Here is a 144179-nt window from a genome sequence, read left to right as displayed (position 1 = left end):
TAAAGTTCAAACTGAGGAACACCATGCAGGAGCTTTGAGGTTTTGTAGATTTTTTGAGGTAATGTAAGATAGGAATCACCTGAAGTATTTTGAGCAGGTATAAAGGATTTTATTTTACTAACACGTTGTGCATATGGATTTAGAAAATGAGAAACAGAAGTGTGACCTGGTTAAAATGTAGCATCTAAACAATGACATGGAAAGCATTTTCATGATAATACTCATTTAAAATGTTTATTGAGAATACAACAGCCACCAACAATGCAAATAAAAATTTAACATTTTACAAATTTGGAGTGAGGTATTGGTCTCCTTGCCCTCTCAGTGCCTCATCCTAGCATAAGTAATATGAAGGGCAGGATGAGATCAACCAGGGGATGCAAACCTGCTGCAGAAGTGGAGGTGAGGAAGGTGGAAAAACCGAAACCTCTAAAAAGACCATAGTGCTCTGGAAGTGAAAAGACCTCAGAGAATAGTACTTGCAGACGTTCCTGCAAATTGGGATGATTGTGTCCTCCTGGTTTACTCCAGATCCCTCTGGTTTTGGTTTGGACATCTGCTGCAGCTGTAGTGGACAAAATTATATTATGTAACACGCCTTCTAAAAGTTTATGTGGCGGAGTGTCCCGCCCCTATATATTTGTGCACTGTTTTATTATTTGTATTATTGTTTGCGGCGCGGATAAAAGCGCAGCGTATTTGTTATTGTTTTATATTTTAAAAACCTCGTGAGGATGCGTGACTGATCAGCTAGTGATTTATTTAACTAGCTGACAGTCACGCATCCTTATTACACTCGTGCAGACGGAGACCATCTCCCAAGTTAATTAATTAATTGATTAATTGTTGCTAATCGGGAGATGGTCACTGTATATAAACCTGCAGCTCTCTACCCTTGGGGAGAGTGTATGAGGAGTGAGAGCGGAGAGAGCGAGGAGAGAGAAAACTAAACTTAAAAATAACTGCTAAGCGTGCTGGTTTACACCAGCACGATACTTATTTGTTTATTTGTTTGGCCAACGTGCCCTTTTGTTTTGTAGTGTTTTGTTGTTTGTTTAAATCTTTTGTTTGTTTTATTATTTAATAAATACGCTGAGCGCCGTAGCACTCAGTGTCTACACCACCATTCCTTGTTTTGGTTCCTGTTTCTGGTCCGTGACATCATCACTGCAACCACTCTGCCACAGCTTACTATAGTAAAAGTGTAATAATACATAGGGAAAGCATGGTACATCATAGGTGAGAATTGTGAAAGCCCAGAGGAGTATGGTAAAACATAAAAAATGCATGTAAAACGATGGTATAATCGCAGGAAAGACACAGACAAACTGCAAAATGATCATACTTTTATAAAGGACAATCTAATTTAATCTATGTTGAGCTTTACTGAATTAGATGTAAAAATAAAACACATTCTGTAGGAAATAAGACTCTATATATAAAGCAGATACAATTGTTCCTTAACATATAACAAAAAAGGGTTCAAACTCAAGTTGCCATATAGGTCCACAATTTGAATGACACCTTGTTTTAACCTGAGAAAGCCTCTAATCTGTTTTTCTATTATAACCTTGAGATTAAGCAATACATTCTGTCTGCTGGAAGAGGGCCCATATCACTTTGCTGGTGCGTTTCAGGGTCTTGTTTTATTTCAGCCCTTTGCTCCCTTTCGTATGCCTGAACACATACTTCAACATTTGCACTTTGGTCCTAACAGTTTTGAAACAGGAAACACATGGAGTATAGTCTATGAAATTGTTAATTTACCTTGGATAAGTAAAAGATAACTAACCTTGACAGTGTAATAGCAATTCAAAGATAAAATGTACAAACTATGTAGGTCATCAATACTTGGCAAGCAGTGTAGCTTATTGTACAAATTACAACCTATTAAAAAAAGTAATTTGCTGCAATTAATTGAAGGACTTAAAATACCTCCAAAATATACTGTCTCTGTGCCAAAGATAATGTCTACTATCCTCAGACACAAAATCACAATTTACAGTTAATGTGAGTCAGTCACATGGCTGAATTTGGGGTCCCAGATGTTAATGTTATTCGTTAGAGTGTGACATGGGGTACGGTTTAGTCAGGACATTACAGGAAACACAAGTGATTTTCCTTAAAGTGTTATGTCCACAGAGAGAGCTGACACAACCTTATAGTCTCACCTGAAATATGGGCCCTCGGAGAGAGTATGTTGTAAAGTGCTTAGCAAAGTCCAGTTACCATTTAAATCAGTAACTAAGATAAAAACTAAATAAGCAAAAAAACATGCTATAGCCATGCCAGCGAGAAAATTACAGCAGCTAAAACCAAACAGAATATATTTTTTTTATATATTTATATTTTATTAAAGCTAGTATACCACACCTATTTACCTATAATCCTCTAAAAAAAACCCTTGCACAACAAACGCTAAGATGAATTCACATGGGTTATAGAGCTTTTAACCTCATCTTGCTTACCGACAGGGGATAGCATCTGTAATGGTAGTGTATCACACAACACTACCCATTAAGAGTTCAAAGCAGGTAGGCACTGTTCTTGGAACATAATCAAACTGTTGAAACCACATTCTGTGAGGTCTATTCTCAAAAAAGCGTGTAAACCCAGCGTAGCCTGGATCTACGTGTGAGATACGCACCCCCACAATACACGCATTCTCATACAGATATCTCTGTCGCGTAGCTAGCTGTGGGTGGGGATTGCCGCTCCATGGACTCTGAAATGCAAATATGGCTTGAACAAAGACACACCTCTGAATGAACAAGTAAAGGTGCCCAGAGCTTGCGTTTGACTAACATTTCTCACGCAACTATTTAACATGTCAACTATAATTTGAGCTATAACATTTGTTTTAAAGATCGAAAGACAATTCCCTTTCAACAACAAACATGTCAGGCCAAAAAAATAATACTTCGCTGAAAGTATGCTGAATAAGTGAAAGAAGGTTAAATACACAAATGAAAATACATTTTGGAGGATTTTACAGCATTGTATCAGCAATGCTAGAAAACCCTCACAAAAAAACAAACCCAGCACTATTTTGTAACATCTGAAATTGCATGCGATCTATTTAATTGTATAGTTACACAGAAGAGCACACCAACAATAGCAATTGCAGGTACGCAAAGCGAATGCCATCACTCAAGGAAGGGTTAACATAACACTCCCAAAATACTCTGCTGATTTCACACAATGGCAACGTTTGAATACAGAATAAGTGACTTCTTCCGGCTAAGACATCTTGTAGTTTTGTACCATAGTACTTTTGCACCATTATGTGAAGATAAATGCAACCCTCCAGTTAAGCAGGCATATTAGCACTTGTAAAACATGGATAAACTTGATACACCACACACTTATCAGCTTTAGTTTCACGGTCATAATAATAACAACCCTACTTTAGTTTTGTAATTAGCACATGTCTCAGTGACAAATATAGCATGTTGGATTGTAATTATGATGATGGCTGACTTTACCTGGAGAAAAACAAAAGGATCGCTGTGAAGTATAGAGCTTGATCACATTCTGTAGGCGACTGCAGCAGCTTCATGGAGGAAAGCATTTTTAAATGTTTTAAAACTTTTTTTTTTTTATTTGAGATATGTTTAAGTAAAAACTATTGATAATAACCTATTTTGGGTTGTTTGTTGAACTATAAAAAAGGGTTGTACACCCTAGTATAAATTGGGCTATGTAGCTCTAGTGATTCAAACTGTATATTTGTGTTTAGGCACAGGGATTGCACAAACACTTCACATGCAGATAAAATGTGTATTAGGATGTGAACACAGTGAGTGCACAAATTAGTTCACGTGCTGGGATTCAAGTGAATGATTAATTAGCAATTGAATCCCAGCACAGCTATATATATATATATATATATATATATATATATATATATATATATATGCACGGATCACTCACTTGGGGTTGGATGTTCGGTGAGTGGAGAATGGGAGAAAAAGAGAGTAAATTAAAAACTAACAATTGCTACGCGTGCTAATTTAAACTTGTTTACGAGATATTTGTTTGTTCCGTGTTCTGTTTGTTTGATTGGTCCTCATGCCATTTGTTTTGTAACAGTGTCTGTTTTGTTTAAATCTTTTATTTTGAATAATTGTGCAAGAAGAGCAGTTGTACCCCAGTCTGCTACTGTGCCGTAGATTCATTTCCTGGTCTGACGTCACCCCTACAGCCATCCGTTTCACAGTCCCATACTAAATCTGGTTACAGTAAACTGTTTTTCATGTATTGAACCCTGGATTTCTTGCACCAGGTAACGTTAAAGTTCGGGAAAGAATAATTCTGGATGCCTAGCCAGTTAATTCCAGACAGTTTTTAAAATACATTTTTTTAAAATTATGTCTGCGTGGTCGCATTTGGTTGAATACTTTTTGAGATACAGAGTGGAGTAAAAGAACAGCAGTTTTTCTTGTTTGTTTTTTAAAATTATTAAGACACTTTTTTATACACCTGTATCTCAAAAAGTATAGCAAATTAAGGAACAACACGCGGCATACATATAGTTCCAGGAGTGTAGATGTGCATGGGGGTATTAATATATTTTGGGAGGTCCTAGTTTTATGGAAATTGAACCCCAAAGATAACGGTCTGACTTCACTACTGCCTGACGTCATTGCTAGGCAGAGTGACTTGCGACCATTCCATTGCACTGAATAGGGAGACATGGAATATATAGTTCAGCACATACGGGTCACATCTGTGTTTTTGTCTGGGTTAAAATTGGTAATCCGCGATAATATTTTTTGTGTTTGTGCCTTAAACACTGGGGAAACTAATCATTTTTTTAAATTTAGGAAATGCTATTTTAATTTTCCTCGTCTCACTTTTGTTGTTTATTAAAATGATATGATATTGCACTTCTAGACATTGTGTGCACGTGTTATGTGTGCACATTATTTATTATATGTGTTTATTAGTATATTAATATCAGTATTATATTTGTTGTATTATAGCATACTCTACGTATCACCAGAGTTATGTAGTGCTATTTTAAAATTCAAACACGGAATTAATTATCCCCCATATTGTTTATTATTTTATTAAAATGATATGATATTGCATTTAATACAGCACTTGCCAATTTCAAGCATGACAGAGTTGTAATTGATAAGAAAACATTTTAAACTCTGGCAATTGTGTTCCACAAAGGGAAAACCATCAGCCATGGTCACTGTGTTGACTGGGTGTGAAAAGATGAGCAATGGTTTCAATATAATGATACACAATGCACACAACGCATCAGAAGAACATGAAGAATAACTGCCCTCAGCACTACTGTTAAAATTTGTCCCCACCTCTCCAGCATCAGGTACAATTGTTGTTGTCCCCACCTCTCCAGCCTCAGTGGCAGGGATTAACATTTTTCACATTTGATTTGGCTTCAATAAATCTGGCTTTAAAAAAAAAAATTACATACTTTGTGCATGTCTCTTTCTTCTGTGCTATTTAGTGTCTCAAGCTGTGTTTCCACCACTAACTGCATGATCGTGGTTACAAACCGCTAACCAAGATCATGCAACAGTCTCTTGACACAGGGATGTACCGACAGACTGGAGAATTGCAAACGTAATACCGATCCACATAAAGGGAGACAAAACCGAACCAGGTAACTACAGACCAATAAGCCTGACTTCTATTATGTAAATTTATGGAAACTATAATAAGATCCAAAATGGAAAGTGTGACAGGAAACATACACATAAGGGTGCAGAGTTAAGGTTACGTGGCTACCTTAACTTGCAATTTCCTAACCTTTTGGACTTTTGCAACCAAACCTTAATGTTACTTTAACAAAGTTTTTGCCATTGAATATACATATACATATATATGACAGAGGTATTAATAAACAGTCCCAGTGGTTTTTACATGATTAACAGATATTTCTGGTTAGGTTTTTGGCTTTTGTAGGGAGTTTAGTTTCAGTGTTTGGTAATGATAACTTTGGATACGGTAATTCACTCTGTGTGGGGTCTTCAGCAAGCAACACTCACCATACAGTATAAAAGACTAAACAAACTTCTGGAAAACTAAAGCATTTTTTTTTTACTTTTAAAAACACATTTTGTCTGATCGAGCTGTGTTACATTAATCCATTGCAAGCAACAAGAACTGAACAGTATCATCTGAGCACAGGCAAGAGCACCTTAACACCAACTTTGAGTAACTGCAGTAAAATAAAAACACTCCCACTGATTTCAAACATCATACAAAGGTAAGGGGCCAGTACAAAGAGAGTGAAATCTTTAATGACTTATTCTAACATTTAAAAAAGAAAGAAAGAAAAATATATTTTTCAACAACATAACAATATAAACAGCAGTATCTGTGAATAAGAGAGAATATGACAACCTATTGTTCTGGATGATTAGGACAACTGTTTAAAATATTTCGATTACAGTTTAAAATCTGTTTTCTCATCTCTCATTTGCATTATTGCAATATTTTAAATAACAGGAAAACTAAAAGATGTGCAATACAAGAAAAGAGACCAGTCATAATGCTGCTAACGCAAATAAGAGGTACAAAAAAGATTTTAGGAGTCAACATGCTGTAGGCGATGGACTGCTGATGCTAAATCTGAAATCATAGTCAAGGAAATGTGAATATCAGACATGCCAAAAACCAACAGGCAGTGTAATGTGTAAAGTGTGTATATGCGTAGTGTACCCCTGGACTCCCATATAACAATAATATGATAACCATATGTACACATTGTCAAAAATAACAAATGGGATTTAAAAAAAAAAAAAAAGTTCAGCTTTGCTCTTGTTTTTGTCAGGTCATCTCAATGGAATTATACAGTGTTATAATACACTCCCTGCCATTGTTTATACATATAGATATAAGGCAGGGAGATATAAGGCTGTTAATAGATATAAGGCTGTTAATTTAAAGACTGTTTACCCAAGTCTTTAAATTAAAAAAGCTGTTGATTTTATAAAACTAGGACCAGTCAACTTAAGTACTACTATTCATGGCCTTTTATACACTTTAGAGCTGTTTGCTTCTCAGTTTTATATCATTTACAAGGAATTTTCTCCTTTAAAGAAAATAAGAGAGACTGGAGTAAGTGCTTTTAAAATATAGCCTGCCAAGACACTCATGAAAATTAATTCATAATAAGGTAAAATACTTCCAAAACATTTTAAATAAATAAATATATCACTAAATAAAATAATTATCAGTTTATAAACGGTTTCTGTACTTTTTGATTCTACATCAATCATGTATTCATTTTTGACTTTTTTTACATCAATAAATCAATTTTAAAACAGCAAAACACTTGCTTCTGCTGCCACCTTTTGGGTGTATCTGGGAATCATGGAACATACATAAGAACATAAGAACATAAGAAAGTTTACAAACGAGAGGGGGCCATTCGGCCCATCTTCATTTGGTTGTTAGTAGCTTATTGATCCCAGAATCTCATCAAGCAGCTTCTTGAAGGATCCCAGGGTGTCAGCTTCAACAACATTACTTGGGAGTTGGTTCCAGACTCACACAAAAGTGCCTCCTATTTTCTTTATTTTCACTATATATTCAATCATTTTGCTGGCCTTTTTTATAGCTTACCCACATTGTCAAGATGAAGACATTTCTGAGTCAACATAAACTAGGTATTTTTCATACATTCCTTCTTCAATTTCAGTATCTCCCATATGGTATTTATAATGGACATTTTTATTGCCTGCGTGCAGTACCTTACACTTTTCTCTATTAAATGTCATTTGCCATGTGTCTGCCCAGTTCTGAATGCTGTCTAGATAATTTTGAATGACCTTTGCTGCTGCAACAGTGTTTGCCACTCCTCCTATTTTTGTGTCGTCTGCAAATTTAACGAGTTTGCTTACTATACCAGAATCTAAATCATTAATGTAGATTAGAAATAGCAAAGGACCTAATACTGATCTCTGTGGTACACCACTGGTTACCTCGCTCCATTTTGAGGTTTCTCCTCTAATCAGTACTTTCTGTTTTCTACATGTTAACCACTCCCTAATCCATGTGCATGCATTTCCTTGAATCCCTACTGCGTTCAGTTTGAGAATTAATCTTTTATGCTGGACTTTGTCAAAAGCTTTCTGGAAATATAAATAAACCATGTCATATGTTTTGCAATCATCCATTGTCTATGTTGCATCCTCAAAAAAAATTGAAGCAGGTTAGTTAGACACGATCTCCCTTTCCTAAAACCATGCTGGCTGTCTCCCAGGATACTGTTACTATATTGGTAATTTTCCATTTTGGATCTTATTATAGTTTCCATAAGTTTACATTTAATAGAAGTCAGGCTTATTGGTCTGTAGTTACCTGGTTCGGTTTTGTTTCCCTTTTTGTGGATCGGTATTAAGTTTGCAGTTCTCCAGTCTGTCAGTACAACCCCTGTGTCAAGAGACGGTTACATGATCTTGGTTAGCGGTTCGGAAATAACTTCTTTCATTTCTTTGAGTACTATTGGGAGGGTCTCATCTGGCCCAGGGGATTTGATTATTTAAGAGCTCCTAGTCCCTGTAACACTTCTGCCTCTGTTATGCTAAAGTTATTTAAAACTGAATAGGAACAGGTCGACATGTGGGGCATGTTGTCCATGTCCTCCTTTGTAAAAACTTGTGAAAAGTAATAATTTAATATATTTGCTATTTTTTCTCTTCATCAATGTTTTTGTTATTTGTATGTCTTAGACATTTTACCTCCTCCTTGAATGTTCTCTTGCTGTTATAATATTGGAAAATTGAACAGAGTTTGTTTCTGTACCCAGTCATACTAAGGGAAATACTCTAGATTTGGTTTTTGCCCGCGGTCTGACTAGTTCTGATTTTTCTGTCTCTGATTTGGGTCTTTCTAATAGTTTTTTGTTACTTTAAGATTTCAGTTTCTATTGTTGAGTCAGCTGCCCCATCTATCTCCTACTGCTCTTGGAGGCGACTGGATCTGGCAGGTGTTTCAACAGCTTTTCAAAATGTAATGCAGTCTCAAAACTTGAAATTCTCTGCTAGTTCTGATCTAGACTGGTGTGTAAATGCTTATAATCACTCTCTTTTTGAAATAATTGATAACCTGGCTCTGATTAAGACCTGTAAAGCTGTAGTTCCAAAAATTCCCTTTGGTTCACAGATGAGTTAAGGGCTAAGAAATCTCAAACTCATAAATTGGAAAAAGCTTGGAAGAAATCCCACTCCGTGATCCATGAGCAGATCTGGCGCAAGCATCTAAAGGAATACAGAAAGGCCTTAAGGTCTGAGAAAATTAGATATTTTTCCAATATCATGAAGGAAAATCAAGGCAACTCCAGAGTTCTTTTTTCCACCAATTGTTGTCATCTCCTGTAAATTCTACTCTGCGTTCCTTTTCCGATGCCCATTGCCAGCAGCTTATGGATTTCTTTGTGTCAAAAATATTAACTATTCGTGATGCTGCTGCTGTTTCTGGCCCTAGTGGTGATTTCTATTATGCTTGCCAATGTGTTTGCATCTGTGAAGGCTACCACATGTCTTCTGGACCCTTTTCCTTCTGCTCTTTTGAAGATTCAGTTTGACAAAATTGTATTTATTTTATTACATATTATTAATTTATCCGTATCTTCTGGAAAAGTTCCAGAAACTTTTAAATGAGCTATTATTACGCCATTACTTAAAAAACCTAATCTTGATAGTAATGTTTTTTTTTTTTTTTCAAATTTCCGCCTGATATCAAATCTTCTGTTTCTGTCTAAGGTCCTGGAGCAGTTGGTTGCTTCACAGCTGCAGGCACATTTGTCTACAAATGCCCTCTTATGAGAAGTTTCAATCGGGGTTTAGATCTTCTCATAGCAGTGAGACTGCTCTTGTTTGTGTTTTAAATGATCTTTTGTTAAACTGTGACTCAGGTGTGTGTTCTATACTGCTTCTATTGGATTTGTCCGCAGCATTTGATACTGTAGACCACCATATCTGTTACAACGATTGGAATACGAAGCCTGTATTTCTGGTACCGCCTTAAATTGGTTTTGGTTCTATCTTACTGGCCGTGGCCAATATGTCTCAGCTGAGGGTTGTTCCTCTCAAAAATTGTTGGTTTGACTTCTGGAGTACCCCAAGGTTCTATTCTGGCTCCCATTCTGTTTTTGATTTATATGTTATCTCTTGGAAGACTCCTACAAAATAGGGGGCTTAGCTTCCATATGTATGCGGATGGTATCCAACTTTATGTTCCCACAAAACCTCATGTATCGGGGGCTGTTTCAGTGCTGTCGGAGTGTCTTACCCAGATTCAAAACTGGATGTGCCAAAACAACTAAATGTTAACAAAACTGAGGTCATATGTGTTGGATCTCATACAAATTGCTTTCTCTCTCCCTATTAAATGTGACCTTGGAAAATTGCTGCTTTACTGTTAGCCCCATCATTAAAAATCTGGGCGTTTTGTTCAATTCTGAATTATGTTTTGATGCACATATTAAATTTATTTGTAAATCTTCTTTTTTCCATCTTAGAAATATGGCACGCGTCCGCTCTTATTTGGAACCGTCTGCAGCGGAGACCTTGAGCCATGCCTTCATTACTTCTAGGCTTGATTATTGCAACGCCCTTCTGGTTGGACTTCCAAAATGTGCTATTTCCAGGCTTCAACTAGTCCACAATTCCGCAGCTAGAGTGTTGACTTGTGTAAAGTCCTGTTGTCACATACCCCCCGTTTTGTCCGGTCTTCATTGGTTAACGGTCACTCAGAGGATAAATTACAAAATGTTATTACTTACATTTAAAGCATTACATGGCCTGGCATCCTAGTTCCTAGTCGGGTGCTGTGGTCTGCGGAAGCTGACCTACTTAGTGTACTGTCTGTTTGAACTGCCACGTATGGTTCGTGTTCTTTTAGCCATCTAGCACCCACACTATGGAACGCTCTACCTAGGCTCATTAGAAGCATCCACTCTCTTTCTCTTTTTAAAACACATAAAAACATTTTTGTTTGGTTAGGTTTTTAGTTATAATTCTTATTGTAGTACTATGTAAAGCACCCTGAGACGCTCCCCGTGTATATGGGGCACTATATTAAATGTAAATTGATTGATTGAAGACTATTTCTTATGTATAGCTCTACCTCTCTGCCTCTTTTGTCTTACCTGTCTTTCCTATACAGTGTATACCCACTAATATTATATTCGTCTCCATCACTCTCGGATAACCAAGTTTCTGTAACACCTACCACATCGTAGTTACTTGTTAGTGCATTTAGATAAATACATTTAATGGTTATAGTTGTTGCCCTTGTTGTGATGTAGTCTCCCTTCTGTTTTTTTGTTGATTTCTCCCCCTTCCTTTCTAGTTTAAATGCTTCTCAACCTTGACCTAGATTGGTTGCTTCTTTATTTAAGTGCAGTCCGTCCCGCCTATATAGATAGTCCTTATTGTAGAATGTGGTCCAGTGTTCAAGGAAGGTGAAGCCTGATTAACAACTGAGATCTGGTAGAAATTGGTGATGTAGACACTTCTTTTGCCCACTGGGAGGCAGTCTTGCCACAGAAAAAACTGCAAATAGCAGCTAGAATGAACAGTAATGCACACAATTCAAATCCATGAAAAAACTCTCTCAATCAAATCCCAGATCTGTAACACTAACCTGGAGGGGGTCACATCAGGGTCACATGGGCCTGGAATTACTTGTCACTGATCTCTCTCTCTCTCTCTCTCTCTCTCTCTCTCTCTCTCTCTCTCTCTCTCTCTCTCTCTCTCTCTCTCTCTCTCTCTCTCTCTCTCTCTCTCTCTCTCTCTCTCTCTCTCTCTCTCATATATATATTATACAGCTGGGCCAAGATCCTAACAATTGTGTTTTGATCAGAGATTTTAAAGCAGATTTTAAATTAGTCATTATTAATAATAATAATAATAATAATAATAATAATAATAATAATAATAATAATAATAATAATATGCAGTAGAGCACTAGAATAAACATGCATACCAAATTGCTATTGTGTCTGTGTAATGTAATGTCTAGTCGTAAAGCTGTTTTCTTCTCAAGAATAGTTGTATGAATGGTTGGCAGTGCAATTACCACATAAGCTATGTCCATGTGGATTAATATCCAAGGACATGTGAATAAATCAATGTTTTCTATTGCAATAACAATATTGAGCATCGCAATGATAAACTGGACTGTAATTCAAAACTATGGCTGTGAAAAACAAGTTTAAATTGTATTAGGCTATTACTTGTGGTAATCCAAATGTATTTTTGTGTATGTTGTTGCTTGGGGCCAATGGGCTTGCTATTTGTATATTAGATTTGTAGTGGGTGAAAACAGGAATATTTCAAAAGCTTAATGAAGTCAAATTAATCCGTCACTGTCCTATGTAGCAGAGACTGGAGTACTATAGCTCTTAATGAAATAGACAATATCAACACAAGTATGGATATCACTAACACGTACAACCTGATTTGAAGACAGCTCCCCCTGTTCTTACTTTGTTAGCCACTTTGTTCATGTTTTCATAGGAGAATTATACAATAATATGGGCCATATTCAGAAGGAATTGGCATCCTAGTAAGTGCATCATAAATACAATCATATATGCACTATAATCTCAATCAGGGTTGGGGTAATCCTGGAGGCTGGTCTCTGTTGCCGACCAATCTGGTCTTTCTTGCCAGGGAGAAAAAATTAACTGTATTTCTAAGATATGGTACAGCAATGGTTTTCAGCAGCTAAAATACATTGAATTGGCCACACGTTGATATCAGTTCATTACAATGGTTAATGGTGGTTGTCAAATCACCAACCGGTTACAAAGTAACCCAGAGTTTAGGAGACTGACAATATGGTAAACGTGATTTATTTCATAAAGTTTTTAATGCAAAGTGAATCAAAATGTAAGATAGTATATCCAAAAGTCTTTTCCCGTTTGATGATGTTTAAGCATTAACATTGACTTGCATATGTTTTCTTTCATTGCTCACTGTTTGTGATTTATTATTTTATTTGTAACGTGTGTTTGATACTGCGGCACATTGAATTCCAACTGTTTCTGTTTCTGCTAAGACATCTGTCTCTGTTCCTGAGGGACGGGATTGTGAGTCTAGTTGTTTATCATTCTGTTTCCCATGTCTGTTTTTAGGTCAATTATGGCCTTGCCTGACTGCTTGTCCTAAATTCCTAGGCATGCAATAGATTGCTACAGTATTTACTGGATGCCATCAGACTTTATTATGTCAGAGTGGATTTATAGAATACACTGTTTATTGTACCAAACAGTAGGTTAAAGAAATGTGCCCCTAAATGTGCTGGCTTGGCATTCCAACGCAGAATTGATCTTATCACTATGCCTGGCTGCTGTTTCAGCTGTCTAAATGCAAAAGCTAATCTACAGTATCGAGCCTAAAATCTATCTTTAAATTATTATTCAGTGCAATCTTTATGTTTGCTTGTATTTTTCCTTTTTTCAATGCACTGTTAAGTAATCTGTGCAAAAGGATTATATATATATATATATATATATATATATATATATATATATATATATATATATATATATATATATATATATATGATTTGAAAGATACTGTTAGCTCAGCCCAGTGCAGAAATAGAGAGCCTCTTAAAAACTGGTTGGACAAGCAGTAGAGCTGAAATATTGCCTTACGTGTATTAGAGTGTACCTCCTTTACACAGCAGGGGTCAGTCTTGTACACTGGACTGCCCCCTGATACTACAGTGCAGTGGTGTAGTTGAAGTGTATCTTTTAACACTGCCTGATTAACTTGTATTCAAACAACTTATTTGTGGTGAATTAACTGGGCAGTAATAGGTTTCCATAATGTTACCCTTAATTATTAACACCATTAATAATGTATTTGCAGATGTTTCATCATTCAGATTGTGAATTCTTGTTTTCTATCAGACCACCAGCACAGTCACAAGAGGGACACATTTTCATTCATCTGGTGAACGTTGAGAGTGATGCATGAATAAAAAATATTAAAACAATCAAAGAATATACCACTGCCACAGATTAAACACAGGATAGACCAAATGCGAAGTAACACATTTCTTGTGTTCACTGCAGTGTGTTCTGTGTTTTTATGTTTGTGGTTCTATTAATAATGAGTGCAAGGCCACAAGTACATTTTCTGAAAGTAATGAAACCATTTTTGAATATGGAGAATTATAAGACAACAACCTGGTGTCAGAGTTAGCTCTAAGTTTTGGCAGTAATACAGTAGAACCCTCTGCTCAATACTGTAAGTGTAACCTGATGCATTTAAGGTAGCTACACATACTAACTAGGTAATGAGAGAATAATTAACAAAACATATAACAAATCATTTTGTTGTTGGTAATGACTATAGTATGTCACAGAAAATATTGTATTTTTATTTTAATATACAGGCAGAATCTATCATCTAAAATACGATTCAATAAATCTTAGAGAACAATTATAATAATTCAGTGTTGGAGTAGCAGAACCTAGGAACTACTAAAATGATTGCATACTATAAAACATTATAAGGAAATGTAAAAACAATAATATGAATATCACATTTGAAGGAACTTACTCTTAAATGTAGATGTTTGCTTCACAAATCTTACCAGTTTGTGGAAAAGCAACTACCCGGGCTATGAGGTTGCTTTATGGAACCTGGTGTGGTTAACAGAATCTACACCAGTTATAAGGCTGTGTTTGTAACATATGAAATCCTGCCACTTATCTTTTTATCTATCTTTTATCAACCTTATCCAATACTGTGCAGCAGCTGCTGAATTCCATGTGTATGTTTCTGATAATGGCCTGTGTGTGTAGATCCAGCAGGGTTATCTACATACAATGTGTTTCTAAGAACACGTTGGCAGCTTTTCCAGAGCTTTTTAAAAGTGAAGGGATATGTAGAATATCCCCATGGCATATTCTTGTTTTTTTTGTTTTTTTTAATGTTTTTTTTAGTGCTTCAATGCAAGACTCAATTTAACATTTACTAATACATGCCAGGAGGATTCTGATAAATAAATAAAGAAATAAATAAATAAATAAATAATAATGTTTTTTTTTTATTTGGCAGTTATGATCACAAGGAGCATTCTCTGAAACATTTACAGTTAAGCCAAAGGAAATGTTTGTCTTTGCTGTACTAACATTATGTGAAAAATTAACATACTTCAAGGCTAATAAAAAAAAAAAAAAAACATGTAAAATGTTGAACAGTAAGATTCATTAGTAACACACTTTTATGCTTTTTTGCTTTGACTTGATGATATATAATACAAAAAACACAGTGTGTGTTTTTATTATTCAACATTGACGAAGCCATATGCTGTAGACCAGCTTCCTCTTCAGAATGTAACAACCTCCAGGTAAATAGCCAGGTGACAAACTACAACAAAATAAAACAACAAAACATTTATAGTGCAATAGGGGACGTCCTGTCACTGTGAATCCATGGGGAACCTTGCTCAATTTGCTTATCCTATTTTTACTTGGACTGTGTGCCACAGGTATTAAGACTCCAGCTAAGCCAGTAAGCAATGATTAAGAAGCATCTTCTTTCCTTAAATAATGGCTAATCTAATGCCAGTACACATATACTTTTTTTACGTGGAGAAAATATTTGGAAACCAGAGCTAAATCTACAGGAAATTGATATATTATTTGTGGGTGTTTTCCATGCAGAATTTGTCCCTGTTTGGATGTTCATATGTTTTTTGGCAATTGCATTTTTATTTTTTCAACCAGATGTCACATCTTCAAACAGATGGACAAGATTCAGTTCCCTTAATTGGTCTTTTTTTTTATTCAGATCTGTGATGCAAGAGACATTTTGCCAAAATCACAGGGAAAAGAAGGACTTGCGAAAAGATCTGTGCAGCTGGATATTTTAGCTATAATATAAAAGTAATCATATTGAGTTTCCCTGGTAATAATCGTAAATCAAGACTAGCCTCTAGTTAAATTGCCAAAATGTCACAAGAGCGAGGATACATTTTGGTATCCATAAAAAGCTGTAAATCAACATAAATCTATTGATTGATTTATTTAGGGTAATAACAAGTTAAATGGTATTAAACATAATTAGACATTTACTTGTTTTTATGTTAATCCTGTCCCAAGCCCTCACCTTAAACAGCCAGGGAAGGCTAATCGTGAAAATAGTGTAGATCGATCGCTTCTTGGTGACATTCCAACACTTCAAGAGGTTGCATGAAGGAACTCGATTGAAAAAGCAGCGATAGGTAAAGGGAAGTCAAGCTATGGGGTGAGGCTTCTGGGAGTTTGAGTTCTTATTAAGAAATGAAATGGCAGAATTCTGCTTTTCTACTGAAATATATATTCTAGAAGATTCATATGTTTTTCCTTTTACAAGAACTCAAAATCCCACATATTTTCAGTTTTCACTGCATTCTTTCACAAACCGTAAACATAAGTGCAGAACTGAAAAGCATACAGACAGTATTTTCAGCTTCCATTCACTTAAAATATGCAGATGTATCTTGAACCTCAAACCGCAGTGTAACGATGATAATGTAAATAACACAAAGCTCCAGAGTTTAAAACATATTCCTGTTTACAGGTAAGAAGCTATGAAAATCCATGTTCCCCATAAGGATCTACTCAATTGATCTTTTCAATCATTAAAAGAAAAGGTATTATTTTTGGCATTGAAAGTAAAATGCAGTATTTCATAAAGGAAAATGTGAAATATACAAAATCATGGTAATACACATTATATTTACTGTAATTATGTTATTTGCTCTATGTAATTAAGCTTATAAAAGCCCATTATAAGCTCATACTGTAGGCTAACTTTTGTTAATAGTGATATGAAACTATTGGCTATCCTCTATTACAGCATATTTATTGACACTTTCTCAGAACACAGCCACACCAGAGTCAATCTCAAAAATAGAAAGGTAACATAATTAGACCATTGTGACAGTTAAAACCAGCTTGTAGACTATAGTGTGAATTCTTTTTGGTTATCCAGTAAAATCATCCAACAGTTATGTTGGGGTTCTTTAAGACTCATTGCTGGGCCCACTATTGTTCAGCATTTACCTTTTAACTTTTGCTTTTAGTAAAAACTTTCATTGAAAACTCAACCAGACAGCTCGTCAAAAAAAGCAATTCCCCAAAATAACACCACAGTGAAATGGCATCTTTTAATAAATACTATGTCTTCTGTTAAATTCTATTGCCATTCTTGCCACTTTGTATTTTCAGTGCCATGGTTCAAGTTGTACACACATGAAGAAAGAGATGCTTGTCATCCCGAGGCATGCCTGTGGAATTCTTTACCTCAGTTCTGTCAGAGACCAGTGCGGTTACATGCACATAATTTGTTTTCTGAAAAGTAAATCCCTTTCAAAAGATCTTTGTAAACATGCTGAATATTTTTGGCCCTGTTTTTCATGAGATGATGTGACAGAGAAAGAATGAATCGGGGAGCACTTTGGGCAACTGTTTGACTTATTTTCTACACAAAAAAGTAGATAATTCTGAAATGTAAAAAAATAAACAGAAAAAAAACAGCCAAACATGCAAAACAAATAACATGTCTTCTGCAAAAGTACTGTAACTTTCATTATTTCCTTCCAATAACATGTTATTGAAAAAGGCAATGGATCAGTATCCCCATAGTTTTACTAATGGACATCTTCTGCTACTAATAAACATAATAGCCAATTTAAGGCATATTCCCAGAGGAAACTGCTAGTGGCCATCAAACGAATTCTCTACCAATCATAATGTATAACATGTGAAGAATAATGAAGGCTTTGATAAAGAAATGTCTTCTGCTTTTACATTTTTGCAAAATAACAATTCAAAAGACTAGCAATATTATATTCTGTGTGTCATTTTTTTTTGACACATTATTTTTTTGTTTTGTTGTTAGAATGGAGGAAAAGATTGCAGCAGTTTATAATTACCTGCTAAAAAAAGAATATCCCTAAAGTTATTTGAAATATCAAACGCAGAATCTGAGACGTTTAGCTGCTAACATTTATTGTCTTATATTTCACAAAAAATTGACTACTGGGTTACTTTTTGGGATAATCTAAAAAATCAATAGTTACAGAGTTTTTCGAACATCTATTATTGCACTATTATCACAAAACATATTTATCTGGCAGAAAACAAATGACACCACTATGCTAAAGGTGTGAAACAGAGGATGGTAACAACCATGTCCGAAGCAGATCATTTATTTAAAGAATTCCACGATTCTGCAATTACCAGCCACAGCGGAATTGTAAAAAGGTCAAGGTTTTACTGGTCAGGAATGCCCAAGGACATTGAAGACTGGGTATGTTATTAACAATATGTATTCTGATGTTAATGGTTTAGTGTAGCAAAGGTATGGAGGAGAGAAGTGAAACACAAGTGGGTATATTTAAGGGAGTGGAGACACCAGAGACATTAATGTAAAAGTATATAGACATCTCCTCTATATATGTGCTAAAATATAAATGGCAAATAAATGGACATATTTCTGGACACACACTTTAATGTATTCCCATAATTATAATACTATAATAAATGTGGATACAAAGTTTTATCACAGTGGAGTAAGTGCTATTTCTTATAGGTGCAAAAATATCCTACATATAGATGGACTGATGAATGCAAGATTAATCTGACACTGGACTGGCAATGTTTATGTATTATTTGCATTTATTTGCTGGTAGTTAACATATGCCAATTACTGTTAGTATAACTTTTTGTTATCTGGACAAACTTTTGTCAAGATAGATGTGAAAAATATAAAGTTCAACGTACAGCGTTTTCAGTATTTTATACCTGCCACCAGGGTTTTCACCCCCTCACCCACACATGTTTTCCAAATTAGACCAATTTTAATATTTTCTTAAATCCCTGAATATGCAGCAGTTTGGATGTAATAAATGTTAAGTTTTTCTAATGCAGATTGGAAGATGGAGCAAATGCCAAAAGATGGGGACATTTCCTCAGTTGCAGAGCATCCAGGTAATGTAAAGGGCACAAATGCATTACAGACCTAAGTATCATTTTGACATATTATTATTATTTATTTCTTAGCAGACGCCCTTATCCAGGGCGATTTACAATCGTAAGCAAATACATTTCAAGTGTTACAATACAAGTAATACAATAAGAGCAAGAAATACAATAACTTTTGTTCAAGCAAAGTACAAGTGTGACAAACCACAATTCAATAATACAGCAGATAATAGTGATAGTTACATCAGGATATGATTAAATAGTGATAGTTACATCAGGATGTGATTAAATACAAAGTACTACAGGTTAAACACTTGGCAGATTACAGTATTCTGAAGTACAGGATTAAATGCAGTAAAATAGGGGGCAGATAAGAGCAAAATAAAGCACATTTACATGAAGGGTGATAGTGTCCCAGGATACAAACAGAGGAGTTCTACAGGTGCTCTTTGAAGAGGTGAGTCTTGAGGAGGCGCCGGAATGTGGTCAGGGACTGGGCAGTCCTGACATCTGTAGGAAGGTCATTCCACCACTGCGGAGCAAGGGTGGAGAAGGAGCGGGCTCTGGAGGCAGGGGAGCGTAGCGGAGGTAGAGCTAGTCTTCTCGTGCAGGCAGAGCGGAGAGGTCGAGTGGGGGTGTAGGGAGAGATGAGGGTCTGGAGGTAGCTGGGTGCAGTCTGGTCAAGGCATCTGTAGGCTAGTACAAGAGTCTTGAACTGGATGCGAGCGGTGATCGGGAGCCAGTGGAGCGAGCGGAGTAGTGGAGTAGCGTGGGCGAAGCGAGGCAGAGAGAACACCAGGCAGCAGAGTTCTGGATGAGCTGGAGCGGACGGTTGGCGGACGCAGGGAGGCCAGCCAGGAGGGAGTTGCAGTAGTCTAGGCGGGAGAGTACCAGGACCTGGACCAGAGTACCAGGGCCTGGACATATGATTTGATGCATTCATAATTTAATACTTTAATAATGCAGTTCCTGGATTATGTAGTTATTGTTGGAAAGCTTCTTAGATACAATATATTGCATAACAAAACCTAATAGCTGTTACTAACGTCTATTAACAGCTCTCAAATACCCAGCTGCTGGGCAACGCTTAATAACGGCTCTCTTGAGTACCCAGCTGTGGAGCAATGCCTATTAACAGCTTTCTCGAGTACCCAGCTGCGGGGCAACGCTTATTAGCAACTCTAGAATACCCAGCTGTGGGGCAACGCTCATTAACAGCTCTCGAATACCCAGCTGTGGGGGCAAAGCCTATTAACAGCTCTCGAGTACCCAGTACCCAGTAGATAGAACTATTGCCCTAACATCCTCACACTACTGGTCAATAGTCTTTGTCTTTCATGTGATTGGTTCACATCGTTGACAGTCCCGCCCCTTTTCAGAGGAACGCCTTTCTCCCCTGCACTCTTCACAAGAGAAAATGGCTGAACACCGATTCTGTGAGCTGGGTAGAAGGAAGTGAAACATAGCGAAACAAGATAAGAGGAACGTAAAGGCAAAATGTAAGTATATATACATATCTATATTTGTATTTTATAAATGAAATATTTATTCATTTTGTGTTTGTTTGTTTTTAGAGAGAATGGGATATGCATTGGCATTCCTGCAGGGAAGGGAGAGAAGGAGATATCAAAATAGAGTTTTCCAAACCTGTGTCTCTTTTTTATGCCTATCAGAAAGCGAATGCAGACATCGACTCGGACTAAGAAGCAAATTATAACTGATATCTGCCAGCTACTGCAGGCAGATCTGGAAAGAGATACTGGAAGATATAGCGCATTGCCTGTTGCATTAAAGGTTATGGCTGCACAGAGGACTGTAGGTGCTAGTGCAGGTATTAGCCAGTCAGCTGGAAGCGGTGCAGTACATGAAGTTACTGCAGCTTAAGTGAAGCGTGCAGGGCAATGTATTTATGGCTTATGGCACCGTTTTGCAACCCAAGTACTGCTGAACACAGGTATAATCAAGCTATCACCTCTGCTCGATCTGCCATTGGAATGTTAAAAATGCGTTTCAGATGTTTGCATCGGTCAGGTAGTACACTACAATAGAGTCCTCAGGTCAGCGATTTTTTCATGCCCTTCCAGACAACATAAGCTTTTAGGGAACATGAGGCTTTTAGGGAACAGTGGGAGACGGTCCAATTTCGCTCCTGCGAGACATATCAGAGAGCGCCTTTTTACATGTATTGATTTAAATTGTGTAATATGATAGACATTGCATTATATCGAGTCATTTATTTGTAGGCTAGCCAATTATTTTTGTTTTCTAATTTTAAAACAATTAGTTTTTGCAGAAAGAGGACACATCTTTGTAAATGCCTGAGTTCTGGCTGTGACTGGGTGAGGTGTCCGCTGTCACATTAGTGTATAGGTGTGTGTTTTGGTTGGGGGTTGGCAGGGATAGAGTTACAAATGCCTATCCCTACAGGAAAATTGCCACCCTTTTTTCCTCCATTCTAGTTATGTGAGAATATAATATATATTTCTTTCTTTTAGCTAGAAAGATTGAAACACACATACAGTATACACTAACAACATGAAAGGAGACAATCTTGTCACAAACATGGATTGTAAGTGCAGGTGTAAAACTTGAATATGGGTGCAATCTTTTTATTGGGCGGAAATCCAGGTAGACTTACAACTTGCCCAAGATTTTCGGAAAACAAAGGGAGGTGGAGACACTGGTGAGGAATATGCTGACACTTGGCTGGAGTTGTCATTCTTAGATATACTGTACTTAAGGTACACCCAATTTGTGAATTTCTCAATTAAACTTTAAACCCTTTAACAAGCATGGTAGGTTTTGCTGGCATATATCTATATCTATCTATGTATCTATCTTATATAGAGATATTCATTCAGAGATGGTTAATAATAATGATTTATTTTTAAAATGGATAAACATACCCCCACAGTTAATGGCCTCTTATTAAAGCACTCAGCACTCCATATAAGTCGTAAAATGATAAGCTGTATTTTCTAAATAGATATGCCTGCAGTAAAAAGCCACAGAGGAAAGCGTAATGAGCTGCAAAACTATTTAATTAAAATCTAAAGGTCAAAATGAACCAAAGGCATCAATTTGGCCCTTGTTTACACAGCTTTTTCCATGGTGTTGTAGAGCTGACAATAAACATCTGCAGTGTGACCCACATCGACATGAAGTGCTCATTTGTGTTATTATAAAAAGGTGTGTTTTAGAGCTGACCTAAAAAGTGGAATTTAGCTACAAAGCTTGAAAAAGTGGAATTTAGCTACAAAGAAAATATAGTAATGTCACAAAGACGGCCAGAGTGGGTTGCGTCAGACCAGAAAGGAATTCAAACACAGACAGAGACGGTGGTGATGATGAGCTGAGTGCAATGGCTGCACTCAGCGTTTATTAACAAATAAAAGGTTTGAAAACAGCACAAAACAGGACACGGCACTTGACGCCAAAATAAAGACAGACAAAACGACTAGACACTAACACACAGGTGAAACGGAGACGAACAAACACGGTGAGAATACACTTATTATATTTATAATTACGCTTTTACTCCTTCTCTCTCACCCGTTCTCCACTCTCTGAACACCTAACCCCGACTGAGTGCTACGTGTCTCTATATATACTGTTGTGCTGGGATTCAATTACTAATTAATTATTCACTTGAATCCCAGCACGTGAATTAATTCTGTGCAACCCCGTGCTCACATATTACATTTAACCAGCACGTGAAGTGATTTGTGCTCTCCTCGTGCCTAAATACAAATCTACACTTTTTAAATACACGTGAAACACAGACCCGTTTACATCCCGTGTACCAATAACTATACACCAACATTAACACACGCACGCAACATACAACATATAACACACAAATGCACACAGGGGTGGGGCACATTGCCACATATACCCCCCCTTGTGCGCAGCACACATGGCCTCAACGGCCACCTCCCCCCTTAAAAATCCAGCAGTCCAGGACAAAGTCTCGGGCTGGGAAGGGAGGCTTCAGTGGGCCCATGGCTGGCCATGCTGTCAGCACCCCTGCCGATAGTGGCACGGTTGACAGCCTGTTGGTCCACTCCTGCAGCGAAACTGCTGCTGGGGAAAGTGGTCTCCTGACCTCTCCCCCTGTCTTTGTAGCCGGTAGCTCCCTTTGGTGGGGCTCCGACCACAGTACTGCCGGCAGCGAAGAAGCTGCAGTGGGAGCAGGTCTCCAGACCTCCCCCACGATCTCCGGCAGCGAAACTGCTGCAGTGGGAGCAGGTCTCCGGACCTCCCCCACGATCTCCGGCAGCGAAACTGCTGCTGGGGTTGGTGGTTTCCAGACCTCCTCCCCCTTCTTCATGGCCGACAGCTCCCCTTTCTGGGGCTCCGGCCACCGTACTCCCCGTGGTGGAGGTACGGGAAGCAGAGACAGCTCCTGCTGTTCTGCTTCTGGCAGTGGCGGAGGCAGCTCCTGCTCCTCTGCTCCTGGAAGTGGCAGAGGCAGCTCCTGCTCCTCTGCTCCTGGCGGTGGTGGTGGCGAAGGCAGAGGCAGCTCCTGCTGCTCTGCTCCTTTCGGTGTAGGTGGCGGAAGCAGAGGCAGCTCCGGCTGCTCTGCTCCTGCCGGTGAAGGTGGGAGCAGCGTGTAGTCTCCTGGCGACTGAGGTGGGAGCAGCGTGTAGTCTCTCCCTTTTTCAGGGACTGGTGCGGCTCTGCCTCTCTTGCAGGGGACTGGTGCGGCTCTGCCTCTGAAGGGGAAACCAGCAGGCATTCTTCCTCTGCTGGTTGTGCTGGGGAAACCAACAGGCATTCTTCCTCTGCTGGTTGTGCTGGGGAAACCAGCAGGCATTCTTCCTCTGCTGGTTGTGCTGGGGAAACCAGCAGGCATTCTTCCTCTGCTGGTTGTGCTGGGGAAACCAACAGGCATTCTTCCTCTGCTGGTTGTGCTGGGGAAACCAGCAGGCATTCTTCCTCTGCTGGTGAAGGTGGGAACAGCTGCCTCTCAGGCTTCGGATTCCCGCGGTCCCCCCGTCTGGGCGCTGGACGCTCGCGGTCCCCCCGTCTGGGCGCTGGACACTCGCGGTCCCCTCGTCTGGGCGCTAGTTCCTCCTCTTCGTACTGGGTGGGGCATATGGCTAACGTGTGCCCATAAGCCCCACAGCCAGGGCATAACTCTGCTGCGAGGTTCTTTAAAAAAACCTCCCAGCCATCATCCCCGACCTCCTCCCTTTTGGGCTGTGGACGCCCCGACTCCTCCCTTTTGGGCTGTGGACACTCGGGTTCCCCCCACTCAGGCGTAGGACGTTCGGGTTCCTCCCACTCAGGCGTAGGACGTTCGGGTTCCTCCCACTCAGGCGTAGGACGTTCGGGTTCCTCCCACTCAGGCGTAGGACGTTCGGGTTCCTCCCACTCAGGCGTAGGACGCTCAGGCTCCTCCCACTCGGGCTGTGGACGCTCAGGCTCCTCCCACTCGGGCTGTGGACGCTCAGGCTCCTCCCACTCGGGCTGTGGACGCTCAGGCTCCTCCCACTCGGGCTGTGGACGCTCAGGCTCCTCCCACTAGGGCTGTGGACGCTCAGGCTCCTCCCACTCGGGCTGTGGACGCTCAGGCTCCTCCCGCTCAGGTACTGGAGAGGGCAGCGACTGCTCCTCTCCCTCTTGCTCACTGGAAGGCATCCCTCCCATGTCTGCAGCTAGGTAACCCAGCACCACCATGGTGAGGTCACGAACGGATGCCGGGTTGTGCTGTTGCTCCCAGTCCTCCCATCGTTTCCCATCTCGCATCTGCAGTGCGTGAATAACCCAGGGGAGGTCACTGGCGAAGTTCCCCTCGGGGTGCACCAGCCAGTCCCATATTTCCCGGGACGGTGGGGAACCCGGTGGCAGTGGGGGTAGAGGGGTGGCTACTGCCCCGTTGTGGCTGTCCTCCTCCCAGCCCAACATGCAGGATGAGGGCTGCAGCTGTTGTTGCTGCTGCTGCTTCTGCTGCTTCCTGCAGCTCTTTCTTCCCATCCTCGCTTTACTATTTTTTTTTTTTTTCACAAAACCCCCTCTCCTGGTCTGACGCTTGGAGGCGCTACTATCCCACGATGTCACCACGTGTCACAAAGACGGCCAGAGTGGGTTGCGTCAGACCAGAAAGGAATTCAAACACAGACAGAGACTGTGGTGATGATGAGCTGAGTGCAATGGCTGCACTCAGCGTTTATTAACAAATAAAAGGTTTGAAAACAGCACAAAACAGGACACGGCACTTGACACCAAAATAAACAGACAGACAAAACGACTAGACACTAACACACAGGTGAAACGGAGACGAACAAACACGGTGAGAATACACTTATTATATTTATAATTACGCTTTTACTCCTTCTCTCTCACCCGTTCTCCACTCTCTGAACACCTAACCCCGACTGAGTGCTACATGTCTCTATATATACTGTTGTGCTGGGATTCAATTACTAATTAATTATTCACTTGAATCCCAGCACGTGAATTAATTCTGTGCAACCCCGTGCTCACATATTACATTTAACCAGCACGTGAAGTGATTTGTGCTCTCCTCGTGCCTAAATACAAATCTACACTTTTTAAATACACGTGAAACACAGACCCGTTTACATCCCGTGTACCAATAACTATACACCAACATTAACACACGCACGCAACATACAACATATAACACACAAATGCACACAGGGGTGGGGCACATTGCCACAAGTAACCATGGTTCCCTGAAGGAAACACTGTCACCAGTAAGCACTGCTTCGTCCTTTTGATCCATATTCATCATGGAACTGTTTTTAACCTTCAGCAGCAGCAAAATACATCTGTTTTTCAAGTGGATTAATATCGTGATATATAAAAAAAACATAACTAAGTGTCTTTTGTAAGGTTGAAGAATATATACTGTAGATAAATAGATACAGTGCCTATAGAAGGTCTATACCCCTTTCAAAATGTTCACCTTTTGTTGCCTTATAGCCTGGAATTAAAATGCATTAAAATAGTTTTTTTTTCATTTGTCTACACATCCTACCCCACAACTTCCAAGTGAAAAAAAAATTCAAGAAAGTTGTAGAAAATTAATTAAAAATAAAAACTGAAACAGCTTGGTTGGATAAGTGCCTACCCCCCTTGTAATACCAATCCTAAATTAGCTCAGGTGTAACCAATCGCCTTCAAAATCACACACCAAGTTCAGTGGCCTCCACCTGTGTTAAATTGTAGTGATTCACATGATTTCAGGATCAATTCAGCAGTTCCTGTAGGTTCCCTCTGCTGGGTAGTGCATTTCAAAGCAAACTCAACCATGAGCACCAAGGCGCTTTCAAAAGAACTCCGGGACAAAGTTGTTGAAAGGCACAGATCGGGATGTGTATAAAAAAAATATCAAAGGCCTTAAAAATATCAAATATCCCTGGGAGCACGGTCAAGATGATTATTAAGAAGTGGAAGGTGTATGGCACCACCAAGACCTTGCCTAGATCAGGCTGTCCCTCCAAACTGGATGACCGAGCAAGAAGGAGACTGATCAGAGAGGCTACCAAGAGGCCAATGGCAACTTTGCAAGAGCTACAGACTTTTATGGCCAAGACTGGTCAAAGTGTGCATGTGACAACAATATCCCAAGCACGCCACAAATCTGGCCTGATTCTGTAGCCATTTGGCAACACGTTTTGTAGTCTATCGAAACTAAAATTGAACTTTTTGGCCTAAATGCAAAGCGTTATGTTTGCCGCAAACCCAACACAGCGCATCACCCAAAGAACACCATCCCTACTGTGAAGCATGGTGGTGGCAGCATCATGTTATGGGAAAGTTTCTCATCGGCAGGGACTGGGACACTTGTCAGAATAGAAGGGAAAATGAATGGAGCAAAGTACAGAGAAGTCCTTGAGGAAAACCTTCTGCCCTCTGCAAGAAAGCTGAAACTGGGACGGAAGTTCACCTTTCAGCATGACAATGACCCAAAGCAGACAGCCAAAGCTACACTGGAGTGGCTAAGGAACAAAAAGGCAAATGTCCTTGAGTGGCCCAGTCTTAGCCCCGACCTATATCCAATCGAAAATTTGTGGCATGACTTTAAGATTGCTGTCCATCAACACTCCCCAAGGAACTTGACAGAGCCTGAACAGTTTTGTAAAGAAGAATGGTCAAATATTGCCAAATCTAGGTGTGCAAAGTTGGTAGAGACCTATCCCAACAGACTCACAGCAGTAATTGCTCCCAAAGGTGCTTCCACCAAGTATTAACTCAGGGGGGCGGAGACTTATCCAATTATTATCTTTCAGTTTTGTATTTTTAATATATCATTTTTTTCTCAATAAAGACTTTTTTCCCCTTAACAGTGTGGAGTATGGTGTGTAGATAAGTGGAAAAAATCCTCATTTAAATGCATGAAACTCTGAGGCACTGACACAACAAAATGTGAAAAAAGTTCAAGGGGGTGTAGACTTTCTATAGGCACTATAGATAGATAGATAGATAGATAGATAGATAGATAGATAGATAGATAGATACTTTTTTTTTACTTTTTGAAAAAACTTTATTTAACAATTAAATAAAATACACAAAATCAATATTTATAAAACAGATATCATCACAAAATCAATTCAGATCCACCCAAGGTGAACAAAACAATACATAAAATATTATGAACACATAAAAATTCACATCACAGATACTCCTCCAGATCACCATCCTTAACAGCACACAACACACTGTCTACACACCAGACTTCCTCAAACATTGCTATATTATGCATTGCTTTATAAAAATTAAAATCCAGTCTAACCCGTGTTAATACAAGCATTCTAAAAATGACAAAAGGATCAGTATTTAAACCGTCATTCATTTTGTTTTTTCTGCTCTTTAGAATTGCTAATTTGGCCTGTCCAATAAAAAAATTCACCAGCTGGATTGAGTACTTTCTCTTTTTATAATACTTAACACCAAAAATAAAAGACACCTCAGAGAACACAAAACCCAATCCAGCAAGCAATTCCTTCAGAGCAGCAAACAGAGGTTTTAATCTGGTGCAGAACACAAAACAATGGTAAACAGTTTCCCTTTGTGAACAAAATGGACAGGAATCTTTCACCTCAGGGTTTATGATGCTCACAAAGGAGTTAACGGCAATGATGGTATGTAAGATCCTCCACTGCAGATCCCCCGATCTTTTTGGCAGTGGTGGCTTATACAGGGTTCTCCAAGCTGGCACTATCTGTTCCGCCACCCCCAGCTTCTCTCTCCAGTGTGTGTCTGGTATTGCCCTGAGCTGCTGCTGGTAACGGCCCTTTACACACACCCTATACAGCTGTTTCCCCTCTACTGTACACAGAGGGAGATCTCTCAGAGCCTCTACAGTCAGTAAATAACCCTGCTCATCAGAAGCCTGACTGATCGCTGGGGACACTAACAGTGATGGAAAGGGGGAGTCCGTGTGCGGAACTCTCTGTTCCCTAAACAGCTGGTTTAAGAGCTCCAGCCCCTCACCGGGGAGAGCGGCACGCACCTGGGCAAGGAAAAGCTCAGCAGTGCGGACAGACCGCATTCCCAAGGCAGATGCTAACCACTGAGGAGTCACCCAGCTGTAGGTGTTGAAATCTATAAGGGCTTTAAGCTTTACAACACCTGCCTTCACTAACCTATATATAAAAGTAGCAGACTGAACAATATCACACTTCAAGAAAGTATTATATATTAACGGCTCTTCTAGGAGCCAATCAAGGCTAATGTTTCCAGTGCCCCTCTGCTCAACACGCACCCACTGCCATGCCCTCAACAGGCTCCTATAATAATCTGGCAGTCGGTCCATCTCCAGTTTACCCATTTCTAACAAAAAAAGACTCCTATCCAGACCCAGCCTCCCCACCTGCTGCAGGAAGGCACAGGCAAACTGCCTCCACGGGAGGTCCTCCGTGCAATACAGCAGCCTCTGCAGGGCCTGTAACCTAAAAGCCTCTGTCCTGCTAGAAAGGTCTATGAGTCCCTGCCCCCCCCTCAGCCAGAGGCAGGTACAGCACACTCTGTCTGATCCAATGCACCCCATCCCAGAAAAACTCCAACATCACAGCCTGAACCTGTTTCACTAATGACTGTGGGGGCTCCAAGCAGATGAACCTGTGCCACAAGCTAGAGGCCACCAAGTTATTAATAATAAGTACCCTACCTCTATAGGAGATCTGCGGAAGCAGCCATTTCCACCGCTGTAACCTGCCTTTCACCTTCTCCACCATCCCCTCCCAATTTCTCTGCACTGTGCTGTCATCCCCAAGATGGACACCCAGATAAAGGAGCCCACCCCTGCTCCACTGCAATCCAGCAGGTAAAAATGGAGGACGACAATCCTTCCAGTCACCCAGAAGCACTGCACTACTCTTATCCCAGTTTACTTTAGCAGATGACAGCTTCTCAAACAGTCTTTGACAGGTGCCTACACTGTCAACATCAGTTTGGTTGTTAACAAATATAGCAATGTCATCTGCATAAGCTGTTACCTTCACTGGTTTACCGGGACACTGAGGAATGGACAGTCCAGTCAATACCCTCCTCAGCTCATTTATAAAAGGCTCTATTGCTAAAGCGTAGAGCATACCAGACATGGAACACCCCTGTCTAATACCTCTCTGAACGGGGAAAGGGGCGCTTAAGCCACCATTGATTTTCAATAGACCAGAAACGTCACCATAGAGCAGCTGAACCTTCTCTAAGAAACCGGTCCCAAACCCAAAAGCTTTAAATGCCCTCCACAGGTAGAGGTGATCTACCCGGTCAAAAGCCTTTTCCTGATCCAACGACACTACACCTGCATTGAAACCAAAAAGCTTGGAGGCTGCCAGTATATCTCGAACTAAAAAGATATTATCGAAAATGGATCTGTCTGGAACGCAGTATGTTTGGTCTCCTTGCACCACCCGCCCTATCACAGTCCTGAGACGGTTTGCGAGGGCTCTGGAAAGGATTTTATAATCGGCACAGAGCAACGACACAGGTCTCCAGTTTTTAATATTACACAAATCTCCCTTTTTAGGGAGAAGAGTGATGACCGCTCTTCTGCAACTCTGAGGCAGAACTTTATCCTGCACACTCTCCCTGAAAACATCCAACAAGTCCTCTCCCAGCAGAGACCAGAACTTTTTATAAAACTCCACTGGGAGACCATCAAGTCCAGGTGTCTTTCCATTGTTCAGCCCCTGCAGGGCATCAGAAAGTTCAGTCAGTGTCAGAGGACTTTCCAGCCCCTTGGCTTCCTCCTCAGGCAGCTGAGGGAGGTCCTGCAAGAAACGCTGTGATTCCCCAGTTTCCTCCACCGCCTCTGCTGTAAACAGGTCCTTATAAAAACCCACAGCCAGCTTCCGGATCTCTGCGTGCTCCCTGAGCTCCTGCCCAGCCGCTGTCCTCAGGCAAAGAATCACTTTTCTCTGTGCACTCTTTTTCTCCAGCCCAAAGAAATAGTGAGTGGGTGCATCCATCTCCACTAAGCTCTGGAAACGCGATCTCACCAGAGCCCCCTGCACCTTTACGTCCAGCAGATCCGCTAACCCCCTTTTTTTACATTTTAGGCCCTCAATCAGCCTTTCGTTTGGGCTGGACTCCAGAGCTCTCTGGAGCTGTAGGATGTCCTCCTCCAGCTCTCTCATGGTTTTATTTAAGCTCTTTGTGACGTTTCTAGTATACTGCTGACAAAAAGATCGGGTCTGCACCTTCCCTAGATCCCACCATTGCCGCAATGAGGAGAAGTCTCTTTTTTTACATCTCCATCTCTCCCAAAAAAAACTAAAAACTTTCCTAAAATGCTCGTCATTAATCAAAGCAGTATTAAAATGCCAGTATGCACTTTGTATTCTCAGAGAGGGGAGCAACACACTGGCAGAAACTAAACTGTGATCTGACAGGCTTGTGGGGCTGATAAAACAAGATTTAAAAATGTTTAAATTATGTTTAACAGTATAAAACCGGTCCAATCTAGCCATAGAAACATCAGTGCCATGTGTTTTGACCCATGTATATTGTCTATCCTTTGCATTAATGTTTCTCCACACATCAACTAGTTCCATATAGTTTTCAATTCTAACCAGCTCCCTGGCAGACTGAGGATGTGGCTCAATGTGATTCCGATCTAATCTACTATCAGCTGTGCAATTAAAATCCCCACCTAAAACTAACACCTCATCGGTTTTACATCCGACCAACATACCTTCAAGCCTCTGGAGGAAGCTTACTCTCTCCCTACCATCAGTAGGTGCATACACATTAACAAAAACAAAGACTCTGCCTTCAACAACCGCTTGGACTCTGAGTAACCGTCCTTGTACGACTTCACAGGCAACTACAGAGCTCGGTTTAAACCCCTCAGAAAACAAAATGCTAACCCCAGCACTCACATTAGTTCCATTACTGAAAAAAACCTCCCCTTTCCAATCCTTTTCCCAATCAACCTGATTTCCCCCACCTATGTGAGTCTCCTGCAAAAACGTAACATGCAGATTTTTCTGCAAGATATATTCAAACAATGTGGCTCTTTTACAAGCATTTCTACAGCCATTAATATTAAGGCACCCGATATTAAAGCTAGCCATTGCAGAGTTTGAAAAGGAAACACATTGATATTCAGAAAAGAAAAACAAGCAGACAGTAAAGAGAAAGAGTATTAGGAGTGTACTGGCCATCAGGACTGACTGTGTTTAACATTGCCACGGAGTTTGCTCGATATGTATTTGAGGCGCACTAGCTCCTGAGTACTAAACGTTTCTTGAGCAGAAACGCTTTGTTTTAAACCTCGTACTGAGCTCAGAAACAAATCAATATCAGGAAAAAAATCCTCAACATCAATTCCCCTTCGCCCTTTCGTCTGCTCCAGGAAATCTTTGATGCTTTGAACACTGTACCCTCCCCGGGGTTTATACGCACCCAGCGATTGCGATGCTTGAGAGGAGTCAGTGAGACTGCCTTCATCCTCACTGTCTACAGCGGGATTGTCTGTCACTGTGCTGACAGCCTGCGCGCCGCACGTCTCTGCAGAGCTCCCAGGCTCCACACCAACACTGCTGCCGTCAGAAGAAACGCTGCATTTTTTTGTGACAGCACTGCCCTCTGTTTTACTCACCCTTTTTTTTCCCGGCAATCTAAAAACCTCACTATCCTCGGCGAACTTTACCCCTTCTACCTGTATCTGAACATCACCCCACACACTAGCAACCGTCTCTGTGTCCATTTGCTCACTCTCTCCCTCCGTTCCGTGACTTTCTGTGCTCTCACTGTCTTTTGCTGTATCTTGTACTTTGGTTTGTCCTTCCGCCCCCAACACAGCATCACTGCCTGCCCCCTGGGGCTCAGCTGCCCCCCCGTCACTAGCCTGCTCGCCCTCCGAGCTGCCCGCAGGTACTGATCCGCCGGCAAGCCCAGCACCGGCCGGTCCTGGCTTCTGCTTATCAGCAGTCTCGTCTCCCTTACTCCCATCCCGCTCCCTACTCTCTTTCTCGGGACAGTTTTTCACCAAGTGACCTTCAGTCCCACATCTGAAACACTTCATCGAGTCCGAGGTTGCATAAATGACATAATCACTGCCATCCACCTTAAATTTAAGCGTGATGTTAAGATCTTCATCGATGTTTTTAAGAATCATGAACAACTGCCTTCTGAATGACATAACATGTTTCAAATGTGGTGACTTACAGCCTAAAGGGATTCTCTTCAGCCCCGACATGAGCTGCCCATATCTAGCCAGCTCCCTCTCTATCACTTCATTTTTCAGGAACGGGGGAACATTAGAAAGGGTGATTTTCCTAGCGGGGACAGCTAAAGGAATTACGGGGAGAAACGTATTATTGACAACAATCCCCTTTTCTACAACCATAGACACTAGCTCCACTGTACCTAAAAAAACCACGATCGATCCGCTCATGCGAGAAGCCGATTTTACGTTTTCACAACCGACTACCTCCCCAATAGCGAGCACACATTCCTCCAAAGGGATAAACCCCTCGGCGGAAACTTTAACCCCATGCCGGCGGGTTAATCTTTCAAACAAAAAGTTTGGCGGCGGCCTCCCTCCTGAGCCGGCCATCCTGCCCGCTGTCGCTGACAGAGCGTCAGCTCAGCACATAAAACTGTTCACCAGTACACTTTAACCAAGAAATGCAAAACAATATAAAAACAAACAAGAGAAAAAGAAAAAGACCGACAAACCTGCCAGCAGCGCTCACGCACACACCGCTCTCACTCCGCCAGGCAAAACAAGTCGAGATAGATAGATAGATAGATAGATAGATAGATACACGTAACTCATGATTTCCCTCACCAGTTTTCTGATACAAAGCCCATCTCTTCAATGTTACAATTTATTTGATTATCCATCACAGCCCGCATTTTCTTTTTTCCTTTCTCGCATGCGCAAATCAGTCTTTATTGTGCAGTTTCACCAGATGAAAATGCAACAACAAAGTGAACGAGACCAGCTACTGTAATTTAAAACAGTTAATTATTAAACAATTTTAGATACTGTTATGTATTTTTAAAATATGTGATCTTTAGTTGGTTTTGTGAATTTTCATTTGCAAGTGAACTGTCACATTAGGGACTTATCGAGCTCTATATTCTGTATTTTGAATACTGACTTTGGATACTGTTTTAATTCTGGAAACTGTGTGTTTTTTTTAAATCTTTTGCTAAATTGCATTACCTTTTATGTTTTATGCAGTTCTGTGCATGGGTAACATTTTGATTTCATTTTGCTGTTGTGTTGTTAATGGGGAATTTTACATACTGCTACAATACGTACCGGATTTAAAAGCCTGTACTGTATTACAATCCACATGTCCACAGTTGTCTCTTTTGGCAAGTGATATTTTCAGAATCATATCTTTCTGAATTTAAATATGATAGACAGATAGACAGATAGATAGATAGATAGATAGATAGATAGATAGATAGATAGATAGATAGATAGTTTTCACTGGTCTAAAGAAATCGCCCAAAGATCAGGATCATTTTTTATTTCATTCTTTCATTCATTCTAGGCTTCTGTTGATCAATTGGCCAGCAAAATATTTGAATTAGTGTCACATGCATCAGGAAAGGGTTAAACTGTCAGTTTCTTTCTTTAAGTACATACACAGGCAGCACAATCCATAATACAAGCAATACTCTTTGTATCACTCCTCTGAAAGAGATCAAGTAAATTATTGTAATCAGCACTTCAGGGAGCCATGGTTACTGCATACCTTTGTTTTCCTTTTCTATAGAATAATATCCAAGCTGGAGCCTGCAACATTGAAAACACATAACTCAAAGGGTAATGAGGACATGCTTGTTGCAGAAGAAAGGAAGCAGTTCCAAATCCCCTCGCAATAACAGGTTGAACCTCACAAATAGTTACAAAGACTATTGTGTTGCTGACTGACATTCTTTAGAATTAACATCAGAGAAGTGAGTCAAAGTAAAGAAGGTTCTGCAGGAAAATCACTAAATCACTGCAGGTGGATTTTTAGTCATCAAGAATGAATATTGGCTTCTATTTATTGAATTATTTGTTTGATTTTCTCTTCATACTGCAAAATTATTAATATTATTATTAAAATATACAGTACTTTATGTTTATATGCCAAAAATAAAATGTATTTACACTACAAACATTTTAAAAACCTGTTTGACACAATGAATAAATTAATTAGAAGACGTAGTTAAAAAGTAAACAATAGTTACAACTGTTTTGCAAGCAATACAAGAGAAAGAAACGAGTAATATACTGCGCTACTTTTTTATATAAAGTAATACTAATATAATAATAATGTCTTTATTTTTATATAGCGCCTTTCATAGTGGACCACCATCACAAAGCACTTTACAGAGGTAGGCTGTGAACAGTGCATTATATGCAGAGTCACTTACAATAGAACATTGATTTAACATCTCATCTGCAGGATGGAGCACAAGTAAGGACATTATATTACTTTTTTGTGAAGAAACGAACAACAAGTTATGAGTTACTTTTTTTCAGTAACGTGCCCAGCTCTGCAATTGAGGTACACTGCACCACACCATTTTTTGTTTACCATGGTGCCTTCAATTTTACTTTAAATCATTTTCCTTTTGACTGTTCTTCAATAGTTAACCATTCAGGTGATGGTTCATATATTTTTGTGTTGCATCTGCACATCCCGCCTTGGTTATTGTTTTACTTCCCATCTCCCTGGTGACTATAACAGGATTCTCTAACCCGTATTCACCAGAGCTTGTTTGGACTTGCCCTGATGAATGAACATCAGCATGATGCTTAGCTTCAATTTCAACATGAATAATGTATTAACCAGAAAATCATCTGACTTGCAAAACATTGTACTTTAGAACAAAAATCAATTGTGCTGCATATCCTAATTCAAGACTACAGTTTTCAAAGAGCCTTGCGATTCATGAATATTTGACCTTACACCAAATTCTTTTTTGAACATATCTAATCTCAATTTTACGCAGGAAGGTCAGATTAACCTTGGCTCTGGTTGAAACAAAAGGGTACAAACTACAGTATATCAAAGCAAAGTAACCTTTTGTCCCATGCATCTAATTCTATGCGTATGGTAAAATCTTGTTCTGAAATACATAAAATGGCTTTTCAAACGTCCGCATTTCCATCAGTTCCTGGGGTTACACAGGAAAAGATGGAAATGACTTGGTTATAAAAACTTTAAACTGAAGCAGGAAAGAACTGTTTTTTTTTGTTTGTTTTATCAAAACACTACTGCAGTGTTTAAAATGTGCACGTATAACCTTAAGGACCCTTGCGCCTAATAAAGGCTTAGCGAGATCTACCACATTAAGTCGGTAGAACCTGGTGAATGTATGCCGCGTAGCCCAGCTGGGCTGCAGTACAAATGAGGCACCTCGAAGAGAGTCCATGACGCAGCCACACCTCTGGTAGAGTGCGCGGCCACCCTCCCAGGTGGGCCAGTCGCTGCTTTGAGAGGGCTTGACCCAGGATCCTTTCACCATAGCAAACGAAGAGCCGGTCAGACCGACGCAGCGCTTTCGTCCTTTCCACATAACCTCTCAATGACCTCACTGGGTAGAGGGAATTCAGTTTCCTATCCACCTCCGAATCAAAGGGTTTTCATCTATGAAGGCATGTTTTTAACGAATTGAGAGAAAGGTTAACGATTACCTCATTAGCATAACGTTTTCATCGGTCCTGAGCGTCAACCTGCTAGTCATAAGAGTGAACGACAGCAAAATGCGGTTGATAACTAGGAGTTATTGAACGCGTTCTACAGTCAAGTCTAAACTAACGACAGCCTCGGCAGACTATATTTTTAAGACATATTTTATTAATATTATATGAAGGAAAATGTTTAATTTAAATATATACTCCCACAAACTACAAAATAAAGGTGCTGCTTACGCAGTGCCTGCACTGCCGCTAAGTCGGTCAGCTCAGGTCTCCGTCCTACGCTATGCACTATACACTGGGGTGGCCAAGGTTCCCCTTTATTTATACACGTCCCCCTCGGGTACGTAACAATTTATTTGAATTATAATTTTCTTCATTTAAGGCTGGCTGTCTTCTTCAGCCGTGCTTGCCTGTTTTGTTCACACTCGTCTCCTCAGCAAGTGTCTCTGGTTAACCCCTATCTTGGCCAACCGAATGCATAGCCAAGCGCTGTACTTATGGGCCGAGCAATCCCCTAAGGCCCATCTCTCAGCCATTCAGAGAGAGGGAAAGCCAACACACCATCTTCCCTACCTGTCTGTGTGATCGCCATGACTGACAGGCAGATCTTACGGGGCTGCTGCCCTCTTCCTGCAGAACCATGCATGGGCCAGACAGTGAGCACAGATCTCCCCAGTTACACCTGTGTTCACAATAAACAGTTTGGATGACTACTGCCTGTGTGAACCAGTTTATTTTCATGGAGTATTACAATATACAATATACCAGTGCTGCTGATGCAGTTGGTGGGAAATCTGGGCTTGCTTGGTATTGCGAAAAACACTGATCGAGCCTCAGTGCGAGGCTTGATCAGTGTTCAAAACTGAGTTTTTTCGCGCACCACAAAACTATCGATTTTGTGTACAGTGTGCAATACGGTGTGAAACTTTCACTGATTCATAAACATAAACTCGCTACTGATTGATTCCCTGCTTTAAGCGGGGTTTATTAATAATAATAATAATAATAATAATAATAATAATAATAAGAAGAATAAGAATAGTTGAGAATTTGTAAGATTAACATTTCAAGGTTTCAAAATGATTATTATTATTATTATTATTATTATTACTAGATTTACAGTATTATTCAAACGTCCTCCTACAGTGCTTATTTTTTCTCTTTTTTTTTTGGTCCTGCAGTTAAGAATGGAAACCAGCGTTGCCAAACAAAACAAAAAATACTTTTTTTTTTTTTTTTTTTTTAATTAAATTATGACATGTCCTGAATTTTTGGCAGACGTGATAGGGGCATCAGAATCAGGATTTGCAAACTGCCCGTAACTGGCAGCTGCAGACTCAAGTTTCGACAGTAGGCTACTGTCGATGGATTCTATTTTTCTTTTTGCAACAGCTACCGACGTCACCCAGGGAACATTAATAATGAATAGGGTCCATAGTGCTCTTGTGGAGGAAGCCCTATCGTTCTGCAGTGTACTAACGACTGCATCTGAGATCCCTAAGGTGGACAGACGGTCTCGTTCAGGGGCCAGACCCACAGCTGGAGTCTGCCCGGTTCTGGGTGCCTTGCGCCTGACTGAGGAGATCTTTGCGCAGTGGGATCTCCCAGGGCTGGCCCTGCAGCAGCTGGCAAAAGTTTGATTACTAGATTCTCTTGGGCCATCTGGGGGCCACCAGGGGAACTGTCGCTTTTTCTCTCCTGACCTTCTCGAGCAAGGCAGGGAGCAGTGGTATCGGCAGGAAAGCATACAAAAGCGCTTTGAGCCATTCATTGGCTAGTGCAGTGTTCGGAGCTCCAGCATTTTTATTTGCAGGGATGTCCAGCGGCCGTCCAGGACCCGCTGACTCCTCTGCCTGCCCAGACCGCACCCCAACCCAGACAGACTGGAGAGTGTGATGGTGTGCATAACCGTTGTGTACGGTGGTGAGCACCCAAGTGGGGGCTGCCTGGGGCGGTGTTGGGACTACCTCCGAGATCGCTGCTGTGTTGGAATCCCACGTCCAGCTCCCTCCCTTCGTAGGCTGATTTTGAAGGAAGGAGCCACCTTCCCATGAGGCCGTGATAGAAATCACACCATGGTCCTCCTCAGCAATGCTGACATCCGGTTCTGTAACATCCAGGGTGACCACCGGTGCAGGCGGGGTCAGCTCCGGGGCTGGTGTTATTAGCTGAACTAGAGCCAAAACAAGGGCTTGAGCCTGCTGCCAGACCAGGGGCTCCCAATGCCCCGCACGCCTCAGCCGTGTTAGCAGGGGACATTGTGCAGGACGTGAAAGCGTGGAATTTAGCCATGCTTGATGTCTGTATGGCCCCAAGGGCGTTATTTAAACACTGGAAGGTGTAGACCTGTGTATTGAAGCACTCAGGTACCAAGGGTGCAGAAGCACCGAGGACACTGAGTGAGGTAGAATACAGTACTGATGCACTGACGAATCGGGGCACCAAGTGCAGGTGTTATTGACATGTTGGGGTGCTAAAGCACAGAGGCATGGAACACTGAGGGAGCCGAAGCACCGAGGCACTGAGGCTGTGAGGCACCAAGAGGCGCCTAGCCTTTACCGCGTGTAGTCAAGACAACCCAGGGTAGCGCATAGCATACACCGGGGTGGATACACAGGCTCGAGTGGCTGCGGTAGGCAATCAGGAGAGCAGTACAGGAGAGCAGTACAGGGGAGCGCACAGTGCTTGTTGTAGCGCGGCGATAACCTGGTTCTGGTCCACGTGCTGTGACACAACGGAGTGGAGCACAAGCTCAAGAAGCTGCGGCGTGTTAGACAGGAAGAAAAAGCGTACTGCTTGTTTTAACTGCAAAGGCAGTAGTAAGAAAAGGAAAACAGACTCACACACAGAGCAATTGAGTTACTACCAAGAGCACCGAGTAGGTGGGCTGAAACAAGCCAGCAGATTGAACTCAACAGCTGGGTGCAGCAGAGCTGGGTCCCAGTGGAGAAATCACCCTTGTTTTCTCTTTTTTTTTTTAACCCAGTGCGCTGAGTAGGCGGCTGAAACAAGTCGTCGGATTGAACTCAACAGCGGGGCGCAGCAGAGCTGGGTACCAGTGGAGGAATCACACTTCTATATTTTTTTATTTTTTTTAAACTGCAAGGCAGTAAAAGAAAAAAAAACATACATGCACACAACAGCAAAGCTGTGAGGGTAAATAGAACAGACACCACGGCAACGTGGGTGAACTAAATTTTTAAGCACACCGAGAGGGTGGGCCGAGACAATCCAGCGGAGTCAACTCAACAGCGGGGCATGGCAGAGCAGGGGCCCGGTGGAGGATCAAACGTCTCCTTTCTTTTCTTTCTTTCATTTTTTTTTTTAACCTGCATTAGCAGAAGAAAAAAAACACAAAACAGCCAGTACTGTAAGGTTAGAAAAGCAGACTAGATAACAGCGTGTAGTCAGCCACCTGGTCAGCGCACAGCATGCACCAGGGGAGACACACAAGCCGAAGCTGCGGCGGGCGAGAGCTCAATTAGTTAAAAAAGAATAGAGCAGAAGGGAGAAAGCACCTTTTTTTTTTTTTTTTGAAGGCCCAATGCAGAGGTGGGTGGTCCGAGGCAGCCGGCGAGGTCTACTCGACAACAGGGCAGGCTAAGCACAACCAGCGAATACCTACCTGTTGGAAAACATGGAACAAGTATTGAATAGCAGTTTGCTACGCATGAGGAATGACGGCTGTATTCATGTTATTTTTCTGAAAAGTGATTTAACATTGGATAGAAAAAACTGTTAGTTCCAAAAATGCAAGCACTGCTGTGATAGATGAAGGCTGCAATATGGTAGAGAAGTTAAGATTATTTTGTGTCAAAGCAAATGGCTGGCCAGCAGCACACGGCTGTACAAACAAGTCCTTTGATCTCCAGCCCTGACATGAAAGAAGTTTGCCCTTCGGGAGTCCACTGGGGTATAAAACTAGTTAAACAGGTTTTTGCTTAGAAAATACAGCTGGTTTATGAGGGGGTCATAAAGCTAGTTTTCAAGGGGACCAAAAGAAGAGACCAGGCTCTAAGACTTCAGAGAGATCCAAAGAGATAGTGCCACTGGGATCAAAGGGTCTTAGGCAAATCGGAGAGATAGGAACAAGGAAGGTGACAAAAACCAGATGTATGGACCTTTGTGGCACTAGGGTCTGAAGACTGCACTGAGTTCAGAGATCTTCACACTAGATCACACACACACACACACACACACACACACACATAATGATAATGAGTTGTACCTTTTCTATTGGTTAAGTGTCAGAGAAAGAGGAGGAGAGAGACACCTATGCAGAAGGGTATTTAATGTCATGCAACAATTGTAAGAACGAGTATTCTGTTTGTCCTGTACCTGAGACCAGGCTCCCTGCATATTTCAATAAACCTAACAACTGACTGAAGAAAAGGACTCTGTGCAGTTTCTTGAATCTACTTACTCACCATCCTTTTTTTAAGTTACATCACTACCTAAGAGGCATATCCCAAAAGTATTGGTTGGTGGTTGTATTCAAATTGAAAGGGAATCATTCTTCAGTATTTCATTATCAGCTGTAATCTACCCACTAGGGTCCACTGATGCTATTATGTTAATGTTTTATAGCTACAGTTAAAATTAACAGATAATATAGTTATATATGGCAGATAATGGTCCAGCTTGCATTTGCACATTGTGACTAAATTAAACATCATCATATATGTATTTATTCCTTTTAAAAATCACAAAACATTAAATACAAAAAAACATCTAAAGAAGAACACAGGCTCACATTAAGGACTGGATAACCAATGTGCCACTCTTTCAATGTACTGAGAGCATAGCTGCTGTAGAATCTGCTAGTCAAGAATGAGTGAGTGCACTCACTGTAATCAAAACAAGCTGGCCTTTGGAGTCCAAGCTGTGCACATGGCATTCTTTTTCATAGAAATGTACTGCAGAACAAACTGGTTGATTGTTAAGCTAAAATGTTAGTAGAAAGAAGCAATGCATCAAAGCCTTCTTTGTCTTGTTGGCAGTACAGCTGGTTAAACTGTCTTGGAGGCCTTGGGTCCTGCTAATAATAATAATAATAATAATAATAATAATAATAATAATAATAATAATAATAATAATCCTTATAATGTTTTTAAACCCTCTCAGGCGTTGAGGTTATAAAAAGGCAAATTACTTTTTTTTTTAAGGAATAATTCTGGTCGCTCTTCTTTGCACTTTCTACAGCAGCAATATCCTTTTTGTAGCGAGGTGACCAGAATTGAACACAATATTCTAGACAAGGTCTTACTAATGCATTGTAAAGTTTTAACATTACTTCCCTTGATTTAAATTCAACACTTGTTGTCAGTATCCTCCTTTGTAAAAACTTGTGAAAAGTAATCATTTAATATCATTTAATATATTTGCAATTTTTTTCTCTTGATCCATGATGTTGCCATTTGTATCTTTTAGACATTTTACTTCCTACTTGAATGTTCTTTTGCAGTTTCAAGTACTCTTTCTGTGTACCTTTTTTTCTCTGAAATTATATATATATTTACTCCAATCTATGTCTGTTAGTCTTTATTTCATTCCTTCATAGTCTGCCTTTTTAAAATTGTAAACTGTAGTCATTACTTTTTGGGTTTTAAAAAAGCACTTCAAAATGAGACCATGTTGTGATCTGAGTTTGCCAATGGTTCTCTGACCTCTGTTTTAGTTATTATGTCTTTGTTATTTGAAAAGACTAAATCTAAATTGCAGCGCGGGCGATAACCTGGTTCTGGACCGCGTGCAGTCACACAACGGGGCAGCGCATAGCATATACCACAGTGGAGCACAGGCTCAAGAAGCTGCGGTGTGTTAGATAGGAAGATAAAGTGAAACAAGCTGGAGGAACCGCTCTTTCTTTTTTTCAACTGCAACAGCAGAGGAAAACACAAAACAGTGAGCGCTGTAAGGCTAGAAAAGCAGACTACAATCGCAAAGGGATGTAGGCTGTTGAAAAGAAAAGTAAACCCAGCGCAGTTATGCTATGCGCATCGAGGTACTAGACACCTGCTTACCAAGCACAGTGCGCACCACGCTCACAGCAAGCACTATGTGCACCGCGAGCACCGTGTGCACTGAGGCGCTACGCGCGCCGAGCACCGTGCGCACCAGGTACTGTTTGCACTGCATACCGCGTACCATGCAGCATCATGCAAGTGCACCGAGGCGATGTGCGACCGAGGCACCGAAGCACTGTGTGCACCGAATGCACTGAGCACTGTGAGCACCGGGCACCGCGTGCATCGAGCACCATGTGCAATAAGCACTGTGAAGTACTAGGGGCTGAGCGTGCACTGAGGTACCAAAGCACCGTGGGTTAGGGTTAGGGTTAGCAGAGCAGAGGTGCCTACCTTAACCATGTGTAGTCACACACCTGGTCAGTGCACAGGCTGAAGCCGCGGTGGGAGAAAAAACACAAAAGAGAAAAACAACAGGGGAAAAAAAACACTTTTTTTATAGAATTGGAGCACCGAGTGCAGGTGTGGGCGCACACAGCAGTCGGCAAATCTCTCAATGGCGGGGATACAGCAGAGCCTAGCCTCAGCGGAGGAACTGTGTTCTCCCCAATAGTGTAGGCTGAAAAGACAACACACACACACACACTTTTAAATAATACTGCACAGGCACAGTCACTGTTTACACAACATAGAGTAAACAGTAAAGACAGCCTGCAACGCAAGCGAGACAGGCTGTGAAAAAAGGCACAGAAAGCACAAGAAGAGCTAGAATGGAGCCGTTGACTCCAGGAAGGTGGCAAGCCAGCTTTCAGCACGAATGCAGGGGAACTGCAGTCGACTCGGAAAACCTCTTTCAAAATACGCTCAGTTGTAAACACAGATGTCTTACCTTAGCATCTTGAGAGGCAAAAAGAGAAATGGCTTCCGTGGGCTGACTATTTTGATCCCTCGGTAGGCGAGACAGAGGTCACCCCAGGAAGGGGCCTATCGGCAGCTCTGATATAAGAGCTCAGTAATACCTACCGATAGGCAGGCATATCACATAAGTATGTTGTTGGTCGTCTTCGAATTGAAAGGGAATTACAGGTTTCCTGTTACATGTGTTTCCTTCAAAACTGCACAATTAAGACTTAATGAATGGATGTGCATGGCAGACAAAAGTTATGGAACTTTTAGATACTGCTACTGTGACTGAATGGGGCTATTGTTCTTCATGGTATGATGAGGAGTAACAATGAACAGTAAATTAGGCAATAAATGACTGTTCCTTGAGGAACTGTCTACACAATATATGCACTACAGAATTGAAGAGCTTTTCCCCCCATCCTTACAGTACAGCATGCTGTCATTAATAAAATAGTTGTTGCTTGAGTCTGCAGGATTGATTGGTTCTATAGAAAAAAGCAGGGGTTATTTTAAAAAAGGTTTTTACCCTTAATGGGTTTTATTTTTTAATGTCAAATACATAGAGTATCTGCAGGCCTCACCAATGTATTTATTACAGTTGTATTTGTAATGCTAGTAAATCTAATCAGTGTTTTCATTTTAGTACCTATGAGGGAATATTAGATACAGTGAAGTCTGGACAAGTGGTTCATGGAACAGTATAAAGAGCTGGTTAACCTGTACCTTTAATGAACCGCGGCAATGTCCTTCAAGCTATCAGCTTTGCTTTTCCTTATGAGATGACAATTACAACTGCCTGGCTAATGAAGGAGAAACAACATGTAAACAGGCTCTTGAATTTATTTTTAACCTGGCAAATAAATGACTCAGTGTAGAGAACATGCTTCACTGGTCTAATCAACAATACCTCGACCACCTGGTGTAAGAATGTGAGCTGTAGTCTGTTACGAACATAGAAGCGAGAGACTGATATAGAAAGAAAATGTTTTTGCAATTCAGTCCCTACTGCTTTTATATATATCATCTTTGTGCATTACTACTTATAATGATGCTATCATCCTCTATTAATTCCTTTAGCTCTTCTTCATTCGTAGTTCAATTTAGTTTACCTTTACTATTTCATTTCACTACTTCAATATACACGTCTCCATTTGTTTCTACCCTCTGGAGGAGTCCAATGGTGCTTTCTTTTAATTTGTATTCCATGTTGACGCACATATTCTGATTCTCTGTGGGTGTGTCATTATAAAAGTATTCCGCTAGCCTCATTCATCTTTCCCATTCTTTTAATTCTGTTACTAACGTATCCTTATTTATGTATCTTATTGCCGGAACAAACTTGAGCCCCTTGCATAGTAATGCTTTCTGTGAGGGCGTTAATGCTTTATTAGATCAATTCAGTCCCTACTGCTTTTGTATAATCATCTTTGTTCATTACTACCACCCCAGAACCACACTCAATAACATTTCCTCCCATTTTGCCCATAGACGTGATTGCAAAATGCATACCTAATTTTGAGCCTATTCCTGTGCCATCACTCTGTTTGTAATTTCTATTTCCAAATGTAAAATAACTTTTTTAAAACTATGTTTTTTAAAACTTTTTTAAAACTATGTTGATCATATTAAATATTTCTTCTGTATGTATCATGTTCTTATCTACTCTTTTTTTCAGTGCCTCTTTACATGCTTCTAAAGTTTCATGCCTGGGAGCACTCGGGTACCGGGATTTTACATCCATGCAAAAAAAAAAAAAAAAAAAAAAAAAAAAAAAAATTGTATTCTCTGGTTCAACCTTTATATTCTAAATTATTACCCAACATTTCAAAAATTGTTTGGAAGCATTTATGTATACTTCATAATTAAAAAAAAAAAAAAAAAAAAAAAAATGAAAAACAATATTTCTGAAAGCACCGATTGTAACTTCTAGAAGGGATGCAAATTTGGCTGCCATTTTAGTGCACAGTAAACATAAAGGGGTCATAGATACATTAAGGGACATTGAAACCTGTAAAAGCACATGTAAAGTATGCAAATATAATGGTAAAGATAAAAGTGAAATCGCAAATAAAGAAAAATATATATATATTTAGTCTTAAAAAATCCATCATGCAAGGATAGCAACCTTGTATATGGTATATTTTGCATACAATATAATAAAATAAAATATCTAGGAGAGACAGGTACATTCATTATATAAAAGAATACAGAACCACCTATCAAATAAGAAATAAAAAAGAAAATGAACCAATAGTCCAGCATTTTACAAGGAACAGACACACCATGGATGACCTAGTTTGTGGTTTTAGAAAAAAAATAAAATTAGTTAAATGTACAGTATAAAGAACAAAAGAAAATAAATGAGAAATCGACTAGATACCAGGATGCCTGAAGGTTTAAGTAGAAAGGAACAGTAGATTGTTACATCATTAGTTACATAGTGAATTATATCACAAAGACATTAAATTCAAAGAGAAATAAATAAGAACATAAGAACGTTTACAAACAAGAGGAGGCCATTCGGTCCATCTTGCTTGTTTGGTTGTTAGTAGCTTATTGATCCCAGAATCTTGAGCTTCTTGAAGGATGCCAGGGTGTCAGCTTCAACGACATTACTGAGGAGTTGGCTCCAGACCCTCACAATTCTCTGTGTAAAAAAGTGCCTCCTATTTTCTGTTCTGAATGCTCCTTTATCTAATCTCCATTTGTGACCCCTGGTCCTTGTTTCTTTTTTCAGGTTGAAAAAGTCCCCTTGGTCGACATTGTCTATACCTTTTAGAATTTTGAATGCTTGAATCAGATCACCCTATAGTCTTCTTTGTTCAAGACTGAACCGATTCAATTAATTTAGCCTGTCTGCATACAACACGCCTTTTAAACTCGGGATAATTCTGGTTGCTCTTTGCACTCTTTCTAGAGCAGCAATATCCTTTTTGTAACAAGGTGACCAGAACTGAGCACAATATTCTAGATGAGGTCTTACTAATTCATTGTAAAGTTTTAACATTACTTCCCTTGATTTAAATTCAACACTTTTCACAATATATCCGAGCACCTTGTCGGCCTTTTTTTATAGCTTCCCCACATTGCCTAGATGAAGACATTTCTGAGTCAACATAAACGCCAAGGTCTTTTTCATAGATTCCTTTTTCAATTTCAGAATCTCCCATATGATACTTATAATGCACTTTTTTATTGCCTGCGTGCAATACCTTACACTTTTCTCTATTAAATGTAATTTGCTATGTGTCTGCCCAGTTCTGAATGCTGTCTAGATAATTTTGAATTACCTTTGCTGCTGCAACAGTGTTTGCCACTCCTCCTATTTTTGTGTCGTCTGCAAATTTAACAAGTTTGCTTACTATACCAGAATCTAAATCATTAATGTTGATTAGGAATAGCAGAGGACCTAATACTGATCCCTGTGGTACACCACTGGTTACCTTGCTCCATTTTGAGGTTTCTCCTCTAATCAATATGTGGTTTCCATGTCATCCAAAGCCTGTAAATACATCCAATGTTTGTTTTCAAACACACTTTCCCTTGACAAAGGCTTGTTAAACATACCGAAACGTTGGGAAGTTGTTCTTTTGAAAGCTCCTTGGTACTCATGGTTGGTTGAGTCTTTGCTTTGAAATGCACTACCCAGCAGAGGGAACCTACAGGAACTGCTGAATTGATCCTGAAATCATGTGAATCACTACAATTTAACACAGGTGGAGGCCACTTAACTTGGTGTGTGATTTTGAAGGCGAATGGTTACACCTGAGCTAATTTAGGATTGCTATTACAAGGGGGGTGGACACTTATCCAACCAAGCGATTTCAGTTTTTATTTTTAATTAATTTTCTACAAATTTCTAGAAGATTTTTTTCACTTGGAAGTTGTGGGGTAGGATGTGTAAATAAATAGGAGATCTTGCTGGCCAATCAATTCTCTCTATTGCTTCCTGTTCAAGATACATAGTCATCAACTAAAATGAAGCTTGGCCAGACTGCACCAGCATAAAGTCTCACTGTCGGATGGAGGATCTCATCTCAGTTCCTAAATAGCAGAGAGGTTGCCATTCTGGATGACATGGAGGGCCCTCCTTCCCTGCATGCCAAATCCAACACAATCATGACAGATCCTCCTTCTCACCTGCTGTGTTCTGCAACATGCTGCCACAAGAGACATTCACCAGAACCTTGAGGCACCTTCTTTTTGTTATGCATAATTCTTCACAGGTTAAACTGTATATTAAACACAATCAGCCATTCAATAAATGTCACAGTATGAATCAGCTCTGTTAATCTTGATCCCTCGCAAATGCGGAGTAGTGTATATACATGCTGTATAAAATCCTAATAGATTTAATATGCAGTAGCCCACATTGTCAATTATTTAGTTATGTGGTATACTTAATATTTTCCATAAGGACATTACCGGCTACATCTTTGTTCTTTTTACAACCAAGGGACTATGTTGTTATTATTTTTTAACACAAACCACTTTCATTGTTTTTATAATTGCCACACTATTTATCACTATTTTGTTTTCATAATTTGACAATGTTATCTGTGTTATTATCAATCTAAAATTGTCAATGGATTCTGATTTGATCATAATGGCTTCAGTCTCCCTCTTGTGGTGACAGAATGATTTCATGAAAGAGTGTTGCTTCCTTAGGTAAAGAGGTCACTGGTTGTCACCCTTAGAACGTTTATAATTATATGTTTGACAAACGTGATTCCAAATAGGGCATTCATACCTATTTCCAGGTATAATGACAAACTGCATCTATCTGAAAAAGTCACTATTAGATTTAAAAGCCTCCTGCAACATGTGGTAAATATTGTAAAATGAGAACTCCTGGGAGTCTCTAGGTCCATACTAAATGTTTTTTTCAACCACTTACATTTTCAACAAATTAGGTAATTTCCTTCAGCAGTTGTAAAGTGAGTGCCCGAGAGAGACCGGATTACCAATTTACCAGATGCCTCCCTTTGTTGGATAGGGTCTACATATTCCAGATGTAGCATACATGCCAGAACATTTTTGTGAACATGTTTTTTTTTTTCACCCCCAAGATACTGAATACAAAATTATATATATATATATATATATATATATATATATATACATATATACATATATACATATATACATATATATATATATATATATATATATATATATATATATATATATATATATATATACACACACACTGTATATTAGAATACATGATCTGGTTAACACATTACTAGTACAATCTAGTTTAATTAGTTTAACACATTCAGTGGCACAAAAAGAAAGGGTTTCTGTCCATCATTCTAGCTCAAGTACATCAAGGGCAGCAGATCATCTACTTAAAAAACTGCAGGCGTCTCCTTGGATAATGTGATTACAAATCTGGAAGAGAAAGCCTACAAGGGAAAATAAGTTGAAAACTCAAACTGTAGTTTCAGTTATAGTAAACAGATTTTAAAAAAGTTTCATGCTAAACGTTAATGTTTGCATGGTCTACCTTCTTAGCAGATGTTAAAACGTTGTGTAGAATAGCTCCTGTAGGGAAAGATTAGCATCCCTTTTGAGTTTTCATTTTATTTATGTTGTCCATATTGTGGAACAGTCTGATGCAGAAAACCCATAATAGCACATAATCCCTGTTTTTTTTTCTTTTTCTGTGGCATAAATATGTAAACAAAGCATTTTCTGGGATGACATACTGTATCTGTGGATTTAAACACACCAAATAGCATCTTAAATCAGGATGGCTGCCACAACCTGAAATTTGCACTTATGCATCAGAAAGGAATGGGAAAAATGTTAAGGACTGTGGCAAAGTGCCCCGCCCCTGTGTGCATTTGTGTGTTCTGTGTATGTATGTTGCGTGCGTGTGTTAATGTTGGTGTATAGATTGGTACACGGGATATAAACGGGTCTGTGTTTCACGTGTGTTTAAATTGTATATTTGTATTTAGGCACGGGATTGCACATCACGCACGTGCATTTAAAATATAATATGTGAACACAGGGTTTCACGTAATGAATTCACGTGCTGGGATTCAAGTGAGTAATTAATTAGTAATTGAATCCCAGCACAACAGTATATATAGATGCACGTTTCTGTCACTCGGAGTTAGGTGTTCGGTGAGTGGAGAACGGGTTTGGAGACGGAGGTAATTGTAAAAGTAAAGTAAATAGTTATCTGCTCACCGTGTTTTGTTCGTCTGTCTGTGCACTGTCTAGTCCGTTTTGTTCGTCTGTTTATTTTGGCTACAAGTGCCGTGTCCTGTTTTTGTGTTTTGTTACAAACATTTATTTTCTGTCTGTTTATTCATTAAATGCTGAGCGAAAGCATTCGCTCAGCTCCACCAAACTCCACATCTCTCTGTCGTTTGTGTTCCTGTTTCTGGTCTGACGCCACCCACTCCGGCCGTCTTTGTGACACGTGGTGTCTTCGTGGGATAGCCGCGCCTCCAAGCGTCAGACCAGGAGGGGTCTGGATTAAAAAAAAAAAAAAAAGGATTACAAATATTGTTTTGGGGGAAAAAAAAAAAAAAAGTCAATGGCAGAAGACGCCATCAAACTGCGGGGCTGGTTCCTGGAGAATGCTGGGCTGGAGGCCCAGTCTCTGCCCATAGTCGTCCGGGCCCTGTGGATGATGGACAGTGAGAGATGGGAGGCATATCAGCAGGAACACACCCCAAACACCTTGGAGGAAGGTGTGGAGTTTGTCCTCAGCTACCTGGAGGCAACCATAAATGGAACCGCAGCCCAGGTAGCAGGACCACCAGCAGAGGAGTACCTGCTGTCCCCATCTCCACCAGCAGAGGGTGAGTACCTGCTGTCCCCATCTCCACCAGCAGAGGGTGAATGCCTGCTGGTTTTGCCTCCACAGCCCAAGCGGGAGGAGCCTGAACGTCCACAACCCGAGCGGGAGGAGCCTGAGCGTCCACAGCCCAAATGGGAGGAGCCTGAGCGTCCACAGCCCAAACGGGAGGAGCCCGAGTGTCCTACGCCCAAGTGGGAGGAGCCCGAACGTCCTACGCCTGAGTGGGAGGAGCCCGAATGTCCTACGCCTGAGTGGGAGGAGCCCGAACGTCCTACGCCTGAGTGGGAGGAGCCCGAACGTCCTACGCCTGAGTGGGAGGAGCCCGAACGTCCTACGCCTGAGTGGGAGGAGCCCGAACGTCCTACGCCTGAGTGGGAGGAGCCCGAACGTCCTACACCTGAGTGGGGGGAGCCCGAACGTCCACAGCCCAAAAGGGAGGAGTCGGTGCGTCCACAGCCCAAAAGGGAGGAGTCGGTGCGTCCACAGCCCAAAAGGGAGGAGTCGGTGCGTCCACAGCCCAAAAGGGAGGAGTCGGTGCGTCCACAGCCCAAAAGGGAGGAGTCGGTGCGTCCACAGCCCAAAAAGAGGGAAGTCGGGGCTTCCACAGCCGTAGGACCCAAGCTGCCAGCAGAGGGAGAATGCCTGCTGGTCCCACCTCCACCAGCAGAGGGTGAATACCTGCTGTTGCCGTCCCAAGAGCCGAGGGGAGGAGTTACATGCTCAACCCCCTGAAAATTTTTTGGGGGGGAGAGGGGCAGGAGGCTGGTGTTCCCCAGCAGCCTCTATTCATGCTGATGAAGGCAGCACGGCGCGCACCAGCCCAGCCGCCACAGCGGAGGGAGCCAGCGCCGCCAGGAGCAGAGGAGCTGCCTCTGCCTCCGCCACCTCCACCGCTTCCTCCACTAGGAGCAGAGGAGCTGGAGCTGCCTCTGCCTCCACCACCGCCAGGAGCAGAGGAGCTGGAGCTGCCTCTGCCTCCACCACCGCCAGGAGCAGAGGAGCTGGAGCTGCCTCTGCCTCCACCACCGCCCGGAGCAGAGGAGCAGGAGTTGCCTCTGCTGCCCGTACCTCCACAGGGAGTACGGTGGCCGGAGCCCCAGAAAGGGGAGCTGCCGGCCACGAAGAAGGGGGACGAGGTCTGGAGACCACTTTCCCCAGCAGCAGTTTCGCTGCAGGAGTTCTTGTGGCCGGAGCCCCACAGGAGGGAGCTGCCGGCTACGAAGAAGGGGGAGGTCGGGGGACCACCTGCCCCCGCAGCTTTTTCGCTGCAGGACGGGACCAGCATGCTGTCAGCCGTGCCACTACCGGCAGGGGAGCTGACAGCATTTCCAGCCATGGGCCCACTGAAGCCTCCCTTCCCAGCCCGAGACTTTGGCCTGGACTGCTGGGTATTTAAGGGGGGAGGTGGCCATTGAGGCCATGTGTGCTGCGCACAAGGGGGGGTATATGTGGCAAAGTGCCCCGCCCCTGTGTGCATTTGTGTGTTCTGTGTATGTATGTTGCGTGCGTGTGTTAATGTTGGTGTATAGATTGGTACACAGGATATAAACGGGTCTGTGTTTCACGTGTGTTTAAATTGTATATTTGTATTTAGGCACGGGATTGCACATCACGCACGTGCATTTAAAATATAATATGTGAACACGGGGTTTCACGTAATGAATTCACATGCTGGGATTCAAGTGAGTAATTAATTAGTAATTGAATCCCAGCACAACAGTATATATAGATGCACGTTTCTGTCACTCGGAGTTAGGTGTTCGGTGAGTGGAGAACGGGTTTGGAGACGGAGGTAATTGTAAAAGTAAAGTAAATAGTTATCTGCTCACCGTGTTTTGTTCGTCTGTCTGTGCACTGTCTAGTCCGTTTTGTTCGTCTGTTTATTTTGGCTACAAGTGCCGTGTCCTGTTTTTGTGTTTTGTTACAAACATTTATTTTCTGTCTGTTTATTCATTAAATGCTGAGCGAAAGCATTCGCTCAGCTCCACCAAACTCCACATCTCTCTGTCGTTTGTGTTCCTGTTTCTGGTCTGACGCCACCCACTCCGGCCGTCTTTGTGACAAGGACATATACTGCAATTAAAACCCAGAACTGTATGAGATTGTAAATAAACCCATTCTTGGTTAATTGAAGCTTCTACTCTAAACAATAGAATCTTGCACACCAAAAGGTCTTCATAAGTGCTAGAGTGAGTCAAAAATTACAACAGAACCTTGGATACTTAAGTCTACAATGCTCCACTGGTGATTTATTATTAGTACATAAAATAAATATATATATATCCATTTGGATCTTTCAGTGTGCAGTTTATACTTTTAGCATCAACACATTTCTCTCTGAAGCCAGTGACTTCTAAAACAAGATGATCCTTACATCTGTCTAAAAGAAACTGTAAAACATATCTTAAGCTATAATATTAGCACAGACATTTCTGTTGCATTTATGCTCCTCTTCCTCTTGCATTTTATTGGTTTGTGAGGCTTCCTGACTTCTTGAATCCCTGACTATTTATCACAATGTGGTTGCCAAAGCAGTAATGTGGATTTACAAGATGATAAAACATCATGTTATTGTTATCATTATCATTACTCTTATTCCCTACAGTATGCCAACACAGTTTCAGATCATCACTCCACTTGGATTCCTGGTTGATGTAAAATGAAGATTTCAAATTTGATATCAATACGCTGAATGTTTCAACCAACATAAAACACAACTCTCTGCCCCCCAAAAAACCTCCTCTAATACTGCACAAGTAAAAGAAGGAGAAGGAATGCGCCAAGAGCTATTTATTAGCGTAACAGACTTCTCTTTACAGATTTGGTAACAACTTTAAAAGTATATACAAATCATTACAGAATTTACACAATTACCAAAAAACAATCTACTTTTCTATCCGTAATGCAGTTCTGTCAAATACTACATAAAATGAGGTCACTCACTGGACTTCCATTCCATTGTACCACACTGGAGCTGTCAGTCAGAACAGTAGAAGATGAAGCCATATACAAGATACAGAATGCTGATGATTTAAATAACAGTATGTAACAGTGTTTGCAACACTGGGTAGCTTTATGAGAAAGTCACATGTTCTTGAGTTTTCTGCAATACTTGCAAGGACTGTAACATGCATCTACAGCCCACACATTTATATACATATTTGACTGTGTCATTACACATTAGATAATTTACCTATTAATTGTAACTCATTTGAATCTATGCGCTCATACCGATATGATTGTATGTGTTGTGCCTGTTCTGTGAAATGGTTCAACACGTAAACCTAATGGATCAGAAGTCTCAAGGTTTTTGATTGATAAAAACATATCTAGGATAGATGGCCTTGGCCTGCAGCCGTCTCCACAGTATAGTTTTACATATTTATTATTTAATTATTATTATTATTATTATTATTTTTTTTTACTATAAATGGAGGTCAAGTTAGTTCACATGTTGACAAGCATGCAGTTTCTGAATGCCTTGTACATATAATGCAATGGAATTAAGTGTGCAAAAAATAGACTTCACAACCTTTCACAAATATAAGATTCACAGACTAAATACAAGTTTTTCAAAAAGAAAAAAGAAAAAGAAAAAAAAGTTGAGGGTCCTTTCTCACACATGAGACACTTTCTGAGATTCTCGAGCTTGCTTGATGCTATATAGCCATTTGATGACTCTGGCATTCCTTTCGACAGCAGAGATGCCATATGGCACTCGCTCACTGGCATCTTCATCATCTGTTAGGTCGTCATTGCTGTGCCGCGACTGATCACAGTCCGAACTAATCATGCTTGCACTGCGAAAGTTGAGAGAGATTATATCCGAGTTTGCCCGGGTGAAATTCTCCACTCCAAAGTTTTCAAGTTCTTCAGGATCCAGTCCACAGTAGTTAAAAAAACGTTCAACATCTGCGCTGGCTCGGGCATATCTGTCACTTAGATCAGACTTTGATCTATGCAAAGAGGGCCTCCTGCTTACTCCATTATCAGGCTCTAATGTGTCATTCCCGGGTGACTTCAGCATATTGCAAGCTGTAATGCTGGGTTTAGGTGGTAGAGGTGGGGCCGAACTACTACTAGGCGTAGCTTTTGATGGCTTGCCATTGCATACCCTTCTAATGTCTGATGAGCTATGAGATACGTGCAGTGCTGAGTCACTTGACTGCTCTTCAAAAAGACGTTTACTAATATTTAAATTACTTCCTTGGGGACTCGAGTGGCCTTGAGTAGGGAACACCTTAAGCGACTCTGCAAAAGACCGTCTGTTGAGCTCTGTAGATTCTGACCTGTGGGGAGCCCAGCTTCTGGCACTGTGTTTATGCACTGTCCCTGAGGAAGAGCCCTCTGAACTGTTAATGATATTTTTCAGAATTTCCAGGTTCAGATTTTCTCTTTTTACACTACTATCCGTCTTAGAGTTGTTGTTTGATACCTTTATCGCAGGACTGCTCCCTGCCCGTTTGGTAACTGGCCCGACTGGTGGTTTTGCCATTACTGCTGGCTTCACAGGCTCTTGCTTTGCATTTATCACCTCTTGACTCTTCACATATTTGGCTTTGTCTGCTTCCAGTCTCTCCACTGCACTGAGTCTTTTAGGATTGGGTTCTGCCTGTCTACGGAAATAGTCTGGCCCTTTGTTCAGTATCCGGAGAGGTACTGCTGAGGTAAAGGTGCTTGCCGGGCTGACAGGTTTTACCATGCTATCTGTCTGTAGTGTTTCTGTAGGCATGTTTGATGCACTTTCCCCAGCTGCCGTTTTGGATTCCGTGGTAGACTCTCCTCAGAGTACGGAGTAGAAACATGTACATCAAGCCCGATGAATCCTTTCTCCTCCGACTGTTAGCAGCAAGGCCTCATCTCACAGCTCATTAAATACCACTGCGTTCTCTTTCAAGGCAGCCTTTGTACAAAAAGAAGGGGGCCACCAGACACAAGTCTGTATTAAATCTGCTCCAGTGATTTCTCTTAGGGGAATGAAGGATGTAGGAGTTCCGTCTCTTCCTTTGTGCTCAATGCAGGCAGTTATCTGAAACACAGAATAACCAACCATGTGTTAGTATTGGAGTGACATCACATCTATAGCAACAAGGAAAACTCCCAGCAGAGAATGCAGTTGGCTGGAAATTTTTAAAGCTGGAGTCTGACTTTTCAGATATGTAACTAGTGTTTATAATAAAACTATCATGATCCCAAGATTTAGGAACACACTAAGTATAAACAGCTATTTTTGCAATAGACTTTCTTTGCAATTTTTGTGCTGTAACATATTAAATGTAAAGTCTTTTTTGCCCTACAGCCATAACATTTATTTAGTTCAATAATACTTACAATGTATGCTCAGTATCATTTATCATAATATAAACATTTTTCTCTGCCAACTGTTTCCAACACAATTCATGCTAAAAAGGCAAGTATAAATCTAAATGGTCAAACAAATCCCTGAGCAAATTAAACTGAATATTCAGTGATTAGTAAAACCAATATTTGCTCCTTCTGTCAAACATCTAAGCTATACAAAAATGATTATTTGGCATTTGCTTGTCTTTCAGTTACTTGCTACTGTAGCATCTTTATGATAACTATCCAGTGACACAACCTTTAATAAACGTGTCAAACAGAAAGGTTCTAAATAAAGAATTACTGTACCACATGACTCACTGCAGTATGCACACCAGCAAATGAACACACAGATTACATTTTGATTAGGTACTGTCCTTCACAACACAAACAATAACATAATGCATAGTGTAACTGAAGCATGCAATGGAAAATAATAAATTAAAATATCTTCTGCCTATGAAATCAGTTCTGTGTGTAATATGTACTGGTAGAATTGCTGACAGTTTTGAAAGATTACATTTTCCCTGTTAGAAGTCAAAAGGGGGAAGGAAAATCCTACAATATATACAAGTGGCTCTTTTTTAACTTGTGGCCTTACACTTTTGTGTAAAATGTAGTAAGAATTGCCTTATCTCTATACTTAACAGTGATGAAAACTAAACATGGATTACCTTTGCGTATTTACATAAACATGCTGGCAAAAAGGCAAGGTTACAGAACTTCTAAAGGGTCAAGGAAGGTTTTCCATGGTTATAATATTGCTGCCGCAGTCTACCATCACAAAGTAAAATGTGACTAATGCAATGTTAAGTGTCTCTTTTAGTGTCAAATTATCCAAAGTCACCTCTCCTGTCTCTGGACAGCAACATACTGCAAAGGCAGCTATCTGAACTGACATAAGAATTCTTCAGTGAGATACATTGTCACCTCAAACTGCTGTCTCTTAGGAATTCTAGTAACAAAATATATTAAGACTCATTTTCAAAAGACATTATTTCAGTGGACCAACCCTACTGACTTCCAATTAAATTAGGGAGGTCCACTTACAGTTCAATGCATAATTAATCAGCCTTGATTTAATAGCCTCTACAGTGGATCAATATCAGCTCTGCTTGTAGTTAACCAACATTTGTTAATATGCCAACATTCAACTAAAAAATCATCTACAATGCAAAAGACTGAATGCATTTAAACATAAGTTCCCTTTTTAGACTAAGTTCCCTTCAGCAGACTATGAAATGTATTGGACCATAACCGTCATAAGGTGTAACCAGAGCTTACATTCTACCGAGGTCACACTTAGGTTTCAAGCTATAGCTGGTAGTATTTATATGACTGCTTGGTATTGACTATTCAACCTCCAAATCTATGTTACATGGCAAACCAACAGAATTAAAGGCATATTTTGTACTTCACCAGAATTTTTACATGAACATCAGCATTGATGATGCAAAAAAACAATCCAGGACACGACCTCGGCGTCCTCATAGCTAGTTACGGCCATGGTTGCAGTATTACTATAAGAATGGTTTACACAAATCAAGTGACGCATTGTTACAGAAGTATCCTTTTTTGTTCTGTCACTTCTGTTTTTAAATGAGTTTAGTAGCTAATACAGTTAAGTGTACAGTATACAGTAGCATATCTATGATGATAGGGCATGACGATTAATCGAATTCTGATCGAAATGGCGATATTGACATGTGCAATATCCATATCGCAAGAGGCTGCGATTTTCTCCGTTAAAACAACAAAAACTAGGCTATGGTACCTCCTCCAATGAAATGCGCTAGACTCCGTTCATTCAGTGTCTACATGCAGAGGGTGCTGACCAATCACAAGCGGGCTCTCTCACTCTCTGCGTGGCATGCACATGCTAACCAATCACAAGCGTCCCCACAGAGCGTGCTTTTAGACGCTGATGATGAGCAAAGAGAAAGGGCTTGTCGGAAAAATGAGTGCTGCTGAGGACAGCGTTGATTTGGTGGCCAAGAAGGGCGCATCCTCTGTCGTATGGCAGTATTTCGGCTTCAAACCAACTGATGTTACCCAAACGCAAGTTTTGTGCAAAAAGTGCCTCCGAGTTGTTGCGACAACTAGAGGCAACACAACTAATTTATTCAATAAGAGAGGCTTTAGCATCAAGTTTGCATCACTACTGATAACGGGGCAAACGTGGTCAAGGCTATCGCGTTGAATGACTGGACCAGGCTCCAATGTTTTGACCACAGACTGCAGTTTGCAATCGGTAAGTGTTAGGCTACATGTTTTTAAAGTACTTTTATAATTTCAATTCTATTAATGATTGAGCCTACTCATACATAATTACACAATCATAAGCTTCCTATTCCATCTGCAGCATATGGCTGCCTGAATAATACTATCTTAGGTTATTTAAGAACTCAACTCATAATAGTAATAGAAAATAGGAACTCGTAATGTTATTAATTAATTAATGTTTAAACCCTTTGCGGTCCATTTATTCAGCGCGTGTCAGGCGCGTCAGGTTAAATTTACTTTCACGTGCAGTTTATTTTAGACGCGCTGTTTAAAAGTACTTTACCTAGATTGCTCCAGTAAAAACCCAACTGTATAAATGGGTAATTGTATGTAAAAATAATGTGATATCTTGTAACAATTGTAAGTCGTCATGGAAAAGGGCATCTGCTAAGAAATAAATAATAATAATAATAATCATCAATTTTTCTGTCTTTTGTCTTCATCAAATTATGTGAACAAAGTGTATGTCGTCTTTATACTTCATAACATTTCAATAACAAGTAAAGCACAACCCAAAGCTAGAAGGTTGCCAATGCAGGAATAAAGGATTTGTGGACTTTACTGTTCATATAAAAAAAGTAACCAGATTGAAGAAAACTACAGAATATTAGACACAGTCTACCATCACTAAAAGGATTTCAAGTGGACAATGATCAAACCCTTTAGCAGTTTAAGTTGGAATGCTAAAAAGGGAAAAACTCACTAAATGGAAAACAGTTCGATTTTTCAGGGTAGCCGGAAAGTAACCAATGGCATGACATTTGCATAATACAGTCTGAAATAATTAAACATACCTATTAAGTGCTTACAATCATAAAGTCCTGTGGGACAGACTTAATGTTTTCCAGAAGGGAACATATTTTTTTTCAGAGATGCAGTGTCCCACATTCACTCACACTAAAATAATTAGAAACATCTGCCATAATTTGTAGGGCCACCAAGGACAACCAGAGAGGCAGTGATTAGACGTGACAAGTCTGGGAGGTGTTAAAACACATCTGGAAGAATACGTGACTCATTAACAATGCTTCTAGTTTCTGGAAATAGGCCTATAAAATTATATCTGAGACTGTCCTTTGTGAAGCATCAGTAATTCATGCTTTTCTAATTTGTCAAACCCCTGTAATTTCTGGGTATATAATACACTAGTCTTTAATTCAGCATCCTTTGCAAACTACTTCACTGGAAATCTGTTGCGAGTCTGTTTCTTTACATTCCACAAGATGTAATCTTTCTCTCCTTGAACCCTCTTTGCCACTGCTTCACCCCTTTCTAAATAGGTATCAGTGTAGTGTTACATCGTCAGAATGTGGTACACGTACCAAAATGTGACCCGTGCAATATCAGAAAGCAGTATGCTGTCACATTGAAAGTGGTACTATGCATAGGCGGCGCGTGAGTCTTTCATTTGGGGAGGCTATTCCACACTTCCCCCCCTGCATTTATTAAACCGAACGATGTATATATATATATATATATATATATATATATATATATATATATATATATATACATACATACACAGTGCCAGTCATAAGTTTGAGTGCACCTGCTTGAAACCAGGTTTTTCATGATTATCTATGCTTTTAACTGTATAAACTTGTGTATAAACACTTAATATTTCATTATATGATACGTGTACTTATATAAGCTGATAATCATAAGTGAATTGCATTCAAAAATTTTATTTTTAAATAAAAATGTAAATCTCAATTTCAATGAAATTTCAGTCTGAAGACCATGTCAGTTAAAAGTCTGAAATGTGTATAACACGGTGTTAGAACACTGGCCTAAGTATAAAAGTGTCTTTGTTAGATGTTCTCCGAGTTAACTAGCATGTATCCTAATTATCCTTTTGTCACCAATTATTGTTAACAGGTGAGGGTCCATGATTACTATAAATATAGGTAACATAGGCACAAGTTTGTCATTCCTGAATGTAAGGGAGTAGAAAATGGCAAAATACGCTCAGTTAAGCAAAGAAAAAAGAATGTAATTAGAATGTAATCTGTAATTACTTTAAGAAATGAAGGTCAATCTTAAGACAAATCGCAAGAACTTTGCAAGTGTCTGTAACTGCTGTGGCCAAGACCATCCAACGATTTGAAGAAACTGGCACTCATGAGGACCAAACAAGGTCAGGCAGGCCAAGGGTGACCTCAGAATCAGAGAACAAGTTCATTCGAGTCACAAGTCTGCGAAACCGGCGATTAACTGCCCCTGAAATACAAGCTCAGCTAAATGCTACTAGAAGTACAGATGTTTCAACATCAACTGTTCAGAGGAGATTGCATGAAGCTGGCCTAACTGGAAGAATTGCTGCAAAGAAACCATTGTTAAGAGTGCAGAATAAGAGGAAGAGACTTGCCTGGGCCAAAAAACACAGAAACTGGACGTTTGAGGAATGGAAGTCTGTCTTATGGACCGATGAGTCCAAATTTGAAATATTTGGGTCCAACCGCCGAGTATTTGTAAGACACAGAGAGGGTGAGCGCATGAGTTCTGCATGTGTGGTTCCCACTGTCAAGCATGGAGGAGGCAGTGTCGTGGTCTGTGGTTGCTTTGCTGGTGACAGAGTTGGTGATCTTTACAAAGTCCATGGCAAGCTCAACCAGCATGGCTATCATAGCATACTTCAGAGGCATGCCATTCCATCAGGATTACGGCTAGTTGGGCAGTCCTTCATTCTTCAGCAAGATAATGACCCTAAACACCTCAAAGTTGTGCAAGAACTATCTGGCGAAGAAGGAAAGTGAAGGACAACTCAATCTAATGACCTGGCCTGCCCAGTCTCCAGACCTCAATCCCATAGAACTTGTATGGGACGAACCAGACAGAAGAGTCAAAGCAAAGCTACCCACAAGTGCCCTACATATCTGGGAATTGCTGCAGAAGAGCTGGGAAGACATGTCAGGTGATTTCCTGCTGAAACTTGTTAACCGAATGCCTCGTGTTTGTGAGGCTGTTATTAAGGCAAAGGATGGCTATTTTGAGGAATCCAAGATTTAGAGACAATTTTAAATTTTCTTGAACATTGCTTTGATACTCCTTATATTTTGTTTTGTATATTGTAACATGTGTTTTCATTTTCAAGTATTTACAGAAACGTATACGACGTAAAACATTGTCAATTATGAAAAAAACCTAGTTTCCAGCAAGTGTACTCAAACTTTTTACTGGTACTGTATATATAATTATTATTATTATTTGTTTATTTAGCAGACGCCTTTATCCAAGGCGACTTACAAAGACTAGGCTGTGTGAACTATGCATCAGCTGCAGAGTCACTTACAATTACGTCTCACCCGAAAGACAGCGCACAAGGAGGTTAAGTGACTTGCTCAGGGTCACACAATGAGTCAGTGCCTGAGGTGGGATTTGAACCGGGGACCTCCTGGTTACAAGCCTGTTTCTTTAACCACTGGACCACACAGCCACACACACACACATATATATATTATATATATATATATATATATATATATATATATATATATATATATATATATATATATATATATATATATATATATATATATATATATATATATATACATACATACATACATACACACACACACACACACACACACACACACACACACACACACCGTATTACTTCAATTTGGCACCGCAGCGTTTATTTTAAATTGATCAAAATGACTGCGGCCCTTAAAAGAGGACGCCGATTATACGAGGGCGGCCTTTATTAATAATACTATGATTTACAAACGCTGCAATATTTTATTAAATGATTTAAGGCATTTTAGAAATGGTGCCATGAGAGGCTCTGATCTGCAGCACTATATTATTTTGTGTTTCTGGGGCTTGAATACAGTACATTTACTGACAGGTAATGAGAGCCTATTAGGTGGGAGTTGGGAGGTCAGGGGAGTACTGTACCAGCGAATCAGGAGTGTGTATTGGTTGCTATGGGGCGGGACAAGAAGAGAAGAGAGAACTGAGTGTGATGTAGTTGTTTTTCTTAACGAAAAATATTACCTCTGAATATCGGTTTGATTTCTGTTAAAACGAAAATATATCCTACTCGTTTTTTTTTTTTTTTCTCACTGTAATTTACCTGCTTGTTTGTAATTTCTCTGTAAGAGAAACCGAAACTAAATCTTCTCATAGATAGTAAGCAAGTTGTTTTTTTTTATTTAATTGTACAGGGCTGACTAAAATTCGAATTAAATAAAAAACAAAACAACTAAACCCCCTACAAGAAGATATCTTCAGCCAGCTTTCGGATAGCACTTAGAGTGACTGGCAAAGCTCTAAGTTCCTCTGAGTTTAAGTTTTCACCATTCAAGCTGACGACGAGGTAAACAGACAGCCCTTGTTTTACCCCTGCTATGTTGGCACTGAACTCTGCTGGAAAAAAAGGGTCGTGAAGGACTGCTGTGCTGTAAGTAGTTGTCTGTCGGGACTGTACTATAAAATAACATTTGCTTACTAAGGTGGATGTACATTAGTTTGTATTACATGCTGGAGTGAGGCTGCAGTCTCTTCAGGGGTGTCATGTACAAAGGCAGAGTTGCGCGTTTCTTTCTTTATTTTTTGAGCAGGGGTAGAAAAAAAAATACCTTTACATTTCTTTATTGAGAGCGGTGTTTATTCGAGGGCGGCGTCTATTAAAAAGCTGATATCTGAGTGTGGCATTAATTCGAGTGCTGCATTAATTCGAAGTAATACAGTGTGTATATTATATATATATATATATATATATATATATATATATATATATATATATATATATATATATAAATTAAGACCTGCATTATTTTTTTTTATTACTCTGTTACTAGTGAGTCTAAATACTGTTTCATTCATTGTGTTGAGTTTGAAAAATAGGTCGGACTGATGGACACAAATAAAAGCTATAAACTGGATTCATTCTCCTGTGTCATTTTGAGAACTTGTACTGTATAATAATGTATAGCACAAAACAGACCTTAAAACCACTCAGGGATGCTACATATATATTTGACATTGTTTTGTTTTTTTTTCCAACATAAGGCGGCCAAATAAATTAGGTTTTATATAGCACTAGCTTGTACTTTAAAACATGGTATGGCCTATTTAAGCAAATTAGAAAAACAGTAAGGATAACAAGCTGCACTGTTTTTTTTTGTTTTTTTTAAACCTTTAAATCCATTAACCTGTTCTGCAGTCCTACAGCACCTGCACCAATTTCGAACACCTTTTCCATCACTTCACACCAATTTAAATCAATTATTAGTACTTCCTATTAAGCTTCTAAACACGCACTTACTATCGTACTTATAATCAAGGAGCATTCAACATATTTCATAAGGTATACTTGCAAAAAAACAAAAAAACAAAAAAAAAACTACACTCTTACCGTAAACTTTCAAATAGCTATATGGGGTTCAGATTGGCGGGAAGAATGGACGTTAAACCAGCCAAGCATTGTCTCCTAGAATGACTTGAAATGCAACTAAATCCTGTATTTTGGACCTTGGTGATACTGTGACAGGACCGTCACAGCCTTGTTTACCTGTGTATCCGAAAACTGTCTTTGGTAAGCAAAACCATTCATTTTCATCAGAATATTAAAATACGTTTTCATATTTAGGAGTGCAGTAAGCAGGCAGATGCGGTTTTCTGCTTTCCTTGCAGACACTTTTTCAGAAGTTCAAAAGACCCCGCTTTCACTGAAAATGGAGTGAAGGACTGGAAAAATCTAAAGAAAAAGGTTCAGAAACATTCATAATCTGGCACCACAAACACTGTTCTGAAAGGTGGCATTTGTTCAAACAGTTGAAGGAAGTATGTTCTGACTGTAGTGTCACAGTTATCAAATTCGCACAAAACAATGGTGCGTGAAAAGTATGCTACGAAAATATTTTGCCACAAGTTCTGGAAAATCAGATTCAGATGAAGCAGTTTGTATAGGTAACAGCAATTCGTCGAATAAATGTTGATATTGTGAAGAGGATGTTCCAGGCAAGGTAATGAGCGAAAAGGATTCAGAGTTTTCGTCGGCTGCCTCCTGCAGCGGTATGGGGGGCTCAGATCGGCGGGAAGAATTGATGTTAAACCACCAAGCATTGTCTCCTCCAATGACATTGAAATGCAACAAAGTCCTGTATCTATAGTACAGTGTTAATTTTGATATCCCAGCTGCCCTAGCGGTCTGCCGGTTGCGCGGTAGGAAAACGAGACCTGCTTTGCGCTCTTGCGGGGAAAAAAAAAAAAAAAAAGAAAATCGAACTTTTCTCACAAATATTTTTTGTGTTGGTCAGAACAATTTCTAGTGAGGGTTTGGGCAATTTATTTTGGGGAGGCTTAGCCTCCCCGAGCCTCTTATACGTGCCACCTATGGTACTATGTCATATTTTGGTACAGGTTCAATCAATTGCGATCTGATGGGTGTTTTCCTATTGTCAAACATAGGTACATTTACCATTAATTATACATTATTTTTTTGAAACTTAAACTGGAAACAGACAATCAATTGTCCACTGCAAAGTTACACAAGTAAAAAATTGTACAAGACCCAATGTATTGCATATGAGAAATATTCGCATATTATTTTCTTAATGGTGGAAAAATATGAGAAATTAAATTTAAAAAGATGTAAAAGACCGAAAACAGCATAACATACCAGATTTGAATGGGTGCTTCCTTGCTTTCTTAATGGAAGTTGTTTAGGCATTGTTAAATCACTGTCACAAGTGGATTCACAGCTGCAAAAATCAATCTTGCACATAACTACCAAAAATAAGAGAAATATTAAAACTGATAACTTCTCACTGCTGCAGTCTGTGAAAATGCATTTTCCAATGGTCATTTGCCGTTATACAACAGCACCCATCTGTTCTACTGAGTGTTGATCCAACAATTAATACGGTGGACTGGGTTAATGGTATATCACTGTTACTGTGGAGTTATCAGCCATCAAAGGGTATTACCAATAATGTGCACATGAAAAAAAAAAGATCACTGCGGTAATAATTACTGTATGCTTTTCATGCATGACCTATCAGCTCATCGACACTAAATAACATATGCTTGACTGCCTAAATAATGAGCAGTATGGAAACTGAAACAGCTACGAAAGAAAAGTTTACTGTTAAAGCTTGCATAGCTGCAAAGGGAAGAGCTTGTTCGACCCCAATTTAAACATGCCTTGTAAAAATAGAAAGCACACACCATTACAATAAATTATAACCCTACATTTACATGCATGCAAGTACAGGTTTTATTCTACAAACTGTAATCAAACACTGCTGCATGCTTACATTTCAATTGCAGTCTGTTCTGTTTAGTCTGAATATTTGTTTCTTAAAAAGACATATCTGCTCTTTTTTAAAAAAGCTATTGCAAGCAAAAACATTTAAGTGCTAAACTAAGTAATGCAGATAAATGAAATTCTGCTCACCCACCCAATATCAGCCATAATCTAGCCAGTTACAATCTCATGCAGGGAGCCAGAATAGTTAACCTCTCCAGCTGTGAGGCACTGTCTTCAGCTACTCCTCTTTAAGACCTCTTTGTTTAATTTGAGTCAAAGCAGCAGAGAAGCGAGAAGGTTTTCCTTTACCAACAGGTTTTCCTTTACCATTTGTGAGCTGCCTGCAGAAGCTTCCACACATTGACTTCATCTCATCTCTGCTGTTTGTTACATAAACATTACCAGAGTGCTTTTGGCTTTTCCTTTGCCACAGTATTTTTATTTTTGTCATCAGCTTGTTAGGACCCTGTAATTGGGCCTTTAAATATTTTAAGAAGGTACAGTGACAGAAAGCAGCAGCTGGGGGTCTAGAGAGAATAAAACATGCATCTGGTTGTCATTAAGTGCTATTTCCTTTATAAAATGAAAACAATAAATAATATAGGAGATGTCTAAGGTAATTGAAATTCAATGACAGTATCCATGTGAATTGGTATATGTAATCAACTTTAATTTATTGTATTTATTTGTTACAATATTTTACACTTTGAAATAGCGAATTATGTTGCTTATTACGAGCAGTGTAAAGCATGTAGCATATCATAGTAATGGCTGTTGTATCTAAGAACAAGGAAGACAAAATAGTATTCTGGTGTAAGGTGCTGGTAATGTGTCAGCCACTGCATGGCAACACAGTATTTTTTTTTTACTCCTCCAAAAGAAAAATATTTTACTCATCATGATTTGAACCATTACTGATATTAACCAAAATCAGATTAGAAAGTTTTCATTTTAACAAAACAATGCAGTTACACAACGATAACATAAAAAATACTTTCCAGAAAATTACTGACATTTACAACAAACATTGTAACAGGTTAAATTAATTTGCCTCCATAAAATCTGCATATTTTTCACTAACTTCATAATGGCGTATGCCACTGCATGGAGATAAGATGTGGAGAGAAACTTGAAAGCTAGGTAGGATTATTATCATCTCTGTTCCTCACTACTTTTAATGCAATAATACCCTTTTAAATAAGCTTTATGAACTTGTTTTTATTATTTAATATTGGTAACAAAAATGATATAAAAACAGCAAGTTCTGTTTAAAAAAAAAAAAAAAAAAAAAAAAGGTTGACCTTGTTTTTCTAAAACAGGTATTTGTAAAACCTTGACCTAATTTAAAAATACAGGCAGGTGTACAGTGGGGCGGTGATGGCTCCCACACTGGAACATTGTTTTTTTTTTGTTGGCATTTATTGATAACATGAGATTATATAAAAAAAATAAAAAATAAAAAAATATTTTAAAATTAACGGTGTACTGTATCAGGTTTGGAGCTCTCTTCAGTATCAATAGCCACATCACAGTCTAGCTGAGCCTAGGTCAATGACAAACAAAGAGAGATACCATACCAATGCTATCTGTGTTGACAAAACTACAACCAACACAGCAGAACTCACCATAATGCAGATGACATTCTTGAATTACAGTCTGCTATTAAGTTGTTATTATTAATTAGTCATTTAGCAGATGCTTCTATTCAAAGTGACTTACAGAGACTAGTGGGAGTACTATGCATCAACAACTGCTGCTACAGAGTCACATAAAATAGGACCTCGGTTTTAGGTCTCATCTGAAGGACAGGTTACATTCATATTGTGTTGTTTCCTCTTCTAAGGCTACAGAAATGGGATAAATGCATTTCCACATCAGCAGCATGAAACCTAGCTGTGTGTTGCGAATAAGACTTAAAGGTAATGTCATAAACGTAATGTGGGAGTCACTGGGGCACACATTTGAAAGGAGGCAAATGGATATTGTTGCTATTTGTTCAGCAAAATTAGGCCTGGCCCAAGCTTTAACTGAGGATTTTAGAGATACTGTTAGTATACTGTAGGTTTTAGTTGTGACCATTTTAGGTTTGTGGATAGCATTGGATTGGTCTTGTCAGTGAAGGCTGTAAAGTTATTATTATTAGAACTTATCTTCGATTTACTAGTGTAACACTTTCGTAAAACATGTTCCAATTCACCATCGCCAACATTTTTCACTTGTCTGTTAATTGTTTGAATCAAGAGATGAGACAAGAGATGGGAGATCACCAAAACCGGTTAACCAACTATAACAAATTATTCTGCAAACTTAATACATACAAATTTAAATTCTGCAGGCATATTTCTTTAATTCACATTTATGAAAATAAATGTTCATGTTTAACATGCCGGAATAAAAAACAAAACAAAACAAAAGCACAATTATGAAATACCCCCTTGCTTGTTGATATAGATATTGCTGATTTATCTAATTATCAGGGTGTTTTTGCATAGTTTTGTCTATTAAATTGTTGGTGGAAATGGTTCAGCACTGGAGACTAAAGTCTTCTTTATCCACAGAGCAGAGCACACAGGGCCCCCCTCAAATCAGCCGTGAAGAGTCCACCCTGTGAGCTACACTCAGTCCAGTCTTACTCTTATTAACTTATTAGAATGTATAGTCAAGGATTAGTTTGACTTGTTTTAGCTCTTGTTTGCTCTTAGGGGTCACTGCTTTCTTGTGTTTTTTTTTTGTCAGTTGCCCTTTTCAGTGGAATGGGTCAAACAAACATACAGAAATGACCTGGTTTTGAAATTCAGATAAGATTATTGCATTTGCTTTTTGTTTTTAGACATTATGCATTACTGGAAATTATTTCAAAACCTGTTAACTTACGTTGAGTGAAAAAGGGAATACATTAACAGAAAATGGGCCAAAACAAAAATTTCTAATCACACAAGTAAATTAATTAGAAAATAATACATGGCAATATTAAATATAGAAATAGCTCCACTTATTACAGCAGACCACTTTTTTGAACATAAGAAACTGAAACTAAATAATTTAGAGGTTGTGTTTCTGAATGTCCACCTAATCACAAAAAACCTATGTGAAAGGAAGTGTGGCTTGTTATAGACACACAACTATTATTAAAGTACTGTCCTTAGACAGAATTACGAGTATATAATATGTACATGTGCTCTTTCCTCCCTGTAATCAAGACCAAGGTCTGATATTCTGCAAAGCTTCGGATAATTGTTTGAGATTATTAAACATTCTCTTACCTCTAAGGTGATAATCTGTTTTTTTTTTCAAGCAGTGGACACTGTTTCCACTTATGTTCCCAATGGGCATGTAATGTTTTTGGCAATATGTAGTAAAATATAGCACATAAAGCAGGGCTAAGATTTACAATGACTTGTTTTGTGTACTATGCAGTTGAGACAGGAAACGGTTTCCATTGCATACATAATTACTAAATGAATACCAGCCTTACATTTCGATACTTATCCCCTCGTGGAAGTATAGTTGTAAAGTTGCCTCCATAATATACGTACCTGTTCAAGCTCTAGTTTGCTTATCTGCTAACGGTTTACTGTGTTTCTTAATGTCTACCTAATATATAATTATTTTACATGTGTGCCTGAGCCCATGGCCCCATCCCCCCAAAAAAGAACATTAAAATCACAGAAAAAAAGCCTGTGTATTACCTACTCTGGTGAAATGTCACATTCACCCCAATAAAAAAACAAACAAATACAGTACAAGACTTTCAACACTGATGATATTTAAATAATAAAAATAAAAAAATAAAAAACTCCACTACATTCCTAAAGGCAACTAGCAGTGCTCAAAATGGCTGTCATGAAACTTGAAGAGAAACATGTACTGTTTCTTGCAGGGACGTCATACTGGGAATGTTCTCAAAGGAAGGGGCCCAGGCTGTTTAGCACATGGCTGACACCAATTCTACTGTCAGTGATCTTGCCAGTCGCAACAAAGAGAGACAGCTAGTTTCTGGAATAAATATCAAACAGCCACTAAAGGGAGAAGGTGGTTAGGTGGCACAGATGAAAACAACAACTACAATAACAAACAAACAAACAAAAAAAAAACTAGCCAAACATGAAAATCAAAAGGTAGGCGAAAGCAGTTGACAGCAGACAGCACTACACTGCAACCTTAGAAGAAAAAGTTAGAAGGACACATTGGCAAAAAAATGTTGTCAATGTTAAAGCATATAGATATAAAATGCACACTGTTGTTGCAGGCCGAATAACTAAAGCCCAATTAAATGCAACACAGAAAAACAGTAAAGGGATATGATCCGTGGCAATTGTATCCAACTTGTTTCTAAGTCCTGTAACTTTGAAACCTGACTTGTATCTCAGCTTGTAAAAAAACATTTAGGAATTGTTACACTCATGAAATAAATACAGAAAGTCTAGAACACAGTTTAGTACAGTAGTACAAAAGATATGTGCACTCCAGTTATTTTGTTTGTACATTTCTTTATATGGCCTTCCTTAAATGCCAAGTATACTGCACATTCTGGAATTTGATTACAGTTTGTAATAACTTGTAATTGTAACAGGTCCTTTTTCAGACTGGTAACAAAATGTGGTAATGCATTGCATTATGTCAAAAATAATGTAGTAACTTAGTTACATTCACAAAAAAGGACTATGGCGAATACATAACTTGGAAATCAGAAACCATTTCAACAGAGTCAAAACGTCAAATCATCTTGCTAGAAAATGGCTTTAGAGGAGGGAATGAGAGGGTTCGATAGAGGGACCTTCAAATAATAAACCAAACCAAAAAAAAAAAAAAAAAAATCTTTGTAAAATGTAACCTGATGTAAACTGTGCCTAAGAATTAACTATTTGCAACTTTAACCAGTTAAATTTTTTTAAAAAGTCATGTTTGAATAGTGAATCCCCTCCCCCTGTGACAAACTATATTCAAAATATTTAAGTTACAAAACAAGAGAAAAGGTAAATATGAGTGCACACCAATGCATTTGAACAGAAAAAAGGGGACCGGGGCCAAACATTGCACAAGATTTGTATTGTGTTGGGAATTGCACACTTTTTTTATATTTCATCTAACGAAATGAAATCTTTGGAAAGTATTATACATGTGTGACAGAAATATAATGAGTTTTGGTTGTAAATCTCCCTCCCGACCTGTGAGGGTGCTAAGTAGCGAAAGGGGAAGTCTTTGGACGGGCTGGCCTAACAGTTCTTTCCCCGGGCCGGGAAGTCAGTCAGTCTGGAAGAAGGTGAGACTCTGTTGCAGGAACGTATTGACCCGGAAGGGAAATGATGTAGCAGCTGCTGACAGTAGAGACAGCTGCACTCGTTTACCAAGGGGTCATGCGTGATACCATAAAGGGGACTGAGAATCATAAATATTTTCCTTTGCTTCGTTCTGAAAGACAAGGAACTGGAAGGACCGGGAGAGTTCCCCATTTGTAGTGTATTTAGAGAAAAGAGTTTGTGAGTGTTTTGTTTGCTTGTATCACTGTTAGTACACTGTTAGTAAGGAGGCTGTGTGGTCCAGTGGTTAAAGAAAAGGGCTTGTAATCAAGAGGTCCCCGGTTCAAATCCCACCTCAGCCACTGACTCATTGTGTGACCCTGAGCAAGTCACTTAACTTCCTTGTGCTCCGTCTTTAGGGTGAGATGTAATTGTAAGTGACTCTGCAGCTGATGCATAGTTCACACACCCTAGTCTCTGTAAGTCGCCTTGGATAAAGGCATCTGCTAAATAAACTAATAATAATAAACTAATAATAATAGTCTCTTGTTTTGTAAATTCACTAGATGGCTAACGCATCTCCGGAGTTGTCGCCTTGGGCCAGCACCACTGTAACAACAACACCACAGTCACTGTTCTATTATCAACCACCACGAGCACTACTGCACGCACCCGGACTGGTGACCATGTTAAGTATTATTGTTGGGCGGATAACGTGTTATTATTATTTGGTCTGCAAACCATTATTATCGTTTCCTTCAGTGCTTTACACATTGGTGTGTATTGCCAGAGGATTATTGTTTGGTCGCCAGACCGGGAGTTTAAAAGAAACCCCTTTTTCCAAACCGGATTACAGTTTTCGTTGTGTGATTATTTCTGCACTGCATCACCTCTGCACCTGTTTCTAATCAGCAGCCACCTTGCCACAATGTCAAAGTTATATATATATATTTTTTTTTATAAGGGCTTTTATCAATACACTCTAATACAATTATTTTGTAAAAGTGCTAATGGAATGTTCATGCTCTAGTACGCATGAAAGGAAGATGTCATCCCATCAGTCTACTCCTTAGCCAAACAAGGTAATCCAATCAAATAGTGGAAATGAAGCACAACAGCAATCTATCAAAATCAATAAAAAAGAATCACCCAAAAAAAAAGCATTTTGAAATGGAATCACAACCTTTAATGTTTAGAAGGTTTTAAGAAGTATTATTCATCCACAACTTTTTTTTCTTCTAAAAATGCTTTTGATTCTAAAGTTTGTTTTGGTAAACAAAACCTGAGATGGCTGGTACAGGTTTCAGTAGGCTGGTTGCTGTTGGTGTCATTTCCCAGATGAGACTGACTCATCCTGGATGAAAGCCTCAAATTAATGATTTGGAGCATACTTGCCACCTGTCTGGAAGGTAAGTACATCATACTTAGTTGGAACTAAAAGGACCGTTGGGACCAAAGGCAGACAGGTACAGACAGAAACGCAAGCCTGTAAAAATTAGGCATGAAATTGTTCTGAGCCCATGTGGATTGAGTAAAATGTAAAGAGAAAGAGAGTGTTCCTTGATGCATTGTTGTTTAACACATTCTTCTGTGTGACCATGTCTATCTATCCCATTCAAGTCATATGAACTGGAGCAGATCTAAAACTCCTCAAGTCAGATGAACTGAAGCAGATCTACAAACTCCACCTCTTTAGGTAAAACAATCAATACAAAATAGGCACATTTGTAAATTGTAAGAAATATAAAATATCTAACAATGAAAATGTTGTTTACTATTTGAAAAGAGCATTGTGATCAAAGATGCGTTCTTGTCAAGTGGGGACTACTGCACAACAAGAGTATGGCAAGACAGATAGATACAGATATCACAATAAAGACCATTTTTTTCATTAAACTAGTTGACTTACTTTTGCGGCCTTGCCTTCGGCTTTGATGCATACCAGATGGTAGAGCCTTCATTGTAAGTAATATTGTCAAGGGCCAGGAGCAACGTTACACATTAGTTAAGGAAAGTTATACAGACGTCATTAGTTACTGGGACTAGCAGGATCCAGGAAATATTCTCAGGGATTTCAGTCCAGTCTTTAGTTTTGGTCAGGCAAGACTTCCCACAAGTTCAGCTGTACTCACATTGACCCACTTACTGAAGCTGATTTTTCTGGGAGGATAGCATGATTAAATACCACAGTAATTCTGTCTGAATATCTCAAGGTATGAAGTAATTTGGTTATTTGAACTTAAGGTACTTTGGCCTAGATTTTTCTCTTCCCCTTATTAAGTTATATATCCCAGTAAAAGGACCATGAAATATTAAAATAAATGTTATCTAAGGTTAAAAATATATAACATACTTCAATTTAAAACAGAACGTCTGATTATGGCATCATTATTTACCTAACTAAATTAAATAAGTCATACCTTATCATTACAGTCGAGAATAGGAAACCTGTAATAACCTCCTAATGTTACATTTCTGCATTTTCAAACAATCTACAGTGTGTGTATTGCTGCAGTACCCAACCCCCCTTCCCCTGTTCGTAGCAATAGAACAAATGTAAAACGTTTATCAGACCCTTAGTACAACTACTCCAGTGCTGGCTATTATCACAAAGAACTATTACTCTGGTACAGGATCATTGATGTGCTCCTTGTATGACAGTAGAGAGTTAACGTTACTGAAACTAGCAAATAGGTTGCCATGACAACAGGCGTTTATTAACATTACAAGATCACTTTATGCCTTTGCTGCAGACAGCCTAGTGAAACTGTCCCTTTTCTTTCATCTGCCATAGATTGTATTCCTATGCACCTGTGGGTTTTAAGAACATTATGTACAAACATGAGACCTGTATTAACTGCAAAATGGAACCAAAAAAGCAATACAATGTAATTTAAAATTGCATTAGCCTTCCCTTCCCTATTGTGAACACAGCGTAACAGTCTTTTGAAATCAAATCTTCAGCTTTCTAGCCAAGTTAACACTATTCAATATACACTTCAAAACCAGGCTAGTTTTCAGCAACCTTCTCTGACAATTTGAAGCAGAATGTGATCACATGCTCCAAAGAGAGAAGCATTACTTGACTGCAATTAAAAATGAGATTGCAAAGAAAATCTATTTACAGACAAACATTCAGACACTGAACATGGATATGTTCCCCTTGAAAGATTATTACAGTAAAGATGGTGACAGTCAGGGGCATATTACATATTGAACGTTGTATCAATTGCTAAATCTGTACTACACCACACCACAATGGATACCAGAGGAAAACATATAGGCTTGTTAATACAATTACCTGTTTATTTTTTTAAACCCTCATTGCTCTAACAATTTGCTAGAGCAAAACAGCTTCCCCTTGGAAAGTGCCTATTGTTGGATAACAGGAAATATCAATCATCGGAAATAATCTTTGCCATGTTTTTTGAAAAAGACATTAGAAGTCATATTTCAAACTAACATTAATTGCAACATTACATTTTAACGTTATCTGCTTATAACTATAGTGACAGCATTTTCCTTAGAAACTAAAAAGGTTCTTATTGTAGATCCTGTTTTGATGTCCCATGCATTCAGAGTAAATATAATTAAAACTAATATAATATTTTATTTCACAATCTAAAACAGCAAAATCTCAGAGATCAAAAAGACGTCAAGCACAGGTTGTTGTTTCTCTGGAAAAAGCAGAAAAAAGCTTTTAATGGCCGAGTGAGGCCGATAGAAGCCGAAATAAAAAAAGGAGGCGGATCTGAGCAATACGGATAGTCCCTTCACCACAGACATAACACGGACATAAACAAACAAGACAGCTGCTTCCACATCTAGCGCTCAAAGAATATCGCAGACTTTTGCCAAGCTTTTTGAGATGATATAGTAATAAAAATAATGACTTGGATAGCATCATTGAGGAGTTTGGTGATACAATGAGTGATCAGGAGATGATTTATCAGAATGCACTACTATGAAGAGATATATAATAAATACAGTGAACAAGGAGTTGGGCAGGGCTGGAGATGCAGTACTGAGTGTCCTGTTGATATGCAGTGCATTTTAAACCTGTTTTACTGTGGATACAATTACTTTTAAAACAGCACAAGTAAAATAAACAGCTTGTATGAAAATAAATTGGACCTGATGCGCCTGACAGGCGCTGAATAAATGGGCCGCAAAGGGTTAAGCATTGTGCGCTATCCATGTGACCAATGAGCTTCATTCAGCTGTGGCCATTATTTCCCATATGCCTCTACTATTCTGCAAAGTTTCAAGAGTTTGTTTTTAAAATTAACATATTACATAAAGTTATAAATACCGTATGTTAGATTAGTTTCATCTTTAATTTTATGTATTTTATTTGTGTGTGGACGTACAGAAATCCATTAATCTTGAAAAGTAATAAACCCTGTAACCAATAATAATAAAAAAGACAGTGGTAGGCCAAACAACAAGCAGTAACAACTTTAACAAATAAAGATCAAACATCTTTGGGAGCTCCATGTTTGTGTTCTTTTTAAGTAATTCCTAACCTCAAATCAGGGCAGCCAATGGAAACTGCATGTGCAACCAGTATAAGAAATAGATATTGATCAGCCAATAGTGTATTCACCTGAGGGAGTGTTGGGTTTTAGCAGGTTGAGAGCAGGTGCTTGCAGTCTCCTTTATCATTCAGTTCCTGGGGCTCTTTGGTGGGACACACCTAGAAACAAATCACAATAGACATGAACACAAATTTGCCATTTTGATGTTTCTAATTATGAATTGTCTTATACATTTAGAAAGGGCTATTAATCTAATTTTCTAGTCTGTTTGCACCAGTGATATTGAACATAGATTCATTTAGTTCATACAAAGAAAAAAAAACAAGGATATATTAGTTATTTATTGTTAGTTTTGTTGCAGTACTATAAAGTTAGTAAAGATAACCAACATCATTTATAAATAAATACAATTTTGAAACCGATAGTATTGGTGTCTTTAATTTGAGGACAGGTAATGCAATTGAGCAAATCCCCTGTGCTCCAATTAACAACTCAGAATAACACCATAATCAGCCATGATGTCTGGCTTATTACCCTGTTTCACAGATGGATTTTTCTGAGGCACAGGTACTGTATATTATGTCTACACTTATACACACACATTCTAAATCGTACATTCTGGGTAGACAGAAAAATGCGTGCTGCTATTTTGGGAAGTGCTGATTTGAAGCACACTCTCTCCCCGGAAGTGGTAGGACACCGTGGTTTTAAGCTTGTATAAAAAGGGATAAAGTTGTGTAAAAATCATAATTGTTGTCTTGTTTTGTACAAGGATTGATGATAGTGTGCTACGGATGTACATATGTATTTGGAACTGGAATTTTTTATATACTTTCATTTAAAATGATTGCCAAACGTGTGTCTGCAGTTACTCGTGTGCATTGTAATCAGAGTTGTTGCACGCTGTGGCAAAATCTAGCGTGGCGCATTTATCCCGAATAACATAATGAAAATTCTGATTTAGTTATAAACCTCTGAGTGTTTTTTTGTTTCCTTGTTTGTGCATTGCTAATAATTTTTTTGGTTTAGGGGTCACCCCAGAGTGGTTAAACAGTATGTGTATAACTATGCTGCTCTGGATCTTGGGGCTTGTGTGACTGAGTTATCAGGTCCCTAAACATGTTTCATTAGGGTAATAGGACGGAAATGTAACATTTGTTACATTTACTAAAATTAGTATAAAACGTGTAGCCGTGGGTCAGCAGAATATACTGTGGTTTCAAGAATTTTGCTTAGTATCTGCTTAGTTAATAAATAGCATTATGGTTCGCAGAGGTGCCTTTGGATTGTCTGTGGGGTTCATCCTTCTCAGGCTGAAAATGAATAATCCAGGGGAGACTGGATCCCTGTCTAGCACACAGCTCATTAAGCAGGTTAAATCCTATTTGCTCAGAAAATCAGAAATAACATGTGTGACAAAGGGATCTGCTCCAAACCACACATGCAACTACAATGGAGGTGGAGTCGCCAGCTGTGTAAACGATAAAAAAAACTCAGCTTGCAATTGTATCTCCCATTCTAACATTATTTGAAATATTATTAGCATTTCCCTTCAATTTCAAACAAAAGTGTATGCTAAGTTTTGTACTCAAGATTTCCATTAACCCTGTAATAACCACCAGTACCACAATATTAGCACATTGTAACAAAAGTTGCACTTGGAAGCCTGCCGTAAAAACGCATTGCTGCATACGGTATATAAACCAGAAGAATAGTTGGACTTTACAGGGTTCAAAACTAGACTTGTTTGCTGTTCCTCCAAGTTTATTCAGTACAAGAAGCCTTCATTACAAGCACATGGTAAACCAAAAGTTGGTGGTTTAGATTCTAAAATGTAAACCACATGTAACCTGATTCAGTTATCAAAATCGATAAAGACTTTCAATTATATTTAAGTGGTTTGCTTGAATTTGTTGGAATCTGCTTACATCTGGCATGTAACAAGTTTTTGGCCTGGACTGAGTGAGTGGTTTAAGGGTGCAAATTCCCTGTATATTGAAACGCAAGTAGAGTAAAAAGCATTGATTCAAAATAAGTATATGATAATTGAAAAAGTGAGTGTGGTTAAAAATAGCTACTAATTAATGTATTGAATTCCACATGAATAGTGGGATGTGTTCATTGAGTTATATAAAATATAACACGAGTCATAAAACAGCTTGCATTTGGATTGGCCTATTATTTATTTAGTTTTAATAATAACATATGTGCCGTATAAAAATATAATATTCAGTTTGAAGCAGTTATCTTTCCTAGACCTTGACACAGGTCTGCTGTGTTGATGGAGTTAATGGATAACTGAGAGACCTATTAGCAATAGAATACAACCTTCTCTTTCCAATACAGATGTGTCATTTTCATCTAATGAAAATGTCTTTTAATGCTTCTGTGAAATGAATTTCCATTTGCCAAACCCTATTTATTTATAGACTAATATCCTTAACATAAAAGTAACACTAGTGGAAGCCTTTGCTTTAAAATACCGTGCCATCTCAGTCCCTGCTAGAGAACCTGGTAGCTGGGGACTTTGGGGCTCAGGGTAAAATCTTTAACATTGCCTCTAAAACTCCATTCCCAGGCCCTTTTTTGCCAACATGACCATGCCCATGACCACCTCTGTGACAATGTGGCTCACAGCCTGTGAAAGTTCCTACTGTGGTTACTGCTTAGTTTTAGTTTAGCTTCACTTTGTGTCCGCAAGGCCAGTTTAGGTATATCTCATTAGTGCAAGCACTAATACAAAGTGAGACCTAAATAATCCATGCTCAATCAAATATAATAACAATGCAACAACAGAATAATTTCAAACAGTTACAGGTTTTAATCGATTAACGATTAATCACACCTCTGGGCTTTGATAGATTAAAAAATAATTGATAGATTAATCTCGAGTGCAGTATCAACAAATGTTCTGCGAGAAAGAAATCTTGAAAAATGGCGGAGGGTACCGATTGGAAGGTATACCCAATATTTGACAATATCTCAGAATGAAGAACATTTCCTCAAACCTGTGCTTTTCTTTCATGGCAGTCCTACACGTTTATCATATCATCTTAGTCGCAAGTTAGTTGATTTTTCTTTTCATTCAATGTATTTCTTTCAAATGGTACCAGAAAACGTATATTGAAAAACTTGTTTGTCTGAAAAACTGTCTGGCTTAGTGATTAAACTACAGTGTATATAGTTAAGGTTCGAAGTTAGGAGCATTAAAACGTAAAATTAAAGAACGTTCTAATGCTGGAGATTTTGTTTTTCTTTTTTATGTTACTTTATTATACTCGGACACAACTCCCCCCTTTTTTGCTTTTAAAAGCACTACACACCTTTAAGCCCGTCCTCTGCACCACTGACTAAAAAGGAAAAGAAAACCCTCCCCTTATGAAAGTTGCAGGAAATAGTGCAAGTATAATCAAAATGTAATTATTTAAACACAGTTTGTGTTCTAGTTGTATTACTGATAATTGAGCTGCTGTAGTTTTAAGAGATTGATGTTATGTGCCGCAGTGTTGGTGGAGGAGTTATGGGCAGTGCTGCCAAATGGGAGGCTTTTTCATTCCGTTTTGCGGGAGAGAAGGCGGGTTCTCTTCCACGACTGACACAATAACACATCGAATCAGAATCAGGAGTAAGAATCACACAGACACATCCCCCTCCCTCTGCCCTGTCAAGCATCCACCAATAGGATTATTCCTGTTTTATTTTTATTTTTTCACGGGGAAAAAACAGACCAAAAAAAATTAATATTTTGAATGATTAATAATAGAGATCTCAGATCCTCCAAGCAAAAGATGCAGAAATCGTGGACAAAATATTTAACAAAAGTCTTCCTGGGTGAGAATTTGTCTATTGTTGGAGCACAATCACACACATTAGATCTGACAGCAGCTGGCTGTTCATCGGCTACTACCTTAATACTAACATGTGCCAGATACATCCTGACTTTAATTTATCATTACAATAAATACAAAAATAAATAAAGAAATCGGAAAGTTTAACTACATTTCAACAGTTTCTTTTTAAACCTTACTTAAACTCTTAGTATCAGACGGTCGGTGTGTTTTGCTTTGCCCGTTTCGACCACACTGTCCTGGCCTGTGGTCTGTTTGCTGTCTTGGTCTACATACGGGAGACTGAACTTACAGTGTTCATTTTCCTTTGGCCAGTTTATCTATTTTGTAAGCCACCCTAACTAGCAACATGGTACTTATTACAGTAACGTAAAAGAACATTTAAACAAATGTAACTGCTTTTCAATAATAGGGTGACCAGGTGGCTCCATGTTCACTCAGACTGAGTCAGTTCAGTTTTTACAGACTCTCATCATCACTATAAATTGAGGTAACTACCCTGTATTTTTATAAACACATTGGGGTGAGGGGAGTCTGTAAAATCTAAAATGTCTTTAACTGTCCCGGTGAACATGGAGCCTATCAATACATGTAAGCAGATTGAGGATTGTAGATTAAAAGCACTTTTATAAGGCATTACTAGCGACCAGACCATGCTATAAAAAGTATACTGTAATAACAATAGTAAAATCTGTTTCATTTACAGGGTTTTGCTTTTAAACTAAATGTGCTTTTAAATCATCCAAGTCCTTACTTTCTCATGTAAAAGCAGAATGTAGAACAAGAAATCGAGTGTAACATTAACAAGTGACTAGTCTTTATTAATATTAATACATTTACAAATAGTGATGGTAATAAAGGTGTGTCCAGCATATTTATTTTTTTCATTATAACTTTAATAAAGATCCGTCGTTCTGCACGCAACAAAACATGTAAACCAATTTTATGACGAACACGTTTCTTGGTAATAACAGGAATAATGTACAAAGGGAAAGGATCTACCGTACAGTAAATGGGCGAGAGGATTTTTGTTAACTTATTGTGCACTTGGGAAAAATACAGTAACTACTGTTGTGACAACACCTAAGTTATTGTATTTCTTGCTCTTATTGTATTACTTGTATTGTAACACTTGAAATGTATTTGCTTACGATTGTAAGTCGCCCTGGATAAGGGTGTCTGCTAAGAAATAAATAATAATAATAATAATAATAATAATAATAATAATAATAATAATAACATATATTTCTGTCTATACAAGTCAGTGGTTATACACTTTTAGTAACCAAAATCTACTTTACTTTTCAGAAGGTGGAGACAGTTTTACAGTGTTGCATTTATTATTGGTATGATTGGGTTAATTGAATGATCAGTAAAAAATACTTGGCAATTGCAGAATACTGCCTAGCAAGCACTGCTAGGCAGTGTTTAATCCTGTGGGTCAAAGCTTGGGAACACTTCCTGCAAGAGGAGGGGAAGGAGGAGGGAGGGGTGCACAAACACTATTGAAAGAGCATGTGTTGTACTATACATTATAATTACTAATTTATAATGCGTATAAACACACCAAATGAAATGCCTTACTGTAGCGTTTACTGTGTTTAAATAATTACATTTTGATTATACTTGCACTATTTCCTGCAACTTTCATAAGGGGAGGGTTTTCTTTTCCTTTTTAGTCAATGGTGCAGAGGACGGGCTTAAAGGTGTGTAGTGCTTTTAAAAAGGGGATTGTACTGTAGCATTACTGCAGCAGTGTGGAGTAGTGGTGAGGGCTCTGGACTTGTGGGTTCAATCCCAGGTGGGGGACACTGCTGCTGCTGTACCCTTGAGCAAGGTACTTTACCTAGATTGCTCCAGTAAAAAACCAACTGTATAAATGGGTAATTGTATGTAAAAATAATGTGATATCTTTTAACAATTGTAAGTCACCCTGGATAAGTACATCTGCTAAGAAATAAATAATAATAATAATAATAATAATAATAATAATAATAATAATAAATAACAACAACAACAACAACAACAACAACAACAACAACAACAACCACCCCTGCATCATAGACTCAGAGACAGCACTAAACAATATCAAGTTGCTTTACAGAGATTAAATCAAACAGTAACAGACATCTCCTCAAAAAAGTGCAGCAGGACTTACAGTAAAAGAGCAGGCAATATAAATTCGCAGTACAGTATGCAGACTGTAATTTACTATGGTAGCTGATGGTCATTTAGCCAGAGCCAAGGCACAAAACAGTAATAAACAGTTGGTGTACTATAACATACAATCTGAGCAGAAAAAAAATAGTGTAGCAACATACAAAACACTAACTGGTTATATCATTTATTATAACTTTTTTATACAGGTAGATTTTACATCTGTCCAGTTGGATTTTATTATTAGTAGTAGTACTTTTTAGAAATTAATAATAATAATAATAATAATAATAATAATAATAATAATAATAATAATAATAATAATAAATGAAAAGAAAACTAATAAATAAAAAACAAAAAGCCCCAGGCACGTCTAGGCTAAATCTTTTTACATGCAGCACTACAATAACTCAAGCATGAACAAAGCACAAATAAGCTTACACAAAATTGAATAAATACTGAAGGAATAAACAGAGAAAGAAAACCACCATATTATCTGTGAAATAGTTTCACATTATCAGAACATTCCATCATTTTAATAGCATTTTGTAAATGTCAATACTTTACTGTACTATACAGTACCTACAGTAAACAAGGCCTTGGGCCGAATACCATCTCTGGGAACAATGCACAGTTGTCTTGACAAGGATATATCAATTTACCCAAATAAAAATAAAGATAAAAAAAACCCTTTCAAAAAGGAAATTCAAGAATAAACACCCACCCAAACATGGTAAACACTGAATAACAATAGCCCTTGCTGAAGGAGTTCAACATGAGTCTCCAGTGTATTTTCTAAAGAATTATAAACATGCACAGACAAACACAATATCAAATTAATGTCAGATCTGAGTACAGTGCATGCAGTACTATAATGTAAAGAGAAATATAATCAGAATGTAACATAACCTAAAATCCTGGTATGGTTTACAGGTTACTGCTCTTCAGCTGTACTTAAGTTCTCTTGCTCTAACCAAATACTGTACATCCTAAAATAAAATAAATAAAATAAACTACAACTTACTGCCACCACTTGAACAGTAAAGAGCTATCTGGTTATAAACATGCATTCCACCGAATCAATTCATATAATCGGCTCATCAGCCTTACAGCGTTTGCTGCTGTACTGAAATACAATTTACAGAGATTCACACAAAGCTAAATCAAATTAAGCAGATGACACAATAAACAGCATTAATTTAGCCCATGATTGCATTTTAAGAAAGATAAAAGGCCTTAAATTAATTACCATGGACTGCTCCTCTCTCTGCAGCCGCCGCTAGACGCTGACCTTTAGGTATTGATGCAAACAAAGCAGCTCTCACTGCCACCTTCTGCCTGTGCGTCTACAATTTCACCGACTCACTGCTTCTCCAAGCAAAGAGGGTACCTCAGGCTGCCTCACTGCTCTCCTATGCAGTGCTGAAGATTACTGTGTAAGGCTATCAGCTTGTCAAGCTGTGACGTCAGCTCCATGTGGAAGACAGGCACCTGCAGTATTCTGCACATGCTCGCTGGGCCTCAGACACTGACACTGCTTCTCAACTGGCTGCTAATCTAATTATGTCCACTTGCCAGTACAATGATTGGAGGGGGGGGGGTGGGAAATCAGGAATAATTACATTTTAACAAGTGAAATCCTTTAGAGACAACACGATCAAAGCATGTCTTTATGGTAGCACCTTTACTTATTGTACTTGAACACAGACGCACACAGTCATTGCAACCAATCCTGCTTGTGTTTTGGCAGTACAGCAGCAAATCTAATTATTATTATTATTTATTTATTTATTTCTTAGCAGGCGCCCTTATCCAGGGCGACTTACAGTCGTAAACAAAAATACATTTCAAGAATCACAGTACAAGTAATAATACAATTAAGAGCAAGATAAAAATACTACGACTTTGGTTCTAGCAAGTACAAGTATGACAAAATGTGATTCAATAACAGAGCAGATAACAGTGTCACTGATAGTAATTAAATACAAAATACTACAGATTAAATAACACTTGTGACAGATTACAGTACTCTAAAGTACAATCCAATTTTCTAGTCTGTTTGAACCAGTGATATTGAACATAAATTTTGTTCATACAAAGAAAAAAAATAAGGACATATTTAATTGCAGTACAACACAAAAGGATGACATTCAAATCATGAATCTAGTCTGCAAAAGAAGCATTAAAATGCATAGTGTGCCATGAGGTTTAAAAAACAGCCTTTGTATATTTAAGAAGGCTGCTAAATTTGGAATAATAAATACAACCCCCCTTTTAAAATCCTGGTTTTGTTTTCTGAGCTATAACAAAGCTTGATAAATGTAATGAATGACGTCCCACTGATTCAAGCACTAGGAGGAGCATGTTCATGTTGTTCACAGAATGAATGGCATTCAGGTTCCAATAGGCGAGGAAGCTTTACCTTTGGGAAATCTAAACCAAACTTGAAAATCAATAAGGCACTGATACAGTAGAGGGCACAGAAGACTAAAATATGGAAACATTTTTAAAACAGGACACCAAGGAATTATATTTAAGTTTTGCGGGATTGTGAGACGCTGCAGCTTTAAAATGACTAAGCAGATACTCTGGTGCTGCATCAGCACCATTTTTTTTTTCTAAATTGAAAAAAAACAAAAACAGATAAAGTTGCATAAACCTTAATTGCTAATTTATAACTCCCACGTTTATGCAACTACTACTGTGATGTAACCTGGATGCATTTTAGAAACTGGTATTAATTAATGTATTCCAGATTAAATTAGGATCTACCCTATGACATTGGGGCACTAAAACATGAGAAATCTCTACAGCACTTTATCACAGAATTTTACATTCTGCATTAAACTGAGCTTGTGGGTTATTCCTTGCAGACTCAAAACCTTTATTTTCTGGTTGCAGAGCGTAGTCTGGGATACATATCCTCTGCCATCCACCATCTTGCCAATATTTAGATAATTTGCTGCAACCCAATATCAATGCTTTACAATTCAATAATATGAAATCAAAACAAACACAAACTATGTCACTGTCAATACATTTCAACACAGTGGTTGCATTAACCAACGAGTCTACTGGGTCTGTCTCCTGGGTGTTCCTGGAATGGCATGACTTTCAGAAAAAAGAGAACTCCGTTGGCAAGCCTTGACGGATCGAGTCTGCAGATGTATTACGGCAAGCAACAGACGTGCTACAGTGGCCCAAATTACATAAACTTTCAACACATGACAAGACACACCCGTTTTCACTTGAATGATGTAATGGTCGCTAAGCATTAAGGGCTTCACAAGCAAGTCACTTGCAAGCATTTAAGTCAACTCATACAAATGTGTTGCTTAAGTTAAGAATGAGATCACTCCTATTTCATTAACAAACCTGTATAAATATTCAATATTCATTAAAGCTCGTCTCTAGCCTGCACAATGATCTGGCACCATGCACATGAAGTCCATTAGGAATGCTGCTTGTTGCTTTTCTAGCTCTTAGTCAGCATGCTTTATGCAGAAGTTAAGTTTTTTTAATTTATAAAACAAAGACGCACAAATATATGCCAAGTATTGCAAGTTGTATTTGCCAAATAAATTACAATGCTATGCTATGAACTGCTATTGTTACAGTACTTTGTTCCTTCTCTCAAAATTGAAGAGGTTCACAAGGATTACCAGTTGAAACAAAATGAATTAATAAAGTTTACTTTTATTCTTTACAGTATAAGTGTATTTGGAATGTAGTTCTGCCATTATTGTGTTGAGAGCTGCCCTCTACCAATAATTTTTTTTTTCAATATTAACATATGGTGCAAGTTGACATTGTGTATTAAAATATTAGCAACCGAGAAATTCAACAACAATAATTCAATAAAAAAAATTGCTAAATTAGACTTGCAACATTCTCAAAAAAGCAGTGCTTTAATCATTCACCATAACATAAAAAGATTTACAAAAACAGTGTAGAAGAAGAAAAAAAAAAGTCTGACAAAATGCCTCGCGCAACATCAGCTGACATTGGAATTTAAATTCCACTTCTAAATACAGTATTAGAACTCATCAAGATTGCTAGAAGAGTACTTGAAACATTACCATGCCCATTGCCTGTTTAGTTAATACTGTACTGTATGTGTCAGTGTTTTTTTTTTTTATCTGAGCCCAGTGGAAAAAAAAAAGTTGTTTGAAAAGGTAAAAACGCGATATGCTCAAGGTCAAATACACAAGCGTATCACCAACAGTGACAGTAATAAATAATGCAACCATGTGGAGCAAACTAAAATAGTATAAGCTTTTTCTTTAAATTTGTGTCCTGTCTGCCCATCTGGACGCTAAGAGGCCACTGCTAATTTCATTGAAAAGTTGCTGAGAGATGCAGTTAGGACTGATCAAGACTGTGCTGTATTTATAATATGGATTAGGATTCTACCATTGGTTTGCAGTCAGAGAGGAAAGATCAGTCCCACTGGGCACAGATTCTCTGTATTAAACTTTAAGCAAAGCCTGACAGTACTTTATGTAATCCACAGTCATGAACCTTCTGTCACATACTTCAAGATTTTGATTTTTAGGATGGTTTATATCCTGGGACAGCCTTTTTATGCTGTGTAAACGCAGCCATTTTACCCAAACTGGGTTAAAGTTTGGCTAAGAGCTACCTCAGATTCATTCTACCTCCTACCTATGTCACGTGCAACTCCTCCAGATACTTCTGCTTAAACATTTTGGATTTAAAGCAAGGATCATAAGCAAACAAATGCATTTTCACTTTATATGTTACACGCACAAGGACAGCTAAAGCTTTAGTTGTCAAACAAATATTATTAGTGTTTATGATTTGCCAATACTCCCTAATGATGCCATAAAGGGATGTTAGAGAATATCATGCATTGAACTCCTAATATATTAATTCCTAATTCCACCTTTATAGATAAAAACTGTACATATGCATGCATTACCAGGCAGTATCTAAAAACAGAAAAAAAAAAAAAAATAAAAAACATTTTGTTAATGGAGAAATAGGGACGTGGTTACTGTGAAATAGATATGGAATGTTTGGATAATTTGGATTGACAAAGTTACATCCTATGTATAGTGAGGTCCCACTGTAGGGGAGCTGTACCTGCACATTCAATACCAAAGCCGGATTAGGACCTTTATACACGCAAACAGAAATCTTTGGTCTAACACACTTATAGAGACTAGTAATTAACTGTTTGTGATAGAGACAGAATGATTCTTGGTGATAAATCTCCCTCCTGACCTGTGAGGGTGCTGTGTAAAGGGAACAGAGTGCCCTGGACTGGATGGCCAGACAATTCATTCCCAGGGTTAGGTGGAAGTTGGCCATCTAGAAAGCGGTGGAGCTACGGTACACCAAGTCATCCACCCGGAAGGGAAGCGATGTGGCAGCCGCGGATTGGAGGAGTGGTTGCAATCGATAACCAAGGGGGCGTGATTGATGGTATATAAGGGGACGTAGCGAGGTGATCTGTTCCTTTGTTATGGTTACGGACGAACCAGAAAGGAGCGTGAAAGGAGTGTTTGTTTGTTTTGTCGTTGCTAATACTGTGCTAGATTTGTGATTATTAGACGGCTAAACACGATCCAGGAGCTTAAGGCCTGCACAAACCTGGACAACACTGCACCATTGTTCACGTATTAAATTGTATTTCATCACTTGCACTGAAACCACTCGCTCGAGACTTGTGATCGTGTGTGTATTTCTGTGTGTAAATTGACTGTGTTATTATTTGGGACTGCAACCCATTATTTAGAACAGTGCAGTACACATTGCTGCGTATTGCCTGGGATTGTTATTTGTGGTCATCAGACCAGGATTATAAATAAACACTGTTGCACTTTGGATTATCGTTGTCTGTCTTTCATTGATCACCGCATCACTCCTGCACCTGCGCACTGCAAACCACTTTGCCACACTGTTATTCATATTTGTGTCTTTAAGGGCCTCCAGAACTTACTTCTGTACCTCTGTGGCAGCAGGTATTTTACACTGTGCTTGTACCTTATCTTCTTAATTTAAGATGATTAGGCCTGAATATCAGAAGTGACTAGATATCCACTAGATTATGACGGTGAACCAGAAAAATTAATAAATAAATATAATACCAGAAATAATCACTAAAAAGCATGTAAACACCAAATTTACAATTACAAGAATATGGTTTATACTGCAAGTTAAGTCACAGTACTGGAAAACATTTGCAGTACAATTCTGACCTGTGCTGTATTTAAATGGTATTTCAAGCAGTGAAAAATGCATCAAAACAAAAACAGCAAACCTACAGCTTGCAACAACGTGAAAAAAAATACACACTTTATCACACTTACAATAGCGTGAGCACCCTTATGATATGAACTGTACTGTTGGTTAGCACTTGCTTTTACTTATTCAAATGCAATATCAGCAATGATACAGTACTGCAACTTAAAACTTGTTCAGTTAACAAATACAAAAAAAAGAAATCTTTAAAATGTTTTTTTCAACTGGTAAAACCTACACAATAAAGCAAGAAATAAAACTATCAGTAAGCTACTTCCACAGTTGAGTAGTTACTGACGTGCGTTTTTAACCCAGGCACATGCCTTGGGACGGATAAATGAGAGTTAACACACAATACAGTGCTGGTGTAACAAACAGATACACTCAGAAAATGTGTGCAACGGGTTATATGCAGTATTTTATAAGAAAACCAATCTGTTACAGTGCTGACTGATGGCTAAATGCAAGTGATGAATTAATGAGAGGCAGACAAAACAGATACTGACTGTATTGCTGAAATAACCATTCAACTTGACTTGCATTCAACAACCCCATCAGTAAATGAACAAAAGAAACATACGACAACCTCTTACACTTACTGCCTTGGGCTTCTCCAGAAGAGCCTACTCGGACGTAACATTTCCAGATCTGATCGATAAGAAAGCAAAGGATCACCATGCACATTGTTTGAATCCTTCATTTCATAGCATCCCCATGAATTATAACCTTGACACTTCCAACTGCTCATGCCTCACACTCAGCAACAGCTACACTTAGAGCTGATACAACTCTTGTCAGCCTCTATTACACCAATTCCTTACGACTGCCCCCTGCTTAAATCACTCCATTACATCAGAAGCATAATGTTTTTTTTTTTTAAAGAATAAAGGTTAAAAGAAATACCAGCGTGTGATAGAGAGAGAAAGGATCGATGCTGTAAATCTCCCTCCCGATTAGAAAGGGCGCTGTGTAAGGGGGAAGGTACGCTGCCTCCTAGATCTACCACCTCGGTGGTAGGTGGAAACCGGAAGGTGACCATATTAGGAGGGGCGCGTAGCTGCAAGTACTCCGGACGATTCCAGTGCAGTCAGCTGCGGGGCAGCCCTCTATTGGAGAAACCAGGCGACGCGTTGACTGCAGGGAGGAGTTTGCTGGGTACAAAGGGGAAGCAGCTACGTCAAAACCTCCCCTTGCGCTGAGTTAAAAAGCGATCGGCCGGAGCCGATGTTTGTTTTTGTGTGATTACGTGTTTTGTGTTTGTGTGTCAACAGAGGAGCAGGAGGACGGGAGGCTGTAGCCAGCGAGCCAGCACATACCCCAGAGCACGCCCCTCATCGCACAGCACTTCACAGCACAGCGCACGCACCACAAACCCTGGAAAAGAAGAGCACATTTTCGTGCACGGATGACTGTGGTTATTGGAGTGTGTTTTTTGCTTTTGTTTTAGCTGGATGCTGCTGAGTTTTGCCCCATTACCATCGCTGGTACTGGGGCTTATTATTTATTATTATTATTATTACTTATTTTTCCAATTGGATTTATTTTATGATCTTTTTGTTTGTTAATTATTAAAACCTTTTTGTTTTTGGGAGAATTCAGTCTGGACATTCAGTCTGGACATTCACTTTCTACTGCACCACACCATTCACCGTGTCACACAGCGTTTTTCATATTTAACAGAAAACAACATTTATTTAGGATGTCAATGACCATCAGAGTAAACTGGAATTCTACATTTAAGGAAGAGGAAAGATTTTTAAACAGTTCAAATTAATCCCAGGGTCATGTTCTGAGCCAGCTTTTTCTGGAAAGATTAAAACTGGACTATCACTGCAGTATCACTATACTGATCAGGGATAGCCAAGTTAGCACAGCAGTTAAGTGCTTCTTCAGTGTGCTAGTTTTATTGACATGTACCAGAAAATTCGTAAATCACTGTTTAGGCTGTGATTTGAACTCTGTTAGTAGGGCAGATGTCAATCATGCAGGGTAGAGGATATTGGTGTCCAGTATAGGAATGCCATTCCAAATCAGGACTACACCAAAAAGAAAAAAAAAAAAAAAAAAAAAACAGCCTCCACACTTTAATTTGTTGCACTGAATGCCAACAGCCATCAATGACTTGGCAGTATAAAACAATGGATAATTTGACAATCACTTGGTAAAGTGCTTTTTAGCTAGAGTCCTCTTTAAGGAGTACTCGTCTGGTACACATGCATGCATAAATATATAACAAACCTGGATCTGCTGTAACTGCATCCGGGAAGGTTCTGTGACGCAGGGTCAACAGTTCAATGGCAGCAGGTGTTCAGGGATGGGAGAATCGGCACCAATCAGGGGCTCTGCCTACCACATGAGTGATATCCAGTTACAACATTCATGGGGTTTCCATGCAAGTTTTTTTTTTTTTTTTTTTTTAACTCGAGACATTTACACGAGAAAAACGTCTTGTGTAAAATGCTTTTTTGGGTTTCCATTCGCTCAGTTTATTTTACTCGAGTAAAGCAGGCTTTTCACCCGACGTAATGCAAATGAATGGGAAAGGTGGGGGTTGATATGTAAATTAACTATGCGTAAAGTACTTGTGCTGTTTTTGAAGATTACTAGTGACATTTTGTGAAAATGTGGTTTCCATTTGCAGAGAACTGGTACACGAGTGCATCCAAGCTGCTATAATAAAGCAAAATACCCTGTGCCTGCTTGGTTAATAATGTGCTTTACTGCTCTAGACCAAATTGTTTTTCAATTTGAGGAGACTCGTGCTGTCAGAGATGCTCTCCTTTCTTGTAAGTTGTGTTGGATTTACTGCTGTGTTAAATATTAATGATGCAAACAAATAAAACACAATCAATACATTAATTTGCAATTTTATTTGGTCAGTTGTGAGAGGACATCAACAACTTTGATGTTGTTGCGCTGTTTTGGGGCGATCGAGCTGGCTTATGACATCCAGTTCACAAACTATATTTATTAACGTGGAGGGCAGACTCGCGTTGTCTTTGGACATAGCTGGGATAAAAAAAGGACGGGAATTAATTCAGTTAAGCAGCTCACTTGCTCTTCGTGTTTAACTTTAGTGTAGTTTTTACAGCAAGGGTATTCTCAAACTGTTGCTTTAATACTATAACAAATGCATAACGTAGTTCGTGGTTTTATACATAACTGTAAATCCCACAAAATATATACAACATCACAGACCAGACACAGCAAAAAACAATAATAATAAAAAAAGGCTGCCCGCATCAGCATTAAGGTGAACTACTCCACTGCTAACCATAAAATCACCCATCAGCCACTACTTTGTCGTCTTGGAATCCACAGTAACAGTAACATTAACATTACACGTGAAATGCGGGTTTCCATGCGAAACTGGGGGTGGTTTTCCCATGTGTTTCGTCATTTACACGAGTAAATGAGATTTACCCTATCCCTCTCTTTGGCCGTTTTTTTCGGCCACAAACCTGATTTACCCGAGTAAATTCTCTCAAACGTGCACGCGCATCGCCATTTCACGTGTAAATTGACCCGCATGGAAACCCCATGATTGTTGGCACAAACCAAGGAACGAGATGTTGCAACCATGAAGGGATCGAGAGCGGGAAGCCGTGCCTGCTTGGGATTGGTGGTTGGTGCACCGGGGGCATGCCTTGCACGCGGGGATAAGTTGCAGGCTGCTGCTGCTGCTAAGACGGAGAAGCAAACTGTAGTGAGAGAAAGAGTGATGAAGAAACAGCCAAGGACAGCAGAAGAGAAGCGGGACTACAGAAATAAGGAACCAGAGACTGCACTTAGTGGCTGTAACATACAGCCAAAAGTGTTTTTTTGGACTTTCTTTTCATTTATTATTTGTCACAGTCTAAGTAGCATTATGCTGCTCAGCTGTAGTTGTACTACTTGCTGATAAAGCAGCATGCTTTTACCTGGCCTGTGTAGAGTCCCGGCTTAAAAAACCGTGAATTCGAAAATGTGCAAATCATGCGTGAGCCTCCTTCATTTTTCACACAAAACATTGGTGTCAGACAAGTGGGATTATGGACAGGATGCTGGTGGAAATTAATACCGAAGAGGACACACAGCAGGGAGCCAGGATCTCCGGAGGCTGAAGCGCCAGTTGGGATAGACAGAGGGCGCTGTCATGGCTAAAGGTGACACCCATCGTGAAGGCGCTCTGGAGAACCGAGAGAGACGGACCTCTGGACAGCGGATCACAGAGCCGCGTTTCCAGTCAGCCAGAGTCGGGATCCCCCTCACCGTCCACCCCGGAGCTCCACCCCAGCGACAGCGCTGGCAGAGAAGCCGCGCCCCATGAGACGGGAACCCCGCTTGAAGTCCGCCAAGGAGGATCGCTTTGGAACTCCCCTGGCCGCCGCCTGCCAGAGCCGAGCTGCTGTCAGCCCTTACGGCAGAGAAGACACCTCAGAACAGGGCTGAGGAGAGCGGGCTCTAAAACTGGGATTGCGACTCCTACCTGGGCTTTTAGGACCAGCTCCAGCACTAAATGAGAGCACTGGGAGAGAAGCTGGGATCCCTGGCCGCGGACGTCGGAACGCCTGGCGAGACGGGCGTACAGCGGACGAGCCCGACAGCTAAATTCGACGGATAGCCCTGGACCCCTTTATGCGCAGCCTGCAACCACTGCCTCTGCGACACCAGGTCTGCCTCACTGGCCCACGGACGTTGGAAGAGGTGGTGAACCAGGCTGTGGCTATAGGACAAGAAGCCCCTGCCACATCAACTGGGACACCAACCCACAGTGCGCCAGGTCCAGCCCAGCAAAGAGGAGACCGAAGCCAGCAAGGTGACCCCCACTTGGCTCCTGAAACTCGTCGCTTTGCTCCAGCCACGTCCACACAGACCCCCAGTTGGCTGATCCCTGCACATGCCTGTGACAGCTGGGACACCTGCAGCGCCACTGCCCTCAACCACCACCCCGCTGCCCGCAAGCATGCCGCTGCTACAGCCACTGCCAGCCAGGGGAGCCCATTGTGCCGTAGTTCTTCACCAGAGTCTCAACCAGCTCCACATAGTTTTCGGCCTTGTGATTGCCCAGGAAGCCCCGAACCACTGCGACATGGCTGTTCCAAGCCGCTTTCTCCTTACTAGTGAGCTTCTTGGGGAATTCATTGCACTCCAGGATCTTCTTTATCTGTGGTCCGACAAAGACACCGGCTTTGACCTTTGCCTCAGACAGCTTAGGGAAGAAGTCTTGAAGGTACTTGAAGGCTGCCGACTCCTTATCTACAGCTCTGACAAATTGTTTCATAAGGCCCAATTTGATGTGCAGTGGTGGCATCAGCACCTTCCAGGGGTCCGCCAGTGGCTCCCACTTGACGTTGTTCCTCCCCACAGAGAACTCGGTCCGCTTGGAAGGGTCCACCATGCAGAAGTAGCAGTTGCTTGAGTGGTCAGTGGGTTCCCGCCAAATTCTTGGGATAGCGAACTTCATGGCTCTCTTTTCCCCTCTGTACCATCCTACAAAAATACATTTATTTCACCCATGACTAATGTGCAAGAGATTCTCGCAACATTTTTCATATGTGATATATTTTTTCAATAACATTGAAAATTGTAAAACATTTTAAAATTAAAAACTTTTACAATTTTAAAAATTAACAAATTTTATAACATAAAATTCCGAGCAACAATTGTCCATCTTACCTTCCAGAGTTTTTTTGCAGTGCTCGCAGGTGAAATGAGGTGCCCAGGGTTTGTCTTGATCCCCGACAGGCATGCCGAAATATGCCTTGTAGGCCTCACACATCTTAGCAGATGCTTCCACGGAGTACTTTTTCGCTCTTGTCTTGATAAATTGGCCGCAGACATAGCAAAATGCGTCTGCCGGATGCTTGCAGCCTCTTGATGCCATCTCAGAAAAATGCAGATATGTATCCACTTAGGCAGCTGGAACTAAACTGAACTGGTGGGCTTAAGGCCCCTGTATTTATACTACTATTTATATTACTGGAAAGTTCTAGAAGTTACTCCAAGTTTACTCAGCACTGAATCTATCTGGAATGTTCTGGAAAATAGGTACATTTCAAAATATCACTGTCCTTGTCACAAAAGCAAAGTTTGTGGGGAATAATAGCCATTTTCTATACTTTTGAGGCATAAGCAATTAGGAAATAACACTTACTACCCAGGAACCAAAAAAAAATAATAATAATTGTTACACGGTGTAATCAGTATTGGGTCTTATATCCCAGCCCATAACATCCCGTCTTGACACAAAAAGCAGGATTGTTTTGGCTAACTGTCAAGGTTGTGTGAATCCTATGTACTTGAGAATTCTGTGCCTTCACTTTTATGTCAGCAAGTTTCTGAAATACATGTTCCTTTGTTCCAGAAAGCAGAACATAAAAGATAAGCACAGTTGGAAGTATTTCAAGACCAGCTTCAACACTTTATACTTTACTTGCTGTCATTACAAGCTACATTTAAATGTATTAATTTAATAGTCAACTTGAATGGGTTTGTCTTGAAATGAAGTTCTCAGCTACAGTAGTCAGCAGCTGACCATGAAAGTTTTGGATTTTATTGATTTTCTGTTTACACCTTTTTAAATCAATAATGCTGATCACACTAGAAATCACAAAAAAAAAAAATGTTCCAACTTTTAATACTCTCCTTTACGTTACTACAATGACATTCAAAACAGCAGCCCACGAAAGTTAAATTCTCCTGAAATTGGTGGAAACAATAAGAGTAGAATCTTAATTTTAATGAAATGGTATTACACTGAGAACATGCAAGTAGCATATCAAGTACAGTACTTACCCAGGTTGTATAGTAAGTCAGTGGATCTGCAGCAGTTCTAGATATTATCAACAAGCTCGGACAGCCATCAGCATTTTATTTTTTTAAAGTTGAATTAACTTTTTTTTGTTTTCATGAAACACAGTGCTTGTGTCATATTTTCATATTAGGTTATTGCAGACTATATGCAACAAAAAAAGAATATTTTGCTAACAGAAAGCTAACAAGGAAACTTGAGGACCCACAGAGCTAAATTTAAGCCCAAAAAAATGACATCATCGCACAGCTTTTGAAATTGCCATTGCTTTTGGTTTGTGGTGTGCTGGTGCAGAGTCCTTAGCTGACAGATCTGAAGCGCGACTTCCTGTAAAGTGCCTAAAGAGTTGTTCTGACATCCATGGGAAACGCACACTAAATCCACTGTGGCAGCACCATTCAGTCTTGGGATAATTAGTAGGTATTTCCTACACTGAGGTCAAGAACAGAGTCAATACACTCTTTAGTTCATGTATATATTTTATATACACATGCTGTTTTGATCATGAGGTAATCAAACTATGTGGCATAAACATCACAACTTATACAACACTGTCAGTGTATGATGCAGGGCTCGAAATTAACTTTTCCATGCACTAGCCACCAATGCTAACGGAGGTGGTGGGTACTCAGGCGGCGGCTCTGGACACTGGTGGCGGTGCTTGGCACTCTGGTGCTGGCGCGGGGCAGTCAGGCCATGGTGCTGCTCCTGTGATGCCAGCTGCTTCTGCTCTCTGCTCATGCCCTTTGCAGGAGCCCTTAAAAGAGCTGGCACTTGCAGTGGCGACGGCAGCGGCTCTCCCCAGTTTGCGACTAGTTCCACCCAGATCCCGAGGGCATCCAGCCGCATTTCCTCCCGTACACCACGTAGTGCCCATGCTCTCCGCAAATATGGCACACAGCGTCCCAAAAGCCCCTCCCAGCTTTCCTTTCTCCTGTGTAGCGGGCAGGGGTGCAGGGGTTTCCAGCAGCGGTAGCACCTCTCTCTCCGGCACTAGAACGGGCAGGTCCTCCCGCTCCGGCACTCGTGCAGGCAGTATCTCTCTTTCCGATACTGGAGCCGGCACCAGCTCCTTTGCCTGCCTCCGGGAACGGCCGCCCCTCCTGCACTTTTGTTTTCTTGGCTCAGGAGGGGACAGTGCACCTCTTTGTGTCCGAACTCCCCGCAGACAAAGCACCAATCTCGGTCCTCTAAGTCCTCCCATCCACCATCGGGGCAAGTCGGGGCTCCAGTAGTCCAAGTGGTCCATCATCCGGGCATCCTTTGCAGACTTCATATCCCGCTTAGTTCTGACACCAGTGTATCTGGTCCACAGCGGAATCAGAGAAGGCAACACAGGATGCAGCTCAAACTGCTATTTTTATTTAAACAGGAATGGCAGGCAAAAGGAGGCTCTTTTTAGCAACAGGATAGGTAGCTCAGTTAGGCAGTGCCAACCACACAACACCACCCTTATTTGCTCGCAGGCAGCTCCTAAATAGAGACCCCCCGGTCTCTTTGCTCTTCAACGACAGTCAAGCGATGGAGTATAAACCGGCCTGAAGTGTACAAAAATGTGAAATTTACCTGCCACAGACCAAATTAACCCGCGTATGGCGGGTGGGTGGGTGTTAATTTCAAACCCTGATGATATGATTAAAAAAACTTCCAAAACAATTCCTATTAGTTCAACCTCTATAGTAACAGTACAGTTCATATTTATGACCTGTTTTTGAGTTAAGGATTTTTTAATATTACGTTGTACTCCTGAGCAAACTGTTCATTCAGGAACTACTGTGGGTTACTTTATGGATGGGAGCAGTTTGGCAGAAATGTGTTTTCTATTTGTATCGTCTTTCTCAAACATAACTGGAGCTTTATGACCTGGAACTATGTTAAAATTGTACTGAATTATGGACGATAATTAAGTTACATTCTTGAAATGTTTGCAATAACTGCATGAAGTTTCTGAATTAATTAAAATATGTAATGTAATATTTCAATATTTATGTGATCTTAATTTTTACAAGGGTTACAGTCTTGACCCAATGGGGATTATACAGATTGCATTTAAGCAATGCAGCATAATACAGGAGCTACATGTCAATTAAAATAACAAAATAACAGCATACTTTTATACTAATATAAAACTATCAACATATTAAAGCCCACAGATTGATCCTTAAATTATGAAAAAAGTGAATTCAGCGTTTTGTTTTGCCGATAACTTCAAAGGCATGAAACAGACATTCAGATGTTCTTTTGTGAAGCATCTACCCTGATCTTTAAAAAAGATGAACAAATTCTGTATATTTAAAAAAAATCCTCTATTATTCTTCTAGCGATGTTTAATGTTAAACCCAAACTTGTGCTTCACGCAGACATTGAATGTTTTGCAATCTAAATCCTTTTGGCTGTCCTTGACGAAACTTTCAGGTTGCACCATATGTTGCCACTTAATACGACAGTGCTTTTATAAATCCCTTCTGTTGGTTCATCCAATGTCGCAGCCATGAAGTTTTTCAAGCCTTATTCATTCTGCTTAAAATCCAAATAATCTTATGATTTAATTAGTAGCAACCATCTGTAAATCAGACTCCTTCTTATTTGTATTTGCACATAAAATATATCGATACAAATAAAAAACTGCTGCCTTTATCATTCTAACTACAATAGCTTTATTTTGGCACCCTTCAGCCTAGCCAAAACAGTTTCATATGGTATTTATTCATTTTTCTTAAACCATCTTATTTTTGGCTTTGTCCTAAATGTGAAATAAATATTCAGTTATTTGTTCTATGCAGTAATCATTATTACACTGAAGTACTGTACTGTACAAAGTCTGTTTGGTCTGCCACACACACTGTAATAACCAAGTTAAAGTCTGTGACGTTGTAGTTCTTCATAATGGTGTTGGTGAGCTATTGAATTATTGTGAGACAGAATGTAGGCAATATGTTATGAAAAGCATTGTCACATCCAAAATATGGCAATGATCTGAGAATTGCTGATTACTGGCATGTCAAAGACCAATGCTGCATGTGATGTGATAGGACATTCAAAGTATCGTACTTGCCATGCTTTCCATTTAACACCTGCGTTAGTTGAAAGGTCTGTTCATAGACTTGCTTTCTTGACATATGAGTCTGCAAACCTCACATGCTCAGTACATGTCATTCACACAGAGATGATGTTACAAAGCTAAAGGTATCAGTTAAACTAGGAGGTCAGATGGTCAGAACTCATCAATTTATGCCTATAAACCGCACTCTCCAGTTTCATAGTCTCAAGGTTAAATACTCCCTTTAGTGCCAGTCTATTTAGTACCTGCACTTCTCACGCTGAAATAAGGTTTCTTTCCCAGCATGCTATTTCTGCTTTGTTCCTATTTTGTAAAAGTTCTTACACAAACTATGACCATGTTAATGCAGATCGATTCTACTGTATGCCCAATGTCTTATTCAAAACAGAGGCCCTCAAAACACACTACGCGACGCTTGCTGGAAGGAAACTAATTCCACTTCAGAAGTTTTGGAAGACAGGTCTTTCTGTGTAATGTTAACCCTAGCCTTAATCTCTCAAAATATATGTAGGCTCATCATCACCATCATCCTCATATCATCAGGGAACATTGCAGCAAACAGGGACAACAGCCCACATCTCAGGCACCAGCCATCTTAGAATTGACTATTAACTCCTGTAAGCATTCGAGATGTTTTATGTAGACCAGCATGGGCTCTTGTTATCCCCATACTTTGATTTAGGGCAGTTTATTCCAAAATACAACTTTTACAGTAAAACATTGTTTATTCTGAAAACATTATCTAAATTAAGAAGTTATACACCAATAAAGTGTTTACACACATCATGCTATCTGCACTTTACCATATTGTTTAGTTGTATGTATTCTGGTGAACTGTAGAATGTAATTAGGAGTTTTAAGAAATAAATGTAAATCACGAAATTCCAGAAGATAAAGGAATCAACCGGGGGGGGGGGGGGGGGGGGGGGGACTGGTTGAAGGCTTGTTTGCCATATGGTCCATTAAAGATTTTTACATTCAGATGTATTGAATCCTATTGAAATCCTACATTCTTGATCGCACTCCCCCCCCCAAAAAAAGTATCAACACCAACCAGGTCTGTCAGGTGTTTACAGTCAATTGTGTGTACTGTACTCTTTGCAAAACTGTAGTCCAGCCTGGTGCAATAACACACATGTCCCCCATTGTTGGTTTTGTTCAGTGGATTATTTTTAAATCTAAAATAACTAAAAACACAGTCTACTTAGTTTTTTATTTTCTTATAGTTGTTTCTTTTATAAATTGTTTCAGGATGACAAAAGAAAATTAAAAGGTGCTACACTATTTAGTTTTGTTACTGTCGTGGATGTAATTTCACACTATACAGATAGAAGTGTACAAACAACAGTATAACCGATCATATCTGATCCTCTAAGAGATGATACCCTCTGTTAATAGATGGACCTCTGGCATGTCATTAACACATGCTGGTACCAACTGAATGGTAGGAGATGGAAACCGATCAATGCACATTTTATTATATTTTATTATTTTATTGAGTCTAAAACTGTAAATTCAGCTCTGAGCAGAATAGATCCAGTTGCAGATAAAAGCCAGGCGCTAGAAAAGATGGTGCGTTTGGGAATGCAGTTTTTGTTTATGTGCATGCTTTTTGTTGTTTTAAACACCATTTCTGTCTCGGGTTAACACACACTTGCGGTGCAAAAGAACAAAAAATAAATAAAACGGCTTGGACTAAGAAAGTACAGCAAGAACCTTTTTATGTAAATTACCAAATACTGTAATTTTCTCCTTAAGGGTTCTCACAGTGTTGCAAACCACTGAAGTACACACTGCTAATGTATGCATTTTTGTAGTGATTGTGTACAGCAAGATTTCCGCAATTCACATACAAAATGAAACTGCTGTATCTAATAGAGTTATTTAAAGCAGAGGATATTGTTGTGAGCAGCCTAAGACTCCTCTTAAGAAAAATTAAGATTAACAAAGTTAATTTTTCAACTTTAGGCAAACCATCCAGTATAGCCTTGGAGTAGTTTACAAACCATACATATATTTATATTCTTTTAAAGTCTGGATGGGGGTAAATTCCTGTTCTTATAATGCAGTGTTTTATAACAATATAGAACAAGGGAAATAAAACAAATAAAAACTTGCAAGAAAGGCTTGGTCCCTCCCAAGCCTATCTGAGCTGAACCAGTCTCTGAGGTGCTAGATGTTGTATTTATCTATCTCTGGCAGTTTCTTTAAACAGGTCAGCAAAACAGCTTAGGATGATCTCAAAACAGTTCCCATAGCAGCTGAGCTATGTTGCTGAGTTTCTTCACAAGAACAAATTAAGAGGATGATATAAATATGTAGTTATGTTAAACTGAGAAAACTCAGAACCTGCTTTGTGCACACACTGTAGACATATTTATTTGCGGATGTATTTTACACTACAAAAACACCCTAAAAAGAGCATGTGTAAACAAAAGCCAGTGTCTTTTTTTGTTTTTGTATTTTTAAATGAGTTTCACAGGATAGAAACAGCAGTGGTTGGAAAAAAGAACAAAAACTCAAAATAGCTATATATTTTAGTTAACTTAAGTGGGTCAACGCATCATCCTTTATTATTATTTACATATATGACAGTGAAATTGAGATTATTAAATTGATCCAAAAGCCCTAGCTCTGACCCCAGCATTAAGAACTAAGTACTTGTTTTTTAAACTGTTTCAGCCTTGCCTTCTGTAACTACTGCTTGTCAATAAGAATTATTGGCCAACAGTTCTTATTTGTATTAATTTGAGGTGTTAAACACAGGTATAGTCGAGCCAAAATGCGCCGGAACTCTGTTCCGGTAGTTTTTTCTATAGGCAGAACCTTGACCTAAAAATTAACTTATGAATCTTTACAGATTTGTTATGAAAATGCTTATATAGTGCATGACTGCTCTAATTTCAGTGCCTGGTACCGATCAAGCGATCTCTTTTAAGTGGAGAAATCAAATTAGTCTTTCTGCACTATGCAATTGAACAGGCACTAGGAACAAAAAAAATAAATGAGTGTTTCCCTACATGTCACTTTTGATGATACACGAAATCGGTCTCCAATAACCGGCGCATATTTTCAATGTTTTTAGTAAAGCGTCACACACATCTCCCGATTCCCACACAGTTGTCCGATTTAGTCAGTTGTCCTTGTGATGCAATGAAGAGAACATTTGGAACATATATTACAAAGTACAAAAGGCTTTTTTTAGTAAAAATGCTGACGACAGCAAAAAAAATCTATATTTTATTTGGCATTCCGGTACTTTCAGATTCAGGACTACACCACTTGTGTTAAACAGATCAAAGGGATATAAATAGTAGATGACTTAAACTTATTTTTGTTAAAGTATATTCTGAACATCTATTTGTAAACAGCAGCCAACACATTTTCCTGACAGACACACCTTGGATGCACATAAAGAAATTATAAACACTGCAGGATTACAAACCTTGCCTCTTAAGAAGAAAGATGTTAAAATTCAAACAAGCTAAATGCAAAACTAATTAAGCAATAGTGCCCGTGGATGAAGGCTCTATCGGGTGGTAGTTCACCGCAACTGGAGTTATGCGTCCCGAGACAAAGACAAGATATCTGAATGGAGCAGTATTACTGAACTGTCCGTGTCTCGGTTTGTTGTGAAAGATGCTGAGCTTCAGCTATGGTGACAGGTTGTGATTGGCTGATTTGGCAGTTGCCGGTATAGGACTGGCTGCTTTTGGTGCACAGTATTGATTGGCTGGTTTTGGTGGATAATGAAATAAATTTGGACCAATTGTGTCTTTGTTTAGTATTTGCTGTCCAATAGATTACAGCGAGTCAAAATGAAAAAGCCAGCACATGCACGGATTGATTTTAAGTTTGACTCATAGATGATGCGGTGATGTTCCAGCAGGCATCTACTGTCTGATAGAAGCCCACTAGAGCTGGAAGCCGTTTGGCTGATTGTACTGAATCATTTTCCAATTTAATTTAAACCGCAGAAGAATGAATGTTTCTAGAGCCGATGTTACTGTGAAAAATAACCCAAAGTTTCACTCAATATTTAGAATTGCTTTTTACAAATTTTTTAAAAAGTCATTGTAGTCGATTTGGTTACAAATCAATTTTCAAGAAGACGTTTCTCAGAAAAATTGGAAATTGTTAAAAAAAAAAAAAAAAAAAAAAAGGAGGTATCCACCACAAATACCCGTACTGACAACATTCAAATTATGAAAGGTATCCGTGGCTTACCAGTAGATGTCAATTAAAAAAAATATACTGCTGGAACAGTCTTTTGTTCAGTACAGAAAAGGTGATATGGAACAGCACTGGCTACAGCAATCTAGAATGTCTAACAAAGGTACATGGACTAATCTACCGATTAATCAACCAATGCCCATAAATTAGAAGGTATATAAGGACCTTTTTAATTTATTGTGTTATATGTTCCCATGTGTTGCTACAACTGTTTACGTAAGGTGTGTGTATTGCCTTATTTATCTATTTATTTACATTTTGACCACTTTCACTTTTTAAAATTTTTAAATTGCATTCCCTGCATCAAGATGGCTTCAAATGTACCAACATGGGCCTCTCAGAACTACATTTCCCATCATCCTCCTGCTCACTGGTAACTCCATCTCAGTTACATAGGATTACCTGTAAAATAATAGGATTTTCAATTAAATAAACAAGTAGCTATGGTGACATCACCAGTAAATAATGCTAATTAGTAACAAAGGTTCGAACCTTCCTTCGGTAATGTGTTCTGAACCTTCAAAGGTCAAAATGTACCCTTTGTTGCAGCCCTACTGTCATTTAATATTTTCTAGTCGCTAAATTCTACATTGTTAAAGTTGTTGTCAGTGGTAGTAATTCAGTAAACCTAGTGGACTTTTTGATTATTTGCATTGATGTGCGCTGCTACGAGACTGGCAAATATTAAAGCAACGTTGTTATCACAAATTTGATTTATGCGTGACACAATGTTGATCAAAATCTTGAATGCTTACATGTTCATGCTCATTTTACATTTTGTTTTGTGCGTTTCTGAGAATAAGTAGGGTGTAGATGATGTGTGCAGTCCTTGTTATGTGACCAATTAGTGGGTAATTCTAGGGTGATAACATCTAACTGTGACGTCATATTAATATTCAGAAAAACTCGCTCATAACAACTTTGCCGACTTGTGATCTCTGTGTAAACACCCCTTCACTTCTCAAAATACACTTTCTATCAGTTATTCTGCTACAGGCAGCAATAACAGAACAACAAATGAAACCTGTCAGTTTCGACAGAGTACTTTTTTTTTTTTAATTCAGGATCTCAAGCCTGTGCATCAAGCTACATCATGTCGTACCATACAGGGTGGCCCACTTGAAAGTAGCCCGGCAAGTATTTCAGTTGGATGTTGGCATTCAGTCCATGTCCACGTTGGGAGAGATATTCCTGTATAAACCGTGTAACAACGAGGACTCTTGTACATGTTTGTGTCTGCTGCATCATGTGATTATTTATGTATTAGTTATTTATTTATACGTTGTAATACTGGGCTACTTTCAGTGGGACACCCTGTACAGCCAATGCTGTTGTTTATGAGTACATCAGTATAACGGACACCCTTTTAAAGGAAACTGATAAGAAAATATATATTTTAATTTGAAATGCAGTAAGGTGAGTAATAAACTGACTCTTTTGTGATTGAGCAGTTGGTTCAAACAATTTAAACAGCAAATAATTCAGTGTAAATAATTATAAAACCATAAAGAGGGGCCAACAATATGAATCCAGAAATAAGAAAAAAGGGTTTTTATGATTTTTATGATTATAATATTAAAATAATAATAATAAATAATAATAATACATTACACGTGAATGAGAGGGATGCAGTAATTGTATCAATTAAATATGCAATTAAAACCAAGATTAACTGAGATTAAAATACATTGGCCCTACTATAGGTGGAGTGATTCACTATATCAACAAGTACTCAACTGTGTCCTGCACAAAAGCAAAATGGAATCCAAGGTTATTTCCCTAAGTGAAGAAAAAAAGGATGCAGGGTTTTCTCAGAAGCAACCACATAATGTATCACTATGCTTTCATAAAATTAACCACACTCAACAGCTTTGTAACACTTAAATAAACTGAAATATATACAGTGTCGTAAAAAAGTATTTGCCCCGTCTGATTTTCTGCCTTTTTGCACATTTTTCACATTGTATTTGGTCAGATGATTTTTCTGTGGGTTGTAGTAGTATATAGAGGGAGTGAGAGAAAAAATGACACCAAAGTTTGGTGCTTCTTTCATTTGTTTGGTGTGCAAGGTAATCAAACATGCAATCTTCAGGTGTGAAAAAGTTATTGCCCTCCCCTAGTTAACTCAACCCAATTAAAGGGATAATTAGGGTCAGCTGTTTGAGTACTTTGGTTAACAACCAGGCCTGATTTGGGCCAGCCCTGCCCAATATAAATCTGACTAACTTTGGCCCTTACCATCAGAGTGAAATTCTCAGCACACAGGTTCTAGAGGCACATCATGCCACGAACAAAAGAAATTCCTGAAGCCCTCCGGAAAAAAGTTGTTGATGCCTATCAGTCTGGAAAGGGTTACAAAGCCATTTCTAAGGCTCTGGGGCTCCACCGAACCACAGTCAGAGCCATATTGTCCAAATGGAGAAAGTTTGGGACAGTAGTGAATCTTCCCAGGAGTGGCCGTCCTGCCAAAATCTCTCCAAGAGCAAGGCGTAAAATCGTCCAGGAAGTCACAAAGAACCCTAGAACAACATCCAGGGATCTGCAGGCCTCTCTCACCTCAGCTAAGGTCAGTGTTCATGACTCCACCATCAGAAAGACACTGGGCAAAAATGGGATTCATGGCAGAGTAGCAAAGCGGAAACCATTGTTCACTAAGAAGAACATGAATGCTCGTCTCAAGTTTGCCAAAAAACACCTGGATGATCCTCAAGAGTTCTGGAACAATGTTCTAGATGAGTCAAAAGTGGAACTTTTTGGCCGACATGGGCCGTGTTATGTCTGGCGAAAACCCACTGCATTCCACAGTAAGAACCTCATACCAACGGTCAAGCATGGTGGTGGTAGTGTCATGGTTTGGGGAAGCTTTGCTGCATCAGGACCTGGACGCCTTGCCATCATTGAAGGAACCATGAATTCTGCTCTGTATCAGAGAATTCTACAGGAGAATGTCAGGCCATCCGTCCGTGAGGTGAAGCTGAAGTGCAGCTGGGTCATGCAGCAAGACAATGATCCGAAACACACAAGCAAGTTTACATCAGAATGGTTGAAGAACAAGAAATTTTAAGTTTTGGAATGGCCTAGTCAAAGTCCAGACCTAAACCCCATTGAGATGTTGTGGCAGGACCTGAAAAGAGCAGTTCATGCTCGAAAACCCACAAATGTCACTGAGTTGAAGCAGTTCTGCATGAAGGAGTGGGCCAAAATTCCTCCACGGCTCAGTGAGAGACTAATCAATAACTACAGGAAGCGTTTGGTTGCAGTTATTGCTGCTAAAGGAGGCGTAACCAGTTATTGAGTCTAAGGGGCCGATTACTTTTACACACTGGGGCATTGGGTGTTGCATAACTTTCTTTAATAAATAAATGAAATATGTATCAAATTTTTGTGTTATTTGTTCACTCAGGGTCCCTTTGATCTAATATTAGGTTTTGGTTGAAGATCTGATAACATTCAGTGTCAAAAAATATGCACAAATGCAGAAAATCAGACAGGGGACAAATACTTTTTTACGGCACTGTATATATCTCCCAAATATTCAGTATTCTTGCTTCTATGTACATTTCATAGACATGTCAAACTTCAACTTTCAACAAATCTTGTGGAGCAGTTTTATTGAGCCATTAACTACCGGTGTAGTACCCTTATATTGTATTTTATCACTTATGGCCCTATTTAGCAAATATGTGTGCAGCCGCTGTCGCTAGGGCAAAAATGACTGCGTTTGTGAAGCGCTGTGATAACGTGATTTAGAAGTCGGGTCTCATGCGTGGACTAACTCACATCAAATAGTGAATCATGCGCCCAGCCAATCAAAGTGGGGGAAGTAAGGTTACAACCAATAAGGATTCAACATTCCCTTTAAAAGGACCTGTGCGTCTGCAATAGCGAACGGAAGGAATTTTGAAACCAAAAAAAAGGAAGACACAAGCGCCTCAACAAGGTTACATTTTTTAGCAGTCTAGGGGGAAAGTGAATACTTACAAAATAAAAAAGTAATCTATAAGCAAAAATAAGTTACATAAATATTTCTTTCTGTTTCACTTGCTGAGCGAGCGAGCGAGCGAGCAACAGAGTCGGGGTCGGGGTCGGGACGAAAATATTTGAATCAGGAGTTTTCCTTAAGGTTAGGCGTGTATAGCTCACCTTTGAAACGTGAGCACCGTCGCTGACTTTATTATAAATGCTTTCCTGTTAAAAATATACTGATGGTACGCATTTGCGTCTTAGACAACAACAACAAAGTCTGCATTTTTTTATTGGTCCGCATGCGTACCTGTGAACCCCTGTCTAAAAGGCTTTGTCTGACCTGCCTGGCACTTGCAGCATCTGCTACCTCCAACACTGGTGCTTCAAGTTCAGCAGCTGCTTCCTTCAAAACCTGTAATCTTTCTCTGTAAGTTCAACGTCAATTACAGAGAGCTATGTTGCGTAAAACACAGCAACCCACGGTGATATTGCTAACCTTCTGAGGAGTGTACTGTAGTGTTTCCCCAGAGACATCCAAAGATTTCCAAACATAATCACATTTTGAGGTTTCCAAATGTTTGCTCAATTACAGTACGAGCACATTTAAAATGTACGATTATACCTTCGGCAGGGGTCGTGGGGTTGAGCAGCGGTCTCAGTAGCCACCGCTTCAGTAGATACCTGTTGTCCCCTGTCAACCAGCCTCTCAGACTGTCATACCGCTGAAATGCAGCTGCCACCTGCAAATTAGCGAGGATAAACAAGTCATGAGCGGAGCAACGATAGTTTGCATACACATTTGTGATGTAATTGTTGGCATCACAGCTGACACACTACTTGCACGTTGACAGAATAGGTCCCCTTACGATTTACTTAGAAGTGCCTATTCTGTGTTGGTGCATGTATTATGCTACAGTAAGCTTCCCTGGTAGTTTCACCGTTATTTTTCGTCAACCATGTAATTTGTGCAGAGTTTAGACCTGGTTTTCACATGTCTACTGAAACGCAAATGCTAATGCTGTTGATGGTTTGCTAAATCGCTACATTTGTATTTATGAGGACACTCCCCAAGTTCCATGTCAAGAGCTGATGCTAACTTGCCAAGTGGGCACAGAAACATGTGTTGCTAAATCACATATGTGGGCAAAGTCTGTTTGCCCACACGTGCGCCTGATTCTGTTGCGCTAACTGTTTGCAAAAGTGTTTTGCGCTTGCCTTAGGGGTTTGCGAACATTGCTAAATGGGGCCCTTAAAACCCTTTGCGGTCCATTGTCGGACTGGGTCCGACATTGCAATTATTCCTCACAGGTCCTTTGTCGGACTGGGTCCGACATCATTATAGCAACGCAATAAACGGGTGTTTAGTCGTTTTTTCTCCGGAAAAAGCCGAGAAAACCATTCAATTGCCGAGTGGTAGCGACAGGAGCCGAGACAAGTCGGAAAAAAAAAAAAAAAAAAAAAAAAGGCGTATTTCATGAATAGTCATACATGGTATCAGGTATCAGATAATGGGCGTCCATAATAAACAAGCTGGCTAAGTGCGTCAGCGCACTGAGACTATCATGGACATTTGCAGAGCTTTTTTCAGATGTTATAGTAATAAAATAATGACTTGGATCGCATTATTGAGGAGTTTGGTGATAAAACGAGTGATCTGGAGATGATCGATCGGTATGTACGACTATTATTATTATTATTATTTATTTCTTACACAGCTGAACGCTATAGCAAACAAAAGGCTGGGGAGGGGCTGGAGATGCCTAGTGTGTGCTTTGTTGATATGCAGGGCCATTTAAACCCGTTTGACTGTGAAAAAAAATACTTTTAAACAGCGCGTATAAAATTAACTGCGCGTGTGAAAATTAATTAGACCTGGCGTGCCTGACGCGCGATTAATAAATGGACCGCAAAGGGTTAATGTATCACAATAAACTGTTATGTTGTTATTATTTATTTATTTAGCAGACTAGGCTGTGTGAACTATGCATCAGCTGCAGAGTCACTTACAATTACGTCTCGCCCGAAAGACGGAGCACAAGGAGGTAAAGTGACTTGCTCAGGGTCACACAATGAGTCAGTGGCTAAGGTGGGATTTGACCCGGGGACCTCCTGGTTACAAGCCCGTTTCTTTAACCATTGACCCACACAGCCTTCTTTTGTAAAACATTTGCTTTTTTTAAGTTGCTGTAACACATTCCAACTCAAGAATAGATTTTTTGGTCTTAGATTTTTCTCTGGTTTTTCATCTCCACAGCCTGTCCAATAATGAGTCTTACTTTACAACCGCAGTTCCAGGTGACACACCTTTTCCAATGCAGTAATTCAAGTGTTTGTTTATTAAGCAGTAGATGAATGATCATGTGTCCCAAAAAGAAGGGCTTATATGGCAAGTTTTATGAAGTGAGCTAAATACACTTTACACGCCAAGGGATACAAGTGTAGTCTAAAGGCTCACTCATAATAACCTCTGCCAGTTTCTTTAATTGCTGCAGCTGGAACAGATTTCCTTATCCACAAGGGCTCAGTACAGTAAAAACGATAACAACGCCAAACCTTTGCAGTTTAGCCAATGGACTGAGTACAGTATTAGAAAAAGAGAAGCACGTCATTGATGATTCGGCACACCTCTCTACTTAGAAAAAAGTATATTACCACTTCAGCCGTTTCAATTATAAAGCTGCTGATAACTGATTCCTTTCTGTATACTATTACTTAGTTGTCTAATTGAAGACTGACACAACGATTAAGAGTTAGTTGGGTAAACTAAACATAAATTCTCTAGGTAAGAATAAACAGAAAGCTAATGCACTGTTCCTGAATTCTGTTACTATACATTACACTCATAATCCTTCTCTCCCCTTCCATTTCCCGTTTGCTTTAAACTAAAATGACAACATTTGAGTGGAACAGGTGGTTTAGTAGATACCCACAACAGTATGTAATGGGTCACTAGAGAGGATTGTTGGCTTTAAAAAAAATATATATTATATGTGTGTGTGTATATATATATAATATATATATATATATATATATATATATATATATATATATATATATATATATACACACACACATACACACACACACACATATATATATATATATATATATATATATATATACTGTACCGATCTATTTAACAACATTTTAAGCATTGAGTGATTTTTTAAATAAATGGTTATGCCACCTTTAGCAGCAATAACTGCAACCAAACGCTTCCTGTAGTTATTGATTAGTCTCTCACTGAGCCGTGGAGGAATTTTGGCCCACTCCTTCATGCAGAACTGCTTCAACTCAGTGACATTTGTGGGTTTTCGAGCATGAACTGCTCTTTTCAGGTCCTGCTACAACATCTCAATGGGGTTTAGGTCTGGACTTTGACTTGGCCATTCCAAAACTTTAAATTTCTTGTTCTTCAACCATTCTGATGTAGACTTGCTTGTGTGTTTCGGATCATTGTCTTGCTGCATGACCCAGCTGCACTTCAGCTTCACCTCACGGACGGATGGCCTGACATTCTCCTGTAGAATTCTCTGATACAGAGCAGAATTCATGGTTCATTCAATGATGGCAAGGCGTCCAGGTCCTGATGCAGCAAAGCATCCCCAAACCATGACACTACCACCACCATGCTTGACCGTTGGTATGAGGTTCTTACTGTGGAATGCAGTGTTTGGTTTTCGCCAGACATAACGGGGCCCATGTCGGCCAAAAAGTTCCACTTTTGACTCATCTGTCCATAGAACATTGTTCCAGAACTCTTGAGAATCATCCAGGTGCTTTTTGGCAAACTTGAGATTCATGTTCTTCTTAGTGAGCAATGGTTTCCGCCTTGCTAGTCTGCCATGAATCCCATTTTTGTCCAGTGTCTTCCTGATGGTGGAGTCATGAACACTGACCTTAGCCGAGGATGTTGTTCTAGGGTTCGTTGTGACTTCCTGGACGATTTTATGCCTTGCTCTTGGAGAGATTTTGGCAGGACGGCCACTCCTGGGAAGATTCACTACTGTCCCAAACTTTCTCCATTTGGACAATATGGCTCTGACTGTGGTTCGGTGGAGCCCCAGAGCCTTAGAAATGGCTTTGTAACCCTTCCAGACTGATAGGCATCAACAACTTTTTTCCGGAGGTCTTCAGGAATTTCTTTTGTTCGTGGTATGATGTGCCTCTAGAACTTGTGTGCTGACAACTTCACTCTGATGGTAAGGTCCAAAGTTAATCAGATTTATATTGGGCAGAGCTGGCCCAAATCAGGCCTGGTTGTTAACCAAAGTACTCAAACAGCTGACCCTAATTATCCCTTTAATTGGGTTGAGTTAACTAGGGAGGGCAATAACTTTATCACACCTGAAGATTGCATGTTTGATTACCTTGCACACCAAACAAATGAAAGCACCACCAAACTTTGGTGTCATTATTTCTCACAGACTCCCTCTATATACTACTACAACCCACAAAAAATCTGACCAAATACAATGTGAAAAATGTGCAAAAATGCAGAAAATCAGACAGGGGGCAAATACTTTTTCACGGCACTTTATAGCCTAAAGCAATTTTTATGATCAGACCATCTACAGATGTTATTAATGGTGCTTTATTAAAACTATAACTCCAGGAGATTTGGAATGGACAGTTCTCTTCGTTTCAAATCTTGTTTTAGCCTTCTCACGGCAGGTGATAGTCGGGGGGTGTTATTAATTATTTATCTGAGAATAACGGGTATTAGCAGCGTCTGCAACTTTAGCTAAAGATCACTGTTTGGCAGCTTACTGCCTCAGTAAATTGCATAACGTCGCAGGATTGATGCGAGATCCCAGGTGAAGAAAAATACAGTGCAAACCTGTTTGTCAGAAAACTGGCTATTGCAGAATACGTCGATACATGGTAGTGGTAAGTGCTACAAAGTCTTTAACAGTAGTTACTACACCCTTATGTAAAATGCAAATTTATGGATTTCTTCAATAGTCGTCAAAGTGTCTTTATCGAAGTAAGCGCCAGCCCAGTCTAGTGCAAAGTAGCGTACTGACAGAAAAACAAAAGAAAAGATGATCCAAAGAGGAAGATTAATAGCAATTGGCTCTTACTTCTATAGACACATTGGCTGATCTAGCCTACATTACAAATAAGGCAGGCAACTGGAACAGAAAAGCAGTTACACGACACACGGTTATACAGTTATAAAAAATTATAGGTGGTTCTTATTGTTATTGCATTAAAATACTGTTCAAGGTTAACTGAGACTGGCATGGATATACAATAGATGTGACATGAACATACACATCTATAAATACAAATGTAGACAAGTTCAGTATTGGGGTTTATATAAAACTGGAATGACAGACTGAACATACATACTTACACACTGACAAACACATCTACTATATTTACCGCCATTGGGAATATACTTCCCAGCTGGAAAAAAATGCTTCCAGTTGGCTACAGTGGTACAGTATACTGAAAAAGAGAAAAAAAAGTATTCTATATAACAGGGTTCTCCCCAGGCCTTTTCAGTCGGGCGGGTCGCCCGGATAAGTAGCTGTCGCCGCCCAGCTGAAAAACCCAGAGCTGCCCATCTTGCAGATGTTACTGTACCTTTAACGATAAGGAATGATTGTGCTGCTAGCAGACTAGATCACTTGCGCTTGCTGGGTGAAAAAAAAAGTCTTGGAATCACATGACAGCTGTGTTGCTGTGTTACGTCTTGACACTACATTTAACCAATCAGAGAGTTGAAGGGGTGGGTTTTCCATTTTAAGCACTTCGAGAGGCTGAAACATTAAAATGACTGCTAAAAAATAACAAATGGTAACTGAAATGGATGATGAAAAAGAAAAAAAGAATGCAGAAAATGAAAAAGAGCAACCCGATATAGTCAACGAAGAGCAACTTGTAGAAAGCGAATTGGAAGAACTTCAAGAGGGGCCAGTGTGTAAAAAAAAAAGATAGTGGTGTGGCAAAGTGGCTTGCCGTGCGCAGGTGTAGTTGGTTAAGTGTTCAGGAATAACACACACAAGACAGTGAAAGTTCAATAAAACAGCTCCTTTATTTGGCTGGGTTGCGTGTCAACAACACTTAAGTAATAAGCACAGGCTCTACACAGCAATGTGTATCGCTCCGTGCAAAACAAGGGTTTCAGTCCCGAAACAATAAAACACTAATAATTAACACACAACACAGCCATGGTCACTTCTGATAATGAGTGCTGTTGTGCATGTGTGGTGAAAGACAGTTTGTGAAACAGTGGTGTAGTGCAGTCCAGGTTTAGTGCTGGCTTGTAACGACAGCTCCTGGCTAGTGCTTAGCCATCTAACAAAGACAAATGACAAACAGTCAAGCAGGGTCAGTGTTCGGTTTTGTAATGCCGATTATTTGGAGATATATCTTGTGCAACTGCATTTAGTGATTCTGGATTTAATGACTGGAAACATGCTACAATTCACGTTCTAGAGCACAACAGTAGCGTTTCTCATCGAATAGTAACGGTTACTTGGATTTCCCGGACACAAAGCCAAAGGCCCGATAGACTGATCTGAAAAAACAGTTTGAAAATGAGCGGGCATATTGGAGAGACTTGCTTAGACGGGTTGTTGCAGTTGTAAAGTTTCTTGCTGAGCATGGTCTTTCCTTTAGAGGACATAATGAAGCTCTTGGTTCCCTTAATAATGGTAATTATTTGGGAATCTAGTAAAGGAAAGCCTTCGTACCTATCATCGACTGTTTGAGAAGAATTTATTTCTTTAAATGGGGCAAAAAGTACTTTGTGAAATAATCAGTCAGTTGCAGAATGCAATGTACTTTGCAATTAGTGTAGATTCCACTCCAGACATATCCCATGTTGACCAGCTTGAGTTCATTGTGCACTATGTATTGCAAGATGGGCAGATCCAAGAACATTTTCTGAAATTACTGCCTGTAAGGAGTACTGTTGATTTTGTTCCAACAGTTTTACAGGAGATGAACACTGACATATCTAATTGCAGAGGTCAGTGTTGCAGCAATGCAATGTCCGGAACACATAAAGGTTTACAAGCACAAATTCAGGAGATTAATCCACTAATACAGTGGGGTCCGTGTGCTGCTCATTCTCTCAATTTAGTTGGGGTTACTAGTGTAAACTGCTGCTTGGAGGCAAATATTTTTGGGGGTTTCTTCAGTTTCTTTTTAATTTCTGCTCTTCATCAACTCATCGCTGGCAAGTTGTTACAGCAGGATTAGATCCAAACGACAAGAGAATTGAGACACTGAAAGATCTGTCTGGTACTAGATGGTATGACCATTCCCAAGCTATAAGAGAACTTTGTCTTAATTATGGCAATATCCAGGAATCTGTAGCTGATGATTCAAAACAGAACCAAAACATGTGAAATGATGCTCGATCTCTGCACAGCAAAATGGACAAGCTCGAAATTGCTTTTCTTTGCAACTTTTGGAACACAATTCTATAGACGTTTCAGTCAACAAGTAACGCTCTTCAGGCTGTTGAGCTAGACCTAGTTACTGCTGTAAATTTGATAGGCTCGCTGAAGGAATTTGTGGCAAGCCTACAAGCTCAATTTGACAGGTTTGAAACAGCAGCTAAAACTATAGCAAAGTCATAAACAGTTACGTATCCGAGGGAACGTGTATGAGTAGACGGGGACCCCTGTGTATAGTGCATAACAGCGTAGGATGGAGATGACCGGCTTAGCGGCAGTGGGGGCACTGCGTAAGCAGCACCTTTATTTTGTAGTTTTATAACTGTGTTTTATTTTCCCTTTTTCTTTCGCCTTTTGTTATTTACTATTTCAGAGCGGCTGTGAGTGCGCCAGCATTTAATTGTTTACTAGTATTGGTATTTCTGTGGTCCTGCTTACTGTTGCCGATATTCAAGCCACACACAACAGTGCCCTCTGCGGGCTAAAAGAAAACATAGAAAATAATAATTGGGCACCAATGCGGTGTTTTCAATTAAACCTTCCGTCTCACCGTGTGTGTCAGTGAATTGCCCACCACTCTGCCACACCATGATAAAAGGTTTTACATAAGATGTGGCAATGTACTTTGTGATATTTTGCTTAGTCTGGACTATTTTCATAAAATAGCTGACAGTTCTGAAAATAAGGACGTTTTTGAGAATTTTGGCATACAGACCAGTAGAAGATATTTGAAATCTGATTTTTTTATTTGAAATCCTCATAGAATTTTGCATCTGTCATATGCTGATATTTTTTTTTATATCTAACTTGGAAATGGGTCGAAATTGGCCGTTTTTAAAAATGTTATTTATTATTATACATTTTTCAATTATTTTTTGGCTGTGCAGTTTATATAAAAAACATATAATACATTTCACAACAAAATGCATTATATCCATGGCTTCTGTTTTTCTGTGCTTATTTTTCGCTATTTTCGAGTTTTATGTAAATGTTTTTTTTCAGGGCTTTTGTTTTTGATATACTGTATGAAATTTGTGTTTTCGGTTACATTTCAAAATGCTTGAGCATTTTATTTCTGTCAAAATATGTATAGTAGTAAAAAGACAGTACTTGCACACTTAAGTACCTTCTTTCTTTTATTGTCTTCCACAATGACATCCCTATGGTCACGGGCACATTCTTCTGGGGTTTTTGTGTGTAGGCATTTTTGTACATTTCAAGCCTCCCTCCTGATTTTAATCTCGTTTTAAATCTTGCAAGCGGAGTCTCCAATAGAAATGTAGGAATGGGCTGTCACCTAGTAGTTGGGGCGGGTTTAAAGTATTCAGAACGAATCAATGATAGATACAAGTCAGGAAGGTGGGACTGTATTTATTATTATTTTTGTAGAACGTTTTATTTTTCAGTGGGAAAAGGGTAAAGTCAACGTGAATTGATTAACCATTTCCACAGTTTTTCCAGTGTTTATTGGCTATCCACCGATTTCATTTTTTTTTGTATTGGAGGTGTTTTATCTGGTTTTATCGGTTAAAACCGAAAATCAGAAGCCCTAATTATATCATTGGAAACAGCTACTAAAGGCCTTTCTATAGATATATTGGGTTTTAATTTCTGATGTAAGGTTGCCAAACTACAAGCACTAAACACAAAGTGGTCATATTCAAGCCTAAAATATGGGCATTCTACCTAGGTGTCAAAGGGTTAAACATTACTAACTTGATTACTTAGTGTGCATCTTTCCAACAAATGACAAGACTGTAAACATTTTAATGTACAAAAAAAAACTGGAATTTACATGCCAAGATTAATTTGTATCATAAATGAAACTTGTTATGCAAAGAAAAACTATAGTTTCATCAGATTGGAATTCCAGGAAAATGTTCCAGCTCTGGGAAGAAGTTCAAATGGGTATAATGAATTTTCCAGGTACAGACGTCTTTTATTTGATATATATATATATATATATATATATATATATATATATATATATATATATATATATATATATATATATATATATAAACCATGGCAATAGACCCCTAAACTGCAAAACATGTATCCTGATATTAGTTACGTTCATACCTATGAATGTGACTAATATATATATATATATATATATATATATATATATATATTCCTTCCTTCATCACCTTCTTCAGTGCTTCATGTCAACAGCCACTGTATTTACCAATTATTACAACAAGCACTGTGTAAAGCCAACAATAAAAAGCTACATTCAAAACAAAGATATGGTCAATAAAAAAAAAAAGGTTCACGCCAACAAATATTTTTAAGCCAGCAGAAAATGAAAATACAAGAAAAACACTTACTCCCATAAACCTCACAAAGGCATATTTGCGTTTAGTGGGAGAACCGACAGAATTTCAGCAGGTAACTGAAAAAGACCTGGACAAACACCTTTAGAATTTTATCTTGTCAAAAAATAAATAAATAAATAAAAATGTTCCAGTTTTCTCCGAAGCATTCTTAGCAGCGCTGCGCAGACGTAAGTATGAATGCTGTTTTTTCTTGAGTATACATTTAATATATGGGTCAATCAAAATAATGAGAGGCAAGGTTGGATAGTAAATATGACTTTCTAAACTGTAAAGCCATAAATATTTGCGAGTCTCTTATTAAGCGTTTTTCGCGAATGAAAAAAATGTAAACATTTTTGGCACGAATATCTTCGTGTTGTACTTATAATGAAGTAGGCTAATATACTACTACCAGTGCAACAGGTCGCCAACGTTTCTGGAGCAAAATAGGTTTTATGGGTGTGATTTGCCAAATATTTTGTTTAAATATTGTTGATACAGCATAAGTAAATAACTAAACAACAAAATGTTTTGAACTTCAAAACGTTATTTCTTTTGTATAATGTTTTGTAATTCATGTTCTGTTAAATTAATTACAGAACATGACTTATAACGCACTCGGGCCGTGTGCATATTAGAGTATATCAGAGAGAGAGAGAGAGAGAGAGAGAGAGAGAGAGAGAGAGAGAGAGAGAGAGTCTTGCATTTGCAACATCTTAAGTCATAACATGAATAGGTTAATACCTAGTTAACAATCCAGTCATGCACTGAATTAGCATTGAGCACTGCTGTCAGTTTAACTGAAGGAGTACTTCCTTACTTCTAACCCACTAATGCTCTTTAGATCAGGTACAGTTCACATCACAGCTTCCAGAAGTTTCCAATTATGAAACTTAATAAAATCCTCTCAGGAAAATAAATGGCAGAACACAGATGTATCGTAATCTCCCTGAGTCACATGAGGACACAGAAGGTTACATCTTGGGTCAAGTTGTCTCAAAAGGTATTCTGTTTTCATTACACTAGCAGTAGGGTGCTCACACACACTCGTTTGAGTATTCTTTAAACAATGTTAATTACATTTTAATCATGTTGTTGATTTTTTTTTTTTTTTTTAATGAACAATCCAATTGATACCGGGGTTGTTCAGAGATTCTCAATATGCTAGATTCCTCGAGTTCACCGTTGTTTGTATCCTGTAAAACATCCTTAAATTAAGCTTTTTTATGATCATTGAATGATGTAAATGTCGCTCATTGTTTGTTTCGTATCTCTCTGCACGTCTCAAAAATGTGTCAAAACATACAATACTAGGCTAGTATTAAACATAGTATGTGTGTAGTTGGCACAATACATTTGTTATGCTGCACAATTCACAGGGCAGTCTGTTTATAGACAGGAACATTGGAATAAACTTCCTCGCATTTTTAAGGACCATACTCTATCGAGAAGTACAGACTAATTCATTCTGAATTCCTTTGAAGATTACCGTTTGTTTGGTGCCTAACTATGTTTTCACGAGTCAGTCGTGGTTTTCTCATAAGCTGTATTACCTCAATATGACGGTTGCAACACAATTTATACAAAAGTTATCTAACTGTAAACCTGATTTAAACACAACAATACAACTTAAAATAAAAATGTATTATGAGGAAACACAGCCAAAAACAATGCTGTGTAAACCGAGAACAGGCAGCGTATGAAGATTGAAAGATGAAACTGCAGATTAATTCACGAGAAAAAAAAATACAAGTAATACATTTCTGTGTCGTTTGCCAGTAAGCATATTTTAGGGTACAAAAACTAGTAAGACCGGGGGAGACAGAAAAGAGCTCGGTTTGTTTTGCTGGAGCTAAATCCATAACGACTTGCAATACCGGTACAGTATTTTGCTCCCTTATTGAGTTCATCTATAATTGAAAAATATAAATAATGATTATCGCCTTACCTGTTGTCTGCAAAGTAAAGGGCTGGTGTATATAATTTATTTTAATAAATAAACTGATTTGTACTTGTACTGCAGCCTCTTCTGGTCTTCCAGCAGCAATTCAAATGGTACTGTCAGCATCAGCTCGAAAAGATTTGAGTTGGAAAACTAGGGGGGAAGGGGGCGACATACAAATTCGATTGCTTGTTTCTTAACTCATTATAATTAAATTCAATAGCTTAGTATTAAGAACGTGTTATAATTTGTATTTGCACAATAATGTGTGGTGAGTTGTATGGTAAGATATAGAAAATGAAACAATGAATCAAACTATCCTTCCCTGCAAACCTAAATAATTGGTTCCATCTCGTTTTAAGGGGCGTGTTTTTTTAAGACCATCACAACTCTTTCAGCTCACATTCATTGAGTTAATATATGAGAGAGAGAGAGAGAGAGAGAGAGAGAGAGAGAGAGAGAGAGAGAGAGAGAGAGAGAGAGAGAGAGAGAGAGAGAGAGAGAGAGAGAGAGACTAAATTATCCACACAATAACAATACATATATACAGTAGCTGGGGAAAAAAGTAGAATTCTAAGTTCTCACTGAACTCCATTGATAATAGATAATTGTGGTAATTTGTATATGACAGTAGGCAGCAGTTAATTAACATCATCAATTTACACGCAGGCTTAGTTAACATGAATAAGCAAACAATACCTACAGAAAAAGAGAAATCAGAATCTGATACAGTGAAATATAAAAGACAGTTTTTAGAATCTGCTCTGGAGGTTGTAAAATATTATTAATACCAAAACATTATTAACTGTAGATTGTAGCCTACTAGCACTCGAATTCACTGCAATATTAATTTTGTTGCTTTTATAGTTACAGCTATTCAATTGCTAATATTCTATATTATAGATGGAATGTGTTATTGCACCTTCTGAAAGTACACAGCGGTGTCTTAAATACTCTGGTTTACAAGCAGTACTAAAATCAAGCTTAAGCTTCTCCCTGACAACTTAAAATGTGTAATAGCCTGTGGCTCACCCATTCTGTTTAGCTGCGACAGAAGCTGCTTGTAGAATATATTGTATTCCTGGTCTGATTTATTGTTTGGGTGCCTCAACAGACCTGAAGGTTCAAACCTGCATTGGTCAGTAAGACAGGCTTATTGTAATATATATATATATAGGGGCAGCAGTGTGGAGTAGTGGTTAGGGCTTTAGACTCTTGACCGGAGGGTCGTGGGTTCAATCCCAGTTGGGAGATACTGCTGCTGTACCCTTGAGCAAGGTACTTTACCTAGATTGCTCCAGCAAAAACCCAACTGTATAAATGGGTAATTGTATGTAAAAATAATGTGATATCTTGTAACAATTGTAAGTCGCCCTGGATAAGGGCGTCTACTAAAAAATAAATAATAATAATATATATATATACAGACGTGCTCAAATTTGTTGGTACCCCTCCACAAAAAACAAAGAATGCACAATTTTCTCTGAAATAACTTGAAACTGACAAAAGTAATTGACATCCACCATTGTTTATTCCATATTTAATAGAAATCTTTGAGACTTTGCTTTTGATTTTTTATTCAACATAATATTGTAAATAATAAAACAAATGAAAATGGCATGGACAAAAATGATGGGACCGCTAACCTAATATTTTGTTGCACAACCTTTAGAGGCAATCACTGCAATCAAACGTTTTCTGTAGCTCTCAATGAGACTTCTGCACCTGTTAACAGGTAGTTTGGCCCACTCTTCCTGAGCAAACTGCTCCAGCTGTCTCAGGTTTGATGGATGCCTTCTCCAGACTGCAAGTTTCAGCTCTTTCCATAGATGTTCGATAGGATTCAGATCAGGACTCATAGAAGGCCACTTCAGAATAGTCCAATGTTTTGTTCTTATCCATTCTTGCAAGGGTGCTTTTAGCTGTGTGTTTTGGGTCATTATCCTGTTAGAGGACCCATGACCTGCGACTGAGAATGACTCCAGAATGCCTTGATAGTTTTGAGATTTCATTGTGCCCTGCACAGATTCAAGGCACCCTGTGCCAGGCGCAGCAAAGCAGCCCCAAAACATAACAGAGCCTCCTCCATGTTTCACTGTAGGTATGGTGTTCTTTTCTTTGAAAGCTTCATTTTTTCATCTGTGAACATAGAGCTGATGTAACTTGCCAAAAAGCTCCAGTTTTGACTCATCTGTCCAAAGGACATTCTCCCAGAAGGATTGTGGCTTGTCAATATGCATTTCAGCAAATTCCAGTCTGGCTTTTTTATGTTTTTCTTTCAAAAGTGGAGTCCTCCTGGGTCTTCTTCCATGGAGCCCACTTTCGCTCATAAAGCGACGGATGGTGCGATCAGAAACTGACGTACCTTCACCTTGGAGTTCAGCTTGTATCTCTTTGGCAGTTATCCTTGGTTCTTTTTTTACCATTCGCACTATCCTTCTGTTCACTCTGGGGTCGATTTTCCTCTTGCGGCCACACCCAGGGAGGTTGGCTACAGTTCCATGGACCTTAAACTTCTTAATAATATTTGCAACTGTTGTCACAGGAACATCAAGCTGCTTGGAGATGGTCTTGTAGCCTTTACCTTTACCATGCTTGTCTATTATTTTCTTTCCGATCTCCTCAGACAACTCTCTCCTTTGCTTTCTCTGGTCCATGTTCAGTGTGGTGCACACAATGATACCAAACAGCACAGTGACTACTTTTCTCCATTTAAATAGGCTGAATGACTGATTACAAGATTGGAGACATGTGTGATACTAATTAAAGAAACTAATTAGTTTGAACTATCACTATAATCCAATTATTTATTATCTTTTCTAAGGGGTACCAACAAATGTGTCCAGGCCATTTTAGAATATCTTTGTAGAATAAGCAATAATTCATCTCTTTTCACAGCTTCTTTGCTTTATTCTATGACATACCAAAGGCATGCAAGTATACATGATAAAATAGCTTTTAATTTAATCACTTTTCAGGAGGAATGAAGCATTATTTCAATGAGCTGTAAGGGTACCAACAAATTTGAGCATGTCTGTATATATATATATATATATATATATATGAAAAAGAAAAAAGAGAAAAGGATATTTCAGGTACTTAAAAAGGTAGAATAATTGATTAAAAATCAATTATCAGGACGTTTCGGACTACAAGTCCTTCATCGACTGAATACAAAAAAACAGTGCTTTAAGAAGTTGATAAAAAACAAACAAGTAGTCTTTTAAACAAAATTCAGAATGTTGATGATATATACTATATATATACTATATATATATATATATATATATATATACATATATATATATAATTCCTAATTCCTCTAGAGGAAAATATTCTTGAACTTTGACCCATTCGACTCCTCCAGACCACTTACTTTCAATTCAAGCACAAAATGTCGCGTTTTCAGTCAGACGATAACACCTACAGTACAGAAATGTTCATTAGTGATCAACAAAATGTGAATACGTTTTGAAAAAAATGATGTAAAGCTGGCACATTCGTATTTCCGAGAAAGTGGAGAGGAACGGGAAATTAAAACAAGATAAAGGCAATCATCCAAATAAAGCTGAAGCACTAACGTATAACGACATAGAACGTCTATACAGCACTGAAACACTGTTTTAGTGTTTATTATGTGAATACCAACCACCACTAATCTCATTCATATTCCACTCAACAATAAAACAGCGCATGCTAAATTATTGGTGTTCAAAGACAACTAGGAAACTTCAGTCGGAGACACTTTACTGTGGAAAGGCATGTACTGTACGGTGGCATAAATAAATGACTCCTATTCGTTCCATAGGGGAATTTCAAGGGCATATTTTATATCATCATCATTTTCCTAATATTCACAGCTTTCCCTGTTTTATGCCCTATTATGTGTTTTCTATATGGCTCTCTGGTGTTGTTTCTGCTTAGATCATTATTAGCTATGCTTACTTTCTGTTTCACAAAAATAGTTTCTAAAAAGGCTCCTCAGGCTGACTGTGGGAATGCAGATTGATTTTGCACAGGCTTCCATGAAATATAAACAGTGCTTTAACTATACTTCAGTGCACAGAGCAATATAAATATGCTTCCCTAACGCACTTCCCCACAATCAGCCTTAAGAAGGCTTTTCAGAAACAATTATGATTTAAATTAACCTAGTGACTGAGCTGGCTAACCAAGAACACATTTTTAGAGCTACAGTACTTTACCTTTTATACTATTTGACATTGTACAAAGCATATATATTAATAATTGGATAACAAACAGATCGCTGATGCATTCTGCTTTTGTTGATAAATTACCTTTCATTTTTTTGCTGGCCATGTGCTCTGAAAGACGGTTAGCAGAGCTGAATGTGTTGCCTGCAATAGCATTTAGAGAGTGATAGGCATAATAATATATATTTTTGAAAAAGCTTAAAAAATAAGTTTATGTAATTTATTGAACTGGTATACTGTCTGTTTAATTTTTTGGTCTCACAGATTCAAGGTTTTAGATGTATTATCTAATTTGTTTTGTTATTCAGTATAAGAAAGTTCCACAGTTATCAAGCAATAGTGCTCTACTGTCTGCTAGATTTACTGTCCACAACCAAAACCAACTGGGCTCATTTTTTACCACTGTGTTAAGAAATGTTATTCTTTGGAAAACACCTCCTGACATGCACCAAGTAAATCGAAGGAAAAACTGATGGGATTTGTATGTATTATCCTTTAGGGCTAAAGCAAGACATGACAATCATTCACACCCCCCACAGAAAGTGTTGATTTCTTAAATTGTGGTTTGCTAAAAACAAAAATAAAATTGGTTTGTGCGGTAAAGACACTGTACAGTGCCTTATATTTAACTCTAATAAGCACCTGTATGAGTCAATATATGTTTATATCTATGTTATACCCATAACGTCCCACAAAATATCCAAGTTTAAGGCCAAGATAAATGACATCATCTAAAGTGATGTTCTAAAAAACATAATAGTGTGAATAGAATCAACCCCCTTTAGTTTTGAATTTGTAATTGTACTTAGTTACTGGGGCCACCTGGTTGGTAACTATTATAAATGTGCAATTATTTGTCTATTTATTTTTTACAAAAATTATGTATCCGTTTTTACAATTTTAAAGAGCAAACAACAAAATCAACATAAAACACGAATTTACATTGGGTTACTTCCTGTACAAGACCACCCCACCCCAGACGTCAAGCCCCTTCTAGAATCTCCTTAACAGTTTTCCTCCCAACAGGCAACCCACCCCCCAATTTCCTCATTCCCTAACTAGTCAACCAATAAAATGTGCAAAATTGCAGTGTTTCTCCTTAAGGGAAAGTCGCTTATACATTTTATTATTTTATACATATGCCCAGAATATATATATATATAAAAAATGGTAGTCTCAGTTTTTCTAAATATTATTTTGTTTCTATAATACTTTAAAAAGCTACTGCTAAAGGATGTTACATATTGCATGGCATGCTTTAGATAAGACATGACTGGTCTTTAAGCTAACATATTGCCTAAAATATTATTATTATTATTTATTTCTTAGCAGACACCCTTATCCAGGGCGACTTTCAATTGTTATCACATTATACATTATTTCACATTATACAAATATCACATTATTTTTTTTTACGTACAATTACCCATTTATATAGTTGGGTTTTTACTGGAGCACTCTAGGTAAAGTACCTTGCTCAAGGGTACAACAGCAGTGTCCCCCACTGGGGATTGAACCCACAACCTTCTGGTCAAGAGGCCAGAGCCCTAACCATTACTCCACACTGCTGCCCTATATAAATGTTTTTTTTCACCAAGGCATTGTAAAACTTATGCAATGCCTGCCAGTAATACAAAGTTTCATTGATCCAAGTGCATTATATACTGTTACAAATGGCATCTGATGAGAATACACAATCCACACTTCACGAAGATTGACAGAATAGTGTTCTCCCATAACTGTAGTTTGTTAATATTCTCTGTATTCCATCAACTTCCCTGAGCATTTATTGTGTGAAAAAGACAACAGTTATGTGCCCTTGCCAGGAAATACCACATGCTGTACAGTAACTACAGCATTATTATTTAATGTGATGAAAATCTTATTAAGTACTTTATCAACAGTGCACGGTGTTGGTGTCTGAAAATGTGGTTTACTGCATATGCTTTGTGATAATAAATAAACATTATGGAATTTCCTGCATTCTGATTGCCTTCTGACATTCAAATTAAAAGGATACAAAAATACAACCAGTTCAGATCTCATTTTCAGTCAGACAAATCACAGTTTCGTAGCCATACATCACAAGCCTTTTTTAAGCACAAGAACACTTGAAGGCTTGGAGATAGCACATTGCATTTTGTACCAGTATTGGCAGGCACCATTGCTGAAATATGTCTGAGAATAAATTAGTAACAATTCTCCCACTCAGTCATTCTGCATTGGCAGTACATTGATAATTGCAATACCCCTGCACCTGTGGGACAGGTTTTTTAATTATACTATTTTGCAGATGTTTAAAGAGGAGACAATTACCTATTCAGGGAAACCAAAGTATTTAGTGAGCAAGGAGCCAGAGGAGAAACTAGGCAATACAAGTCCCACAGTGCTACATTCCTAAAAATGGATAACATTTTGGGATATGGCTTCATCATTAAAACTGATATATGTAAAGAGATGATTAGCTATTCAGGGATGCCAAGATATTTAGTAAGTAAGGGGCCTGAGTGGAATATATACACTGGTGGTCAAAAATATGCAGTAGCATCAATGGAAGAGGGCTGAACTTTTGTGGTAGATATTAAATTTACACTGGTTTTAAGAACTACTTTTTTGTAAAATGCAAAGGTTAAATTTCATTATTCTGACAAGGGAATTTGATGTAAAGGGTTGTATGTAGAAAAATGCAATACATCCTTTTTGTAGCGAGGTGACCAGAACTGAATATTACTTCCCTTGATTTAAATTCAACACTTTTCACAATATATCCGAGCATCTTCTTGGCCTTTTTTTATAGCTTCCCCACATTTGTCTAGATGAAGACATTTCTGAGTTAACATAAACTCCTAGGTCTTTTTCATAGATTCCTTCTTCAATTTCAGTATCTCCCATATGATATTTATAATGCACATTTTTATTGCCTGTGTGCAGTACCTTACACTTTTCTCTATTAAATGTCATTTACCATGTGTCTGCCTAGTTCTAAATGCTGTCTAGATCATTTTGAATGACCTTTGCTGCTGCAACAGTGTTTGCCACTCCTCCTATTTTTGTGTCGTCACCCAGACTGTACATTTAAGTCTGTAATTCTGTCATGAGTTTCTGTGACATTCATAAATGTGTATGGGACCAGAAACTCTTGATATAATTACAGCCTTGGGTGTACATTATTCCTTCTATTATTATTCTAAGTAGTAGATGTTAGTATTATTCAGTGATCATCTGCTATATACAACAATTTGAAACATGTGCTTTATTCTGATGCTGAGTTATTATTCTGAGTACTGTTTATTTACAGTACAGTTTTCATCTCCTATTCATCAATGGGCTGATGGGAATAACCTGGGATTTTACTGTGGTCTGCTCTGAGAATTGACTTTATAGACCATGTATTATCAATATAATACTGTAAGTGTAATACAGTAAGATTAAAATTGTTCCGTAAAGTGACATTTATTTCTGTGTTAAATGGATGAATTGAATCGAATCGTCTCGTCATACCAAAATATTGAAGAGAATCTTTTCAAACATTAATGTTCAGTGAAATGAATAATAATTGTAAAAAAAAAAAAAAATAGGCAAAAGGAGATATACTACACAGTATAAAAGGACACAGGTTTAAACAGCTACAGTACAGTGAAACAGCGTTGTGGCATCCTGGATATGGCCTTACCATGCAAGTCCTTATGCTGCTGACTGCAATGCCAGCGAAAGAAAATACTTATTAGTAAGCCTGGAGCACTGCACATGTTTTTCTTTTTCTTTTTTTTTTGTTGTTATGGCTTAATTTATTGTAATGGCTTTGAGGCATTACATCTGCTGAGAACTCTTTTTTTTGTTTTTCTTTGTCCAGCTTCATTTCGAAGTCGCTAAATAGCTGCATGTTCTCTTATACAATAATTACATAAAAAGCAATGTCAGATATTTAATGATTATGACAAAGCATGAAAGGATGTCCATTGTAAGCAGTACCAGCAGTGCAATAAGATCTATGAGAGAAAGATAAGGGTATGAGTCATTGGGATAATATATATATATATATATATATATATATATATATATATATATATATATATATATATATTGCTTAAACTGAAGAAACTAATTAGTAATCTCATTGTATGCATAGATATTCAAGCTATTGTTAAGCCCCTTGTGAACAAATAAAAAACACAGTAATTGTATTGTAGTATGCAAAGACTGTTATAGGGTTGTTATAACAACTCTTATTAACAGTGTGTGTGTGTGTGTATGTGTGTGTGGTTTATGGAGGGTTTGTATTTATATATAAATGTTTTCCAGCAGTCTTACTCCTATAGTACACTGCTTTATTTTTTGTTAAATATTTACAGACATATAGGGGTGTGTGTAGCTGAGCTTGAAAAAGACTGGTAATTACAAGCATAGTTCTTTAAACCATGCTGCCACAAGGTTACAGCAACAGGTCATCTTGTTCAATTCAACCAGTAAAGGACTCCTCAGCGTCTCCTTGTATTAAGATCACAGTGAAGGCCAAAGGTCTACCACAGCATGTTCCTTTTGGTGTGTGGCAAACTCAATCCCTCAGGCAGCTGAAGATCTGCATTAAGGATGTACTTCTGCCCTTCTTAAAGGATGCACTTATTTCCAACATGAAATTATAGTAAATGTGCTGGAATTTAAAAGCATAATACAAGATACCTTTGTTTTCTTTCTTTTTGATATTCTGTACAATAACGTTTTTATGGTTCCACCCCCAATTGGCAGACAATATTTTTGCAATGTTGTAATTTAATAAATAAGGACATACAAATGTTAAATGTATGAATGAGAGGAGGTCATTCGGCCCATCTATGCTTGTCGAGTTCCTAGTAAGTGATTAATCTCAAAACTTAATCTCTGTGTGAAGAAGTGTCTCATTCCCTCTGAATTGTATTGCTTTTACAGTAATAATGTTTTGCTCAAAAATGAGGTTTAAAAAATAAAATGAATGCATGTATTGCTTTTGCAGCAATTATTTTCTGCTTTGAAATGAATTTTAAAATAAAATTCGATTTTACTCAGAAAAGCATGCCTGTAGTTTATTTACTCCTGCCTCTAAATTGCGTTTAAAATATTCCAAAAAAAATTAAAAACAACAACAACAAAAACAGCTACTTCAAGAGAAACAGAATTAGCAGTTATTGAAAATCAGCTTTACAATAGGCTGCTGTGGGAACAGCAGTTTCTATGACAACAATCATGGATATGTGAGTTTAACATATAGGGTTAGTTTCAACAACATTTGCAATCTCTTTACATTTTATGTTATGGTTACTTCTCCTTATAATTTTAGACCTGGGTTTTCATATTTGTTTCTATATTCGGCCCTGACTTCCAGCAATGACTATAATGCTGTGGGTTACTTACCAAGAATGTTGTTATGAATTCAGAAAGCCTTGGAACCATTCCATGCATGAACACAGCACATTAACTGAATGCACCTCTCAAGAAGAGAGATGTGAAACGCCAACTGTTTCTGATTAGTAATAAGACAAAGACTAGTTATACAAATGGTTATAAAAAAACAAAAAAACAATAGACAAATATCCAATTTACTGTACTGGTGTTAGTGATTTCAAACCGATGAAATATCAGATATGATATTATTTGTTGTTAATTTTTTATTGTACAGAGCTGTAAAATCACAATTGGCAATGCTGCAATTTGATATATGCATTGCTTTTTCAGCCTGCTTGTCTTAAAGCTGCACTGTCCCCCAGTACACTTCAATGTGACACTAAAATATAATTCCTTGGTGTCTGACTGCTACATAATGCCATAGTTAAGTATTCCTCCATGGTTACAAACCACCTGGGCAATCTGCTTTAAAAGTATACCTTGGTTACAGTCCAGATTTGCATTGCTCAAGGGTTCGCTTCAGGGACATAAACTTTCTCTCACCCTTGGACACTCTTGTGTTAAACTGATAAAATAGGATTTTCTTTTTTAATATTGTAAGAAATATATATATATATATATATATATATATATATATATATATATATATATATATATATATATATATTATTAAAAAAGACAATCCTATTTTATCAGTTTAACACAAGAGTGTCCAAGGGTGAGAGAACGTTTAACAGATCATTTTGTGGAACATTTACAAAGCATTCGAATCATCAACACCTTGACATTTCCAGTAGCCCGACACTTCAACAGCAATAATCACACTGCTGAAGATATCACCATCTGTGGAATCAGTCAGTGTTGTGGTACAAATTCTACTCGGAAGCAAAGAGAACATGAGCTTATCTTCAAACTTGGAACTTTGGAGCCTCTTGGAATGAACATTCTATTCTGACATCATTTTAAAATCATCCTCAGAATTTTTGAAAATCAACAAGTTTACTGCACTGTGTTACTTTTCTTTCTACACAGCTGAAGAAGGGCTTTTGCCTGAAACCTCATTTCAACTTTTTGTGTACATTATTATTATTTTTATTTTATTTTTTAAATAATTTTTCTTCTTATCAACCTTCATTTTTGTACACTGCAGTTCTACCTTCTCTGAAATATATATATATATATATATATATATATATATATATATATATATATATATATATATATATATATATATATATTGTGAGGCAGTGTGTTGTGTGAGACAGCAGGGAGGGGGTTAAAACCTCCCTGAAGGAGAAAATGGCACCTTTTTGTATTTGATTGTTTTGCTTTTTAGTCAATTAGTTTTTGTTAATTGTTTTATATGATCCCCTGCACCTGGCTATTATTGTAAATTAGAGCCAGGTGCAGGGTATTTAAGAGGAGCAGTCAGTCTGCTCAAGGCTGCTGAGTAGAGGGAGGCAGAAAGAGGTGCTCTGCTTCCCAGCAGTCATAAAAGAAGTAAGTGCTGTGTTAAACCTGTGTGGTTTGTGTTAGAGTGTGATGCCAGGTAAACGGCTTAGCCGTCCTGCAAGTTAGTCAGGGAAATTACCTGTATAGTTAGCGCTCCAAATCGGAGTTAGGTGTTTGTTTGTATTTTGTTTTGTTTTGTGTTTGATTAAAAGTAGCGCAACCGCGCTGTAAAAATCAATTTCTGTTGTGCTGGGTCAGTTATTAAAGGGGCAACGAACCCGTGAGAGGTGAAATCGTTCACTATATATATATATATATATATATATATATATAGATATATATATATATATACACACTACCGGTCAAAAGTTTTAGAACACCTCCATTTTTCCATTTTTTTTATTGAAATTTACGCAGTTTAATGTCTCAACGTACTCTTATCAAAGTAGCCACCTTTTGCAGATATAACAGCCGAACACACTCGTTGCATTCTTTCTACAATGGAAATCAAATATTGTTCGGAAAGTTCTTCCCAACATTGTTGCAGAAGTTCCCACAAATGTGTTGCACTTGTAGGTTGCTTTGCTTTCACCATTTTGTCCAGTTCATCCCGAACCAGCTCGATGGGGTTTAAGTCTGGAGATGGTGCTGGCCATTCCATGATTTGAAGCCTACCGTCTTGTTCTTTTCTTCTAAGGTAGTTCTGACATAGCCTGGAGGTATGTTTTGGGTCATTATCTTGCTGTAGGATGAACCCCTGACCAACTAGGCGTATACCAGAGGGTATTGCATGGCGCTGCAAAATGCTGTGGTAGCAGTTTTGGTTCAGGGTGCCACTCGCTCTGTGCAAGTCGCCGACTCTGGATCCAGCAAAAGAGCCCCAGACCATCACGCTTCCTCCTCCATGTTTGATACTTGGTGTCACACACCGAGGAACCATCCTTTCACCTACTCGACGGCGTACAAAAACCCTGCGTGATGAACCGAAGATTTCAAATTTTGATTCATCGGTCCATAAGACCTTCTTCCAGTCTTCAGTAGTCCACTGGCGGTGCTTCATGGCCCAGGCAAGCCTCTTTTTCTTATTTTGCCATCTTAGCAATGGCTTTCTTACTGCCACTCGACCTGTCAAACCTGCAGCTCGAAGTCTTCTCTTCACAGTTGAAACTGAGACTTGCTTACTTCGACCAGTGTTAAGCTGTGCTTGAAGCTGTTGTCCTGTGAGCCGCCTATCACGCAAGCTGTTGACTCTCAGAAACTTGTCTTCTGATTCTGTTGTGGCTTTGGGTCTGCCAGACCTCTTCCTGTCAGAGTTTCCTCCAGTTTCCAAGTGCCTTTTGATGGTGTAGGAAACTGTACTCACTGACACCTTGGCTTTCTTTGCAATTTCTCTAAAGGAAAGACCTACACTTTTAAGGGTTATAATGGTCTGTCTGTCTTCCTTTGTTAATTGCCTTTTTCTCGCCATTATGAGAGCAATATACTACTTCCTGCAGTACAATACTGTCCAAATAATGCTTAAGAGGGTGTAGTAACACAGTCTGTTCCAGCACTGCTTTTATACAGACAGAGGGTTTGTAAGTAATCAACAAAAGTTGGGACACCTGTAGGAATTGTTAGCATCAACTTTCAAGGATTAATTTAGTTCCATTGCTGCAGAACAGCTGTAAGTTGTTAACCCATTACTTGTTCCCTGAAAAAGGCCTTTTTGTATAACTCTGAAATGTACATTATTTTTCAGTTTTTGGTACTGTAATAGGAATAGTTAATCATAGCAGAAGAAGGGCTTGCCAAGGTGGAATGTAACTTGGAATCAAATGCTGCAAGTGATTACTTAGAGGAAGGGAAGGGAGATTTCTCTCTAGCTTGAGATATTATTTGTGAATTGTTCTCATGAAAAGGCATTTTTGTACCAAGTGGGATTTTAGTACAACAGATTAAATATTACAAAATGTAAAGTTGTTAAAATATTCAGTACTGGTGATACCAAACAGTAAAGTAGTTATTTAACCCCCAAGCAGCCATACAAATAAAAGCCATGGAAAGTACAATGTGTTGTCATATTAGGTCAATATTAATTGTTGATTGTTGTGATGACAATATGAAAAAAAAAAAAAAAAAAATCTGGTTTCCTGCTAAATTTGGTAATTAAATGAAGAGTCAAAAGCTAAACATCATGGCATGTTAGACTGAGGTTAGCTTTTTAACGAACACGATAAAACCACAACAGCTAATGCATTAGACTTATTTTTCAACTTCTGTTTTTAGTATCTTAAACAGCAGCATCATCATGTTTAAGGAGTTTTAGAGTTTAGCCAAGCTTTTCAAAAGACACTTCATTACACTAGCAGTGTGCAACCTACAGATTTCCCCATCATATTGGATTGCCCTAAAAAAAATGCCTGAAGCACTCCATACCTTGCCCTATTCATTTGAAGTAAATTACTGCTTTGATATGATGTCACAACAACTACTGTGTCAGAGTTCTGGAAATATTTAAATAAGATAGCATGCTCAAGGTTACAGTAAGTGTAATGTAATTCTAATGCTGAAGACTGCATTACACTGTGTTTTCATGACTTTTATCTAAAGGTTATTCCAACAGATGGTAATAAATGCCATTCTTTATTTTAGGGAGTCTGAAAATACTCCTATGCAGCTGAAGCCTGGTATAGCTTGATAACAGTTGCTATGGTAACTGAGGAGTGAAAGCTGTTAACAGCAGTATCAGGTTTCCCCTTACATTTGAAATGTTTGGTAGAAATAAAAAATGTACTGATGTACTTAAATAAAAGGAGGACCTGAAAAATGCATGACTGGGTGGGGTGCATGGTCAAGGGGCCTCAGGTTTGTAGTCTGGCTGTGTTAGTGGTCTGTAATATTGTAATATGATTCATATGTGAGTTGTTCCATGCAATAATATTCATATTCATTCATAACAGGCCCATACTTTAAATACAGTTATAGTAAATATATACTATTATTATGTCCTACCTGTGGCACCTAGAAATTAAGTTGAGCAGGTCTCAGCATGATGGCAGTCGGGAAAGTTTTTATTCTGTTGTTTTAAAACTCCTGCAGAGTGGAGTAAGCATTTGCTTTGTTACAGGGATTCCAGTGACTTCTGAGATGTGGTGTCTATACCCATTCAGACTTGCCAAGTGTTTATTTAACTTGAAAGTTTTCAGAGCGTAGGATTACAAAAGTAGACAAAGGCTAAAGACACACTGAATTCCTGGGAGCTTCCATGAACTCTGACCCTGTTCACTCTACTGAGCTGACCCAGGGCCGCTGCATATTTAGGTCTGCAACCCCGTTCACATTTGCGGTTTAAGGCGCCTTTGCGCGTTCACATATGTGACTGAAAAGGAGGCCTAAAATGTGGCAAATTGTTTTCTTTTTTTTCTTTTTTTTAATGGAATGATAGTCTGCACTCAGATTGAAAGAACTACTGGGCTATACAATAATCTTTGATTTGTAGCAGATGTTTCTTATTAATATTTTTTTTTCAATGCACCACAGTAGCAATTTTATAGAATATATAAAAAAATAACATATATTGTTGACTATTTTGACATAATGTTATGGTGTGTAATGGGGTGACGGTCCGAGCTTACCCCCATCCACAATCTCATTATTCTCTCAAGAACACAGAGGTATTTAGAACGCAGGAAACAGCAACTTGCTAGTTTTCACAGGTATAAATATTTATTTTCATAATGGATACTTCACTCAGATTGCACTTCACTCAAATGACAAACAGGATGTACATACAAGGACTGACATTCACAAGACAAGCTCACAACTGACCACCTAATTCTACTGCTCCCTCCTAAGGAAAGACACGGCATTAAATATGAATTAATTAATTATTGAATAACCGGTTACTCCTGGAATCATTTTATACAAAAATAAACTCTATTATTTAACATTCATTCAATATACAATAAACATACATAGTATTTGTTTAACCTGCATGAATATAGTCTTTGTTTACAACATGATTGTTAAACTATTCTACTGTTTACTCATTATTATTATCATTATTATTATTATTCTCTAATCCCTAACCGTTACAAATAAAGGCTGAACATCAGCATTACCCCTTCTCTTGGAAGATTACTGAACATATGGCTATAACAAAACCCTTGTTCCACATGTAGCTACGTTAACTTCATTAAGGGAAGCGCCTTAATCTAAAAAAAATGTTTGAGAGTAGGTGTTAAAATTTCATGCTGATACTGGACTCAGCTCTCGCCAAGATAAGCACCAAATAAGACATAGCTTCTTTTACTGTAAACTAATGTGATCCATCTGCGTTTCCTTCCATCTGATGATGTAGATATCCTTCTGCCTGGTGTTGATGGCTGAAGTGTAATGCTGGCTCCAGGGATCATTCTATTTTGCCTCCCTGGCACATCGGCATGACAACCGTCTGGACTGAGCTGAGTAGGGTACTTAGGGTATCTAAATACAGCAATACACCGTCAGATATATCAAATACACTGCTCAACAACATGCACGATACACAATCAACTACTGCTCTATCACCAGTAGAATAACATTAATAATAGTAATCACAATAACAGGCATTGAAATATTACAGTGAAAATATTATTTTTTACACTTTCAAATTCTAAGCAAGTTACAAGCTTATCAGTGCCATTATCAATAAAACAAACATACCTTTTTTACTTCAAATATTACAAATAGTTCCCTGTTGTAATATATATATATATATATATATATATATATATATATATATATATATATATATATATATATACAGTATGTATATATATATATATATATATATATATATATATATATATACACACATATATATATATATATATATATATATATATATATATATATATATATATATATATATATATATATATTCATATATTCATATATATTCATGTTAGTTCAATTCAGAGGTAAAATAGAGCTGCAGCATTCTCCAGCCAGATTGAGACGCTGGCGTTGAGCACAGAAAAGAATCCCAAGTTTGCTGTTGTATACGTTCCCTTTCATTAAATTTATGTTTAGCACTTTCCATGTGTTCTACAATGGTCTGCCTACGAGTGTAATCTGTACATGTATTGATTTGGTTATTATCAAATAAACAAACAAAGTCTTGATTGTTTTTTGCCCCTTCCCAGATGTAAAACAAAAAAATCTCAGACATCATAGAAAATCTGCGTTTTTCCGTGTTATAATAGAAAATCAAATTGGTCATGTGATACAAAAAGGCCAGCCTAAGTCTGCTTTGCGTGCATACATATGTAAAGGCAGGCCCTGGGCCACATCAAAACGACAGCTTAAATCTGGGCCAGCCCTGGGCTGCCTTTTCTTTTTTGGAGCATTCACATATGAGAAAGGGCGGTCCTGAAGCGGCCATGGGCCGCTTTGAATCGCAAGTGTGAATGGGGTCTCTGTTACAAATAGCACTGAAGTACTGTTTTTTAAATCAGTTAGGTCAGCAACTGAGGCATTTTGATACAACACAAACCTATCCGTCTTATTAATCAAGCATCTTTAAGATTTTTGTTTAAAAACAACAACTGACATATTGGCACAACTTTTCTATTCTTACACAAAATGAATTATGTACTCCTGTTGGAAAACATGGAACAAGTATTGAATAGCAGTTTGCTACGCATGAGGAATGACGGCTGTATTCATGTTATTTTTCTGAAAAGTGATTTAACATTGGATAGAAAAAACTGTTAGTTCCAAAAATGCAAGCACTGCTGTAATAGATGAAGGCTGGCTATATACTCTGGGTATATAGATACTTGCACTGCATTGACTCCGAGCAAGCAAGAAATAATAGCAGCCTCATTGAGCAATGGATGGTAGCAGAGAGCGGAGAAAAACACCAAGTTAACGTATATTTAACTATACTTAAACAACCGCACATTAGAAGTAAATTGAAGGCAATATGGTAGAGAAGTTACCCTGAAGTTATGACACCTGAAAAGGATTCTTTTGTGTCAAAGCAAATGACTGGCCAGCAGCACAAGGCTGTACAAACAAGTCCTTTGACCTCCAGCCCTGACATGAAAGACGTTTGCCCTTCGGGGAGTCCGCTGGGGTATAAAACTAATTAAACAGGTTTTTGCTTAGAATATACAAAACCAACGACAAATTGCACAAGCTTATCAATTTACCTAAATTGCTATCACAAAACTGGTTAGAATAGAAATCAATAAGTGCCATTTACACGGCTGAGCCAGACTGTGTTAATAAAATTTCAGATCAATTTTTACCCACCGCTACAGTTCTACTTCAAACATATTATTATCAATATTTATTGATACACTGAGTTACACTTTAGCTGTAGCACTATTGTGTTCTCTCATGAGGCAATTGGAAAGCCAGTATTAAAAAACAAGCAGGCCTGACCAATAAAGATTTGATATTTAGAAAGGTGCTTCTGGTCATTTTTATAACCATTGCCCCACAGGTGATATGAACGTGTGGTTTGGTATTTCTTTATGTTATATATAAGGGGGTCTTAGAAAGGGAGCACTGGAGTATTATAAGTCACTCCTCACTTTGTTTGACAGAAGTAGAAATGGCAGACAACACTGTGTAACAATTTATTTATTTATTTTTGTTCCTGGGTAGTAAGTGTTATTTCCTAATTGCTTATGCCTCAAAAGTATAGAAAATGGCTATTATTCCCCACAAACTTTGCTTTTGTGACCAGGACAGTGATATTTTGAAATTTACCTATTTTCCAGAACATTCCAGATAGATTCAGTGCTGAGTAAACTTGGAGTAACTTCTAGAACTTTCCAGTAATATAAATAGTAGTATAAATACAGGGGCCTTAAGCCCACCAGTTCAGTTTAGTTCCAGCTGCCTAAGTGGATACATATCTGCATTTTTCTGAGATGGCATCAAGGTCATAGGAGACTTCAAAATGGTGGCATTCCTGATGGGTCTCCAAGGCGGTTTTACCAAGTTTCCCTGCTATCTTTGCCTTTGGGACAGCAGGGACACCAAGGCGCACTACCACAGGCGGGACTGGCCACAGCGGACCGAGTTCTCTGTGGGGAGGAACAACGTCAAGTGGGAGCCACTGGTGGACCCCCGGAAGGTGCGGATGCCACCACTGCACATCAAATTGGGCCTTATGAAACAATTTGTCAGAGCTCTAGATAAGGAGTCGGCAGCCTTCAAGTATCTTCAAGACTTCTTCCCTAAGCTGTCTGAGGCAAAGGTCAAAACCGGTGTCTTCGTCGGACCACAGATAAAGAAGATCCTGGAGTGCAATGAATTCCCCAAGAAGCTCACTAGTAAGGAGAAAGCGGCTTGGAACAGCTTTGTCGCAGTGGTTCGGGGCTTCCTGGGCAATCACAAGGCCGAAAACTATGTGGAGCTGGTTGAGAGTCTGGTGAAGAACTACGGCACAATGGGCTGTAGGATGTCCCTCAAAGTCCATATCCTTGATGCTCATCTTGATAAATTCAAGGAGAACATGGGAGTGTACTCGGAGGAGCAAGGCGAGCGCTTCCACCAGGATATACTGGACTTTGAACGCCGCTACCAAGGACAGTATAACGAGAACATGATGGGAGACTACATTTGGGGGCTGATTTGTGAAAGTGATTTACAGTATAATCGTAAATCTCGAAAAACTACTCACTTCTAAATCTTTTGTAGTCATTTTTGTATTACTTTAGTATAAATACATCCTAAAACAGAACGCACAAAACGGAATGGCACTAAAGGCAAAACGTATAACACAGTTTACACTTACAGTATGTTAGGGCTCAATTAAATGAGCCTTTCCAGTCAATTCACTACAGTAATTTTTACACTTACTGCTTACTATCAACAAGGTCAAGAGTTGTTAAGGTAGTCAATACACGTCATACAACCCTGACTAAGTAGACAATGTGTCTAGCTAGCAACAGAAATGTTTGATAAACTTTTTTTTTTTTTTTTTTTTTACTTTTCTCATACCAGATCTGACTAAGTTCAGAGGTACATATGCATTACTCTTAAAGAAACATGGACTAAAGCCAAATCATAAAAGCCTTTAGCTACCGGCCACTGGATGACAAAGGCCAGCACTGCAGGTGTCTGTCTGAGCTCAGTAGGCACCTGGCCAGTAGGGTCTGCTGTAGCGTGATGAGGAGAAACAGTCCCTGCTGGTTTTGCCTCCCTAACCCACTGGAATACCAGAGCCAATGTGGCGCTCCTTCCGGAATGCCACCTTATTTCCAGTACCTACATCTGAAGCCAATTACATATTTTACACTTCTGAAAAGCTACACCTTGTTACATTCCAAATGTAGGGGTTTTGAAGCATTCATGGAGTACCAGAGGAAAATAAAACCACTTGAGAATGGCCATGCTACTGCCTGTTTCTTCAATGTAAAAGTGACTACAAGCCTGAATCTTGGAAAAGATTCTTTCATCCTTAATAGCCTGTGCTGATTCAGTTGATATAACTGCCTAGAGTCTGGGTACTTCTTAATCCTATATCTTTTTATTACATAGCTAGGATACACTTCACTGCTACAGTTTAGTTCTTGATCAAAGTTCTTGTCATCTTAGCAAGACATTTTGATACATTTAGTTTTCTTAATTTAAATAAATCAAAACACTGATAGGCTGAAGAAAAAAAAAACTACCTTAGATTAATAATTACAGAAACTGGCCAAGGAAGCTTCCAGACAGGAAGGAAGTGCCCGTTACAGCAGAAGCAGCACACAGTGCCAGGAAAAGGTCAAGAGAATGTTCTAGTATATTGTGTTTCATAGCAGTACTCCCTATCTTACACAGTAGAGGTAAAATGGGTTGCCATGTATACAGCATTATGATCGCTTTGCATTGCCCTCCCAATAGCAATAGATGCTGACATGTTTCATTAAGCCTGTAATATGATTAAAACAAAATATGTTATACTCTTAGGGCCATGTTTTCAAGGCCTTTACAACTGTTTTTATGAGTAGGTTATTGACATGATGTTTTTAATGAAACACCTTCCCTAAAGTGTTAGTGATTTATTACAGTATTTTCATCACTTCGCCAACATAAACCTGAAAACCAAAACCCCTAATTATCAGAGTACAAAAACATGTTTGTTTGGTAAACAGATTTTAGCTTTGCACAGACAGAATTCCGAATGGATTTGGAGCGGGCAACTAAATTAATACTTCCTTTGTGCCAGGGCACCCTTCATTTTGCCATCTTAATTCCCTGGTGAAATAGTAATTCAATATAAACACATTTTTCAAAAGATTCCTGGGAAATATGTCATATAGAAACACCCATTAAAGTAAATTACATATCAACAGCAATCAACAACATTAACATACACAATAGCACCAAAACAAGATACTTAAAGGACCCAAGGCTGTTAACAACTCAGGGCAACATTTTTACCAAAACTTTCTTTGTTTTATTATTAGGTTCCAGTATATAATTGTTGTACAGTATCCAGAATGCCTATTATAAGCAATGGTACTCAGTTGTGACTCTTTCAGACTGTTCCAAATCAGGTCTTTAAAGGGAGAATGGAAAGGGTTAAAATATGGATATATATTTTTTTTTTACAAGACAATCCTTGTGCCTGTTTTTCATCACATCCTTGAGGCCATTGAGACTTATATTTAAAAATGTTAAGCTCAGTAAGGTTTATATCCACAAGCCTTGCTGGTGAAGATCATTTCATTAAGCCTTAGTTCAGCATCCCATAGGAGCATTTTGCATCATCGATGTGACACTAAAGATTAGAGTAATAGACTTGAGTTTTAATCATGCCTTCGAGTTACTGCTGTGAATAAGATACATTGAGTGTGTTAGCTTTTTTTTAAATTTAAATTTTAATATTTAACTATAAAGGGTACATTAATACTGTAACGGAGTGGCAGCAGCACTGTTCAAGGCAGCGCAGTCAGAGACAACAGGTGCAACATGACCAGGGGGCTTGGCCCCTGGACTGTGGACTGAGTGTGTTAGTTCTCATTGATTATGTCTGTATCTGTATTGGCGTTTTCTGTGCTAAATTTACATAAATGTATTACTTTGTTTATTATTTTATGTGTGATTGTCTCCAAGCAGAGCCACCTGCATTGTATGTAAGAGGGCGGTGGCCTAGTTGGGGTGTCGTGTGCCTTGGGTTCCTGACCTGTGTGTATTGTGAATAAAAGTGCCTGTTCATTTTACACACTGACTCCTCGTTCTTTCCTTCACGGCCGTAATCTGCTACGATACGAACCAAGCATTGCTAATAGCATTCTTTCAGATTCAGTACTATATATACTTTATATATAATCATGATTTACAGTCTGCTTGACAGTCTTTCACTAAACTGAATAAACATGCTCCTTCTTCTACTTGCAGCAGCAGTAGATTATATAGCTATATCTTTGGGAAACCTAACCAAAAACAAAGCAAAAAGAGAAGGATATTCAAGATTGTGTTTTTGTTGAGCAGATAACAATAAAAATTGAGTGTATTTTCAATATGGGAACAAAAAGGTTAATAAACTTAATAGATATGTACTGTTAAAACCATTTTTAAAACAGTGCATTATATAGGACACAGCAGCTTTAAGTTTAGTGTTCATTAAAACAGTGATGGGTGCCGTATAGTCACAAGGCAATGCAGAATTAAAAATAAAAAATGATATGCAGTGTCTGAAGAAATGACAAATGAAAGTGCTTCAGGTCTTATCCAGCTCTAACAACACACTGCTGAGAAAGCTTAATTTCTTGAAATAAAACAAGACAAAACAACTGAATCTATTAGAGCAGGGACAAGGAGGAATACTTGATTGTTTACATCTTGACTTTACATGAGAAGGTTATACAGTACATTTTGAAGGCCAGACTCTTACCCAAGCCAACAGATACTGTAAGTACTTGATGTAAGCCTTGAAATCACATTTTGTTCTTTACACTCTAAGGATTTCAGAAACCACCAGACCTTCTAAAATAGATCATGTACTGCATACAATCTTTTTGACTGAACACAAGGAAGATAAAACTTGGAAAATGATTTTCCAGCTTTGCATTCACAGAGAAATGCTTTCCCTTTATCGAAGTTTTGATAAATCCATAGAAGCCCTTAGGATACAAGATGAAGTGAATGAAAGAAGTATTGATCCTACATAATTATTTTTGTTTAGCTGCCCTTTGTTCTAGTGTATGGAAATTATGTGTATGCTGACAGACATTTTCCTCTGTGGGCTTAATATAAAAGCTAGATGGTATACTGGAATTATTTTACTTGGTAAATAATTAACAAGTTCCATGTTACATGATCTCTTTCTATTTGTGGATGCAGCCTATTGTTTACACACAGATCATTGGAGAGAGGGAGACCCAGTATGTTTTATTTAAATTGAAAATGTCAAGTTGGTCTGCTTTCTTTGGATCTCTGTTTACTCAAACAACTTAGCTTCTTTCAGACAGGTTAATCAATCTTGTGTTATTCCAGTAGATGTTGAAATCAGTTGTATTCTCCCTGACCATGTTTGAGCCTGGATTGCTTTCACACTTTTGAATTTGCGAAGAGTGAGATTTATGGCACTCCCGTTGCGATAATGGGAGTTCTAATAACTAGCCCCTTGCACAGTTAAAGGACGTTGTGGCAGAGTGGTGAATACGTGCAGGTGAGTGCAGTGCAGAGTAATTACACAAACAACGTTTGGTACAGGTGCAAGGGCGTTTATTTTATTCAGAAAATGTACAGAGCCTTAAGGCAAACCTGCAAATAATAATACTGTTGGAAGTGGTACAGCGGTGTGTATCACTCCGTTTTATAATCCAATGGGTTTGACCCGTAACCAAAAAAGTCCCATTTCGTCACCCACATAAAACACAAAACACAGACACAATTTAGACAGTGCGTGACTTTGGTGTTAGTGGTGCAAACAGACAGTTCCTGCAGTGGAAAAGTGAGTGCTGAGGTCCGGGTTTTCGCTGCCCTGCGGCTGCAGCTCCGGATCGTGCTGAGTATTCTTTTAGTGAGAAATAACACAAAAGACACACTCACAGTTAGTTTCGCAATACAGGCTCCTTCTCGGCTATGTAATTTAACCATCTACAAAGGAACAGATCACTCAAGCCATGCCCCCTATTTATACCCTCGCTCATGACCCCGAGGTTAACGAGCACATCCGCTCCTCCAGTCCTCGGATGCCACGGCACTTACCGTCCGGGTCAATAAGCTTGGGTGCCGTAGCTCCTCCCCTTTCCTAAATGACCGACTTCCACCTGCCCTACGGAATAAATTGTCGTGCCATTTAATTAAGGGTACTCTGTTCCTCGTGCACCGTGCCCTCACAGGTCGAGAGGGAGATCTAACACCAAGAATCATTCGATCTCTGTCACAGATGTATAACAGGATTGAATATAATGAACCAGATAACACCCTGTAGGGCTCAGTTTCTCATCTTTTCCTCCCCCTTTCACTGTTTTATACTCTTTGGCTGCAGTAGAAATGATTTTAGTAGTGGGGTAGTATTGTGTTGTAGTAGGTCATCCCTATTTAACTTATCACCTTTTCTTTGTATCTACTTTTTTTCATCCTCATTATGAATGAATGTATATGTTTTTTATAATCATTTTCATCAGAGCAGATCCTACTGCCCAAAGCTTTTGGCACTGCTCTTAGTATGAATAGGGTGTGCAGATGACATACCGATATGTAAGTAACAGTGCATATCAGTGGGTCGGGAGTCTGCTTCAAATGACCATCTAGTTTAACCAAGATGTCTAAAAATGTTTTGACAACAAATACATTTTTTTATTTTATTAAGGGTATACAAATTAGCTTTTTATTGTAACTATGTGGATGTGGAGCCACCTTAAAAGTTTCTGTTCTGACCACCACAGCAGTCAGATCTATACAACACCTTTTCATACACTGACTGAGTTACAATATTGTCATTCACAAACACTTGCTCTTCTTTGTACAATCTATACATTATGCATTATACACAAGATGAGGCAAATACGTGGATTGGGGTATCTTATCTGATGTGTTGGTTTTTGTATTGTGGGAAGCTTCTTAACTTTTCTGCAATGCATTATAATCTGTCTTATTGTGAGGCATGTGTTTACTATTTTCTTGATGCCTTTTTGAGAACTCTATGTATCTTAGCACTGTCAATGCACAGTCAGTTTTCACGAATACTCTTTCATATCTTTAATGTGTGTCTCCCTCTACACTTGCAATAGTGCCGTGAAAAAGTATTTGCCCCCTGTCTGATTTTCAGCATTTTTACATATTTTTGACACCGAATGTTATCAGATCTTCAACCAAAACCTAATATTAGATCAAAGGGACCCTGAGTGAACAAATAACACAAAAATTTGATACATATTTCATTTATTTATTAAAAAAAGTTATGCAACACCCAATGCCCCCGTGTGAAAAAGTAATCGCCCCCTTAGACTCAATAACTGGTTACGCCACCTTTAGCAGCAATAACTGCAACCAAACGCTTCCTGTAGTTATTGATTAGTCTCTCACTGAGCCGTGGAGGAATTTTGGCCCACTCCTTCATGCAGAACTGCTTCAACTCAGTGACATTTGTGGGTTTTCGAGCATGAACTGCTCTTTTCAGGTCCTGCCACAACATCTCAATGGGGTTTAGGTCTGGACTTTGACTAGGTCATTCCAAAACTTTAAATTTCTTGTTCTTCAACCATTCTGATGTAGACTTGCTTGTGTGTTTCGGATCATTGTCTTGCTGCATGACCCAGCTGCACTTAAGCTTCAGCTCACGGACGGATGACCTGACATTCTCCTGTAGAATTCTCTGATACAGAGCAGAATTCATGGTTCCTTCAATGATGGCAAGGCGTCCAGGTCCTGATGCAGCAAAGCATCCCCAAACCATGACACTACCACCACCATGCTTGACCGTTGGTATGAGGTTCTTACTGTGGAATGCAGTGTTTGGTTTTCGCCAGACATAACGGGGCCCATGTCAGCCAAAAAGTTCCACTTTTGACTCATCTGTCCATAGAACATTGTTCCAGAACTCTTGAGGATCATCCATGTGCTTTTTGACAAGCATTCATGTTCTTCTTAGTGAGCAATGGTTTCCGCCTTGCTAGTCTGCCATGAATCCCATTTTTGCCCAGTGTCTTTCTGATGGTGGAGTCATGAACACTGACCTTAGCCGAGGCGAGAGAGGCCTGCAGATCCTTGGATGTTGTTCTAGGGTTCTTTGTGACTTCCAGGACAATTTTACACCTTGCTCTTGGAGAGATTTTGGCAGGACGGCCACTCCTGAGAAGATTCACTACTGTTCCAAACTTTCTCCATTTGGACAATATGGCTCTCACTGTGGTTCGGTGGAGCCCCAGAGCCTTAGAAATGGCTTTGTAACCCTTCCAGACTGATAGGCATCAACAACTTTTTTCCGGAGGTCTTCAGGAATTTCTTTTGTTCGTGGTATGATGTGCCTCTAGAACTTGTGTGCTGACAACTTCACTCTGATGGTAAGGGCCAAAGTTAATCAGATTTATATTGGGCAGGGCTGGCCCAAATCAGGCCTGGTTGTTAACCAAAGTAATCAAACAGCTGACCCTAATTATCCCTTTAATTCGGTTGAGTTAACTAGGGAGGGCAATAACTTTTTCACACCTGAAGATTGCATGTTTGATTATCTTGCACACCAAACAAATGAAAGAAGCACCAAACTTTGGTGTCATTTTTTCTCTCAGATTCCCTCTATATACTACTACAACCCACAATAAAATCTGACCAAATACAATGTGAAAAATGTGCAAAAATGCAGAAAATCAGACAGGGGGCAAATACTTTTTCACAGCACTGTATGTACAACTGACCTGTCTCAATGCTGTATTGCCCTTAACTAATCTCATATCTTTATTGACCCTCTAGTAAGGGTTGTTTGAACTTTCTTCTTTCTTCTGTGGCTCCTTTTCATGACATTTAAGCTTTTTTGGTGTGTTTACACTGGCTGTTTTTAGGACGGCTTTGGGCCATCTCAGGTCTTTTTTTCTGCAGTGTAAATGCACACGGCCTACTCTCAGCTATCCTAAAAACAGCCAACTAAAGATGTGGCTCAGTGCCAGCTTAGGTCTGTCCGAAAGGCAGTGTAAACTCACCCGACTTTAGGACTGCTCACGCACGACATGAGTGCCGCTTGGCTCCTCCCCCACGGAATCTAAACAGGAAGAAGCTGCAGTGCCGTTGCAGCGTCACAAAAAGAGAAGAACGACTTGAGACACAAGCGTCCTGAATATTTGAATTTATTAACTGCTTATATTAGGGAGTATTTGTAAATATCAGTGTTTTATTATTAAGTTGTTGTCAAAAGTGTACATACCCCAAAAATCCATACATTGCGCTATGTTGACTTTTTATGATTTGTTAAACAGGTGCAGATGCCGGTGGATGTCAAAGAAACAGAAGTGTAATATTTGAGTACTGTATCTCGGAGAGAATTATTTTTAAAAAAATGCTATCAAAAATACTTTTATACAAAAACTATCCTGGATTATGTTTTCACCAGTTATTTTGTTGTAAACCACTTACCGTATTACTTCAATTTGGCACCGCAGCGTTTATTTAAAATTGATCAAAATGACTGTGGCCCTTAAACGAGGGCAGCGGTTATACGAGGGCGGCCTTTATTAATAATACTATGATTTACAAACGCTGCAATATTTTATTAAATGATTTAAGGCATTTTAGAAACGGCGCCATGAGAGGCTCCGATCTACTCTTGTGTGTTTTTGGGGCTTGAACACAATACATTTACTGACTTAACGAGAGCCTATTAGGTGGGAGTTGGGAGGTCAGGGGAGTACTGTACCAGCGCATCAGGAGTGTGTATTGGTTGCTATGGGGCAGGACAAGAAGAGGTGAGAGAACGGTAGTTGAGTGTGATGCAGTTGTTTTTCTTAACGAAAAATATTACCTCTGAATATCGGTTGGATTTCTGTTAAAACTAAAATATATCCTACTCGGTTATTGTTTTTTTTCTCACTGTAATTTACCTGCTTGTTTGTAATTTCTCTGTAAGAGAAACCAAAACTAAATCTTATCATAGATAGTAAGCAAGTTTTTTTATATAATTGTACAGGACTGAGTAAAATTCCAATTGAATAAAAAACAAAACAACTACAAGAAGATATCTTCAGCCAGCTTTCGGATAGCACTTAGAGTGACCGGCAAAGCTCTAAGTCTCTGAGTTTTTTTCACCATCCAAGCTGATGACGAGGTAAACAGACAGCCCTTGTTTTACCCCTGCTGTGTTGGCACTGAACTCTCCTGGAAAAAAAGGGTCGTGAAGGACTGCTGTGCTGTAAGTAGTTGTCTGTCGGGACTGTACTATTATAAAATAACATTTGCTTACTAAGGTGGGTGTACATTAGTTTGTATTACATGCTGGATTGAGGCTGCAGTCTCTTCAGGGGTGTCATGTACATAGGCAGAGTTGCGCGTTTCTTTATTTATTTTTTGAGCAGGGGTAGAAAAAAATACCTTTACGTTTCTTTATTGAGAGTGGTGTTTATTCGAGGGGGGCGTCTATTAAAAAGCCGATATCTGAGAGAGGCGTTAATTCGAGATGACGTTAATTTGTACTAATACGGTAGTTTTTGGTTTCGTTTCAAACACGCTTTAACACACCGTCTTTTTGTTGTTTGTTT

General features: G+C 38.8%; 1 protein-coding gene across 3 annotated transcripts; it reads right to left on the bottom strand.

Moving 5' to 3' along the window:
- Positions 1–52027: 52027 nt before the first annotated feature.
- Positions 52028–116734, bottom strand: LOC117394248 (protein FAM110B-like). Of its 3 annotated transcripts, XM_059017043.1 has the most exons (4): positions 116474–116734; positions 105415–105532; positions 74536–74625; positions 52028–54834 (listed from the first exon to the last, which is right to left on the bottom strand). In XM_059017043.1, the coding sequence occupies exon 4, from the start codon at positions 54535–54537 to the stop codon at positions 53422–53424; it is 1116 nt and encodes a 371-aa protein (XP_058873026.1). In that variant the 5' UTR covers positions 54538–54834; positions 74536–74625; positions 105415–105532; positions 116474–116734; the 3' UTR covers positions 52028–53421. The 3 variants fall into 3 exon arrangements, with proteins under 3 accessions (XP_058873026.1, XP_033848244.2, XP_033848243.2); XM_033992353.3 differs by lacking the exon at positions 105415–105532; XM_033992352.3 differs by lacking the exons at positions 105415–105532; positions 116474–116734 and adding an exon at positions 81722–81895.
- Between the last annotated feature and the right edge of the window lie 27445 nt (positions 116735–144179).

This window comes from Acipenser ruthenus, chromosome 3 (assembly GCF_902713425.1).
Source record: "Acipenser ruthenus chromosome 3, fAciRut3.2 maternal haplotype, whole genome shotgun sequence".
NCBI classification, from domain to species: Eukaryota; Metazoa; Chordata; class Actinopteri; order Acipenseriformes; family Acipenseridae; genus Acipenser; species Acipenser ruthenus.
This window is presented reverse-complemented; position numbering and strand designations above follow the sequence as displayed.

Bases quoted from the DNA above. Each gene is read 5' to 3' on its own strand.
- LOC117394248 (XM_059017043.1), bottom strand. From the start codon at position 54,537: ATGCCTACAGAAACACTACAGACAGATAGCATGGTAAAACCTGTCAGC.